This window comes from Microtus pennsylvanicus, chromosome 2 (assembly GCF_037038515.1).
Source record: "Microtus pennsylvanicus isolate mMicPen1 chromosome 2, mMicPen1.hap1, whole genome shotgun sequence".
Classification (NCBI taxonomy): Eukaryota; Metazoa; Chordata; class Mammalia; order Rodentia; family Cricetidae; genus Microtus; species Microtus pennsylvanicus.
In genome coordinates, this window is record NC_134580.1 from 65,316,040 (window position 1) to 65,460,218 (window position 144,179).

Sequence of the window (144,179 nt, forward strand, 5' to 3'; positions counted from 1 at the left end):
TTTATTTGCTTGTTTTTTGCTTTTCAAGACAGGATTTATCTGTACAGCCTTGGCTGTTTTGGAACTCTATCTGTAGCCCAGGCTAGCCTCAAACTCTCAAAGATCCGTCTGCCTGCCTCTGCCTCCCAAATACTGGGACTAAAGGCATGCACCACCACCTACCAGTTATAATTCTGATTTCTTAAGATTTACTTTTATTCTGTGTATGAGTGATTTGTCTGTATGTTCTATGTGCACTGTGTGCATACACGGAACTGGAGTTAAGGATGGTAAGCTGCCATGTAGCTGTTGACAACAGAACCCTGGTTCCCTGTAAGAGCAGCAAGGTGCTTAATGGTCAAGCCATCTCTTTGGCCCCTTAAATACTTTTTTTTTTCGGGACAGGGTTTCTCTGTAGCTTTGGTGCCCATCCCGAACTAGCTCTTGTAGACCAGGCTGGCCTCGAACTTGCAGAGATCCGCCTGACTCTGCCTCCCGAGTGCTGGGATTAAAGGCGTGCGCCACCACCGCTCGGCAACTGATTTTAATTGTATTATTTAAGAGAATTTAGGGTTTGAAATCAGAAAGGTCAATGGCACTAACCATTTCACCATGAAAAATACTGGTTATTTTAAAAATAAAAAAGTATCCCAAATTATTATGATAGGTTAAAGCCTGCTGGCCTCCCCACACTTTTATCACTACCCAAAGATGCCTGAGGCAATGGCTTTTCACAAACTGCTGACACATTCAAGCTTCAAGTGGAACGTGTCAACCGGCCACAAGTAGAGCTTATGAACAATCACGCAGCAGCAGAATCTAATACTCCGGAACTTTCCTTATCATTAGCATATTCATTCTAATAAAGCCTAATAGGAATTAGATTTATTTCAAGTTAGTCTTATTTTGAAGGTCTTGCGTATGTATGTATGCACACATGTATATATGTATGTTTGTGTGTATGTATATATATATATATATATATTTTTTTTTTTGAGACAGGGTCTCATGTGTCCCAGACTTAGCTGAAATTGTTATGTTGTTGAAGATGACCTTGAACATCTTATCTTTCCACCTCCACCTCACGGATCCTGGCACGTGTCACCATGCCAGGTCATACAGTGTGGTGGGTGGAACCCAGGGTCTCCTGCACCCCAGCTAAGTCCTCTACCAGCTGGACTCCACCCCAACCTCAAAGCCTCACTGTTTAGGAGTGTAAAATAGTACAGCCACTCTAGAAAATACTTTAATGGGTTTTGTTGTTTCAAAAGATTTATTATTATTTTCATAGTGTGCCTGTGTGCCTGTGTGTATGGATGTGTGTACCTGTGAGTGCAGGTGCCCATGGAATCCAGAAGAGGGCGTTAGATCCCTTGGAGCTGGAGTTTCAAGGAGCCTAATGTGGGTGCTGGAACTGAACTCAGGTCCTCTGCAGGAGTATTATGCATTGCATTCTTAACTGCTGAGACATCTCTCCAGCCCTCTTGCTTTTCAATAAAACTATATGAGCAATCACCATACAACGAAGTAATTACATCCGAGAGCATTTATCTTAGATTCATGAAACTTCTGTTCATACAAAAATAGCTACAGGAATGTTCACCGACTAAAGCTTAATTAAAAAAAAGAACATTAAAAGCGGGAAATGACAAACATCTCCCAGCCGATGGTTAAACAGACGGTGGTGCATTTGTAACACATTAACAAGTATCTGTAGGCGTGAACTACCTACAGAGGATTGAGCTCTTTTCAAGGGAATTACTCTGTATTATTCACATACAAAATACTCTTTTTTTCCCCTCTCTTTAAAAAAGTTTTGTTTTGGGGCTGGAGAGCTGATGCAGAGGTTAAGTGAACGACTACCCCTGACTCTTTATCGCTGCTGCCACCTCCTCCTCCTCCTGTTTGTTTTTTCGGGACAGGGTTTCTCTTTGTGTCCTTGGCAGTCCTGGAACTCTGTAGACCTGGCTGGCCTTGAATTTACAAAGATCCACCCTCTCTACCTCCTAAATTCTGGGATTAAAGGAACGTACCATCACCTGGCTGACTCTTGGGATTCTTATATGTGATAGAAACACTCACAGGGCAATCTAGTAAATTTATCAAACTTACAAATTTCCATATCACCCACCACATCAATGACACGACCTAAGATTTTTACCTTCAGCCATGCTTAGCCATGAAGGGATTTAACAGGTAAACAATTAACTCTTGGCATCAAGAGTTCAAATCTAAAAGTCCTTCCATAGGGAGCTGATTAGGTGATTAAGTAACAGTGCTGTGGTAAAAAAGAACTGATTGTGAAAGACTTAGAGGCACCTTAGCACTACTGCACCCCCCTTCCTGGGAACCAGGGCCCTGGTAACCAACCACGCGTGCACGAGAGCTTTGAGTACTTTCCATCTCCATTGTAGTCTTTTTTCTATAGACCCGGGCCCTGGAACTGGGGTGAGACGACCCTGTAACCGTCATAACATTGATCAAGGTTCCTCCTTGTAACCATAACATTGATTAAACAGAGTTAGCTGACCGTTAAATGAACTAGTCAAAATGGTAGACAAATGATTTTTGGGCTTTCCCTTTGATTTTGTACTACTCCCTCCCTGATTTTATGTTTTTTTCCTTTAAAAGAGCTTGTAATAGACAAAGCAGGCGTCCTTCTCCTCTCGAGGCTGGGGGACCTCTGCCGTGGCAGAATAAAAATTCCTCTTGCTATTGCATCAACTGAGTTGTGAGTGTCTCTTGGGGCGACCTCCTCCTTGGTGGGGCTTTAGGGCCCAACAATTGTAGGTGTTTGTGGAATGATCTGGAGAGACCCCCCAAGATACCCTGTGAAGCAACAGGCATCCTGCTGTTACGATACACCAGTAGACCGGGTTTCTTTGTGTAGCCATGGCTGTCCTTGATCTCTGGCTATAGGTCAGGCTGACCTTGAACTCAGAGTTCTACCTGCCTCTACCTTCTGAGTGTGGGATTAAACATGTGTGCCACTACTGCTCGGTGTATTTGATTTTACTTTTTAAAAATAATGCATTTCTCATCTCTTCAAGTGCAGTATACAGCTAAGGCTGACTTTGAACACATGACCTCCCTCCTCCACTTCCCTAATTCTGGGATTATAAGCGTGTGCCATACCCAGTAAATATTAATTTGGGGGGATAGAGAGGTAGTTCGTACTTAAAAGTGCCTGCTTCTCTTCCAGAGGACCTAAGTTTGGGAAGCAGTAACATGAGGTGGTGCACACAAGCCTGTAACTCCAGCTCCAGGAAACCTGGGGGCCTCTTCGGGCCTCTGAGTATGCCCGCAGACCTGTGGCATGCATGCATACACATGAAATATAAAGTATTGCTGGGCGGTGGTGGCGCACGCCTTTAATCCCAGCACTTGGGAGACAGAGGCAGGCGGATCTCTGTGAGTTCGAGACCAGCCTGGTCTACAAGAGCTAGTTCCAGGACAGGCTCCAAAACCACAGAGAAACCCTGTCTTGAAAAACCAAAAAAAATAAATAAATAAAAAAAAAATAAAGTATTATCTTTTGAGTGAGTGTGAAGGTTAGTCACCAGAGAGGGAAAAGGAGAACACAAAAGTGTGTGGGGAATGATGTCAGAAATTAGAACATGAGAAAAAAAGACCCATATGGGGAAAAATAAAACTACAAAGAAACAGTGTAAGAGAGAAAACCAGGAAGTAACTGAAACACAGCTCCAGGGTGTAAGCAGAGGCACTGATGCAGGAGGACAACCACGTTGGAATTCAGGCAAGGAATCTGGCTTCCAGGTCTTTGCCCTTGGTGTCTATTCAGGTCTTACCTGGTCACAGGCAGCTTGCAGCCTCTTGTTTGAAAAGCAGCCTTGGAACTGACTAGCGTCAAGGAGAAATTCCTCATGGTCAGAGCGCCCTCTTGTGGTGGTCTCAGACACCCCCCCGCCCGCCCCCCGCGAGACTTTTGTAGTTTTAGAGCCTGTTCTGGAACTAGCTCTTGTAGTCCAGGCTGGTCTCGAACTCAACGAGATCCGCCTGCTGCTGCCTCCTGAGTGCTGGGATTAAAGGCGTGCGCCACCACCGCCCGGCTCAGAATTATTTTTTAATGTTATTTTATTTAAATATTTACTTTTATTTGTGCATGTGCGCGCGCGCGCACGCGCGTGAGTTGCAGTGGATCGCTGAGGCACCAGATCCCCCGGAGCTGGAGTTGTAAGTGGTTGTGAGGGGCTTATCCTGAATGCTGGGAACCGAACCCAGGTCTTATGCAAGAGCAGCATGTGCTCTAATTACTGACTATGTCTCCAGTCCAGATTCCTAAAGACTCTTAAAGCTGCCCTGTGATTCCTGAGGACAGATACCCGGGGCTCACCAGTCAGGTCAGTTGCAGTCAGAGACATCCTCGCCTTCCTCCTCTTCATCGGTGACCTGTAACTGCAGCCACTGGGGGCCTTTCAAAAAGAAAAGAAGATTTTGTTTTTGAGAGGGTGAGGGAGAGGGGAGGAAGGAGGAGAAGGCCAGCGTCAACATACCTTGCCTGGGAAGTTCTGAAGTCATCGGCTCTTCCAGAGCTCGGGTCACAGCAAGTCGTGGGCCTCCCTCCCTGGGAGCGGAACTCCAGTAAGAGCTGGAAGTCATCTTAACCGCTGAGCCAAGGTTGCGGCTTCCCACTCTGGGCCTGAAATGGGCTTCGGTTGCTCTGTGTGTACAGTAAAGCCCACTGATATGAGCTTAGAGTATTCTAAGCTTTGAGTCTGGAACCACGCACGACTTTTTCTCCCTTGGACCGATTGTAGTTCTCCTGCCTCGAAGCTCAGACACTGGATGGGCCCCTTAAAGCATCACTACTGTTTTCTGTCTTGTTCTCATTCTACAGTTTTAAATCATTTTTATACTTCATATATAAAAAAAACCCGAGGCTTACAAATACACTGTTTATCTATGTGCTCAGAGGACACACTGCAATCTCCTCAGGCAGGGAGTTCAGGAGTGGTTGGTGTAATGGACTGTCCAGTCCCTTCCTCTCCCTCTCCTCCCGTCCCCTCCCTTCCCTCCCCCCCCCACCCCGCAGCTTCTGTCTCTCCCTTCTCCCCTTCCCCGTTTCTTTCTTTCTCCCCCTCCCGCTGTCCCTCCCTCCCTCACACATGCATCGCTCTTGTAGAGGATTAGAATTCAGTTCCCAGCACCCACCAGGCAGGTGACAACATCTGAAAACTCCCATTCCAGACGGTCTGATGCCCTCTTCAGACCTCCTTGGGTACCAGGCATGCATGTGGTGGTATGCACGCATACATGTAGCCAAACACTCATACTCATTAACATTTTTTATTTAAAGCTCCACAAATATTTTTTATTTGTGTGTGTGTGTGTGTGTATGCAGAGAAAGTTGTCAAAGGACAACTTTCAGAATGTTCTCTATTTCCACCATGTAGGTTTGGGGATGGAGTTCAAGCTGTCAGGCTTGGTAGCTGTCTCCCTGGATCTGTATTTTCTTTTAGTATTTTTATGGTTTGATTTTTTAAAAAAATTTACAGTGGATCTATGACTTACTTGGAGCTTAGTCTTTGCATGGGGTGAACAAGTGGTTGGTTTGTTATGGACCAGTGCCTTATGTAATGAGAGGCTATTGGGCTGCTAGGTCCTTTGGAAGAACAACCAGTGCTCTTCTGAGCATCTCCCTAGTATTTGATAATTTTTCAATTAATCTTGGTTTGTAATAGAAATTAAAAAATTTTCTCTATCTATGCATGTTTTGCCTGCAAATAGATCTCTATACTATGTGCACGCCTTGTGCTCAAAGAGGCCAGAGGAGAATTTCAGATCCCCAGAACCGGATATACAGATGGTTGTGGACTACCAGGTAGGTGCTGTGCAGGCAGAGTTTTCCTGTGACCCAGCAGTCGCTCCCACATAACCACAAGAGACTTAGTGTTAATTATAGATGCTCGGCCGGTAACTCAGCCTTATTACTGACTAGTCTTACATCTTAAATGAACCCATTCATATTAATCTACCTTCTACCATGTGGCATTGCTTCTTTCATCTTGCACCTCCTATTTCCCTTCCCTGCCTTGTTGGTGACTCCTGTGACTCTGCCCTTCTTCCCAGTGTCCTTAGTCTGGTTTTCCTGCCTAACCTTATCCTGTCCAGTTACTGGCCAGTCAGTTGCTTTGTTAAGTCAATCACTGTAATTTATAGTGTACAAAAGGATTATTCCACAGCAGTGCTGGGAATTGAACCTGTATCCTCTGGAAGGAGAGCCATTGCTATTAACCCCGTAACCATCTCTCCAGCCTCTTACATCAGCACACATTGGGAGTGCAAACTGCCTTGGCATGAAGGCCAGAGCACAACCCCAGCTGTGAGCCCTTACCTTTCACCTTGAGTCAGGGGCTCTCATTTTGCCAAAGGCTAGCTGCCCACCAAGCTTCTGGGAGTCCTGTCTCCCATCCTATCACAGAAACACTGGCTTTAGGTGGGTTCTGGGGATCCAAACTGGGGTTCTCTATCATGCACAACAAATGTCTCACCCACTGAGTCATCTTTCCAACTTTTTTTTCCTTTATATTTTAGACAGGGTTTCTCTGTGTAGCCCTGGAACTCACCCTGTAGACCAGGCTGACCTTGAACTCTGAGATCTGCCTTTGCCGCCTCCCAGTTGCTGGCTGTGTGAGCATTTTAACTAACGTAACTAGAAAATTTTCCACTTTTGTCTCCTATCAGGGGTCTAGAGTTTTATATATTCACCATTTCAGTGTGCTGTTCGATTGGTACTATCTTCTTTAATAATCAAAAAGTTATCGATAACCTTTTTTCAATGTTTTATCATTGGAGTTCCTTTAATGACTTCGTTGACTAGCTGATTTTGAGATGACTTCTTTTACTTTGAGATGGCGTCCTTATGCAACCTAGGCTGCTCTTGAATCCAAGTTCTCCTGCCTTAGCTTCCCAGTGCATAGAAGACTGTCAGCGCTGCACTTTAGTTTTAAAAAGGGCTGGGGTGGGGGCCTGGCTATTAAATTGTTTTTCCAAACAGGGTCTTTCTACTCCTGCTTCCCTGCTGAACAAAACTAAGTACACCAAACTGACCTTGAACTCAGAGACCTACCTCAGGGAGTAAAGGTGTGCTCCACCTTGCCAGCTGCTACTGAATTTTGTTAAATACATTTTCAGTCTAAAGTCACAACAATTTATGATGAAATGAGAGATTTTTGATATCAACTCCATATGCATCCTTGATCCGATTCTACCAAGAGACACATCCAATGCCAGGAGGGCTCCTTTGTAGGCCCAGGCTTAGGCAGGTTTTCTCACACTTTTATTTGGGATATTTCAATTCTGATCAGATATGGGAATTGTTACATTAACTTCCCATTTTTAAATAATAAAAGCACTTTAGAAGAGACTAATTTGTAATTCCATTGCTTTAAGTCTCAAAACAACACTTGTTATTTATTGTACCATTGGTGCCAAACACCACTGTCTCTTTGGTGTTTGGCAGATCTCTAGAATCTCTAGGTGGGGCACTTGCTGCTCCCTTAGGAGAGCTTTGACCTCTGGGACACCACTCTCGTCTAGCCGTCGCACCTAAGCAAACTCAGGAACTTACTCAATGTCTTAAGGGTGGCTAAGTGAATAGGCTGAGACCAGAGTACACATCACCTGGGATCCTCTCTCCAACGTTAGGCATTTCAGAGTAGCCATTTTCATCCATTATGAAACAGTCAAGTTCACTCCTGAAGTTCCTATACAGGCAATGTTTCATTTAAGCCAAGTGGTGGTTTTAAGAGGAACTTTTTTATTGTTTTCAAGTGTTACATTGTGAGAGCCAAATTACATTTTAAGTTTTAAATGTCTCTGACCAAGGACAGATAGTTTCTGAAATGCTGGGGGCTGTTTATGGAGATAACAAGTTTGTTTGGCCCATCTGTACTGGAGGTGCTTGATCGTGTGAGGGCAGGAGGTTCACAGGCAAGAAATACTGGAGCTTGTCCAATGTAGGCTGGAGGTGCATCAGTATGTATGCTTGCCCTTGATTGAACCTGATGGGAAATGTAATGAATTATGGGTTTTCCTTAAGCCAATGCAAACCGTGACTCAGGATCATTTCCCAGAGTCCATCTACCTGGTCAGTATTTGATTAAAGCTTGCTTCAAATTTGGCTTTAAATTGTGGTTGTGGTCTTATTCTCTTGGGATTAACAATACATATTTCCAATACAAATTTGGTACAAATTAAAGGGAAAGCAGAGACACACAAATGGCTTGGGCAAGATGGCTCAGTAGATAAAGTGCTTGCTGTCAAGGCTGGAGACTTGAGCTTGATCCCTGGGACCCACAGGGTGGAAGGAGAGAAGACTTCTGGTGTGCAAAGTCCTGTATAGGTGTTGCTTTTATTGGTTAATGAATAAAGAAGCTGCTTTGGTCCTATAGCAAGGCAGAATAGAGCTGGGGTGGGGGGAGAACTAAGCTGAATGCTGGGAGAAAGTAGGCAGAGTCAGAAAGCTTTGTAGCTGGGAACTTTACCAGTAAACCACCACCCTCGTGGTAAAATATAAAATAATGGAAACAGGTTTAAGATGTAAGAGGTAGCTAGAAATATGCACAGGCTAATAGGTCAAGCAGTGGTTTAATTAATACAGATTCCCGTGTGATTATTTTGTCTGGGCAGCTGGGAATGAATAGCCTCCACCAGCAAACATCTCTTGAAGTGGGTCCTCTTAACCTTTATGAGTGTCACCGTACGCTTGTGCCCTGACACACAATACTGTAATACAACACACGTGTGTCTTGATGCTGGAGTTAGAATTGTGTACTGCTAAAGGTATTTAGAAAGAACAGCAGCAGTGTTTTTAGTTTTTTTGAGCCAGGGTTCCTAAGTGTAGTCCTGGATGCCCCAAAACTCAGAGATCTGCCTGTCTCTGCCTTCTGAGTGTTGGGATTAAAGGTGTGTGTCACTACCGCCTGGTAGTTTAAACTGTAACCATTTTGCATGGCTAGGCATTTATTACAGTGTGGTAATTGTTTCAGCTGTCTTGAGAGTTTTAAACAGTTGCTGGGTATGGTGGTGTGCACGGTCCTCAGCCCAGAGTGGGACCCTGAGGGAGGGTCTCTTTGGGAACCTGCAAACAGGCTGCCTCTAGCAAGCCACAGTCCTGCTGCTCGTGCTTAAAACTCTTACCTCAGTCAACCTCCCAGCCCCAAGGCTGTTACTGACAGAAATTCTTTCAGAATCTAAGTAGACAAGGGAACCAGGTATAGTGAGATATATATATATATATATATATATATATATATATATATATATATATATATATATATATATATATATATATATATATATATATCCTGTCTCAAAAACACAAAACAACAAAAAACCCCAGAACTATCCCTTGCCACTACCACCCTATTCTGTGTGGCTGATGGGAAGATCAAGCAACTTTTGCAAAAACAAAGTCTGCAGTGTAATTTCTATGAACATTTTTCTGGGAAATGCTTTTTTCCATAGGGCTCAGGTGCTGATACAAAGAGTGTACTGAAAGCGGCTGTCCTCAATCATTAGGAAGCAACACAGAAGAATCCCAAGTGCTGTACGCAAACACTAGCGCTGGGCTACTTACTAGACCCTTTCTATATGTGTATGTCTGTGTGTGCATGCATGCCCATGTGTAAGCCAGACATCGACAACAGGCGTCCTCTTAAAAGGCAGCGTCTCTGTAAACCTTGAACTTAGGAATTAGGCCTCACTCTGTAGCTCTGGCTAGCCTTGCACTCTGCCTGCCTCTGCCTCCTGAGTACAGCAATAAGGGACTAAAGGTAGACACGCCAGGTGTAGCTGCTCATTTGACTTTGGTAGTAAAGCCCGAAACCATGGTTTTAACAGAAAGGAAAAACAAAACCCATGAACAAAAAACCTGACTTTTTGTTGTTTTTTTGAGACAAGGTTTTACCGTGTAGCTCTGACTGTCCTGAAACTTACTTTATAGACCAGATTGGCCTCAAACTCAGATCCAGCTGACTCTGCCTCCTGAGTGCTGGAATTAAAGGCATGTGCCACCCACCAACCGTCTGTTATCTTACCAGACCACAATAGAAAAGGGCAAAGTCCCTTCCCACAGAGAATGTAAGAAGCAATTTAAACAAACAAAACAAAGCCGGTTTGTTTTATTTACAACACTCAGTGCATCTTACACATGACATATTTTCATTCCCCAAATCTTTTGAAAGCAATTCCAATTCCAGTTTGTGCAATGAGTTTACAGGAAAACCTTAAGACAGCCATTAGACACTTTAGAACCTAACTGCTAAATTTTGATATTTCATACTATATTAATAGAGGACTGTTTTCAATTAAGAAAAACTAAATTCTGCAATTAATTAATACCCTCTGGGAACTTTAACTCAAATACAAACTGGATTAACCTATGAAATAATACCATTAGGTTTGGATAAATTATTCCAACTTTCCCTCCCCAATAAAATACATGCACAAATTAAACATGGTAAATTACATTAATGAAATTTTATTTCAATACTTTCTTTTTGGACTCTCTCAACTGTTTCTCAATTTAGGGCACGGATGGGGAGAATGCAGTTGGAGAACTCTAATATGGCCACACCCATGGCAGGGAGGCAGGTGGCTTTAGGGGCCCTCACCCCAGCCAGCACAAAACAGCAGGCCCTCTTTATTGCCACCCCCTTAATCGCCATTACCTAGGTTTCAGTGTTTTCTGGGTTGATGACAGAAACCAGTTCCTCTGTTTAGTGACAAGAAATCACTGTCCTGCTACATAAAGATCAATAAAGAGGCAATGAGCAACAAACACTTGAATAGCTGCCTTCTGAAAAACAAAATAGCCTGGCTCATAAGCCAGAGAGAAGGAAGGCACAGAGGCCATCTCCACACTGACCCACCCAGGGTACCACTGTGCTTGGTCTACTCCCATGACACATTGCTGCTCACGAAGACGGTATTGTTGGTACCTGGTGTAGGTGCCGCCTCCTACAGGAAGTGACTGAATTGGGAAAAATAAAGTTTCACGTTTGACCTAGCCCAAAGAATTAAAAGAAAAAGGAACAGTGAGGTAGAGTTGAGAGAGTTCAACTAAACTTCTGAGCACTGACCTTTTGGCACACTCTGAAAGTGCAGACTCCTCATCCAAGTCCCCCGGGACACAATGTGGCAGCCCCCAAGGGAACGTGAAGTTCACAGAGCCACCTGAAGGCTCCAATCCTGGCGTATCAGCTATTATTTACCCCAATATCGAAGCAAATAAAAACAATGCTTCCATTTCTGAATTTATTTAAACAAGTTAATTTAGAAATCCCATTCAAACAACACTTCTGACGACATGTAAACACACTGCCGTGTTCCTGAAACAGATGCTAACACCTGAAAAAAAGCTGTTAATTGCTTGTGAGGAAAGCTATCCATTAGTAAGGCCAGTCTTCAGCAGAACTAAACCATTTTACATCTGGTAGCTTTCCCAGCTGAAAATATCATTAAACTACAGTCAAACAGAAAGACAATTTTGATGGATAGATCAGTACCATTGGTTATAGCTTTTAATCAGGTTCTTTCCCGGCGCCACTCACATCAATAAACCATGGCTTTTTTCTTATCACGATTTGTAAGTGGTGTTAAGTGTGGTCCTTGTCGAACACGGTTGGTAAAGGCTATTTACAGTGCACATGGCCACGCATGCACCATCAACAGTTAGGCCTGCCAGTTTCCTGGAGATCACACAGTGCCTAAAAATGGTGACAGAACATACGTCATCTAAACCAAGAGTTCCAAGCAGAAAATGTTCCTTTTTTGACCACAATTGCAATAGGTACATGAAAATTCTTAGAAAAACATGAATCCCCTTCAAGAAACTGATGCATATTCTGCACACTACAGGTTAAGGCAGTAAAAAATGTATTCCTGATAACTGGAGGTCTCGACAATGTCAATTAAAGCTGTCTGACTACTTTTCCGTTCTCCATCATATGTTCAAAAGTTGTAAATTACTTCATTTTCAAAGTAAAAAAAAATTACTAGCAACTAAGAATTGACACTGGAAAAACTGCTAGGGAAAGGAAAATATTAAGTTTGGATTTTGCCTGAAAGTTTTCAAATCATAAACAAGAGCATTATTTGTTAGTCTCAGTCTTAATCATATTGAACAAATAATATAGTTTACCTTTCTTAATTTAAAATATACTGTTACTTTGAATAATTCAAGTAATGTAAGACTATCAAAAATAACTTTTTAAGCCATACAAGTCAATTGCATTTTTCAATGTTTTAATTAAGAACTTTTTAAGAACTGTAAACTAAACCAAGACAGTTTAGTTAACAAATGATAGATGCCTCTTTATTTGCACTTGTGATTCTTTTCATACAAACTGCTACAACAAATATGTAAAGATATGGCAGATCACGCATTTGATCGAAGCACTTTGATTTAAGCATAAAACAGATTCAAATGGTCTAAGTTCGTGCATAAGTTCCAAGGAGCTGCCTACTGGTTTCTAGGCGGCCTTCTTTCTAATCAGAATCCACTGTTCCTCAGCTGCAGATGAGAGGGCACAATCTGTTGTAAACAGGGAACTGTTGTAAAACCAGATAATATTCTTCAATTAGGATCATTCTCGTTCAATTGAAAAGATTCTCCCAAGTGTCTTCCAGCACTGTAGTATGTATTCTGTTCACCTCTTAATCTCATAAATTAACTTTCCTTTGATTCCATTTTATGGTGTTCAATTCAGTTTTGTTTTAAAAATTGGTTTAAATTTATATAAAACTCTGTACATGTTCACAAATTATTGCATAAACAGCATAATCTTCAAGACAGTGTTTGTAAACACATGTCCAATTCAGGAAAAAAAAAATTCACGTTTCCCGTCTGGCTTTTTTCTTCTTTTTTATTTGTTTTGGAGATTCCCAGTTAGTTTCAGACTTGGCTAAGAGAAAAAAAAGGGGGGGAGGGTGAGGAGAGAAAAATATAAGGAGGATAGCCAGTATGAATCAATATAAAAGTAACAACTACTAAGAAACTTTTAAATGTTCAAATTTTATGTTTTAAGTTTTCCAGTCTTGGATGTTTTCAAGTTTGCCAGTCTCTGTTTCCTTTCTTTTCAAGCCAAGGTTTTAACTGTAACTGCTTATACTCAGCTAATGTCAGCCCACAGATAACTTTCTTTTTTTTCTTCCCCTCCCTCCCGCCTCTCTCTGAGATGGAGCACTATTGTGTTCTTGGCAGCAGGAGATGAGGAGAGTAGCAGGCAGCCTCAGGAACTTGAGCAAAGGAGAAGGGCAAAAAGCCAAGACAGCATCTCCAATCTTCACTGGTCGTGTTATCTTAGCACTGGCCCTCACAACTCAATTCTGCGAAGTTTCAAAGAACCACACATTTCCAGAAGGCGGGCGTGCTCTACTATCCTACCAGAAACCTAAGATCAGAACCTTTACACGATGTAAGAAAAAATGCAAGAAGACAAACAAAGCACTTACTCTGCGAGGGAGGCACACTATTTTGCTTAGGATTTGACTTGGGTTTGTCTGTGTCTGGTAACATCGATGGCACTTGGGAAGAGCTCTTGTCAGAGTCACCTTTGGATAAGGTGACAGATGGCTCGGTAGAGACAGCAGGTGGAAGAGTCTTGATAGGCTATTTTGGAATAAAATCATTTCAGAATTTTGTATAAATTTCATATAATATTAAGTATTATAGCAATATCCAGAGACTAGCAGCAAGCAAAATTAAAGTGGTTTCTAGTTTATAGGTAGCACTGTACCTCATTTCTGCCCTCTAGTGATATAACTAAACAAGGCATCATCTACAACATCTATGAATATAGTAAGATAAACATACAAGTTAAAATTACCAAAGGCTAATTTTTTGGGGGATGCTTTAAAAAATAACCTCTACCAATTTGGGCTACCTGACAGGAAGAGTGGGCTATCCATTTAGTGTGGTGCATTGCTATCTTGCCTACCTATGGATGGGGGGATGGGAGATGGGGCATGCACGGCTTTAATCCCAGCACTCAGGAGGCAGAGGCAGGTGGATCTCTGTGAGTTTGAGACCAGCCTGGCCTACAAAACCAGTTCCAGGACAGCCAAGGCTGCTAAACAGAGAAATCCTGTCTCAAAAAAAAAAAAAAAAAAAAAAAAAAAAAAAAAAAAAACCCACAAAAATGAAAAAGAAATTAAAATAGCTAATAAATCTCAAATAAAAGAGACTAATCCTACTTCAACTTTTTATGCTTCTGTTTCATTGTAAATAGCATTTTAGAAAAGTTCAATTAATTTCCACCAACTCTGACCTAATCAAAACTGTTAAAAAGACAAAAATAGTGAATTACTTTTATTTACCTATTTAAGTTTTTTTTTTTTTTGAGACCCCCAGTGAATTAGCCCATACTGGCCTATGCTGGCTTTGAGCTTAGGGCATCCTTCTTGCTGATCTGCCCTAGTCTCCTCTCTAAGAAGCAGAAATATTGCTAACAGTGGCGCTTGTGGGCTGGAGTGATGGCTCAGCGGTTAAGAGCTTTGCTTGCTCTTCCAAAGGTCCTGAGTTCAATTCCCAGCAACCACATGTGCTCACAACCATCTGTAATGAGATTTGGTGCCCTCTTCTGGCCTGCAGGGATACATGCAGGCAGAACACTGAATACATAATAAATAAAAATTAAAAAACAAACAAACAAACAAACAACCAGTACAGACCTTCAGACTCTTGGGTCTAGTAATGAGATTAGAAGAGTAGGGTGGTAACTTGTCACAGCAATATTAAGGATTTCTCTGTGCTTGGTAGCTATTATTATGTAAAATAAAAGGGTTACTGCACATACGCACCAATGTAGTTTAACAACCAATCTGATAACATGGATGAGTACCCAGGTGATGTCCTTACACAGCATGACATTCTACCACACTACTCAGAATGGCATATACTTGCATAGTACTTCAATAAAATGTGAATTACTATGTAACTATTAAGTCAAGAAAACCTTATTATTCTTTAAAAAAATCACCTGGCTATTTTTGACGAGTATTTCAGCTGGATCACTAGTGCTCATGGTCTTCAGGGAAAACACTCTCTCCTGTTTTGGATGGGCTTTGGAGGTATTCACAGGAAGCTCTTCTCCATTGTCTTTTTCTAGTTCTTCTGTGTCCTGCAGAAGAAAGCAGCCTGTGAGGTTAAACTTCATTCTTTACTGATTAAAATTCACTTTGTTCCAAAGACACCCTGAGAAAACAAATTCACTTAAAAAAGGTGTCAAGCCAGGTATGGTGAGATCATGCCTGTAATCCCTACACCTGGAGGTCAAGGCAGAGGGACTGCTTCACGATCAAGGCCAGCCTGGATGGGAGTGCAATCCTGTCTCAAATCCTGTCCCCTTAAATTACATATACTAACACCCCCCATCCCCAGACTGGTAACCATTCTAATTAAATAATCCAACTCAAAGAGAATAAACTAACATTCAATTTAAAAGGCGCATACAGCAAAGAGGCTGATAATGGAAACAAGACTTTAAAAACAGAGTTGCACTCAGTGACTTCTTCAAGGAGCAATGTGTTCACTCACATGTACACATCCACATTACAAAGGATATACAGAGACCTCCAATCTGACCATGACATGACACATCCATATAATTCCAGGGTCAAATCTCTTAATTTCTTTGCCTTTATTCCCTTAACTACAGAAGTTCACCCAGGAAATTTCTAAAGTCCTGCCTAAGTTTTAATGCTTCCTGTGTTCATTGTTTAGACTTAAAGTTTCAAGGCATGGCAATGTCAGACTCTATGCCTGTTCTAACAGCTGCCCGAGAGGATGGCAAGAGTTCCCTTCCTGGCAGCGAGAGGGCTCAGTGGGTAAAGGTACTTGCTACCACGCCCAACAACCCGAGTCTGATCCCCAGCACCTACCCAGTAGAGACAATCGACTTCTCAGAAGTTGGCCTCTGACCTCCACCACATGCTGTGGCACAGGTACAGGCAAACACACATAAGCCGCCGGGCGGTGGTGGCGCACGCCTTTAATCCCAGCACTTGGGAGGCAGAGGCAGGCGGATCTCTGTGAGTTCGAGGCCAGCCTGGTCTACAAGAGCTAGTTCCAGGACAGGCTCCAAAACCACAGAGAAACCCTGTCTCGAAAAACCAAAAAAACACACATAAGCCAATGCCATTTAAAAATTCTGTGTTTTCCATCTTTACGTGGTTTTATTTTTTTCCCAAACTTCATTTTTTAATTGATTTTTATTGAGCTCTACATTGTTCTCTGCTCTCCTCCCTGCCTCTCCCCTTCCTTTCAACCCTCTCCCAAAAGTCCCCATGTTCCCCTCCCAATTTACTCAGGAGATCCTGTCTTTTTCTATTTCCCCCAATATATTGCTGTTTCTATGGAATGTGATATGACAGCAACTCAATTCAATTCGGGTGTGAATTTAAGGTCAGCACATAGCTGAACCCAAAGTTCATTGATCTGGTGAGACCGGCTAGACAATGAGCTTCAGGGACATGGCATCTCAGACCTCATCCTTCCCTGCTGAGGCTGAGACTACACGCACACAACACCATGTCCACCTTTTCTGTGGGTTCTGGAGATCCGAACTCAAGCATTGTGCTTGTATAGCAGGTACTTTATCAAATGATACACCTCCCAAATCCCTGCCTATCTTCATGATGAACTAGTAATTTCATTTATAAAGAAATGGTTCTCTAGGAATAGTCAGAGACTAGGGAGGGGGAAGAGTTCAGGTAGGACTCAGGAAAAAGTGATGCTTTCTGGAGATATAGCATCCTTGACCCCACTGATGCAAAGTGACAAGTGGCTGGTGGCAGCCTCCAGCCTGGTGTACTACTTCTGAAGAATATGGAAGGTCATGGTTAGCTGGCAGTATGGAGAGCCAAAAAATGGTGTTGGCTGGTTTTGGAGGCAGGAAACAGACTATGACGTTCCGGGGGGTGTTCCCGCCTGAAGAGGAGGATTAGAAAGCAGGTAGAGAGGGAAACTGAAGTGGACTTCAGTCTGTTTCACCCGTGTGCTGGTGAAGCTAAAGGCATATGCACAGAAGCTCTGAGATTTGTTTGTTTCTTTCTTTTTATTTTGGTTGTTCGAGATAGGGTTTCTCTGTGGTTTTGGAGCCTGTCCTGAAACTAGCTCTTGTAGATCACGTTGGTCTCGAACTCACAGAGATCCGCCTGCCTCTGCCTCCCGAGTGCTGGGATAAAAGATTTGTTTCTCCATGTGTGACCTTGTGTTGCCTTTCCTGCCTAATCATTCCATAATAAAAAAAAGTACACGTGCCGGGCGGTGGTGGTGCATGCCTTTAATCCCAGCACTAGGGAGGCAGAGGCAGGCGGATCTCTGGGAGTTCGAGGCCAGCCTGGTCTACAAGAGCTAGTTCCGGGAAAGGCACCAAGGCTACAGAGAAGCCCTGCCTTGAAAAACAAAAAAAAAACAAAAACAACAAACAAAAAAAACAAAACAACAACAAAAAAAGTACATGTGCAATTTGATTTAGTTTTAAAGGTGTAAATCTCTGACATTTTTTTTAGGATAACACAATTCTTAAAAAATTATTTATTTATTAATATTTTATGTATGAGTGCTCTACATGTATGCCTGCATGACAAAAGAGGGCATCAGACCCTATTACAGATGGTTGTGAGTCACCAAAGTAGTTGCTAGGAATTGAACTCAGAACCTCTGGAAGAGAAGCCAGTGCTCTTAACTGCTGAGCCATCTCTCCAGTCCCAGGGTAATACAATTTTTATTATACTAATATTATGTAGCAGTTCCCTAATATGCCCAACTTTCTTTTAAACTCACTGGAGAGGGCAGGAGAGATGGCTGAGCGGCTAGGATCACTTGTTGCTCTAAGAGAGCTGGGTTCGATTACCATCATCCTCATGGTGGCTCACAACCATCCATAACTTCAGTTCCAGGGGATCTGATAGCCTTTTCTGACCTCGGTGGACACTAGGATACATGTGGCACACATACACACACGTAGGCACAACATAATTTTTACAGATGGTTCACACGCTGCCATTTATCTCTACATATTCTTAGTGTCTTCATCACCTTTCCGTATCACCCACAATGGGTGTATGACAACCAACACTCACTGTTGAGGAACTTTACCTGTGAGAGAGCGTTATCTTCACCTTGCTTCTTCTTTTTCTTTTTCTTCTTTTTAGATTTTCCAGTTGGAAGAACTCCCTCTCCTTTTTCTTTATCATCATCTGAGACCTGATGCTAAAAGCACAATACTGAAGTAAACTCCACTGGCTACACTTATATTACAACAATTACTGTGAAATAATTTCAGTTATGTTTGGTCTTTATTTTCCAAAATCTAAATAAGAATAAGCTACGACAAACAAAATTTTAATAAAACATTACTTAAACTCACTGGATGAAAACAGGACTTTAGATCCCGTCGTTATCATACTTCCAGGAAAGGACTATTACCTTGAATTTTGTGTCCATTCAATTTCCTATAAATTTAGGTAGGACAAAATTTTATAGAAATATACAGTATCACTTAGATCTTGCTCAAAGCTTTAGTGCATTTTCAAGCGTCTATTCATATTTAATTTAATATAGCTTTAATTCATCCCTTTTTGCGTTTTCTTGTCTTTGCCAGTGTTAAAGAATTGAATCTAAGGCTTTGCACATATACTAGGCAAGAGATCTAACACTGAGCAGCACAAATATCCCTATTTCTCTCTAGACCTCAAACTTTACTCTAGATCCTTCTCATTTACAGATATATTAATGCAGAGGCTAGCAAATTATGATCCATCTCAAGGCCAACTTCTCCCAACCCCCGCGTATATATACATACACGTGTGCATATCTGTGTTTGTATGACTAGTCCCATTTGTACCACGGCACCGGCATGGAAGTCAGAGGGCAACTTAGGTGTTACTTCTTGTCTTGTATCTTAAGACAGAATCTTTTTATTGTTCAATGCTACCTATTGGCTCTCTCTCTTGTCTCCACCCCCCACCTTGCTATAGAATCACAGTGATTAAAGATCTGTGCTACCAGGCGTGGCTTCATGTGAGTTCTGGGGATTTAACTCAGGTCTCAGCACTTTACCAGAGACCTCCTCAGCCCTTCCCACGCTATGTGTACAAATGAAGTTCATTTCTATACTGTCCAAACGTTATTTGCAGAGCACAGGAACACATCAGAATCCATGGCAGTCTGCCACCTGTGCTAAAATCGCTATCACCATTGCCTCCATACTATGTGTTGCTGTCACCTACTGCCTCTCCTCCAGTCCTATCTACCTAGTTTTTCCTCTGAACTTTTTATTTGCTAGTATTTCTCTCTGGGGGAAAAAAAAAGTTATGTGTGTGATGTTTTGCCAGTCTGTGCACCAGATTGATGTGTTTGGTGCCAGAGGTGTTGGATACCTTGGGGATTGGAGTTACAGATGGTTGTGAGCCACCAAGTGGGTGTTGGGAATCAAATCTGGTCCTCTGTAAGAGCAGCCAATGATTTTAACCCTTGAGCCACATCACTCCAGTCCCCAACACTAACCTCTTAAGTACTCAATTTTCTGAAATATGGCTTTTAGCTCACGATTTTTTTTGGATAAGGACTGAACCCAGGGCATTGTACACGCTAAGCACATGCTCTAAAACAGTTATACCCCTAACCCTGACTCCAAAATCTGTAATGAAAATGATCTAAATTCCCAGGAAGTAAATACAGTGACAATCTTCAGGCCTAATGTCCCTAACCACTTTGCTGCTTTTTTTTTTCGAGACAAGGTTTCTTTGTGGCTTTGGTTCCTGTCCTGGAACTAGCTCTGTAGACCAGGCTGGCCTCGAACTCAGAGATCCGCCTGTCTCTGCCTCTGAGTGCTGGGATTAAAGGCGTGCGCCACCACCGCCCTGCTCCTTCTGCTGTTTCTTAAATTGTTCAGCATGTCCTCCTTCCTGAGACTCAATTGTCTCTGCCTCTGTGGTCTAAACCCCCTCCCCCCCATGTTGATGGGTGCTTATTCTGGAATTCACTCTATAGACCAGGCTGCCCTTGAACTTCCAGAGTTCTGCCTGCACGTGCCTTTCAAGAGATGGGATTAAAGGTGTGTGTCGCCGATTCCTGGCAGTCCTCAGTCTCTTTAACAAATAATCATCACTTAATTCCTTATACTTACTCTTTGATCATTAGGGATCGGTTCCTGGGACTTCAGAAGTGAAGCTCTTTCTTCATCTACCCAGTTTCCCCACTCCTCTGCTGGTGCATTCCAGTCTGAGCTGGGATCAGCAGAAGACAAACCATCTAAAAGTTAACAATGTGAATTAGTTATCTGTCATTCTGCCAGAAGCTAAAATTCAAACACTAAAAATCCTTTATGTTGAATTAGGCTGTAATTTAAAACTATTCTTCTACCCCCTGGGCATATTTTAAGAGCTAGCAAAAAGTGGAAATGTGATAGCCTTTGTCCAAATGCTGCTAGGCACAAGATTAAGCAAAACTTTTAGATCCGCGAGACACACTTATTAGTTATTAACGTGACTCCCTCCCCTTTGTCAATCTTCTAAACCTGCACTTTTCCCTCTGTCCATCTTTAACCTAGCCTAAGGTCTGGTCATATTTTTGTAACCAATTTGTTTTCTAGGGCATAGAATTAAGCTTTAATTGTAGTACCAAAATTCTATACCCTCTGGTCACCTTGTAATACACTTCCTCCCATCTTTATAAGCTCTTTAAGATTTAGGTTCTTCAAATTTAGCAAATCACGACAAACTGCTTTCTTTCCTCTTCTATTAGTTACTGATGACTCTAAAAGTATTCGAGAACTTGCAGGGCTTGGGCAGCCTAATCTCAAAAACAGCTTCACTCTAACTGTCTGAATTCCTGTCTTTCACTCCAGAAGCACTAATATTTTACTTAGGAAGCTACCACTGGTCAATGCACAAGCCTACAATTTTCCTTGGCGAAGTGATTCCCAGAGGGGATGCTTCTCTCTTTTCCCTACAAACCATCCACTCCCACATACACTCTTATAGTATCTGCTTACAGTCAAGTTTTGTTTAAGATAACAGAGGTTACACTTTACTTCCAAATGGTCATAAGTCTTCCTTTCCTAGCATTGTTTAACTGAAAGAAGTCCAATAATTTCCCATAATGCTACTACTGCTACTAATAAATACTAAGCTATACATATTTCACTGCTTCTGGGATTTCTAATCTGTTCCGGTGACCTGTTCCTAGTGTAATGCCAAACATGACTAGGACGTATTTTAGGATCAAGGAGACAAATTTGCCTATTGTATGCTTAATGCCATTTTAGTTTTCCGAGGCTAACTTTTTACTTTTTATAGGAAAGATACTCATAGATCTTCATAAAAGTTTTAACACACATTTGAGAAGACCCAACAATGATCTGAGAGAACACTCACAGAAAATAACAAACAAAAAACAAAACAAAGATAAGCCAAACAAAACACAAAACCTTTTGCCCATTATGATCACAAATTTATGTGAGAAAGACACATATCAATAGCAAGTATATCTTCTCAGAATTGAAGTTCATCTACTCATGGGACAGTTCCTTATTAGGCTCTAACCATGCAGCAGAACCACATTAAGTAGGTTCAATAGTCTAAAACAAATAAGTATGCAGAAGCCACTATGCAGCTAATGGTCTCACTATTCAGTGGAGATGCGTAAACCTGAGAAGAAAAGAGTGGCACATTCTACCAGAGGACTGTGGAAATCAGAACGGTGGGGTTGGGCTAAGTCTCAAGACGATAGAAGACTTTTAAATAAGCAGAACTTTGGGTCAGGAAAATGAGCAACAAGTGATTACAAGTGTGAAGTATGCTACAGAAAAGGCAATCCTTTCCTGTCTCAAAATTTATTATCACGTATCACAAGCAGATGGATATGATGTTCTGCCAGTACTAATTCAGAGGTTAAGAACATGGGCTGTATTGTGAAATAAATGTCCATTAATAACCCTTTATCACTTAATGTGATGTAACTGGTCAAAACCCCTCCCCCTTTCGTCTTTTTCTTTTTTTCAAGACAGGACTTTTCTGTGTATCCTTGGCTCACACTGTAGACTAGGTTGGCCTCGAATTCAGATATGTTTACTTCTGCCTCCAAGTGCTGGAACAAAAGGCATTCACCACCAAATCCGGCTTTTTCTTCTTTTTCTTTTCTTTTCTTTGAGACATGCATCACCCTACCTGGCTAAATTTCTTAATCTTAAGGGGCTCTATACCAACTTCATGCAGTTCTGACAGGATGATGTAAGATGCAGTAAATGTTCAACAAGGGCAGCTACTGTGTGAACTATCAATGGTGACATTAAAATCAGTTAAAACTGATGGATTTTGGAGAAATCTCCATGAGATATACTTCTTTTTGTTTTAAATGCTAAGGATTCAACTCAGTGCCTTGCCCATAACAGGCAAATGTCCTACAATGACTACATCCCAACTCCAATAATATAATAGTTGATATATCTTAAATACAGTCATTTTATAAGCACAAACAGATGAGTCAACTGCTCATCTTATACCAGCATTTGCTAACGATAATGCTAGAGGATCTCAAATGTTAAGAGTATCACTGTGATGGGGGCTGGAGAGATGGCTCAGTGGTTAAGAGCATTGCCTGCTCTTCCAAAGGTCCTGAGTTCAATTCCCAGCAACCACATGGTGGCTCACAACCACCTGTAAAGAGGTCTGGCGCCCTCTTCTGGCCTTCAGGCATACACACAGAATATTGTATACATAATAAATAAATAAATATTTAAAAAAAAAAAAGAGTATCACTGTGAGGTAACTCGTTGATGAAAAGCTCTGGAAACTTGTCCATTAGCCATGTCTCTAAGACTGTCTGCCAGGAAAGAAACTATAAAGAACAACTAAATATGCAGCATATTAACACACGCTCTTTCCTTAAAGAATACTATAGGATATGTGGAGAGGAACAAAATCTAGTTTAATATGTACTCTCTGGTTTAATTTCTGTAAAAACATTAACAGAAACATAAATCTGTCCTGACTACATAAAATCCTATGCTATTTTTCTCTCTACTAAATAGAGATCAATTTTTTAATTAACCGGGTCGAATAAACGACTTAATAATTTAATAACCCAAATTTAAACACTATTACCCATTTTTTAATGAATAATGCTTAAGATTCATAGGTTTAATGTGTTAATGAAATACGTAGTTTTTGTCTGTTTTGGTAGTGATGGAATTTGAACATGGCTCTGAGCATGCTAGGCAAGAACTCTACCAATGAGTCATATCCCCTGCCCTAATGAACTTCTTAAACATATTTTTCTTGAAAATGACTCATAGTGTGGTCTTATTCATTTATAAACAGAGCAATTTCCCCACCCCAAAATTTTTACATGAGTCTGCCAATGCCTTTTAATACAGAGCTGTATTAAAATATGTATGCATATATGTATACACACATATGTATATATTATATGGGTAAGGAATTTATATCTTCATTTAATCTGCTCGTGAAATAATGTTTTGGGTTCAATAAAGAACTGCTAGATTCAATCTGAGGATCAGCTATCTTTTTTGAGACATGGTTTCTCTTTCTGTGTAGCCCCGGCTGTCCTGGAACTCACTTTGTAGACCAGACTAGACTGCCTCTCTATGCCTATCTGGCAAGGGATCAGCTATTTCTATCAGAAAACTTCTGTAAACAGTAGGTTATTCTCCATTCAATCCTCCACTGAGTAGCCTTTTTCTCACTTGGCTTCCCTCTTGCCATCAAGTTAATTTTTGCCCCATTGCTGCTGGTGGTGGTCCTTTTGATCACAGCAGACCCCAGGTTTCTAAACTTTTACTATGGACCAGTGGCTCTCCAGGAACATTCCAAGCAGCAGATTGGGACCACTGAAGCATGCTGGCTTATGGACCGAGTAATGACTAGGTGTTGTCCCACAATGATAGATAGTTGTTAAGAGATTGTTGATTTTAATTTGTGACAAACTAATATTAGAAGCAAACACAATACACCATACAATGCATTCAATAAATTCAGGAGTGATAATTAAATTCAACGAATACAACCCCCCCCCAAAAGAAATAAAAATCCAAACCAAAGCCACATTAAAGATGACACACACATATATACACAAAAACAAAATTCAGACAAAATGAAAAATAAATTTTGGATGTAGAAGGCTGTCAATATGGCACAGCAAACTTGAAGATGTGTTCTTGATTTTATATATATAAAATGGATATAAACATATAAAAAATTCTTGATTATATATATATGTATAGAATTTCTCTTACAATAGAGTCTCAAATAGTTCAAGTTAGCCTTGAACTTGACATACCATGTAGTCAAGAAAGATCTTGAATTCCCGATCCTCCTGCTTCTTTGTGTGCTTCATCGACCCCCACATGCAGTAGGTATGTAATGAGTGAAACCCACTAGTATATGCATATAAATACAAATACTTATCGACCCCCACATGCAGTAGGTATGTAATGAGTGAAACCCACTAGTATATGCATATAAATACAAATGCATATAAATGTTTTGTTCTGCTTTTTGAGACAGTGTTTCTCTATGTAGTACTGGCTGTCCTGGACTCACTTTATAGACCAAGCTGGCCTCAACTTAAACAGCTCCACCTGCCTCTGCCTCATGAGTGCTGGGATAAAAAGTGTGCAACACCATTTTTTTCTATAGTTTAATTTTATGTAATGTGTGTTTACCTGCATTGTGTATACCATGTGCGCCATGTCCATGAAGGCCAGAAAAGGGTATCAGATCCCTTGGAACTGGAGTAACAGTTGTGAGCAATCGTGTGGGTGCTGGAACTGAATCCCTGAGCCATCTCTCTAGTCTCACCAGGACCAAACCCATAAGATTAACACTTATCTATTTATTCATTTGTGTGTGTACGTATGTAGAAATGAAATGAACCAGTTCTCTGTCATCATGTGGGTTTTAGGGATCAAATTCAGGTTGTAAGCATTGGAGGCAAGTGCCCTTACCCTCTAAAACATCCTGTCAAACACACCTGGCTTTAAGGATCTAATATATGTGACTTTCCTTTTTTAAGCAGCGAACAATAGTTTTCGTATTAGAAAACCAGCATACAGGTAAGGTAAAATGTCTAGCAGGACAGCCTGTAGCTGCTGGCTCAGTGGTCTTTAATCTCAGAAGCTCAGATTCCTTACTGGTGCTTTCCTAGTTCCGCAATGAAGAGATGATTATTTTTCTTAAAAGCAGCAGAGACAATTTCTCTTTAAAACCCATTCTTTTGCATCTGTACACAACTTGATACATTATAACTTATAGAGTTTTCCCAAAATGATTCAAAGTAGACAGAACGGATTCTGTTCTGTTTTACAGTTCAATATAAATTCCAAAACAAACGATAAAGCTCAAAACATGAAATACTGAATTTTAGACCCAGGATTAAAACTAAATTTTCCAAACAAGCATCCTTAGCTGGACATGGTGGTGCACACCTGTAATCTGAGAGCTCTAAGACTGAGAGTTCAAAGTCAGCCGGCTACAAAGTGAGACCATGTCTAAAAAAATAACCCAGGACAACAAAGAACAAAATAAACCGCCTTCCCTCTCATGTTAATCTTCAGACACAGGCCCCTCTATCTTTCTAACCTAATATCCCTAAATATGAAAGGACTGCTTCAGCCACTGTGTTACAAAGCTCATCTCCATGATTACCACTGTCATTTGTGACTGCATACCCAGGAGTTAAAGAGAACAGGGGGACCAAGACTAGCAAGGCCTGACCCCACCCTTTAACTAGCTGTTTGTGTGGTCTGCACTTTTGCTTCACTTTCTTTATCTGAAAAGTGTGAGGGAAAATAGTATCTGCTTATTACAACTGTTTTAAGTATTAAGTGAGGTGATAATGAGCAGAAACCCGAGACCAGCCCCACGCAGACAGCCTTTTATCATCACCACACTAAACACTCTGTGAAGAACTGCAGTACTGGGATGATGGTGCATGCCTTGAATCCCAGCTCTTGGGAAGCACAGTAGGTGGATCACTATGAATTCTAGGCTATCCAGCTCGGTCTACAAGAGCTAGTTCCAGGACAGGAACCAAAAACTACGGAGAAATCCTGTCTCGGAAAAAAAAAAAAGTAATCAAGTTTCTCTTTCAGGAGGTTTCAACACAAAAAATTAAAATAAGGTCAAAGTAAAAAAATTCAGAAGATAATTTTAAAAATTAATTAAAAAACTTTTACACAAGAACATGAAATCTATACTTTCTTTTCTAAAACAAAGACCAAAATGATGGAATATATACAAGGTAGGAAAGAATGCAGCAAAAAGAAAATTTAGAGGAAAGAATAAATTCTGAAAATTGGACTTATGGAGGGGGGCTTAGAAGTCGGTAATTTAAAATAAAGATGGTGTGCTTTTCAATATGAAGACCATGCTATTTTTCCCTTTCTTACTTTATTTTTGAGACAGAGTCTTGTATATAGCCTTGTCTGGCTGAAACTCCCACCTACACAGACCAGACTCAGCCTTGCCTCTGCCTCCTGGCAGAATAGCTTGTCCCACAATGCCAAGCTTGCTTTATCTTTCTTTTAAAGGTTTCTCTGTGCAGCCCTGGCTGGTTTTTCCATCTGTCTCTGCCTCTTGAATTCTGGGATTAAATGCATGTGCAGCCACCACCACCGAGATGATTCTCTTTTAAACGTATGTTTTCATTGGAAATTGGGCTGTGAAAGTGGTTGTTTACTAGCACAAAAATGTGCACACAAATAACTCAAAGCCACTGCTATAGACTCCATTCCTTCTTTTATAATAAAACCAGAGAAATAGAATTATTCATTTAAAACAGAAAAATTTAAAAATTAGTCCTACAGAACAACTATAAGAAAGACTGCCTCAGTCATAATGGAAAGTTAGATTTAGTCCCATAGGTATCCAGAATCAAATTCCAAGTAGTATAGGAGTGTCAGATTATATTACTATGACCTTGAAAGGGTAGAAATTAGGATTAAAATTAAGACATAAAGCATGAATTCAGGGTGTTACAAAGAAAATTCTGCAGAAAGTAACTGAAAAAATTGAAAAGGACATACTTAACCCAGACCATTCATCATCGATATAGGGTTGATTACGGCTAACATCCCACTGATAATCAGAAGTGGTAGACTGAGAAACTGGCTCAGCAGTAGACCCTTAAATGAAAAATGAATGCAATAAAATTAAAAATGGGTTTTCCTAAGGATGTTTCATAACAATAGATCTATACTTTGCACATGGACTTTATTTCTCCTAAAAGGAAAATTTTAGACACAGCAAAAGTGTTAACTTAAAAGGAAAAGTAAAATTGAGGGCAATTTTAAATTAGGTATGATAATAATTAGAGCTAATCCAACACCACCACTCATACCATCCAGAGTCTAATTTTTGTTGTCTGCAAATGTTAAAATGTTGAAAAAGAAAAAGCTCCATTTTTCTTAAAGGTAAGCAGTAAAACACAAAATTGTGATGCTAGCTAGATGCTTCAACATATGCACATGTCCTGAGAACTCAGAAAAACGATTAGAAAATGTTTGAGTTAGCTCAACTTTTAGATCATAGAAAGTTAAAGAAACAAGCTTAATCAGAAAGGTGAGACAGAAAAGTCAAAAGTCAGAGACAAGAGTTGTCCCAAGCTCAAAGACTTATGGTGAGGTACATTAGAGGGAGAGTGAGAAGGAAAGGTGGGGGGAAAGTGGGGCATCACAAGGTCTCTTAGGAACCTGATAAAAGCAGCGGTGGCCCAATACCAATTCCCAGGACTTTATGTAAAAATCTGAATATATTTTGGGGCACAACAGTCCATGCAAGTAAGGTCAAAACCCATTGCTCTATGGCTACAAATTAATTGAAAATGCAAATGAAAGCATTTTATCAGGTGCACAGAGACACATAACACAATTTCACACGTATAAGAGTCCTTAGGCGACTCTTATATTCACTTTGGATTCAGAGATCCTTACTGATAGGAAAAAATGGTTAGGAAGCACAGGTCCCTGGTTAGTGTAAATAAAACTAATGATCCCTTTCCCCCTCAGTCTTCACTAATTTATGCATTTCTACGTGCTTACAGATGAGCTTGCTAGCATTTCACTAATGATTAATGTCTCATTATATACTCAAAATAGTACTATCTTCTAATGTAAAATTTAGTAGACTACTCAACAAATGTGGTACTATTTAGCATATTAGGCACTCAGCTGCATAAATATAAACTTATCTTCAGTAGCCCCTACTGCTTTCTCAAAATCTATGTGTGTTGTATAGTTATCAAATGAAGGAAGCAATTAGCTTGCACTCCTGGAAATGAAGTATGGTTGATGAGACCATGAGTTAGCAAACTGTCCCTTGTAGGCCAAGTCCAACCACTGATTTTGACTGGCTCATAAACTAAGAAGAACTTCATATATATTTGTTTTTTTCTCCTTGAGACAGGATTCCTCAGTATAACAACCCTCTCTGCCCTGGAATTTGCTCTGTAGACCAGCTGGCCTCAAACCCACAGAGATTTGCCTGCCTCTCTCTGCCTTCCAAGCCCTGGTGTGTGCCACCACATCTGGTCAAATTTCATATTTTTACTTGGTTGAAAAAAAAAAATCAAATGACCAGTGTTTTGAAGTCAGAAACACTCTTTGCCTATGTATTATCTCTGGTTGCGTTCTTGCTATCATGCACAGTTGACAGCTGTAATATAGGTTTTATGGACTATAAAATCTAAACTACTTACTATTAGCTTTTACAGGAAGAGTCTGCTGTCCCCAATTCTAGGCTAGTGTTCCAGACACCATGAAGTAACATCATCAGTAAATGAAGTTCATGGAACCTATGCAACTCACGTAGTTTAAATGAAAAGTGCCCCCTCACTTATGTAATATTTGTTTAACATATATAGCTTCTGCTGATTAATAAAAGACCTATCCATTTAAATGATGCTGGATTGACAGTATCACTAATAGTGTATACTCTGAATCAACAGGTCCTAAAACACTATTGAGTATGTGTGTTCATATTATCTGAAAGGCTCACTTAAAAACTCATAATGAGAAACAAATGAATAGAAATATGGCAGATTCAACCAGAAGTTTGGTGGGTGCACTAGTAACAAGAGCATGGTCCTAGCCAAGTAGTTCTCAACCTGTGAGTTAGAACCCTTGGGGCTGTGTCAAATGACCCTTTCCAGGGGTCACCTAAGACCACTGGAAAACAGAACCACTGTTCTAACCTAAAGGAGAAGGCCTTCTAGGAATATTTAGGCTAATAAATTGCCAGTGGTAGATCTAAGTCACTGGCACATGAGGACTTTGGTGTTCCCTACAATGTCAAGACTTTTGCTATTTCATATATTAATTATGTTGATAACAATAACAAGTGCTAAAAGTAAACAGGAATGTTTGGTTAACTAAATGAAAGACTGTTTTCACATACCAGAGACAGCAGAGTTAAGTGTGAGAGGTGCAAAAGAAGCAGAGTTCTGTGAAGAGGCACTCATCCCCCTAGCCACACTAGACCAAGCAGCTGGCAAAATAAAGAACGTCACTTGCAACCTTCAATTTGCAACGAAACTTGAAAGATGTACAGATTTAATACTATGATAGCAATATTTATAGATTATTTTAAAAATGAGAACCAATAATATAGCAATGGCTATTATTTACTGAGTGTCTACTATGTAGGTGGGTTCCCTATACACTGAGTTCTAATCATTCCATCAACTTTGCTAGGCTGTTTTAGAGCTAGCAAATCATTTGCTAATACTTAGAAAACTACTTAGCTATAACTAGAATTTAAAGTCAGTTAGTTTCCAAGCCTACTCTTTCCACTTTATAAACTATGTCATTAACTATCATAATTTAAGCAACTACTTTAGAGTCACCAAACTTGGTGGCTGACATACATTACAATATTGACAATTACTTAAATACGAGGTATATATGGGTTATATAAATAAATGTCCACAAAACTCCTAATAGGTCTGTCTGAACTAGTCTATCCTTATTCTATTTTGTCATGCTACTTTTTTTTATTATTATTTTCAAGATATTTCTCTGAAAACAGAACATTTAGGTCAATAGGTCAATATACTGTGGCCCTATGAGATGTCTTAGTTTAAGTACATGGCCACACAATGACAAATCACCTAACATGCATTTTTAAGGTGCCTGTTACTAGACATGACTGTATTCTAAGGAGCACACACACACCTCCTCATAGCAGTCAGTTATACCTGCCTTTCCTCAACAATCCATTACAAACTTAGTTTAATACAGTTTTTTCCCCCCAATTTCAAAAGAATCTTGAATCCAGCTAGTGAAGGCCATCCATCTAACTGACTATTTTATCTGTAACAACACTAGGCAAACACCACCTAATCTATGTTCTAATAGTGAAACTACATAGCTTCTGTAAGTAAACTAGAAATATATTACAAGGTTAGTATTCCCAACATTGTTCCATAAAACCTAATCTTCTATAATATGAGATGACACTTTCTCTGTTGAAAATGATGGTATGAATTTAGGGACCACCTTTGTAAACAGACTTTGGTGTTTCCACAGTTTCTGGACCTCTCAGTGAGGAGAGCAGACTTGGAACAATGGTATTAGTGAATGAATTGAAGTTTGCTTCCTGAGGGCATTAGTTTTTGAAAAGGACTAGAAAACTAAGAGTAAGAGAAGAAGTTATGTTTTTTTCTTGCAAACTAACTTTCTGGTATTCAGTATTTCTCATATTAAGCTAAGTTATCAAAAATACCCACCATAAATAAAATAGAAAAAAAACTACATGTCTAAGCAGGGCATGGAGTCTCACAACTGTATTTCCAACACTTAAAGGTCACAGACAGGAGAACTGTCCATAAGTTCCAGGTCAGACTTGTCTGACAAAGCCAAAACCAAACCCCCAAAAGGAGAGAAAAAATTAATTTACTATATGAGGAATTACAATTCAATTTAAAAAGTCAAAGAGCATAAAGCCATTGGACAAATGTCAAACATGAATAGATAACCAGAAAAAGAAACAACCAGAAATGATCAATTAATTCACAAAAAAATTTCCAATTGCATCAGTGATTTAAAAGTCAACTAAATAATTCATGTATTTTTCGCTTATCAACTCAGAAAAGACTAAAAAAAGCCCAATTTGATAAGTAAAAAAATGATCAATAGGCATTTACACTAAGGATGAAGGTATTAGAGTAACTGACAATATGAACGTATTCATGTTCTCTTTAACAAGTCATTCCCAAGAATCTATTCTAGAAAAATTCACTAAATGTAAGATTACCTAAAATAATTTTTAAAAAGTCAGTTTCCAGTAATACAGAAATAGCTAAGTAAACTATGATATATTTAAACAATGTAGCACACAAGGCTATTAAGTAGACATGCTCATAACATACTCATAACAAGTAAAACTTTCCTTACAAATTTGGGGATGGGAAAAGGAACATAAAAATGCACATTCAATTCAGTTTATGCTAAAACCAAAAACCATACAGAGTAGAGAAAAAAGCCTGTAAATACAAAGACTAATTATAGCTACCACTGGGTGGTGTGATGACATGTTTCCCTTTACCTATTTGCTGTTTTTCATATTTAATAAAGATTTCTTTTCCTATAGCATATAAGCACATGTTGCTTAAAACGCAATGGCTCTCAATAGGGGAACTACTAATTTTTGCCATGAAAATCCATGGAAAAGATAATTCTAATAGTCATTTCTGTAGACTATAAAAAAAATGGATCCTATAAACTTGCCTAGTATTTTATTTACACTCAATAAAACTACTAAAATCTATCACGTCTACTCACATATTACATTTATGAATTACTTAGAATATATAATTACATCAGCCATACTGAAGAACAAATACGACAGAGAATATAAAAACAGTATATAGAGTACATGTTATTATTTGTGTTAGTTTCCACTTGCTCTATTCTATGCATAGGGTCTGAGATAACTTAATTATCACTATTACTTCTGCATGGCAGGGCTAGTATTTCTTCTTCCTTTTTGGGGGGAAAACAGGATCTCACATAACCCAGGCTATCCTCTAGCAGCTCAAGATGACCTACTGATCCTTTAGCTTCCACCTTCCAAGTCCTGTGACTACAGGCATGCACTACCATGCCTAGTTTAGGACTATTTCTATTGATGGTCTGCTTTCCGTCACCAATCCTGAAAAATCCAAGATGTATCAGATTACCAATTTTAAATTAACTTTTCCCCCTAAGAGTCCTTACCAATGCCAGAAAATATCGAACGATCACTCCAGTTCCTTCCCCATTCTTTCCCATTGGCATTAGCATCAGCAGGGTCTTGAGTCCAAGCAGACGGCTCTGTTTTTCTCTTGCCTGCAGAAGCAGGTGGAACAGAGTTCCACTTCTCCTCCCCTGCACTCATCTGTGAGGAGAGTTTCACAGACTTTTCATTCCAGCCTCCTCCATTGACAGTAAGATTTTCATTCAATCCCGAAGAAACTTAAAGAAAAGAATGTAAAGATTAAAAACAGATACACGATTTCTTGTTAAAAAAAGTGTGGGGGGGGATTTTCAAGTTTCTATGATAACTTGGCTTATGCTTCGTCCTCTCTCTCCCTTCTTATTGTCCTTTACGTAGCTTGAGTATGAAAAAAGTAAACTAAACAGTTCTCACATGGTTTCCACAGATCCCTTTAAAAACTTATTTCTGAGATAGAATCTCACTATGTAGCTCCTAGTAGTCTCATGGTTCTCCTACCTCTGTTTCTATAGTGCTGGGATTACAAGCATGCACCACAACACCTGACCTCTTAAAAGTCGACAGACGATTAAAATGTAACATGCATACTAATGGCAAACCGAAAAGATATATTCTAGTATATTCTGAATACTCACCCACTATGAAATGACTTCTTAGTTAGACATTCTTTCCTTAAATACACCTTTGTATATTATATTACGTGTAATGACAGCACGTCAGAATCAACTAAGAAATTTAAATAGACTCTATGGACCGGTCCAGACCAACTAAAGTGAGGACTGAGGACAAGGCTGTGTGTGGTATGCTTTAGCTTCCTAGATGTGCAGCCAGGACTGAGATGCTTGGACATTAAGTGTCGAGAACAAGCCTAAAGAGAAGGTGCTTTTCTTTCAGTGGCACTTCTGCTTTAGGCCACCATAATGATCTGCTTGCTTCAGCGATGAGAAATGAGTGAATTAGGTTATTTTTGTTTGTTAAGCACCCAATAACTTTAAACTATATTCATTTATCACAAAATATTTGATACCATCAAGGAAGCAGTTAAAATTTATAAAGAGCTACATTTTCTTAAGATACAGAGTAAAGTCTTCTTATCCCAAGTATGCGCATATTATAATCATGTTCAACAAAGATTCTTCTGTATTGGTTTAAATGATACAAGCAAGAAACAAAATTGCACATAAATTATTACTGAATGCTTTTATATACAGGAAGGGAAGGAGCTAGAACATCAAAACCAGAGTGTGAGTGAGCATCCTTTTCCACTTTTAAAATCTCTAGGCTATGATTATACTAATATAGAAATTAAAAATTAACTTTAACCCATTTTCTTTCCTTCAACATTATTCATGTAAGGAAAGAGAATGTACGCAAGTTTCTATTTTGATGGGCCTTCAGTTTAAGTTACATGTAATTTCTCTCACCCTGAAGTGCAGAATCTCCTTTTCCCGATTTAAAGTTGCTAACTTGAACATTTAGATGAGAATCACCTGGGTTGAAATAGAAATAAGATTTATTTCCACTATGCACATTAAATCAAGAAGAACACACAATTGTTATCTATAATAAACTGCCAGTTTGGACATTAAAAAGAGTGATTTTTGCAACGTATCATATCCACAGGGAACTGAATGTCTAGTTATCACATTTTTAGTCAATTAAAATGTTGAGTCCTAGAAAACTGCCTAATTATAAATTATTATAAGCATTGCCCGTTTTTCTGAAATGTTTCTAAATTCTGAAGGTTCTTTCAGGTAGGAACTGGAGAATTGAGCTCTGAAATTGGATTCAACTTTGCCTCATCTCAACATGAGCTGCCTTTTCAATAATCCCAGAAGCAAGCACATCAATTTAAGAAGAGCATTACCAGATTTGGGATTATAACAGGAAATATGGCAAAAAAATGAGAATTACATGTTCTAACATAAAAATTCCAATCTCTGGCACAAAATAAGCATAATTATCACAATATAACAAAACCAAACCAAACTAACTCAAAATACCTATGAAACAAGAGGTGCAAGCAAGGCAGGCATGCCCAAATCAGAAAAAAAAGGGGTCACCAACAAAAATACTAAAACTATTGATACTATACGGTAGCATAATGGATAAGGAGAACTCACTGCTGTACCATAGCAGTAAATTTCAGTAAGTTAGCAAACAAAGAGCAAACATAAAAACAGCAAGGTTAAGAAGGTGATCTGCTAACAACCCAGAGATCGAAAACAGGGAGGTCACTGACAAAAGACAAAGGAGATAAACCAATGCTTTGCATCAAGCTGAGCAGCATCACTTTGCAACTGTTGTCTTTAGGGTAAAATGTTATCAGTACAAAGTGCTACCTTAGGGTAGTTTTCAATGCTGGACAGTTTGCACAGCTGAGTTCTGGGTAGGAAGGATACTGGCTCCATCATCTTTGAAGTTCTGGTCTAGCTTTATCAACACTTAGAAAATTGACAAAACAAGAACCAAACCAAAACAACAATAACAAAACTGGGGTGGAGAGACAGAACCTGCACTAACCACAACATGCTTGTTCCATGTTGGAATGAAAGTGCCCAACATGCAGAATGGTGATAAATATTCCACTTAATGTCTTATTCACAGTAAGAAATGGAGATGTAAGAGGACTGGGCAAAGCAACATACACGAGGGAAAGAAGCAACATTTTCTAATGTGACTCAAGGCAGAAAGGCAAATTTTAATTTAATAAGCCATTCATTAGGCAATATTAATAACACTGCTGTTATGCGGTAAACCAGGATGTGGTTCACAATACTCTCATGAAGAAGGGTATATCAGCACAATGATGTTAGCAGATCAAAATAGATTGTGACATAATAATTTGTACATCTGACTTAAAGGAGTTTGATTTGATGTACCACTCTTATGTTCCACTAATATACCTTTATTCTTCTTGGAACCAACAGGAAATGATGCAGTTGTAAGTTGCTCGGTGGTAACTGTGATGGTATTTTCTATCCCAGGGATAGTTGAATCCAATGAACCAGAATCAGTCAGCACTTTATCACGTTTACGCTGTTGTCGTTTCTCTCTGTGACTAATTTTAGTTTCCCAGGCTCCTGACATAGCCCGAGAAAAAAAATGTTATTCAGTAAGGGGAAAACAAAAAAGTTGTAGATTTGAGGGGAAAAAATATGGGATGGGGCAGATATAATAAATTTAGATAATTAAGCTAAAAACCAAGAGTGCTGATTATATTAATTTGCTCTAAGAATTTATTCTAATCTCACGTTATTTGAGGCAAAAAAACCTATTTTTATACTAGTTTTGCTTTTTAACAAAAATTTTGCATATGGTTTAGGAAAAGTGACAGAAAATAATTGTCTCTTATCTTTTTATCCTGTTGGGTAGAAGGAGAGTGTTATATCTGCTACTAATACATGGGTTTAGGGTACGATAATAAATGGCTTATTCAAGAATTTTGCACACAGCCTTTTTGGAATGGTAAATTTAAGAAAAATGGGAAACTCCAAACCATATTTTTAGGAAACAAAGACAAGATGAATGGCCTCTCAATTGCTCAGAATATTGAGCAAACATAAATCTAAAGAATAAGCACCATTGGATGCTTAAATGATTTAGATAACCAAAGTGTTTCTTAACAACGTCACAGATCTTTATGTTAAAATTTATGGAAATTAAAAAGAGCTACATACAAGATTAACTGAAACAAATGCAGCTTGTATACCACACACCTTAGTTTAAAAAATTTAAATATTTTCTATGGGCCTTTCCCTTGCTCAAATACCTTCATCAACTTCCTTTCCATCATGGCGTGAACTGTTTTGCACTGCTTTTGCATCTGACTTTGATTTCTTCTTATTTTTCTTTGACTGAAATAGTAAAATAAAATGTTACTTATTATTTTTCTATGTTTTTGAAAAAAAAGGCAGGAGTCAGTAAAATACATAATGAAATGTATGATACTGACAAGTAAAAAATTTAAGTTTGATTTAAACTTAGCATATTATGTGGCAATAAGGTTATCATTTGAGTGGTTACTTTGTGCTAATTACAGTAATTTTCTTTATTCTTTAAAAATACATTTTTAGAGATGAGAAAATGGAGATATAAATAGTAATTAAACATTACACAGGCTCTACGGGGTCACATTAAATTAGTAAATGAAGTTAAAATTCAAGGTCTGCTTGGTTCCAAAACCACATTATGCTCTTACACATAATGTGTCCTACATTATAGTATAAATAAAGTATTGTAATATGCTGCTCTAGGGGCAATAAAATTAAAACCCACTGCCATTTTCAAGAGAGAAATTATATACCAAATAATGGTTTGATTAGTATATTGCTGATAAACCCTATGTACAACAAACTGATGTATCAATTGTATAAAGCAGAATATTTGGTCAGTTTCAAAGCAATGAGAAAAAATATTTCAGACTGTCTAACAAGTCAATAAGATAAAAATACCCAAGTAAGATACAAATTCTGGAACAGCCTTCTAATTCCCTTCCTGCTAATTTTATATCATCCTTTCAAAAGCTTCCCCAAAACTGCACATGGTTTCTGTGTTTAGATAGGTGTATCCAAAAAAGAAACAACATTAACAATACTGTAGGGTTTTGGTGCTTTGTTTTATTGAAATAAGTTCGCCTTTAACCCGGGCTGACCTTGTTGGTTTCCGGACGCCAAGCCTCGAAATAATCACACAGAAACCATATTATTTAAATCATTGCTTGGCCCATTAGCTCTAGCTTCTTATTGGTTAACTCTTATGTCTTAATTTAACCCATTTCTATTAATGTGTATGGCCACGTGGCTGTGGCTTACCGACTAACATTCCAGCGTCTGTCTCTGGTAGAAATACATGGCTTCTCTCTGACTCTGCCCTTATTTATCCCAGCATTCAGTTTAGTTTTCCCATCCTAGCTCTGTCCTAACCTATCAGGCCAAGCCAATTTCTTTATTTACCAATGATATTCACAGCATACAGAGGGGAATCCCACACCATGACCTCAAATTCCTAAGCCTCCAGCCTCTTCCTTCAGAGTACTAAGATTACAGCATAGGCACAGTTGTATTATAGTTGTGTACCGCCACACCCAGCCTTAAATGTCTGGTTAAACATAACTGTAGTCACTCATTACTGCACAGCATCTTTAAGTTACAGGCTGCATTGTAATGATAAGATATTTATAATATGAATCAACGATTAGCACACTTTGAATGAACCAAGCAGATGATATCTAAGTGCTTTCCTACATGAGAACTTGCAGACAGAGTCAGACTGACATACCTGTCAGTTTCCCATCTATGGATGGATTCGATCAACTTCATATTGAAAACATACGAGGGAATAAAACGCACCTGTACAGATTTTTTGTGAGCACTCCCTGAGCAATATAGTATAAGAATTATTTAAACAGCACTTATAGTTTATTAAGTACTGTAAATTATTTAGACACAAAAGTATGGAAGGGTATATATGATAGATATTACAAATAGTTAACTTTTTATAGTATAAGGGATTTAAGCACCTAAAGAAATTGACTGGTATCTGCATGGGGTCCAGGTGCCAATACCAGACAGAGATTGAGGGACAACTGTATTCTTAAATGGTATGAATTTTGAAATGTAGTAAAAACTGTTTTTTGACATAAGCGTATATTTTTAAATCACTTTTTTACAAGTTGTTTTATTCTCTTCCTAACTGATCTGCATTTGACTTTTTGAATGTTCTCATCATGTATCATGTTTAGCATACTGCTTTATTATATTTACCAGGTTGTTCATACCTACTTTTTAAAAGAATTAAAATTTTATAAGAATTCAGTGGCTTCAGTATATTCAAAGAACTTGTAAAATCATCATCATCATTTTCTTTAGTCAATTAGCAAGTATTCCCCATCTCCCTTTCCTCACTAAACAACCTCTTATTTCTGTCTTGGCCATAACCATTCTAAGGAAACGATAATACACTGATATCTATTACAGGCTAGAGCAGGTACAACAAACTTTGTCGGTTAAAGACTGGAAAATCAAGCGTTTTAGGTTTTAAAGGCCTGGTGGCTTTGTGATAACCATATAACTTTGTAGTATAAAAGCAGGCTTATATACAACATAAAAATGAACTCATACCCTGTTCCAATAAAACTTTATTCAAGCTATATAGGTATATTAACATTTTATAACATAACTTATTAGGCTAGACAACTAGTACAATATATCTAAAATACTATCACTTCAACAGTAACCAATTATTAAAAAATGTATTTTAATAACAATGACAAAGTATAAAGAGGAGGGTGATCTAAGTCTTTGGCATCTGGTGTAATCATGGCTAATCCATCTGAAACAGTGTATGTTATACTTAATCTCAATTCAGATTAGTTACATTTTGAGTATTCAATATCCACATGTAGCAAGTGGTTGCTGTAACAGATAGTCTATGTCTCCAGAACCTAAGTAAGCATCCCCCCTTTATAGATAAGAAAATTGAGGTCATAGGAGATTACAGAAAATGTCTAAGATCATGGGTGAAACTAGGAATAAGGTCCAGTTCTAACTCCAGACTCCATATTTACAAATAACCTGCTATTCCGGCTAATTTAACTGCAAAAGCACATTTAATAATAATTACACATAGTATACAAATCAAGGTGGAGGTGAGCTTCCTCTCTGCTGCCTTAGTGCTACATAGGCTGCTGGGGGAGAACTGTCATCAACAGTCTTACTCAACTGTGGGTCCTGCATGCTAGTCTCATCTGCCAGCAAATGTCTGCACTGGTGCAATAACGGCATCACTGGCAGGAAGTAACCAATTACTCTCATTGGATTTGAGGCCTGCTCCACAGGCAGGAATTCACATTTGGTACTGGAAACATTAAAAAGGCTGTGGTAAGGATGAAGTCATAGGTCTTAGTGAGGAAGCTGCTATGATTTTGCTAAAAGGACATGATGTACCTGTCAAGGTGCCTTCTAAGTATTTATTTATGACAGCAGATTAGTGCTGCTATAAGCTTGGGTCAAAGAAGCTTCTTTTTGCAATGGGCAGTGGTTACTTCAGAGACTCACAATTGTTCAAAATACTGAGATTAAGTTACTAAAATGCTCAGCCCTGCATGGAACACCTGTGTCATTCCCTCCAGGGCTCAGTGAACACCAAGAGGAAGTGGAAAGGATATTAAGAGCTTCCAGACACAATACATTTTTTACCTCTTTAGCCCCCAGTATCTGCACTGTACAAGATGCTTGTCAACATGAAGTGAGGAGGTGCTTACAAGGCCCAGTCCCTCTTTGATTTATTACATGCAGTTAATTTTGTAAGCATTATATGCAATTAATGGTTTCTGAGGGGAAAGGAGAAACTTTCTTTCAGTAGTGTAGCCACTGGATACCTGTGCTCATGTAAATAAACAACCGGTTATCCATGCCCTTCTAAGTTTAAATTCACTGGTACACACAAACTCTCTCCTCAGCCCTTCCCTCAAAGGACAGACACTGAAAAAGGGTAGAATTACACTCACTCAAGTACATTAATATTTGTTAGTAACTACTCTCACTATTTATTTGCTGATGATATGATAGTTTACATAAGCGACCCCAAACCTCATAAATACTTTCAGTCATGTAGCAGGATACAAGATTAACTCAAAAAAAAAAAATCAGTAGCCATCCTGTACACAGATGATAAATGGGCCGAGAAAGAAATCAGAGAAACATCACCCTTCACACTAGCCACAAATAGCATAAAATATCTCGGAGTAACTCGAACCAAACAAGTGGAAGACTTGTATGACAAGAACTTTAAATTTTTGAAGAAAGAAATTGAAGACACTAGAAAATGGAAAGATCTCCCATGCTCTTGGGTAGGTAAATATAGTAAAAATGGCAATCTTACCAAAAGCAATCTACAGATTCAATGCCATGCCCATTAAAATCCCAGCAAAATTCTTCACAGACCTCAAAAGAACGGTACTCAACTTCATATGGAAAATCAAAAAACCCAAGATAGCCAAAACAATCCTGTACAATAAAAGAATTTATGGAAGCATCACAACCCTTGACTTCAAACTCTTCTACAGAGCTACAGTACTGAAAACAGCCTGGTATTGGCATAAAAACAGACAGAGGACCAATAGAACCGAATAGAACACCCGGATATTAATCCACACACTGTTGAATACCTGATTTTTGATGAAGAAGCAAAAAATATCAAATGGAAAAAAGAAAGCATAGTTAACAAATGGTGCTGGTATAACTGGATAACAACACGTAGAAGAATGAAAATAGACCCATATCTATCACCATGCACAAAATTCAAGTCCAGATGGATCAAAGACCTCAACATAAAGCCAGTCGCATTGAACCTTATAGAAGAGAAAGTGGGAAGTACACTTGAACATATTGGCACAGGGAACCACTTCCTAAACATAACCCCAGCAGCACAGACACTGAAAGAAGCAATAAATGGGACCTCCTGAAACTGAAAAGCTTCTATAAAGCAAAGGACACGGTCAACAAGACAAAATGACAGCCTACAGAATGGGAAAAGATCTTCACCAATCCCATATTCTGATCTCCAAAACACACAAATAACTCAAGAAATTGGTCATCAAAAGAACAAATAATCCAATAAGAAAATGGAGTACAAATAGAGAACTCTCAGCAGAGGAATCTAAAATGGCCGAAAGACACTTAAAGAAATGCTCAACATCCTTAGTCATCAGAGAAATACAAATCAAAACAACTCTGAGATTCCATCTTACACCTGTAAGAATGGCCAGGATCAAAAACACCGATGACAACTTATGCTGGAGAAGTTGTGGGGAAAAGGGAACACTTCTGCATTGCTGGTGGGAATGCAAACTGGTACAGCCCCTTTGGATATCACTGCGGCGATTTCTCAGAAAATTAGGAAACAACCTTCCTCAAGACCCAGTAATATCACTTTTGGATATATATCCAAAGGATGCTCAATTGTGCCACAAGGACATGTGCTCAACTATGTTCATAGCAGCATTGCTTGTCATATCTAGAACCTGGAAACAACCTAAATGCCCCTTGATCAAAGAATGGATAAGAAAAATGTACTACATTTACACAATGGAGTACTACAGAGCAGAAAAAAAATAATGACAGCTTGAATTTTGCAGGAAAATGGATGGAGCTAGAAAACATTATTTTGAGTGAGGTAACCCAGACCCAGAAAGACAATTATCACATGTACTCACGCATAAGTGGTTTTTAAACATAAAGCAAAGAAAACCAGCCTATAAATCACAATCCCGGAGAACCCAGACAACAATGAGGATCCTAAGAGAGACATACATGGATCTAATCTACGTGGGAAATAGAAAAAGACAAGATCTCCTGAGTAAACTGGGAGCATGGGGATATGGGGAAAGGGCTGAAAGGGAAGGGAGAGGCAGGGAGGGAAACAGAGAAAAATGTAGAGGTCAATAAATAGATTTGTTAGTTAATATCAGCTTACATTAGACTTAAATATGCCTTAATTTATCACTATTTCTAAGTTTTTTTTACCAGAAATGTTAATCCAGATGAGAATGAATATGCACATAAAACTTTACAATAAATATTCAATACGTTATTTATCCCAGTCAGTTTACTGACATGAAAGATTTTCTTTGTGTACACAGTATATTCATGCTATAAGCATTCTGTCCCTGAACTGTTATTTCTCTAGTGATTACAGACCTGTGCCCCTAAGGTCTCAGTTACCATCTTACACTTTTAAGGAGCTCTACTATAGCTAATACCCCTAGGGGAAATCTTTGGTACAATTGTTTATCTTTCTTGTTACTATACTCACAACCCTATTTATTGACATATTCCAGCACAGGATCAGGCACATTATTAAATCTTTTTTTTTTTTTAAATTTTCAAGACAGGTTTTCTCCATAGCTTTTGGTTCCTGTCCTGGAACTAGCTCTTGTAGACCAGGCTGGCCTCGAACTCACAGAGATCCGCCAGTCTCTGCCTCCTGAGTGCTGGGATTAAAGGCGTGCGCCACCACTGCCCGGCTTAAATCTTGTCCATACAACAGTAACAGTAAAAATCCCAAATAATTTGATTTAAAAATGGATAAGATATTTGAACAGATATTTCTGAAGACAAATGGCCAGTAAGTATATGAAGAAATGAGCAACACTCCAATCATCAGGGAAATGCAAGGGCTGGTGAAATGGTTTAACAGGTAAAAGTGCTTGTAATGCAAGCTCACTGACCTGATTTTGATCCAAAACCTGTAGAACCCATGTAATGTAGTGGTATACACCTGTAATCCCAGAACTCCTTTGGAGAAATAGGAGGTAGAGACAGGAGTATGCAGGGCAGCAGAATCAAGAGAGACTCTGCTTCATCAAGGTATGAGAGAATCAACTCCCAAATGCTATCTTCTGATCACATGCACTGTGGTACACGCACATCTATAGATACACAGACACACTCATACAAATGCATGTGTAAGTGTGTGTGCGCACACACCCACACCCACCACGTAAATCCATTATGATGAGCTGTAAAACAAAGGGGATTCTACTGTTGATGGGAATATAGACTGATACAGACACTTAAAAGTGTCTGTACACATTTGATAAACAGCTATGACTTGTAAAGCTCTGACAAACTATAATACATTATAGAAGGAAAACCACAAATGTAAGTAAGTAAGCACTCTGCATTCAGGAAGCATTGTTACAAGTTACTCTAGTTGATGCTTAGTTCAATGTATGCTGCTTTGGAATTATTTTGTTTGGTGACAATTCTCAAACTTCTCGGTCTGAGGATACTCAAGAAACTAAAGTACTATTTAATAATGCTAATGTATTTAAAATAACAACTATCTATACTCATAATTATATCTACATAGTGATATTTTTCAAAACAAAATGACATGTTTATAGTTAGGTGGTGATGCTGCACGCTTTTAATCCCAGTACTCAAGAGGCAGAGGCAGGTAGATCTCTGTGAGTTTGTGGCTAGCCTGGTCTACACAGTGAGTTCCAGAACAGGCTTCAAAGCTACACAAAGAAACCCTGTCTTGAAAGACCAACTGACTGACTGACCAACCGACCAAACAGCCAGCCAAATAAATAAATAAATAAAAGCAAACAAACAAATATTTTTAAAAATGACATGTTTGTGAGGACAGCATTAAATGTATTTCAAATATCTTTAATGTCTGGTTTGTATAACTAATTTAACTACTTCTTTGTCCAACTTATTGAGATAAGTTGTTTTGATTGTGGCACATGAAGAAAATTAAAAGATGTTCACAAATATGCATTTGTTAAGTTTCATTTTGTGGTGCTGGAGGTTAAACCCAGGGTCCTGTGCATGATAAAGCAAATGATTTATTACTGAGTTATATCCCTGGCCCACACAGAGATATATCCAATGGAGAATCGAAGAGAACTTTCCCCCTTCAAATAATTCTGAATATCCTCCCTTGGCATTACATCAGGTAAGTGTTTTCAGTGTTGGAAATGACTGGTAAAAAAAAAAATAAAGAATTAATTATTAAGACATAAGATTTCTTTTGAGGGTGAAGGAAATATTATATAATTTGACTGTGGCTGCATGTATTTTTTTATTTTATTTTTAAAGACAGGATCTCACTATGTATGCAGTTCTAGCTGTTCTGGAACTCAGAGATCCACCTGCCTCTGCTCCCTGAGTGCTGAAATTAAAGGTGTGTACAACCATGCCCAGTTTAGTAACTACTTCTATTAATTTCAAAATAAAACTCCCTAACAAAAAAGAAAGAAAATTAATGTGACTAGAAGTAAGAAAGATCAAGAAGCTGAAATTGGGCTAATTCCATAGGCAGGGCTTTTAAGTCAGGTTCAAAACTGTGGGGTGTGGGGGCTGGAGACATGGCTCACTGGTTAAAAGAAGATCTGCTCTTACAACAGATCTGAATTTAGTCCTCAGTACCCATGCATGCCACTCACAACTGCCTGAATCTCCAGTTCCAGGGGATTTGATGGCCCTTGACCTCATCATGTACCTGCAACATAACACAAAAACTCACACAGGCATTCATACATACAACCAGACAAAAAGTAAACACATCTTAAAAGAAATAAACTGCGAAATTTTTTCTAAAAGCACGGAGAAAGCATGAACAATTTTTAGAGAAGAAACTATCTGAAACTAAAGATAAACTAAACACCATCTTTTACCCCCCACGGGCACTGCCCTATGTAGAGCACAGATATATATGTAGGCAAAATACCTACACACATAAAAAAAACCTTTTCATACTCTACTATATTAAAATTAACTTTGAATGAATATTTAATGACTTAAAATGAAATATTATTTAAAATAAACACCCTCTTCACTGTTGCTTGTTAAGATGAAGTAATGTGCAAAAATACTTGGCTCACTGAATACTATTAGCTCTTAGAGTGAATGATTTTATAATAGCTAATGATTTCAGTGTATATCACTAACTTCATTTTTAACAATTTAATAGTAACCAACCTTTATACATTTTGTTTATAATTACTTTTCTAATTAGCAATTTTCAGATTTTCCTTTTTCGTTTAGATCTTTGTAATCCTAGACACAAAATGGATTCATAATCATATGCTGCCAACACACGAATTTATCTGGTTTTACATATAAATAAGTTAAAAAAAACATATGCTCCTCCCATCTTAATCACTCATCTTTAAGGCTTTTCCTTTAAGTGAGTCTGAATATGTTCATTTTGATTCTCCCCCCGCCCCAGTTTCTGAAATACCACCCAATCTTAATAACTAAGTCAGTATTTTCTCTTTTTTTGAGCCACGGTCTCCTTCACTCTGCAGCCCTGGCTGGCCTGGAACTCACTATAGATTAGGTTGCCCTTGAACTCACAGAGATCTACTTGTCTCTGCCTGCAAAGCACCAGATAAAAGCTGAGCATCACCATGCCCAGCAAATCAGTCTTTTCTGGATACCCAAGTAGGATTCCTTTTCTGCACTGGTTACACAGCACCAAATACCCTATTTTATCAAATAGCTTCTTTCCTTACCTAGACTGTAATCCTTCTGAGGGTAAAAAAACATTACTATTTCTCTACCCCTTCAGTAATTATTATCACAATGCCTGGCTAATATCCTTATATGATCTCTACTAGGAACGTATCAGTGAGGCACTGATTGGCCTCCATATCAAAACAAAGATGTAAAAAACTACGAGATGTGGTGGCATGCAGCTGTAATCCCAGCATTATGAAGGTGGAGACAGAAGGATCATAAGTTTGAAGTTAGTCTAGGCTATAAAAACAGAGACATTAACTATGGCAGCTGGTTTAATCTGCTTTATACACCCAAGTTCACTCTAGCTCTCCATATATGATGTGTGTGTGCTTGTTTCCTTTCTAGACCAAGTTGTATCTATAAGGCTTACTCAAATGACAAGAAATGTAGCCAATATTATAACTTGAGAAACAATTACTTTCTGTATAAGAACCATGTTTCTTAGGGCTGGATACATCTCAGTGGAGCAATAGTTACTTTTCTGAGGACCTGAGTGCATTTCCCAGCACCAACAAAGGGCAGCTCATAACCCTTAGTAACAACAGCTCCAGGGAGATCCAATGCACTCATCTGTTGTGGAAGTCAGAGGACAATTTGGAGGAGTAACTTCTTTCCTACTATCATGTTGATTCTGGGGATAGAACTTGGTGACAAATGCCTGTACTCACTGAGTCATGTTGCCAGCCATCATCCAAACCTTTTAAATAAGGACCTCAGTATAGAATTATTTTGTTAAATAAAGTTAACTGCTTAATAAGTAGATTATTCAATTTCCCTAACAATGGAAATCTATTTAAACAATACCATCTGACAGTTTTGCTAAGCATTTTTATATTACAAGGTACAATATCAACAAATATCAAGGCTCTATCTATTTTTGTATAAGAAATAACTTATAAAGCCTGAACCTTACTCAAACAAAAAATACTCAAGACATAAGTTACTTTTGGCATAATGAACATTTATTAACACCACTGTAATATTTAAGAATATTTGGTAGCATAATCTTCTTTAAAAAAAACTTTAACTACCTATCCAAGTATCATTATTTTAAATTCTGGAGTTTCCTTAAATGGAAGATACACAATCCTATCAATCACAAAAAGCATGATTTTTTTTTATGTCACTGCCTTTATTAAAAACTTACAATGCCTTGTGTTCCCAAGCTTACCTTTTCATTTTTCTTGTCTGTCTCTGGTGGCTGCTTTGCTGTTATACTTCGAGGAGTTCTAACAACTTCATCCTCAGGTACTTCAACAGTCCGTCCATTTGACTGAAAGGTTACAAGAAAACATCACATCATCAAACTGGCTGGCTGGCCAAACCAAAGACAAAAACACGCACAACAATCAAATTCTTCCCCAACCTAAATTAACAAGGCTGCTTTTGCATGAGTATTTTGCCTTGCATGTTAATCATATGTGTGTCGGGTCCCTATGGAGGTCAGATTATGAACCACTTTGTGTGTGCTAGGAATTGAACCCGGGTCCACTCCAAGAATAGCCAGCGTTCTTAACTGTTGAGTCAACTCTCCAGCCCCTCTATAAGGAACTCGTAACAAAATTCTGCAGCATAAGTTTTCTGATCACTCACAGATATTATATTAGTTCCTCTAATAAAAGCAACGAAACAGAGGTAGTGTTTCTACCTACGGGTAGTGTTGCCTATGGGACTCTGAAACGTATTTACACTGTGATCACCATTAGCTGGATAATCTCACCACCTCTGGATGTTGTACCTTAAGATGAGTTTGGCTCTATTCAAGAGTCAGTAAACTATTTTCAAAACTTTTTCTTTCTTTCTCTTTTTAAAAATTATGTGAATGTGGATGTGAGCGTGGGGGCCAGAGGATATCAGATCTTCTGAAGGTTGGAGGTTACAACCTACTCTATGTTGAGGCTGGTAAACAAATTCAGGTCCTCTGCAAGAGTGGGTGGTACATGCTTAACCAGTGATCTGCTTGTCCATCCCTTCAGCCATTTTTTTGCTGTATCAGGCCAGAGAGGAAACATTTTAGGACTTATGGGCCATATAGTCTCTACTGAAATCTTCTGTAGCAGCAAAAAAGCAGCCAAAGATGATATACACATCAATATATGTCAGAGGACGCTAATGTTGCTTTTAATCCTACAACCCACAGCCACAATCACAAACAAGCAAAACAGTTACTTCAGCTTTCCTAACATTTCTAAAATGAGAGACCAAACTTTAGGTGTTTGTGGGCAGAATCAGTCTGTGATCCTCAAGTCCACTTTGTAATCAGGATTGTTCCTATTACTGTCTCCCCTTTTAAACAATTCTGAGCCCCATTAACAGAAATGCATAGACTGAGGAATTTTGATAAAACTGGGCCCGTGTTATCCATCTATCCTTCTTTCTGAATCCTACCACTTCTCATTTATCCATTCTTCTTATAACCGACACATTAATTAAAGTCAGTAAATTAATGTTCTAGTTTCAAAACCTTTGTTTCCAGTATTTGCAGAATAGACCTCTATCAAATTGTCCATTATGATACAGCTATGTACTGGGGAAAAAAAAAACCCATGAATGTCGATACCCTCTGTATCTTTCTTTGGCTCTCCCCTCCCCCACCATTTGTTTAGTCCTATTCTGGTTTACTTAGATTTTGTTTTTAAATTTTTTTCCTTTTTTCTTTTTAAAAAGATGCCTGCCTATATTCTAATGAGAAAGAGGGAAAGAAAAAGTATGGATGTGGGTTGCTGGGGAAGTATGTGGGGGCTGGGAGGAAGAAATCAGATTATATGAAAAAAATTAATTTTAAAATTTATAAGTGTCTATAAAGTGACTTTGCATGCATTAAAAAAAAACAAGCAGCAAGCTGGGCAGTGGTGACACATGCAGGTGATTCTGAGTTCGAGGCCAGCCAAGGTTACACAAGGTTTGATTTTGAAACATCAAAAATCAAGCAGGAGCTGGAGAGATGGCTCAGTAATTGAACATTTGCTGCTCTTGCAAAGAACTGAGGTTTGGTTTTCATTACCCACACGGTGGCTTACAACTATAACTCCAATCTGATCTGATATGGTCTCCTGTCCTCCATGGCCACCAGACAGACAGACACGCATACAAACAGTGGATTTGCACGAATGTGTGCAAAACACTCATACACATTAAATTAAAAATAAGTCTTTAAAAATATCAGGCAAATGAGGCTGGAAAGAGATCATTTACAATTTAAAACCCAATTTGTAAGTTTTCCAAAGATTTGTAGCAGGAAGTCAAAACAAAAGCTGTCTTCTTAGCTGAATAAATGTCTAATTAATCAACATTTAATCTGCTGAATCTTAAGCAACCTGTTAAAAATAGGACAGTGAAAGCCAAAAGCAGATTTCCTCACTCTTGATCTGGTTTTCTTTCATCTGTGCTGTTTTGACTGTTCTTTGGTTAAGTGCATAGAAAGGTAAGAAACCTCAGAAGGCAAAGTAGATTTAGGGACTTCTACATCAGGTACTCAGAACTGGCTGGTTTTCCTTTCTGATCTGTCTTACTTGCTATTGTCATATGCTAGTTCTCTTAATTCTTGCTTTTTGGTTTTGAGGTGAAATTTTGCTATGTTCTCGCCCATCTTTTGAGGTGTAGGGTTTCAAGGATGCACTACCAGTTTGATCTCCTTTTTCTCCCCCCCCCCCTTTTTTTTTGGTTTTCAAGACAGGGTTTCTCTGTGGCTTTGGAGCCTGTCCTGGAACTAGCTCTGTATACCAGGCTGGTCTCGAACTCACAGAGATCCGCCTGCCTCTGCCTCCCGAGTGCTGGGATTAAAGGCGTGCGCCACCATCGCCTGGCTCCTTTTTCTTTCTTTTCTTCTTTCTTTCATTTTTTGAACGAGGTTTCTCTGTTTAACATCCTGGCTCTCCTGGAACTTACTCTGTAGAGCAGATTGGCCTCAAACTCTCAGAGATCTTCCTGCCTCTGCCTCTCAAGTGCTGGGATTAAAGAATTATTTTCTCTTTTAAGAACAAAGGTTTCAGCTGGGCATGGTAATGCATACCATTATTCCTAGTAAGTTCCAGGATAGCCAGAGGTACACAGAGACACCCTCCCCTCTTAAAAAACAAATAAACAAAAACCAAAAGCAACCAACCAAAACCAACACCATCACCCAAAGAACACGTGTTTCCTGGCTGGGGAGATGGTTCAGTCTGTGAGGTGGCTGTAGTGTAAGAATAAGGACCTGTGTTCAGGTCAACAGCATTTATATAAAAGCTAGGCATATGTGTCTATAATCCTACAACCATAATGGCAGGGCTGACAGTTTGGTATATGGAACAGAGGGATCCCTGGAGCTCATTGACCATTCAGTCAATTCAAATGATGGGCTCCAGAATCAGTAAGAAACCTGCCTCCAAAAACAAACAATAAAAAACCCCAAACAATGGCCAGGCGATGGTGGCACACGCCTTTAATCCCAGCATTTGGGAGGCAGAAGCAGGCGGATCTCTGTGAGTTCGAGACCAGCCTGGTATACAGAACTAGTTCCAGGACAGGCTCCAAAGCCACAGAGAAACCCTGTCTCGAAAAAACCAAAAAAAAAAAAAAAAAAAAACACAAAAACAAAAACAAAAACAAAAAACCAACCAACCAAACAAACAAACCTTGAAAAAAAGAAGGAATTCAATGTTGACCACACATGTATACTTACATTTTTAACTCTCTCTCTCTCTCTCTCTCTCTCTCTCTCTCTCTCTCTCTCTCTCTCTCTCTCTCTCACACACACACACACACACACACACACACACAATGTAGTTTGAAGGCAAACAGTGAGACCAAGATTGAAACTACAAATTTGTGTCAACCGAACAGGTTTCTACTTCTACTTCACTAGATTTTTAATTTTTACTTACGTTAAAGTTGTATGAAATGTTGAACAAATAATAAAAACCCAGAGACAGATACTGGGGTTTAAGCTGAAGATCAGAAAAGCAAAACAGCCAAGCCACTTGAGAAATTTTACCTTTATCAAGGCTGAGTGACTGACTACAGACTGAACCCCGAGCCTCTATTTCCTCCCATTTTATAATCCGTTCTAGTGCTGGGATTAAAGGTGTGAGCCATCACCATCACCTGGATCTGTTTCTGTACTGATCTTGTGTGGCCCAGGGTGGCCTTCAACATCTGCCTCTGTCTTACAAATCCTGGGATTAAAGGTATGTGATGCCACACTGCCTGGCCTCTAGTGGCTTAGTTTTACCCTCTGATCTCTATTTATTAAAACATAAATAAAATATCACTATACTGGAACATGCACAAGTCTTAAATACACGGATGCACTGATAAAAGGCAAAGTATCATGAAAATTCAAAGGAGATATCATCTTTAGCAGAGGTTAGACTGTATGTATCCTTATAGTAATTAGTAATTTCTGAGTTCTGTACCTAGAACCTACTAGAGGTTTTACATACATGATCTGACACCGGGTAAGACTTTTGGTTGTAAAAAATCTGATCCAAATTTCAGATAATTTCTTAGGAATTTAGAAAAAGACTTCTACTTTCCCAGCCTGATAAACACACACTGCAGTCTGAGACATAGTAATCCACCTATTAATTTTAAACTCTGATGTGGGATTCTCCTCTGTATGATGTGAATACCATTGGTGAATAAAGAAAATAGGGCAGAACTTACGTAGGCAGGGAAAACTAAACTGAATACTGGGAGAAAGGAGGCAGAGTCAGAGAGAAGCCATGGAGCTGCCTCCAGAGACAGATATGCTGGAACCTTGCTGGTAGGTCACGAACCTCTTGGTGAAATATAAAATAAAGGCAATGAGATAAATTAAGATGTAAAAGCTAGCCAATAAGAAGTTAGAGCTAATAGGCCAAGCAATGATTTAATTAATACAGTTTCTGTGTAGTTATTTCGGGAGTGTAGGCAGACAGGATGAACAAGCAGCCTCCTACAACAAAATTCCAACTCTAATTTTAAAAACTTTTCACAACCAATTGAACAACTTCATAAATATAATCTATAATACAATTTGCAAATCTTGCCATCCAGTCTAAGCCATTTCAATTAGTGGTGAAGAAGATCCCAAAGTCCAACTCTTCAGGGATTCCAAACTATCTCCCGATGAACTGTATCATGGGTGCTAAGGACAGATGGGAAGGTAATGCCTGTCACATAGTTAAATTATACGATGTATGATTTCTGAAAAATAAAATACAAGTACCATTTGCAGTCTGACATCCAATGAGAACTGAGATAAGGAACACAGTAGACACAGCAGATATGTATGTCCATGTGCTTCCTCCTGCCTGGATCCTGATGATGCCTTCTAGAAGTTTAGCTAGCACTCTGTACATCAGTTTTGAAATTATTAGTAGAGTTGGACAAACAGGAAATGGAAAAACTCATCAGGTAACACATCAAACTTAGAACCTTCTATTTTGCTCGAATAACAACTTAAAAATATTTCCAAGTCATTCTTACACTCACGAAGTAGAACAATGATCGATAATGTTAAAGTAGAACAAATACAAGTGTTCATAGGGTTTATTTGTTCTTGGTATCTAAGAAGAACATAGCTATTGACAATCTTTTTATCCTAGGCCTCTGGCAGTATGAAAATGGACCCAAAATTGTGGGGCCTTTTTGTGATGGCTTGAATAGGTATGGCCCCCACTGACTCCCGTATTTTAACTTGGGCCACAGGGAGTGGCACTACTAGGTGTGGCCTTGTTGGAGAAAGTGTGTTCAGTTAACTTCCTGATGTCTGAGTATGAAGATTTAGAACTTTTAGCTCCTTCTCTAGCACCGTGTCTGCCTGCAGCCATCCACCATGACGATTATGGACTAAAACTCTGAACCGTAAGCCTGCCCAAATTAAATGTTTTCCCTTATGAGAGCTGCCATGGTCATGCGGTCCCTTTACAGCAATAAAGTTATTTTTTTTCAGACAAGATGTCCTGAGTAGCTGGGTGGTGGCGGCGCACGCCTTTAATCCCAGCACTCGGTAGGCAGAGGTAGGCGGATCTCTGTGAGTTCGAGGCCAGCCTGGTCTACAAGAGCTAGTTCTAGGACAGGAATCAAAAGCTACGGAGAAACCCTGTCTCAAAAAATCCAAAAAGATCTCCTGAGTATATTGGAAGCATGGGGACCTTGGGAGAGGCGGACGGGGAGGGGAGCAGAGAAAAATGTAGAGCTCAATAAAAATCAGTAAAATTTTTTTAAAAAGGTTATTTTTTTCAGTAAAAACTTCTAATTCTAAAACTAAAGCAATAAAAATGTAACAATCAGGGAAGTTGGGTTTGTTCTATGAATGTAATTTAATAACCTAGAAGATTCCATGGAAATCAGAGGTATACAGTAGAAACAAGATGACCTTACTAGACTGCAAATTAGGACACTGCTTGCTTGTGAAAACTCCTCTGGCCTATGACCTCAAGTATGTCACTTAATCTCAAGGCTCTTCATCAAACCAGAAGTATTTTCTTTTTAAACATGTGCCACTTAAGCCATTATTATTTCTTTAGAAAGATTTTTATCTTTTAAAATGTTTGTGTCTGTGTATGGGTACATGTAAGCATGTGGAGGACCCATGGAGGCCTGAGGCACTGATCCCTATGGAGCTGGAGTTGAAGGCATTTGTGAATCATCCTATGGTATGTGCTGGGAAGTGAACTTGGGTCTTTTTTTAACTGCTAAGCCATCTCTGCAGCCCCAGAATACTAGTCTTTTAACAAATTAAAGCTAGAGGAATAGAGACTTTAAAGTAAAGAGAAAGTTGTAACAGTGGTAGAGCACTTCCCTAGCACACCTGAGATTTGGGTTCAATCCTTAGTATGTATCAAAAAGAAAAATAGAAATCCTATGTGTCAATGACAAAATTTTATTTTTATGTGTGTGTGTCTGTGTATAAGCCTGTTTGAATATATGTGTACTGTGTGTTCTCACGCGTCTTTGGAGGCCAGAAGAAGGAAGAAGATCCCCTGGACCTGGAATTACAAATGATTGTGAGTTACCAAGTAGGTGCCGGGTACTGAATCTTGCCCCATCCGAATTTACTTACGAGCACCAGCAAATCCACTAACAAGATAAAATAAAACCAAGAACAATCACAGTTCTACTGGGAATATATTAAAATATATATTTATTTAGCTCAGTAAAAATTACCCAAATAAACTCATTATTTTAGGCACTTCATTTAGCAACAATTAACAAAGTCTCTCATGTCAGGCAGGGTTTGCCACTGCCCTGCACTCCACTCTAATATTCGAATCTAATCTCGGAAAAGACCTTCGGAAAGTATATGAGCAGGACACATGCTGGTGACCATTAAAAGGAAACAGTGCGTTTTAAGAGAGAGGGGATGAGGATTTCAAATACATTGACCAAAAAATTTTCTGAGGTGATTTTCATTTTTTGGCACATGTCAACCCAATTGGCTTTAAACTTGCTATGGAGCCAAGGCCTGCCTTTAACTACTTACTAATCCTGCATCTACTGTCTAAATGCTGGAATCACAGACATCAGCCACCATGGCTATCTAAGGTGATTTTTAAGGTAAGATCTAAAGATTGATAAGACTATTGGAAAAAGACTTTTCTACAAGCTTTAACATTTGTTCATGTAAAGAAAATGAACTATGAAAACACTTCTGAAGAACCAAACCAAATCAGACAACAACAAAACCACCAGTGTAGCAAATAGGAGGAAGCAAGTGCTGGGAGATGCAGGCCATGGAAGGAGGTTTTGATTCTGAGTACAAAACTACGAAGTGCTGGTTGGCGGCAGGATGGCGATTTATTATGAGTAGCTAAGCATGATGCACAGTGCTCAAGAGTCAGAGCACCCAAATCACACTGATGCTGAGACAGGAAGCTCCTGAGTTAGAGGTGAGTCCGGGTTACCATTAGAGAAAGACCATCTCAAAAAACATGGCTGGAAAGATGGTTCAGCAACCTTCCTAATGTTGTGACTTTAATACAGTTCCTCATGTTGTGGTGATCCCCAACCATGATAAAATTATTTTCATTGCTACATCATAACCATAACTTTGCTACTTTTATAAACCATAATGTAAATATCTGTTTTACAATAGTCTTAGGTGACCCCTGTGGAAGGGTCATTTGACCCCCAAAGGGTTGCAACCAATAGGTTGAGAACCACCGAGTTTAAGAGCATTTACTGCTCTTGCAGAGGACCAGGGTTCAATTCTCAGCAACCATACAGTAGTTTCCAACTATCCATAACTCCAATTCCAGGGGGGTTGACTCCCTCTTCTGACCTCCCTGGGCACCAAGCATGCATGTGGTACAGTCATACATACAGGCAAACACTCAATACATAAAATAATCTAAAAAAATAAAAATATCAAACCTAAAAACAAACAAACAAAAAAACCTAAACAAAGATTCCTTACTAAGGTGTTAAGAAATTACTGGAAGTAGCCAATGGGAGACTACTGCTACAACTGTGATCTTAAATGTTGCAGTCCCAAAAGACTTTTTGTAAACTGATGGCTCAGATGATTTTTGTTTGTTTCCATCAGGTAAATTATCAGGAAGCACAGACTGGCTTCAAACTTCTGAATCTCTTGCCACCCCAGCCCCAGGGATTAGAATGCCCAGATTTTAAGGATTATTGTCAAGACTTAGTTTGAATAGCTAAATGGATGGTGATTTGTATTTTACAGAAACAGGAAAAGCTAGGAGAGGGCAAGAAACTGAGTTCTCCTTTGGAGACGCTAATGCTTGAAAATACACACGGGCTTCAATAGGAGACAGTACAGACTTTGACACAAAGTTGGTCCTAAGTCCTGCACTGGAGATCTTGCCCACTCACAAGAACTGCAGCTACAGAATCAGTACCTGAGGTACGCTGGCAGTCATGCAGTCTGAGGTCATGAGTGATCTCTGCACAAAGTTTGAGTTGCTCTACAGGCACACTCTTAGCAATGGTCAATGTAATATTCTGCCTTGTATTTCAGTTCTCTGATGTGGGATTTCCCCTTTTTATGCTGTGAATATGTTGTATTACCATTTGTTAATAAAGAAGCTGCTTTGGCCTATGGCAGGGCAGAATATTGCAAGGTGGGAAATCCAAGCAGAGATAGGAGGAAAGAGAGCAGTGTCAGGGAGATGCTACGTAGCTGCTGAAGGAGAAAAATGCGAGAAACTTACCAGTAAGCCACAGCCTAGTGGCGATAAACAGACTAATATAAATGGGTTAATTTAAGATATGAGAGTTAGATAGGAATGCACCCAAGCCATTGACCAAAACAGTGCTGTACTTAATATAGTTTTTTGTGTGATTATTTGGGTTTGGACAGCCAGGAAACAAAAGCACAACCTCCGATTACAGTTCTCATCGTTAGAGACAGTGTCCTTTTAAGGTCTATTTTAAACACCTTATTTTGCACTTTTGGCCTTTTGTTAGTGATTTCACTGTTTAAAATAGCCCCCAACCATCGAGCTGAAGTGCTGTCTAGCATTCACAAGTGATTTACAAAAGGTCGCAATTGAACTTTATATAGGCAAACTTCATTAGATATAAACGCCAGTACCATCAGCCATGAGTTCAATGTTAATGAATTAACTACACTAAATAAACTCTTTAAACATAATACACTCAAAGCAAGGTGATGCATGTACTAAATGGTGAAGATTTGTTGATCAGAGACTTACAGGAATCTATACTTGCATTTTCCCAAGAAGATGGACTTTGAAGGATAGCTAAAAACAACAGAAAGAAGCTAAACATAGTAATACAAACTTGTGACCCCAGCATACAGAGGCCAAAGCGGGCTCCTAGGCTATATACAGTAAGCCATGGTCTTAGCAAAAGACTGGCAAAAAGAAAAGGTCCTTTAACAGATTTAAAAATAGATACAGAAATTTAGCAAAACATAATTATTTCTTGTTTTTGATGAATGCTGAGATACAAACCTAAGGCAGAATTAGATCACCAAGAGGCTTTAGTGCCGTATCATGGATCACCATGTGTTATATAAAAAACACAAAAAGATGTGAAAATTAAAGTCACACGATTGCAACTGGCTTCAGAAGACTCAACTAGCATGAGTAGATAGAAAAGCTGGCAACAAAGACATCAAATCAGGACAATCAGGACATTGTTTTAAAAAGTGTAAGCAAAAGGTAGTAACAGTAGTAGCGCCTATCATGAAAACCTGAAATAGAAACAATGACTACAAAAGACACAGCCTACCACAGCAGTTTATTGCAAGTCAAAGAATGAAGCTTACAAAAGTAAAGTTAGACAAGACAGACATCTCCCACTGCAAAAATAAAAAGATGGGCTTGTGTAGCTATTCACCTGGTATAAAGAATAAAAAATAAGTTGTATAAAGACTTACTGGAATATCTTTACTGAATTATGTATTCAATCTTGTTATTTTAAATACCAAGCACTGTGCAAGGTTATACAAGATAAAACACTGTTTTACTCACTTAGCGATATTCAAATTTACACTACAGCAAATCTTTATGAACATTTCTACAATAATACATAGAAATAACATCACTAAAATGAGTTTTCTTTTTTTAAAATATTTATTTATTTATTATATTATGTGTACAGCATTCCTTCCAAGTGTGCCTGCAAGCCAGAGGGGGCACCAGGTCTCATTATAGATGGCTGTAAGCCACCATGTGGTTGCTGGGAATTGAACTCAGGACCTCTGGAAGAGCAGTCAGTGCTCTTAACCTCTGAGCCATCTCTCCAGCCCTAAAATGAGTTTTCTTATGTGCTTCTAACTGAAACCCAAAGCAACAAACAACAAAGACCGTTCACCTAAGATCATACATCCTCTTGAATTATTACTCAGCTTAAATGATCAAATTTAAAACCTAAACTGACCTGGAGCATCATGGAAAACTATAATATAAAGGAATAATTTTTTTTTAAATGCCAATAGAAGAGAAAAAGAATGAAGAAAAGAAAAAAGCCATCAAGTGAAAAGTGCCCACTCCTCCTCTAAGGTTTAGAGATGGAGCACCTCCAATTTGACCTAAAAGCTAGAATTTTTTAAGAGGATAAAAAAAATCGAACTGATATATTAAAAATATATAGGTTTAAAAATACTCAAAAGGCTTAATATAGCCACTCTACAAGTAAAAACAAAGTTTTAAAAACAAATCTTGGGGTACTGGGGAGATGGTTCAATTGAAGTACCAGCCAAAAAGGCATGAGGACCTTAGTTCAGTTCTATAGTACTCTTACAACAGCCACTTGTATCTGTAACTTCTACACCGGGGTGCGGACAGGCAGGGATACCTGAAGCTCGCTGGCCAAGTTTAGCTAACTGATAAGCTCCCGGTTCAGTGAGAAACTTTCAAAAAAACAAGGTGGAACACTGGTTGTAGAACATGGAGAAACCAGACAGTATCAGGTATGTTCACCCTGGTAGACAGACATAAAGAAATCACTCTGGAACTGACTGGGAAATTTCCTCCCCTACTGACTAGCTTTTCATGATGTGGAAGGTGCTGTGTAGGCTCCTGGGAAATCTTACCTAGCAATGTACCCTTCATGCAACAATACCCACCTACCAGGCAATATGTGCCAATTAGTGCCCCAGTGGAAAGATTGTTATGGGGTAACAACTGGGGAGAATTCATGCTTGGTACTATAAACCTGGTTCCAAGTCCTTGGCTGGAGACCCAGGTCCTCCCCACCTCCCTACCCACCCAACTCATGTTTTTTCTTCTTTTTTCGCTCTCTTAAAAACAAAGCAACAAAGAAAATCAAAACACAAAATCAGTAAGACAATTTAGTCAAAACCTTGGTAGCATGGGGGCACTGGGGGCTAGCTACTACTGTTTTCAAAACTGCCTTTCTAAAAATTTATGTTTATGCCCATAGATTAGTGCTGCTCAGCCTTGGTCAGAAGTTTTCTACAGTGGGAAGCAGTTAACAAAGGGACTCATAAGCAATTAAAATAATGGGAATGTTCAGTTCCAAAAAGTACATTTGTATCAGCCCCTTAAGTCTCAGAGAACACTGTGGAAGATGAGAAGAATGCAAGAGTTGGAGGATGAGGATGACTGCTGAGAAATGCCATCTTTTGGACACAACATGGCAACTACACTCATGAGAGAGCTGTGACAGCTGCCAAGATCAAGACAGTTAAAAGCCCCTCATGGATGGGGCAGAAACTCACAGGAACCCTTCTTAGTTAAGGAGTACACCTGGCAGTGACCGCAGCTGGGAGGAGTCACTTTTCTTTGGGGTGTGACTACTGGTAGACTGCATAAATTAAGGTGGATGGGATGGCACCACACCCTTGTGTATAAAGGTAGGGCTTGGGGCAGAGGCAGGAGGATCTCCGAGTTCAAGGCCGGCGTAGTTTACACAGGGAGTTCCAGAACAGACACCAAAGCTACACAGAGAAACCCTATCTCTTCCCCCCACCCAAAAAAAAGAAAGCATATGTGAAGTTGGGGGCATTTTAGAGGAGATGATGCTGAGTTTGAGAGGAGTGGGTATGGGTATAATCAAAATACATTGTAACATATATGGTATTTTCAAAGAATAAGAAAAAAGTAATATATTAGGAAACAAAGATTTTCTCCAATGGAGAGTTACCAGGTATATCAACTACACTCCAGGGCAGGCCCCATGCCAACACAAAACAGACTTGTGGCTTTTTGTGCACCTTTTGTTTCGGTATGTATGTATGTGTGTGTCTTAGTGGTGTTGTTTTGTTCTTTGTTTTTTCTTTTGTGACAGTTTTTCTGTGTAGACCTGGCTGTCCTGGAACTCACTCTGTAAACCAGGTTGGACCTGAGATCAAGAGATCTGTCTGCCTCCCGAGTGCTGGGAATAAGGTTGTGCACCACCACCATACTTGCTTATTTTGTTATTGAGAGTACAGACAATGAGAAAGAATATGAAGTTGGGTGGGGAGGGTGGTAGGGAGAACCTGAGAGATTTAGAAAGGGCAAGGAATGTAAACAAAATATATTGTACAAAAATTAAAATAAAATTAAGAAAAAGTAAGAAAAAAGGGGGGCTGAAGGAACAGTTTAGAAGGAAAAAAAAACAAAAAAGGGGGCTGAAGGAACTCCTCTTCCAATGGGGTTCAATTCCCAGTACCCAATATGGTGGCTGTAACTTCAGTTCCAAGGGATCCACCACCCTGCCCTCTTCTGGCTTTAATGGGCACCAGGCATGCATGTGTACACACATGTGCAGGTAAAATACTCAATAATAAATGTTTAAGACAGAAAGAAGAGATTGATTGAGGAAGATAGCCAACACTGATTTTGTCATCTACACCCATGCATGTATACACATGCACATGCTCACAAAACATGGTATGAGTGTGTGTATGCATATATATGTATACACACATGCCATAAACACACACATATACAGATATACACATATTAAAAATAGGGGTTGCATGATTTAGGAGTAAACTAAATAATGGAATGAAACAATAAAAGCAAAATTATATGTAGGCAAAATATCCTAAAATATAGAATGCTCATTCATAGACACTAGTAGTTTACATCATTGAATCCACCTGAATAAGTAACTCAACTAAAAAAAGATTTTTTTTGGACAGTCTTGCTTTAAAGCTGAGGCTGACCTCAATTTCAAGATCCTCACACCTCTGCTTGCATCCTAGGATTACAGGTGCACTACCATTGCCTGGCTAGAAAAATATTGCTTTTGTCTCACACCACAGTCCATGGCCTGGATCTCAGTATGTAGCCCAGGCTAGCCTTAACCTCACAGATGCTACTCTAACTAGCTTGGAAAATAAGGTCAGCTGGGTATAGCGCCATACACTTTTAATCCCGGTCTCCAGAAGCAGAGGGACCTCAGAATTTGAGGCAGGACAGCCAGTAAATAAAAAAAAAAAGTTCTTATAGTATAAACTCCATAGCTCTATTCCAGAGAGTGATTTTCAAATTAATCCGCCTGTCATGAATACAAATTTAAAAAGGCAAGCAGTGGGGTACACCTGCAGTGCCATAAACTTGGGCTGAAGTAGGAGTCCAGGAGTCAGCTTGGGTAACAGTCAAGTACAAGAAAGCAGATTCCCTGGATCCAGTTCTAAAGCTTGAACTTTAAAGGTCTGAGCTATGGCTCAGGAATCTACAAGTTGTAAGGAGCATTCAAACTGACTCTACTGCAAATACCAGGAAGGAGACCTCTTCAGTGTTTTAGCTAAAATCTTCAATTTAGACACAAAATAAGTCAAACAGATTAGGTTAAATGCTTAACTCAAATTTAGGACTCCCTATTCCTCCCAAGCTGACTGTTTTTCTCCAGCTTTTGCCATCTCTCAACTTTTCCACTAATTCAATTCAAACTCTTAACTTTACAAGCAACCACTGTTGCATTTGATGCTCCCTGGGACCACAGTGGGACTATATTGTTAATATATTGATAAAAATCCTTCAGTATTCACTGGGGAGAGATTTTATCACCCGCATTCATGCCCATACACTTAAAATCATCTTTAATTATACTTAGTCCAAAGTAAACATTATGTATACAGTTGTTATGTATAGGTTAGGGAATAACAACAAGGAAAAAGTCTGTACCCAATTTAGTACAGCTGTAGTTTTTAAAAACGATTGCTTTTTTCGGAGGGTAGAGGTGTTTCATGCATCTTAGGATGACCTTAAGCTCATAACTGTAGGGGATGACCTTGAAAGTCTAATTCTCCCGTCTCTACTTGGAATATTGGGATTACAGGCGTACACCAAGACTCCAGTTTATGCAGCCAGTGCTGGCCATCAAATCCAGGGAGTCATGCATGCCAAGCAAGCACTCCACCAACTTAGCAACATCACCAGTCCCTAAAAATGAAGTTTTGATCTTTAGTTGGTTTAATCCGTGAAAGTACAGCACACACGAGGAGCGGACCACGTAGAGATCTTCCGCAAGGAGCATAAAGCTCCTTGAAGAGACACTGAGCTTTTTACTTTTGTGTCCCCTTCATAGTAAGATATAAACCATTTACTTTTCTTGCTTTCAACTTGTATCTAGGCCCTGTTTGTTTTTTTCTCCCCTAAGTAAAAACATAGCACAGTACAAGGAATATAATAAACAGGAAATAATGGAGTTAATACTTAGCCTTGAAAAGCAGTATTTTTCTAATGGGGGATGGGGCCTTATAATCAAGCAGAAAGCCAATTTTGTGGGTCATGAATTGCTTTAAAAAAAAAAAGTGAGTTTGTGCCTGTGCTGGAATGTAAAACATATTTCTGAATTACAGTAAAAAGTTTTAAGGGTATAACTTCTTCAATATATTTTTATTATTTGGCAGATAAAGCTACTCATTTCACCCAATTCACATTCAACGATCCAGTCTCAATTCCAGCTCTCAAAGACTTATTTATTATCCATTTCCCCTTCCTTAACACAAATAAAAAGAAGGATGGGCCAAATCCTAAGTGTGATGTCCGTTTTTCACAGTGAAGTGAGTCACCTGGTGTCATGATGCACTTCAAATGGACTCCTGGAGCACCTGTCTCTAGACTCAAATCCGCCTCAAATTCTAAATGCTCTAAAGAGGCTTTAAAATTTTCACAACTTGCCACAATCCACACAGGCCTTAATGTATGTGGTTTGTTTCAAGATCACCTTTACTGTGATGCCAACTGTTCTACTTTCATCAGAACATTACTTAACCCTTGATGCTGTCTACAGAACTTTTAATTATGCATATGCAACTTGGGCTGTTTTCTCTTCTCTGTACTTAAGTATTACATTGATACTTTTTGTTTGTTTTTTCGAGACAGGGTTGCTCTGTAGCTTTGGAGCCTGTCCTGGAACTAGCTCTTGTAGACCAGGCTGGTCTCGAACTCACAGAGATCCGCCTGCCTCTGCCTCTGCCTCTGCCTCTGCCTCTAGAGTGCTGGGATTAAAAACATGCGTCACTACGGCTAGACATCACATTGATACTTTTTAAAGAAGTTTCCTATCATATCTTTCAACTCATCAAGAAAAATATGAATGTTTATGATATGAGCTGTCAGTCTTCTTTTTTGTACTGTTACTAACAATATTCTTTTTTGAAGTGAAACTCAGCTTCCTGAAATAACTTTCCTAAATTTCTCAAACTGGAATTAGTCTCCACCCTCCAAATTACACCAACATGTGTTCATACTGCTACTTAGCAACTATGGATCCATGACTACACTATGAATCTGTCTCCCACAACAGCCACCACGACTGACTTTAACGCCTATGTGCACACCTGTATAGCTCAAACATACCAGAGCACATCTCTACATAGTAAGAACCTGGTACTGGCTTACTGCATTGTTCTAAAAGTTAAGAGATGATACAAAAATAGGAGGTATTTCATTCATTCTTTTTGGACAGAGGGTTCCTTTCTGTAGATCAGGCTGGCCTCAAAGTCAGAGGTCCGCCCCCTCTTGTGGTGAGTGAGATTAAAGGTATGCACCCTTAAACTCGACTAACAGATATTTCTAATGTTGCACATCTTTTATATTCTCAACTGTATAAAGTCTTTTAAAAATATGTAAAACCAGTTGTGCATGGTGGCATCCGAGTTTAATCCTAGTATTCAGGAGGCAGAGGTAAGCGGATCTCTGAGTTCAAGGCCAGCCTGGTCTACAAGGCTGTTACACAGAAAAACCCAGGCTCAAACCTCACCTCCCCCTAAAATGTAAAACAGTCGAGTGGGATAGAAACTTGCCACCAAGCCTGACTATTTGAGTACAATCCCTGGGCAGGACCCACGTGGTGGAAGGAGAGAAACGACTCCTAACAAGTTCTCCTGACTTCCACATGCGTGCCATGGCACAAGATCTCCCCCAAAATATAAATATAAAAATTAAATGTATTACGGAGAAATGGTAATACAGAATACAGAAGTAAAAGAACAAGGCCTGATAAAAACGGGATACCTTTTTCGCATTTCCACACGTGGTCCGGCAAACTGGGATTTGAAACCCTCTCCCCGCTTCAGCTTTCTAATCTGTCACGTCACCCCATTTTACTTTAATAAAAGCAAAAACAAAACAAAAAAAACCCCCTCCACACTGTGAACCGGACTACAGACTACTCTGCTGAACTTGCCTTAACTTTTGCTCAGGGGCCCAAAATAAAAAACAGGAACATTAGATAGTCAGCTCCCTCGTGCCCAAGTCCTGTGCCAGATACCCCACTGACCACATTCACCGAGACAGGGCAACCATTTCCCTTTAACATTTTCAACTAAGATGGAAGTGTGTCTAGACCTGGACATTTTTAATCCTCTTTAAGTCGGAGTTTTTTAGGTCACCGTCTATTCTCCACTAGCTACGGTCTCAGGTCTCAACGTGACTGGAGATAGGCATCTCTCTCCCAGGCAGTCTTTCCAGAACTTCCCAACGTCACCCTAAGGTCCCATTAACCTCCACAGGCAGCTACTTCTGCAGGCCTCCAGGAAGGGGATGCAGCAGGGGCGGACGATCCCCAGACGATGGCTCTAAGTTTGGGCACTTTTATTCCTAACTCTGGAGTTGATTTCCATCCAGGAAACTCGACTTCCCTACAGGTTCTTAAACTTTCTGACTATCACCTCCTCCTCCAGGACCGTGTTCGCCTCCCATCACTTCGTCCACCGCTCTCACTTCACCGCTCCGGCCTCCACTGCCCACCCGGCTCCTCGCCCCTTACTCACTTTGGGCTTTTCTGGCGGCTTCTTCCGGTTCTTCTTCTTCTGCTCGTCGCTTCTGAGAGTCTTCAGCTGGGCTGGGTCTTCGGGGGCCGGGGCTGACGCGGACGTCTCCTCCCGCTTGCGGGGCGGGCTCCTCCGCTTCTTGCGGGCGCCGGCGCAAGCCGCGGCCCAGCCGTAGCCGAGCAGGAAGAGCAGCAGCAGCCCGAGCGCGCCGGTGCCCACCAGGATCACCCAACCCGGGTACCGCTTCGGCTCCAGCCCCAGGTCGAGGCCCAGTTCGGTGCGCAGGAAACCGAGGCCGGCCGACAGCAACTCCCGCAGCCGGGCAGAGCCCTCCTCGGCCTGCTGGGCCAGCTCGTCCTGCCAGCTCCGTGCAGCCATCTTCCCTCCCGTCACACAGACTCGCGGGATGACGCCGGGGCGCACGGACGCCGCTCGAGGAGTCGTGGGAGGCGACGGGGGCCGCGACACCTCAGGCCGAGCGCATCGCGGCCGTCCCGCACGCCCGAGCGGGGGTCGGGGAGGGCCGAGGGGCTCCCGGTCCCCGCAGCCGGCCTCACGCCGCCGCCGCCGCCAGGAGGACAGGAGGCGGCGGGGACAGAGTGTCTCCAGAGGCGGCCGCTAAGCGGCGTCGGGGCGCCAGCGCCAGGCCCCGCCGTCCTCCCCCGGCGGAACAATGGCGGCTCCGGCCGCGATACACGCCGCGCGCGGAGGCCGGCGAGGGTCACGTGGGCGCGGTGGGCGGGACGCGGGTCACGTGGGCGCGGTGGGCGGGGCCATCCGATCGCCGGTCTCGGGTTTCCCTTTCGCAGCGTGCGGCGGGCTGCGTGCGGTGCTGCGGAGCTGGGGAAGCGGGAGCGGAAGGCCTGACAGCCGGAGCCCTGCTGCTCTGGGAGCGGGGAGGGACTCCGGCGTGTGAGCAGGCTTTCCCCGCGCTTTCCTGCAGAGTTGAGCGGCTTTTTCTCCCTAAGGTCACCGGTCGGTTGGATGCTTCCAGAGGGGGCACCACGGAGTCTGAGGCCGCGGCACGTGTAACTCAAAATTGAGTGTTTCTTTCGGGGCGGACTAGCATTTAACAGTTGCCAACGTGTGCGTCCGTTGGCTCATTCACTCCTACTGCCTGTTGTCAGACTCCAGAATTAAAAAGTCTGGCAAGCCCGTGGGCGGCACTATTATTTTCCTACTAATTTGTCGCCTTAATAGGAAATATTGAGACGAAGTGCATTAGGTTGTATTTATATGCAGAGGAAGCTTCCTTGTGGCATATTATTTTAAGCTTTCATAAAACACAAAGAGTTCCGTGAGTTGCCCGACAGTTGAATGTAGCATTAAAAGGAAATTAGGTGGGCTGGGGAATGTCGCTCAGTGATGGAGCGGGCTTGCAGAGCATATGCAGGCAACCAAAAATAAATAAATGAGGCGCTTCTTCAGTTCTTAATTATAAAAATACTTGGGGGCTTCCTTAGGATTTAAGTTTTGATTTTGCTAAAAGGGAACAGTGTCTCTCATTAAATGATAATTAGCATGTAAGCAACTGAGGTAAATACAAACTAAAATTCTATTAATGTATTTTGACCTACTTTGCGTCAGTGTTGTAATGAGTATTCTGATTAATGGGTGGAGTTTTGTAAGAAGCCACTCTTAGAGTTTTCTGCAGGCTTATAATTATGGACTGAATTATAAAGGCCATAACCTAAGTATGGGGTGTGTATGAACTCTAAAATTTTTAAACAAATCCCCTTTATATTTTTGGAATGAGATCTATAATCCCGCATATTTGTGTTGGTTCCAGACACAAGGGTAGACGTTCTACTGATCATTCTAGATTATCTCCTATGGATTTATTGAAAGACCTGAATAAATCCAGCCCCCCCCCCCCCAGCAGGAAGAGAAGAATCAAAAATCTAGGATTAGCTGGTTCAGTGACTGTGTTTCAGGAACTAGCTGAAGATAAAGTTAGATTGTAATCTTGAGAATAATCTTGGGAAACAGGGATTTTCCCCCTTGTGATTATCATTACTGTTTTAGGAACTAGCTGATTATGACCTTGGGAGTGGTCCCGAGGGGCCAAGAGTTGCCCCCTTGTGACTGTCACTGGATTTTCGGAATTTTCTATGACCCTTTTGGATTACTGGGCTGTGGTTTCTTCCCTTAAAAACTCCTTCTCCGGGTCACTCGGGGTCGAACTCTTCCCCTGCGTGGGTTATGAGTCTCGGCCCCAGTGCACTGGTTCCCGTCTCATCTCAGCATTAAAGCCTTGTGTGATTGCAGCAAGGACGGTCTCTCCTTGGGGGGGGTCGTGTTATCCCGAGACTTGAGTGAGAGTCTCCCCAGCACTGGGGGTCTTTCATTATGAATTAAATGATTACAGTAATTAAGGTGAGCATGCTAGTCCCTTTGGCAGTCTCACAAGTAAATATGATTTAGTAAGATCATATTGTCTTGTCCCCCCCCCCCCCCGTTTCCTGTATTTGGTATCAGGGACATACTCATTATCCCATCTCCCTCTCTCCTCTTTGTGTATGTACATCTATTCTATGCACTATTTTTGTGGTCTTGGTGGGGATTGAACCCAGAGCCTTCAGCATGGTAGACAAGCACTCCCCTACTGAACAATATCTTTATCCCACCATGCATTTATATGTTAAAAACAAAAAAAGTGGGGTCACATCCTACTGGTATTTATTCAGTGTAGCTGTGAGCATTTATGATAATTAAGAAAACTTGTGATGATATAACTTACTTCCAGAAAGTTAGGTTTATAAATTGCAACAGCACAAAGATTAGATTAAGATTTAAATGAAGCAGGACTTTGGAAGACTCAAGGGCAAACAGAGCGCACGCACGGTGTGGAATACTAGCTCTGGTCTGAGTAGATAAAAGAGTCCTAATTCTTTGAGAATGACCAAGATAAAATGAAGTGTAAAGTGTGCTGAAATCCTTAATGAGAAGTTCTGAGTTGGAAATGAGGAGTGCTTTTTCTGAGTGACTATTCCAGGGCCTGTCAGTCATAAAGGAATGAACTCTGAACTCACAGCAGCATGACTGTACCTGTTGATGCTGAATGAAAGGAGCCAGACAAAAAGTACATGGTGCGTGGTTCCATTTGTATAATTAGAAAATGAAAACTGACCCGCAGTGACAGCAAATCAGTGGTTACGTAGGGACGTGGGATAGGACCAAGACGTTTGGGGAGGGCATTAAAGAGACACAAGGGAGGTCAGGCGACTAGGGTAGGAGGAAGCAGACTTCCAGGCAAGCCCCATCTCAAACAAAAACTCAAACACTTAATTTTTACTGCTGCGATAAAATACTATGACCAAAAGCAAACTGTGGGAGAAAGAATTTATTTGGCTTCTGGTTCCAGAGGGTTGGGGTCGATGAGGGCCTAGAGTCAGGACAGCAGGAAACAAGAGATCACATCTTCAGTCACAAGCAAGAAGTAAGGAGAGGGAACTGGAAGAGGGATGGCTATAACCCTCAACACCTTCCCCCAGTGGCTTGCTTCTTCCAACAGGGCTCCACAGCCTAAAGTTCCATAACCTTGCTAAATGGCGTTACCAAGTGTGAAAACACACACACACACACACACATACACAGGCGACGTTTCTCATTTAACTCCCTCCCAGACAAGCAAAAACTCAGCTCAGGCCCTACAAAAGTGAATTCCAAGCAAAGTGTTTTCCCACCCATGATTCTGAAGAACAAAATTTCTCAACATACTATTGTTTATTATGGAGACGATATTTTATAGGTTTATACAGTAAATATGCACATGAGATTATATTGTTACATAAAATGAGTATGCATATAAAATCTCAATTTTACTGGCATATTTTTAATTAAAAATATTTTTATTCTTAAGAATTTCATACATGTATACAATGAAATAAGATCATAATCCACTCACCAGTTAGTTCCCTCTAACTCCCTTCACATGGCCTCTCAACATGTACCCCCAATTTCATGTCTCTGTCTCTGTATCCCTCACTAGTGTTTTGCCATAGGCACTGTGGCTGCACCACTTGAGAGGCAGAGACAGCCAGATCTCTGTGAGTTTGAGGCCACCTTGGTTTACATAAGACTGAGTTCTAGGACATCCAGTGCCATAATGAGACCTTGTCTCAAACAAACAAGCAAAAAAACATATCACACACACAAGGAAGAAGGAGGAAGGCTTTTTCTTGGCTCTTAGTCTGAGAGGGTGCTACACACCATGTTGGGGAAGGCATGCAGAGCTAATGGTGGCAGGAGAGTGCAGCTGGGGTTTCTCACAACTTGGTTCCAGAAGCATAGGGACTAGGACTAGAAGCAGGCCTGTTACTCTCAAGCCTTACCCTCCTGGACTGGCTTCCTCCTGCAAGGCCCCCTTTCCTAAAAATTCTGCAATCTATCCAAATGGCACCACCAAATGGGAACACAAGGGTGGCAGGAACTCTAAGCAGTTAAGATCACATATTGCTTCTCCAGGGGACCTGAGTTTGATGCCTGCAACTATAGCAGGTGACCTACAGTTAACTCTAACTCCAGCTCCAGGAGTTCTGATGCCTGTGACCTCCATGCGGAGGCCCCACACTTGGCATATGCTCATACAGGTACAAAAACCTGATTGAAAATAAAAGAAACCTTCAAACAATAGCCTGACTATTTCAGTAAAAGGTTCTGTGGTTGTGGTGACTCAAGCTCCTTCCACCATTTATTCAATCTTTCAGTTATCAGATTTTTATTAAATCCCAACACTTTGCTTTTAAATATCTGATCTCTGTCCTCAAAATACCCCCAAAACTGAAAGAAAAATAAAACAAACAACAAAAACAAGCCCAAAACAAGAAACAAAACTCTGCCTATTGAGCACCAGGAAGGCAGAGGTAGGCAGATCTCTGTGAGTTAAAGGCCAGCCTGGTCTACACAGTGAGTTCCAGGATAGCCAGAGCTATACAGAAAAACCCTGTCTCAAAAAACAAACAAACAAGAAAGAAACAAAAACCTGGAAACTAGGCGAGGACAACAGGCAGTAGACGACAGTTAATTTGAGCTTCGAACTGATGTAGGGCTAGCTGTGACCAGTGGGTCCTTAGGTCTGTGTTTAAGAATAACTATTTTCTTTTTTTTTAAAATATTTATTTATTATGTATACAATATTCTGTCTGTGTGTATGCCTGCAGGCCAGAAGAGGGCACCAGACCCCATTACAGATGGTTGTGAGCCACCATGTGGTTGCTGGGAATTGAACTCAGGACCTTTGGAAGAACAGGCAATGCTCTTAACCTCTGAGCCATCTCTCCAGCCCCAATAACTATTTTCTTAACATGGAATAATGGCAGAAGACTGCAGCGCACCACGCCCACCTGCTCTGGGGGGGGGGGAGACAGAGAGACAGAGAGAGATCATCCTTGAACCAAGAATGCCCCCTTTATCGTGTTTCAGGGCACCTTATATAGGGGTCCTTAACTGATAGCCATGCCCCAGCCAAACCCACCAGAAACCACTCCCCTGTCATCAGGAACTCCTGAGGGTCTCGTGCTCAGAGCAGCTGCAAACATAACAAGTTGTTTACCAGAAATTCAGGATCTGGGGGGGTGGTGTTCATAGCTCCCAACAGGAGACAGCCCTTACTTGTACTTTTGGAGAAATCACTGAGAGAAACTTCCTCAGCCAAACTCATCTTTCTTTCAAGGATTCCTTAGCCTGGTGGAATATATAGTTCTGGTCTGTTTGCTGCAGCTTGATACAAACCCAAGGACTTTCTCATCTCCCAGGCTCTCCACGGATCTGGTTGAGAACTCTCCGTTCTGCATTTCACTGTCCAAACCCACTCCCTCATCCTCTTTCCACAGATCGGCTTCAAGAGCACTGACTAACAACCTGCTCCCCACAGGACCAACCTCTATCAGGGATGATGAAGTGTTTGGTGTCACCGAGGATGTGATGGGTATAGAAACACTAAATGCAACATGTTTAGGTTTCAACTTGAAGGATGAGTTAGGATTGTTGGTAGCAAGAGAAAAACAGGGGATGGAGAAGAATTTGTAAATATGAGGACCAAAAAAAAAAAAACAAAAAACGGAATACATACATCAGTGTCAACCTCAGAGGAGGGAGCAGAGTGGGAAGCATGTCTTGGTTTCCTTGTTTCAATTTTTCATTCCTCAGCCCTCAGATGCTATAGTTCCAGCTCCTTGTAGGTGCTCTCCTTTATGCATGTTATTCATTTCCTGTGCTTCTTCTAGTTAGTTACCATGTAATTTTTATATCTCATTCAAAAAATACTTTTCTCTCAGAAGCTCAATTTATTTGCACATTTCCACAGCACTGCGAAATTTCTTATTTTTCGGTTGAAGTTGTAAAATTTCTTTTGTGACATGGTCTCACTATATAGCTAGCCCCAGGCAACTTGAAACTTACTATGTACACAAAGGTGGCTTTGAACTCAGAACTCCACCTGCCTTAAGCCCTGGAATTAAAGGTATGCACTATCGCACCTGGCCTAATTTCCTGTTTACTCATACAATCATTTTCTCTCTGCCCACTATATTTTCCACAGGACAGAAACTGTGCCTGTTTTTGATTACCACCGTTCTATATGCTGTATCTAGCATAATGCCTCAGAACAGATTTAAGAAAGTAGTTTATATAACTCAATGTGAATACGGAGACTATTAAATATTCACATACATAGGACCTCAATATTTTGTGGCAGACTAAGATATCCCTCAATTCTTGACCTAATCATATCCTTCAGGAGCAGGGATATGGGTGGCTTCCTTCTAGTCTGGGATACATGGCACCCTGTCTCAAAAAACAGATAGGGCTGGGAGGTGGCTCAGCGGGTAAAGCATTTGTCACATAAGCAGGAGGGCCTGAGTGAAGATCCCCAGAACCCATGGAAAGCTAGACACATAGCATGTATCTGTAAGCCCAGAGCTTCTAAGATGAGATGGGGGGCTGAGACAGGAAAACCTGGAAGTCTGTAGGGTAAGCAATACATACAAGAGACTTTGTCTCAAGGATCAGGTTGAAGACTGTTGGAGGGGGCTGCTTGTTCGTCCTGGCCGCCCAGAACCAAAATAATCACACAGAAACCATATTATTTACATTACTGCTTGGCCCATTAGCTCCAACTTCTTATTGACTAACTCTTACATATTAATTTAACCCATTTTTATTAATAATGGCCTACCAGCAAAGTTTCATTGTATCTGTCTCCGGCGGCAGCTCCATGGCTTCCCCTGACTCTGCCTCCTTTCTCCCAGCATTCAATTTAGTTTTCCCTGCCTAGCTCTGTTCCCCTATAGCTCTGCTATAGGCCCAAAGCAGTTCCTTTATTTATCAACTGTAATAACAGCATACAGAAGGAAATTCCATATCAGAAGCCCAGCACTCAGCATTATCCTCTGAGCCCCACATGTTTCCTGTATCACACACACAAACAATTACAAGCACACATACATGCACATGAACATACACAGGCACACACCCGTGTTCAGGTGCACATACACATGCACACACAAGTAAAGACAAAAAACAGACAAGCAAATGACTTTTGATCCAGTGAAGTCCCTTGCTAGCGAAGTATTCAAAGAAAATAATGACAGTACATAAAAGTAAAGCACACTCATTTTATTGTAGTTTATAATGTAATAAGTACATTGAGAGAAGTACCAAGGAGTGATTGTTTGAATACATTGTGGTATAGACAAACAGAGGAATATTATGCACTCCTTGAAGAATACAACACATAAGTGTTCATATTAGTTACTTGGTAGTATGGAAAGCCATGTTGGTAAGCAAAGGGGGAAAATCAGGTCAAATTACATATTAGCATGATTAAGGTTAGATAATTAACATTTAAGATGTGTGTATTGTATATAGGGATAGGAAGCTGGAAAGATATTCCTAAAAGTCTTTACAATTGTTACATTTATGTAGAAGGGTTTTTGTTTTGTTTTGTTTTGTCCCTGAGACAAGGTGTCTCTGTGTGAGGGCTCTGGCTGTCCTGTAACCTGCTCTGTAGATCAGGCTGGCCTCAAATTCACAGAGCCTCAAATTCACTTTTCTCTGCCTCCTGAGCATTGGGATTAAAGGTGTGTGCCACCACTGCCTAGGAACTAGGAATTTTTAAATGTATTTTACTATTCATTCATTCATTCATTTATTTATTTATTTATTTATTGATTGATTGATTGATTGATTGATTGAGACAGGGTTTCACTGTATGGCTTGGCTGGTCTCAGACTCTGGGTCTTCCTTATTTATTTATTTATTTATTTATTTATTTATTTATTTATTTGAGACAGGGTCTCACTGTATAGCTTGACTGGTCTCAGACTCTGGGTCTTCCTCATTTATTTATTTATTTGAGACAGGGTCTCACTGTATAGCTTGACTGGTCTCAGACTCTGGGTCTTCCTCATTTATTTATTTATTTACTTGAGAGAGGGTCTCACTGTATAGCTTGACTGGTCTCAGACTCTGGGTCTTCCTCATTAGCTTTCCAAGTAGCTAAGTTTACTGACCTATGCTACTGTTCCTATCTCCTAAGATTATTTATTGTTTTTTTTTAAACACACACATTTTAGTATAATTCAAATTTACAATGCCTTTCTGGATAAGCTGTGTTATTTAGGCAAGACTATTTGTTGGATAAGATCACCATTGGGTAGTAAAATAGGTGAGCCCAGGCCCCTATTCTAGTAGCTCCTAGGGTTCCAGCAAAATTTTAAGATGTTTTCTAGTGCTGTGGAACTTAACTAATAAAAGGAAAAAGTGTTTTGCAGAGGTGATAAATAACTATCTTTGGAAGGGAGGAAAAAAATAACGTCTCAAACCTCATGGGAGACCTGAACTTTGTAAAACAGAGGCAATATTCTGGGGACTTAGTGGGAAGGGAAGAAGCAGCTGTCCCACTGAGTAAAACTGAAGTGTTTATGTAAATTAGTGGCCTCAGTTACTCAGAAGCTGACAAAGGAACTGAGCATATGATCTGGGAACTAAACTTGGGTTCACTACAGCTGCCAGGTTCTAGTGCTGATATAGACCAGGCTGGCCTCGATCCTAGAGCTACTGCCTCTGCCACCGAGTGCTGGGGTTAAAGGTGTGCGCCACCACTGTCCAGCCTAGACCTGCCTCTGCCCCCCGAGTGCTGAGGTCAAAGGCGTGTATCACCACTGTCCAGCCTAGACCCGAGTTTTAGTAGGTAACCTGTTCTGTCTTGGAGTTTAATTGCAGTCAAAGCAAGCTCTTCCTGCTTGGTGTTGAAGTCTGAGTGGCTGGTGGAGGAGAAAGCTGTACCTAAAGAACTGACTGACTGTTCTTACTCCAGTTCCAGAAAAAGTTGTACCTCATTCAGGGTGACTTGAGCAACATTGATTTATTTTCTCACATTTCTGGGGTTGGGATGTCTAAGGTCAAGGTGCTGCTAGGGGGCGTTTTCCCTGACACCTCTCTCTTTCTCTGCATCATTGGTCTCCTTGGTAGGCTCGTACATTATCTTTTTGTTTGTTTGTTTGTTTGTTTTTGTTGGTTGGTTGTTTTTGAGTTTTCAAGGCAAAATTTCTCTGTATAACAGCTCTGGCTGTCCTGGTACTCGCTTTGTAGACCAGGCTGGCCTCGGACTCACTGAGATCCACCTGCCTCTCCCTCCGGAGTTGTGGGATTAAAGGCCTGCGCCACTACCGCCCAGCTTGTTTGTTTATTTTGTTCTCACGTGTCCTTGTGTGCACACACTTGGCAATTCTGGTATCTTTTTCTGTTCTTTTTGTTTGTTTTGTTTTTGAGATTTTAGGGTTCCTCTGTGTAGTTCCAGCTCTCCTGGAACTTACTCTGTAGATCAGGCTGGCCTCGAATTTAGATCCACCTACCTCTGCTTCCAAGTGCTGGGATTAAGGGCATGGACACCAATCCTGCCAAGTTAGGCCCTACTTTCTTTGATGTCTTTCCATCTTAATTTCTTCCTTAAAGGCTCTATCCAAATACAGTCACCCCTGCTTAAGGGCTTTAGCATGTGAGTTCAGTGCCGGGGTGGGGGACACATAATGCAATATGAAGTTCTATAATCTTTGATGATGAGGATGTTGTATGTTGGTGTGCCCACTACCTGGCCTGACATCTGTGGTGCTTCCACCCCTTACTGAAGTATCTGTTACCAGAGATATCTATGGATGTAAGGAATTAGCGAATATGACTATTAGAAGTTGAAAGGAAGCTGTGTCTATGGTCTGAAACGTGGGGTGCCCCATGCCTAGCTTTAATAGTGGAAGGAATGAAGTGTGACAGTGAGTGACCACGAATGTAATATGGCAGAAGCCATGGCGGATAGCTAACATTCTGTGACTGACCAATATACTTACTGTTCCGTTAGTGAAAAATGGTGAAGTTGAGCCATACTAGCCAAACTTAGATCACTACCAGTTTTCATTTTGAAACATAATGACTTTCGGGACTTTTATAATCTGTGAAACTGAAACTCCTCATAGCTTCTTCTTCCAGGTGTTTCCTGAGAGTTGTCTGGAGACGTTTTAATGTCTTTCTTTCTCAGAAATGTCCAGGGTTGTTATTTTCTTATCATTCCCACCCAACCTTTGTAGTAGGAGGTTCATTCCTGACTACTCAGTCCCAAAATAATCACACAGAAATCTGTATCAATTGCAATACTGTTTGGCCAACAGCTCGAGCTTATTTCTGGCTTACTCTTATATCTTAAACTAACCCATCTCCATTAATCTGTGTATTGCCACGTGGCTGTGGCTTACCTGGAAAAGTCCTGTCAGGCATTGTTGGGAGCAGTGAGACCCCAGATCGCGAGCTTCGGGCAAGGGGGCTTGAGGTTAAAATACACACACACACACAGACAGAGAGACAGCGACACGGGTCATCCTTGAATTCCCCAAGAATGCCCCCTTTATTGTGTTCAGGGGCAGATTATATAGAGATAGCCACGCCCCAGCCAAACCCACCAGAAACCACTCTCCTGCCATCAGGAACTCCTGAAGGTCTTGTGCTCAGAGCAGCTGTAGGCACTCAGATGAGGGGATTACAAGAAATTCAGGATCTTGGGTCTCGCAGCTCCCAACAAGGCATCTGTCTCCTGCAGGGTTACATGGCTTCTCACTGACTCCACTTTCTTTCTCCCAGCATTCAGTTTAGTTTTCCCCCACCTAGCTTTACTCTGCTAAGCCACTGGCTGAAACAGATTCTTTATTCATTAACCAATAAAAGCAACACATATACAGAAGGACTTCCCGCACCAAACTTTGGTAGCCCAAAAGCAATTTTGAGAATTAGATACATATGTCTCTTCTACTGATAGCATTTCTTTTATTTGTGGTCACCAATGTAGAAAGAGAAATGTGGTCACATCAGACATTATCCTGCTAGGCACTAAGGCTCTTCGCTTAAAAATGACTTCTCTTGGGCTAGGGTTGTACTCATTTGGTAGAGTGCTTGCCCAGCGTACATGAGGCTCTGGGTTTATTCCATAGCACTGGTATAAATTGGGTGTGGTGTTACCTGCTTGGAATCCCAGCACTTAGGAGGCAGACGCAAGAGAATCAGAAGTTCAAGATCATCATTGGCTGGGTAAGGAGTTTGAAGCCAGCCTGGGCTAGATAGTTTGTCTTAAAAACAAAAATTTCTCTTTTCATGACCACTTCTTGGCCATTATAATTCGGTGAGAAAAGACTCAATTTTCTTTTCCAGTTCCCTCGCAGAATTATTTATGAATGGAAATTTGTGGAATCAAGTGGCAAAGTACTTTCTAAAAGAGCTCACAGTCACCACAACCCCAGTTTGTATCAAACACTTTTAAAATATGTTCCTTCTTCGTCTGGACAAACTATTCTTAGCCTACTTTAAGACGGAAGCTTAACAGGCTGTTAAATATAGACTCAGAGTAATTGGACTACATTAGCTATTAGGATTTAGCATTAAGAAATCATTTGTTTTTGCTGTAACTGGAATGTTTTCTAGCTTTTGAGGTAACTGACGCACACGGCCAGGAAAGATATTCAGTGTTCGGCACATTCCTTTAACACACTGTTTTATTTTTTCCTTGCTGTGGGCAGCATTTTTCGCAACCCGGAATTTGGTTATTTATTGCATTTGGGCTTTTATAGCGAATAACTACAATGACTATTTTGAAATACTGTAGACTTTGGTCATCAAATTTTGCAAAGCTACCCTTTCTCTTTGTAAAGAAACTTATATAGTTTTTTGAATGTCTTATTGCTACTTGCCTTAAATACTCTAGCAGTTAGTAAAAATGAAACATTAAGCCGGGCGGTGGTGGTGCATGCCTTTAATCGGGAGGCAGAGGCAGAGGGATCTCTGTGAGTTCCAGGCCAGCCTGGTCTACAAGAGCTAGTTCCAGGACAGGAACCAAAAACTACGGAGAAACCCTGTCTCAAAAAATTCAAAAAAAAAAAAAAGAAAGAAACACTAATTAGTGGCACAACATAAATGAACACAATATAATCGAAATGTAATACAATTGAAATAGAAATTATAGGTTATTTTAATAAGGATAAAGATTCAGGTGCCTTAACAAAGACTAGAAATTTAGTCAAGATAAGATTTCTATTTCTATCAATAGTCTGGTTTATTTCTTACACAATGTTAATGTGTTGGCTTCTTACAACCTGAAGTTTAAGTACCCTAAAATGTTAGTTTAATTTGCTTGCTCCTAGATTGGTTGCTGCCAGTCCTAGGATGCTTACAGCAAGGTGGGAGACTATTGAATGGTATAGGGAGACACGTTCTTTTTAGAACATACATATCATGAGTGTTACTTGTCCATGGGCCAGACCTTAGTGACATGGTCACTCTACAAGGACTATTAGGAAATCACCACAGCTGGAACTCAGATTCTGTTTCCTAGGAGAACACGAGCTGTAGGGATGTAGACTGGCAAATGTTAGCACTCATCATTTGATATGTGCCCGCTGAACTAAGTTCACTGCCTTCCAACCGTGAAAAAAAGACAACAAAAGCAAACGTATGAACCACCGGTATAAAACTGAAAAGACATTGTCCAAAAACAAGTCCAAGAACGGGTTGCAGGTACAGGCCCTGGATTCAATCCACAGTCTGTGCAAACCAACCCAAGTATGAAGATGAAGAGCAATGAAATGTTATTTATCTTATGGGTTTGCCAGCAGTGGACGCTATCATGTTTGCAAGTCTGTTACTCAGTTTTCAGAGATGTGGTCTTTGGGTTTACTAATATGTCACAGGTTTTATAAGAAAACCATGAGCCATTTACCCAAACAGAAATTTCTGCCTGATCCTTTATTCTTAATTTTTCTTTATGATAGACTCGGATTACAGAGCAAGCTAGATGCCTCTGACTAGTTTTCGGCTAACCATGCAGTATAATGGGTTTTTCTGCTTTCTAAAAAGATCTTGTCTGTTGATCTGTAGAAAGTACAGATTCATGGGGGATTGGTTCTGAGATGTCATTGTTTACAAAAATTCAAAGATGCTTAATTAAGGCTTTTATATAAAATGTAATACATATAACCTCTGCATATCCTCCTATATACTCTAACTATTCTATTGATTATAATAGTTAATAAGATATAAATATATAAATATGATTATAAAATAAGGTATGTAAATATGTTCTAGTGTACTGTTAAGGATCAATGAGGAGAAAGTCTGTTTCTGTCAGCAATCAAGTTCATAGCTGTGGAGCCTGTGGTGTGGACAGACAGCTGCAATTTGGTTTGATGCCAGGCATGGGCAATGCCCGGGTGTTCCTGGGGAAAGCATGCTTCCCAGTCTCCTGTTGTGGCACTGTTAGTCCTGCCTGAGAGGGGGAAGAAGAGGACAGCCTGTGAACAAGGGCACTGCCAGGAGTAGAAGACAGCCGTGCCTCAGGCAAGGTCCTAGTGCCCCAGAAGACAGGGATGAGCAGTACCAGGGGTCCCAGATCCGCAGGGGAAGGTCATGTGGTGTTGGGCTGTGGGAGCGCAGGAACCACAGCAGGTAGGGAGAGAGTGGGGACTAGGGGAGGCCATCTCTTGCAATATTAGACAGTCATGTGACTTCCGATGAACAGACAGGGCCAAATAGTTGTCTGTTCCAGCTTCTTTCAGGGTTCTCTTAAACCAAACTCAATCTTGTTATAGTTTATTTAATAGTCTATGAGTCTGGGGGTATCTCTGATAACTACAGGATGCCATAGCTTCCTTAGGGCTTAAGTGTCATGAGTTTTCTACCATTTAAAATATTCCTTTAGGTTAAGCAGTAGAGATGAAACAACAGCAACAGCAATGAACTTGCATTTTCTATGAAAGTCTACTTCCTGTATTTTCTAAGTGAGCTGCGGAGTAGATTTGTAACTCTAGCCTTCTTTATCTCATAACCATAACTGACCTGGCTGGTGAACTGGTTGGTGAGCTGCAAACAGGGGAGAGTTGATTATCAGCACCCACATTCCAACGAAACGGCCAGGGCCCATCCTGAGCACGTGGAGCTAAGGTCAGGCTCTTGGTGTTGCATTGCTCAAAAGAAGGGTGTGGCAGCTGGACACCAGAAAAGGTGTCGTGTATATGTTTTATCTAAGGCTTTCCCATTCGGATTCCTTTTAACCATAGACTGCCTGGATTGGAAGCAATATTCATCGCTATGATTGCCAAAGTCACTATGGTCTAGCACTGAAAATTATTTTTTTCTTTTAACATCTCATAAATTATTTTTGTTTTCTGTTTTTTGAACAGGGTCTCTAGTAGGTTAGGTCAGCCTTAACCTCCTGATCCTCCAATCTGTCACCGTCGATTCTGTAAGCATTTCCTCTGTGTCACAGGTTTTGTTTTCAACCATGACAGTCCTGTTTGTTGCTGTTCCTGAATTAGTTGGTAGGCCTGTATTGAGTCTCTTGAGGGCTCTGCTAGCTTCCTTAGCTCTGACATCCCCCATTCATTTCAGCCTGTTGTTTAGTACTTCATCTAGGCAGTGGCATCCCAGAGCACTGATGCATTAGGTGACTTTGTATTGTAAAGCACTTTCAAGAAATTATTTATTCCTGGAGTGAGGTATGCTTTCAATATTTTAAACATAATTTTTCCTCTTTTAAAAAAATATTTAGTTTTATTTTTTTTTTTCAAGACAGGGTTTCTCTGTGTAGCTCTGATTGTCCTGGAACTCACTCTGTTTGAGGCTAGCCTCAGACTCAGAGTTCTGCCTGCCTCTGCTTCCCAAGCCCTGGGATTAAAGGCGTGCACTACCAATGCTCAGCGTCTTGCTCCTTCTTAAAACATTTTTTAAAACCATGTTCATGAAAAGCTCACTTTTGTTCATTCTCTTATTACAAGATTTATAGCTCAATGCATACTTCTTCGTGATATAGCCATGCAGTGTTGTAACTCAAACTGAAAAAAACATCTGGTGTGGTGCTGTATGCTCATCATACCTGGGAAGTGGAGGCAGGAGGAGTCCTTTACTTCCCATCAAACATGGATACACAAGGAACACAGTACTCAAAATGTTTTAAATAGGAACACATACAAAGAACCTGAAAACCCCTTTCCAAAAAGCTAAAAACACAGAAAATAACCTTCGTGTCAAAATCCAGTCAAAGGAACAAATGAAAACCAAAACTTTAGACCAACTATGAGCTATAGATCTGTTGTGAAACAGAGCAGAGACCACCCCCATGGTACTTATAGAACACAGTGTGATGCCTTAGAACCTGGTTAACACATGTGCATGTGTGTGCATGCACACACACACATACGCACACACAAAGCAATGGAGAGAGGAAAGGGAAAAGTTGTAGGTGGGAAAACCAGGAATGTTGCTCCCTTACCTCACCCAGCAGAGAGCCAGTCCATGCTATCTAAACTTAAACCACATAGTTGGGGGAGAGGAAAGTTTTCTCCAACATTTGAGGATTTGTGTACACACTTGACTTTGTCTGAGAGGCAGAGGCTCCAGCTTGCAGGTGAGGCTGCAGCTGCTTCTTACGGTGTAAACTGTTTTAGAATCTAAATATCTTTGGGTGGGTTTGCAGTTGGCAGTTAACTTTGTTTTCTACTTAATTTATAAATTACATTGTGTGTGTGTGTGTGTGTGTAGGTCAGAGGACAGTTTGCATGAATCAGGTCAATCTTTCCAGCATGTGCGTCCTTAAGTTGGACTAAGGTCATCAGAGTTGGCGGCAGTCTGTTTTCTACTGTTTAAAGTCCTATAGAGGGTGGCCTGGACTCCCTTTCTAACTGTACAGGAAGAGTCATTGAGCTGAAGTGCAGTGGATCCTATCATAACATAAAGCACTCCATTCTGTCATCCCTTCCATTTGTTTCGTAAAATGGATTTTTCTCCGACGTAACAAATGATATGTTCCCATACTTTATAATAAAACAAACCTACCTTTTTTGTTTTTAAATCTGGACTGTGCTCCAGCCTTAAACTCTTGCAGGAACGGGAGTGGATGGAGCTACTTTCCCGGAGGAATTCTGTGGGCATGGACTAGGTCCCAGGGGAGCCTTGCCTTTTGCAGTCTTGCTCTATTTAAAGCCTACGTTAGGGTTTAGCTGTGTCACCTCTTAGCTATTTCTTTGGCTCTAATCTAACTCTCAGACCTTTAAATAGAGAGCAGAGTGGGGCTGAAGTGAAGCCAGAAGAAGCAGGTGATTGGTGAAGTCTCCTTTGGATGATGCTGTCCCCGACTGAAGAGGTTGAGCAATTGCACAGCCAGCCATAATATGGATCTTAACCTAAGGTGTGTGCAAGGTTCTAGGAGGAGACTTGATAGGCACCACAGCAGGAGACCTGAGACTAGGCACTGTATAAAGAACTGCAGAATTCATGCGTGCACGTGTGTGCACGTGTGTTTGGTTGTCCGGCATCTTTTGTAATCACTCTCCACTTCGTTTTTTGAGCCGGGGTCTCTCTCTCACAGAATCTGATTTGGTAAGACTATCTGGCTAGCGAGCTCCAGGCATCTTCCTTTTAACGTAACTGTCTCTATCAAGGAAACCCTGCACACTCGGGTTTTGATGCATGTGTTTTCATGTTTAGAAGGGGTTTTATAGGAAAATGTAAAGACCAGACTGTGTGATCGGGGCTATGGGAGTGGAGATACAGGGCAGGAACTGTGTGGAAGGAAGAGTCACAGCTTGATTCCTGATTGGATGTAGAAGCAGATGAGGCGGGTCCTTTATTAACCATAGGCAGGTCAGGGGCGGAGTCAATGTGTACTTATTATCTTATTGGCAATGCCATTACAGTCAGAAGGTGACGTCTAAGGTGCCCGTGTACACGTGCCGAGACGTACACATGTAGGTCAGAGGACAAGCTGTAGGCATTGGTTCAGTACCATGTGTGCTACAGGGACCAAACTCAGGAGATTAGGCTTGGTGGCACACGTCTTTACCTGCTGACCCACCAGCCCCTACATAGACTTTTAAAATACATGATATTTTTGTTTTGGAAAATAAGATTGACTTTGTGTAAAGCTAACCATGATATGTGTCAATTAATTTCAAAACCCAACACCAAGGAATGCAAATTTCTTGTTATTAAACTTTTTCAGATGTATCCAGGCAATAATGTATTTAAAATTATTAGTAGTATACATTTGAAATGCCCTGTAACCGGACCTCCCAAAAGAGTCAGAGTTGTTTGTGCTGGTGAACCAGGATGCTTCCTTTTTTAAAGAAGCCACACAGTTTTTACCGCTAAAGCTGAGTCAGGAAACCTCTTAAAGGAGCCACGTCTCTGCTTTCTGCCAGCAAACAGAGCAAGAAGCTGCATTAAACTCTGTTTGTGTGTGTGTCTAGAATTCCTTTCCAAGCCCTCTCAGGTTTTATGTGGATTTAGCTAGCACATGTTGGCTCGCCAATTTGTTGACAGGAGGCTGCTTGTTTGTTCCCAGCCACTTAGACCCGAAATAACCACTCAGAAACTATGTTATTTGTACTACTGTTTGGCCAATAGCTTACGTGTATTTCTGGCTTACTCTTATATCTTAAACTAACTCATCTCCATTAATCTGTGCATCACCACAAGATCATGGCCTACTGGCAAAGTTTCGGCAGGCTCCAGAGCAGACGTCTGTCTGGCCACATGGCTTCTCACTGACTCGTCCTGCTCTCCCCTTCTCTGTCTGCTTGGAACTCCCGCCTTACCCCATTCTACTAAGCCAATGGCCGAAGAAACAGCTTTTTTCATTAACCAATAAATGCAACACATAGACAGAAGGATTTCCCACACCAAAAGATGTAGAATTCTCAGCTCTTTCTCCATTTCTGTGTCTGCTGGCCCACTGCCATGTCCCACCATGATGATAATGGACTGAACCTCTGAACTGTAAGCAACCCATTAAATGCTTCTTTGTAAGAGTTGCTGTGGTCATGGTGTCTCCTCACAGCAGTAGAAATCCTAGGTAAGACATCCTAGGAAGAGGGACTCAGTTGAGAACATACCTCCATCGGATCGGCTGGTAGTGGGTGGGCTCGGCCTATGGTGGTCCTGGGTTGTTTGAGAGAGCACACTGAGCAGTTCAGGGGGAGCCAGACGGTAAATAGCATTCTTCCACAGCCTCTAGTTTGGTCCCTGGCTCCGATTTCTGCCTTAACTTCCCTTCATGATATATCATGACTGGGATATGTAAGCCAAATAAACCCTTTCCTCTCCAAGTTGCTTTTGGTCATGGTGTTTAATCACAGAAGTAGAAACCTAATCAGGTCAACAGTTGTATGTCAGCTGCTGTAATATGTCAAAATTCTCTTGAATGCTTCAAACACCTTAAAGTGTAAACAACTGAACATTCTCTTGGTATTTATAGGAGTTATTGCTAAATATAAAAGAATTCATATTTTTGCTCGGCTACTTCACCATTAATATTTTTCTGAAGTCTAAATAACGTTGTATCAACTATCTAAGAGGCAGTTTTACCATCTTAGTTGGACTGGGCCTGTTGGTTCTCAATCTCCACCCATTGGATTATGAACCACACTAATGGTTCTCAAGCTTTATGATGTTATGACCCTGTTATCCTCTCCAATATTATTTATTTATTTTTTTAATATTTATTTATTTATTTATTATGTATACAATATTTTGTGCCTGCTAGCCAGAAGAGGGCACCAGACCCCATTGCAGATGGTTGTGAGCCACCATGTGGTTGCTGGGAATTGAACTCAGAATCTTTAGTAGAGCAGGCAATGCTCTTAACCTCTGAGCCATCTCTCCAGCCCCCCCTCTCTAATATTATTGAGAGGCATCAGGAACTGTTGTTTAGGAAGGGCATAATGACTGTTATCTGCGACAATAGAAATGAAATTAAAGCTATGTTGTCTGGTGACACACACCTGTCATTCTAGTACTTGAGAGATTTAGAAACAAGTGGGCCAGGAACCTAAGGCAAGCCTGGGCTGCAGGAGGCCCTTTCTTAAATAAAATAAAATAAAACCCCCAAAACAAAACAATGATGTGTCGGCTAGATTTATGTCAACTTGACACAAATTACAGACATCTGAGAGGAGGAAACCTCGATTGAGAAAATCCCTCCATAGGACTGGGCTGTGGTAAGCCTGTAGGGCATTTTCTTAATTAGTGATTAGTAGGGAAGGACCCAGCCCATTGTGGGTGGTGCCATCTCTGGGTTGGTGGTCCTGTGTCTATAAGAAAGCAGGCTGGCCTTGACTTCCCAGAGCGCTAGGGTTAAAGGCATGTGCCACCACACTTATTAGGAAATATTAGCTAATATTTCTTAAGCACTATTATATGCTAATCAATATGATAAGTACTTTATATACAACAAACATTTAATAGCCATGAACTGTGAGGCAGCTACTATTATTATTTCCAGTTTGTGGATAAAGAAATGGAAGCTTATGCTAAATAAATTTTCCAGAGTGGCACAAAGTTAAAGTTGGATTAGAAGACAGCTATGTTCAACTTCAAGGTCATCTTGGTGAATGCAGTTGTGTGTAGTGTGTGTGTGTGTGTGTGTGTGTGCGCGCGCGCAGGTACATGTGGAGGCCAGAGGTTGTTGTCAGGTTTCCTATTTCACCATTGACTAATTTTAGGCAGCACCATAAATGTTTGTGTCTTTCTTTCTCCACTGATAAGACGGAAAGATGCCATGAGAATTTAGGTAACTCACACAAGAGTGTAAAGACCAGGGCTTGCTATGGTGAGAAAGGAATCCGTTGTGGCAAATGTGCTGGTTTGAATGAGATTGGCCCCCATAGGCTCATACATTTGCAAGATTAGTCCCCAGTTGGCGAACTGTTTGAGAAGGATTGGAAGTGTTGGAGGTACGCTTCCTCCAACAGGTAAGTTTTGAGGTTTTAAAAGCTCACACCAGGCCCAGTCTCTCTGTCTCTGACTGTGCATCAGGGTGTAAAACTCTCAGCTCCTGCTCCAGTGTCTGCCTTCAGGCTGCTGTCCTGTCTGCTGTGATCATCATGAACCGATAATCCTCCAAAATGTGTAAGAAAGCCCCAATTTAATGCTTTCTTCTTTATAAGCATTATCTTGGTCATGGTTTCTTGTCACGGCAATTAAACAGTGACTAAGACGTGTAGTGACTTGGCACCATGAAGCTCATGTCCTGCTCACAGGAGGGCCGATGAAGTCAACATATGGTCTCCGTGATTGTCAGAGAAGGAAAGAGATGGAAAGAAGTACTCTTTGGGAAGACGACTCAGGGGCTCATGCAGCAAATACTCATACACAAAGCAATAAATTAAAAAATCTTTTTTTTAAAAAAAATAGCTTCCTCCTAGAGGAGAGCCATTTCTCTCTCCAGCCTATTGGCCAAACCTAATCATGTGACTAATTGCAAAGCACGTTGGGGAATCTGAGGAACTACATGGCTCTCCTAACAACCCTGAAGTTTGAAGTTTCTTCTCAGGTGAGCATTCAAATTTAGGCTGCACTTTTTACACCAGCTCACCGGCCCCAAGGTTTTCTTTCCCAAGAGTTAGGATAGTTGTAATAACATTGATTTCTAATATCTTTCTTACTCTATCTAGCTCATTGTCTCTTTCAAAGCTCCCTGTAGGCAGAGACCATATTTGTCTTATCAAAGTTGCATTCCAGTGTTTAGCAGTGCTTGGTGCATCGTATACTAGCTTATAGAGTAATGCATATATAGTATATAACACAACACTATATATATAAAATATATGATATACGTAATTAATATGTACATTGCTTTATTGCTTTGGTGTATAGAGAAGAAAGTTATAGAAAGGAGCAGTAAAAAAAATATTCCTAAAAACTGAAAATAAGGGTACCAGTGTCTATAGCACTGTAATCTGGGGATTTCACTTTCAGTTATATTTCATTTCTTCTTTTCTCTCTTTTTTTAAAAGAAATAATTCAACATCAATTATTCCTACTGTTGCACAGAAAATACTGGCATATCCCATTTAGTTGGTAAAAATTGCTAATATAGACATTTAGAAAAGATTTTCTTCCTAACTTGTATTACTACGTGGTTACTCATTTCCATGCTATTTTCTAAATGTCTTCGTCTATCATTATTTTTTAAAAATTTTTGTTTTACTTTTTTGAAATTAAAACATAATTATGCCATTTTCCCTCTTCCCCTTTCTCCCCCCAACTTCTCCAGTGTAATTGCCTCGCTTTCTCTCAAATTCATGGCCTGTATTTGTGTAAATATTTATACTTATATAAACATATAAATACAACCTGCTCAGTTTGTAAAATGCCATTCAGATGTGTTTTCAGGACTGATCACTAGCTACTGATGACCAGCTGGTGTTCTCTTCCCTGGGGAGGACGATTTCTTCTGCTCTCAGTGTTCCAGAGTTGCCTGTAGTTCTTTGTTTAGGGTCAAGGCTGCGGGAGATTTTCCTTCTTCCCTGTTAACTAACTAACCTATTGGTGCTGTCCTCCTTCAGATCTTGCTTAGGCAGCCATGTTGATGAGATTTCATGTGTGTAGCTTCTCTGACATTTCTAGGAGATGGATTCTCAAAGCAAACTCCTTTCGGCTACAATTTAAAGATTGAGAACTTACCTCCTAAGGTTTTGATTTTTTTTTTTTAACCATGACTTGTTTTGGGGAAGGATCAATTCTGCTTTTCCTACCCTATTCTTTAAATTTTTATTTTTAACTTTTTAAGACCATGTGACAAGCTTTAAAGCCAGGCCATGTGTTGTTAAAAAAAATTAAAACAAAACAAAAGAGCTCTGATTTTTCAATGTTCAGCTTCATCCATATTCCCTGTCTTAGTTTTCTCTTGCTGTGACAAAACATCATGGCCAAGGGAACTTGTCAAAGAAAGCATTTAAATTTTATTCAGTGTTTCAGAGGGTCAGAGTGCATGGTGGTGGAGCAAAGACATGATGGTTGAGAGCTCACATCTCGATCCACAAGCAGAAGGCAGCAAGGCACACTGGGAATGTCATGAGTCTTTTGAAACCTCGAAGCCTGTTCCCACTGGCACATCTCCTCCCAGAAGACCACAGGTTCTCCAAACAATCACCAACTAAGGACCAAGAATTCAAATGTAAACTCATGAGGTCATTCTCATTCAAACCTTCACACTCCCCTTTTCAGTGAATCAAGATAGATGTTTTTGTTTTTATTTTTAAAAATCACTTTTTAAACAACTGTTAAATATTTTATCTTTGGTGTCTTAAGAATCTTTGCAAATATTTCTCTGTCTCTTGGAAGAGTGAAGAATTAAATTAGTCTGGTCTCTACTACATTAAAAAGCGATTTTCTCCTACAGAAGAATGTTCAGGGAGATAACAGCTTCCAACCTCAAAGCTGTATTTCAAGTCAGAGTTAGTGTCTGGGGCTCCAGATACAGGCAGAGTGATAACCGTAGCTTTACCGCACTATGTTCAGGGAAAAGATAGGACTGGCCTTAGTCAGACCAGGAATGAACTTCAGGCCAATTTCTAAAAAAAGAAAAAACTTGGCAATTTATTCTCAGCTGGATTAATTATCTCTGAAAAGTCACCCTTGATATCCTAATCAGGCATTTCAATTTCTCGGGAGTCCTTGTAACTTGGGGTTGATGTTTCTCCCCACTACTAACCTTGCCTGGTGGTTCCACAGCTACAAACACCCCAAGGCTCATGTCAGACTGACCAATGTGTAGTGGACACTTCTGTCCCTTCCAGATGGTCTTCCTGGCAGGCCAGCTGGGCCTCTGCCAATATCCTTTGACGGCTACTGGAAATGGACCAAACTTCATACATCATGAATCTAAGAGGCAGTCTGTTCTCTATTGTTCAAATTTTCCTATTCAAATTCATATTCCCTTAAGGACCATATGTCTTTTTGCCTGTCTACAAGCATTATGCCTGTGTTTTCATATCTTAAAAGGCTCAGTATTTTTTTTTTGGTCATGTGTTGTTCTAAATAGATTGTTTTTACTATGAATAGAAACTGTGATATATTTCCTTGGCACGGCTTGGACACACTATTGTCTTCCCCATTTTAAAATGTATTTTGGAGAGTTGAAAGTTTTTAAATGTCAAAAACTCAGATGCCAGCTGTCCCCAAGGACAGCTCCCATTCTCATTTCAGACAAATCTGGACACATGGCCCTGCTGTGTGTCCTGCAGAAAGCTCACCGACGGGCTGATGATCGGTGATAGTAAAGCTGAACCCTTCTCAGGCTCTATGACCTTCAAAGCGCTAATCATTCTCTTTGAGGTCCAGTTTCCTTCCTGCTCTGTGGAGATGATAGCACTTCATAAGCTCCATGAAGATGATGGTGGTTCCTACTTCATAAGCTTGTTTCCTGGTCCAAAAAAGGAATAGGTTAACCCTAGCACCTGGGAGGCAGAGGGCAGATGGATTGCCGTGAGTTGGAGGCCAGCCTGGTCTACCCATTGAGTCCCAGGACAGCCAGGGCTATGTAGAGAGACCCTGCCTTAAAAAAAATTAGTAGATCAGTTTACTTGAGTCAGAGTTCAATTAATGTCTTCATGTTGTCATTGTTGATTTTTTTTTAAAACAGGATCTCCTTGTAGCCCAGGCTGACTTTGAACTTCTGACCTCCTGTCCCCACCTCCCAAGGACTGAGAGTACAGATCTGTACTAATAAGCCTGCTTCTTTTTGTTGTTGATATGTCTAGTGAGCCTTTAAAATCTATAATCTTTTGCCTTTGCAATTTAAGTTTTGAGGCCTTGGCCATCTGGACTTTATTGGATGCTTGCAGTATGTGGAATGTTCCTTTGTCTCCTAGAGTTCTTGTGATCTGTACTTGCATCTTGGTTTCCTCAGGTTCAAGTTTTGGGTTTTCAGTATTGACACTTGCCAATCTCTTTTCTATGACCAGTCTTCACAACAATGAGCGGGATTGCTGGCATCCTCCAGGAGTAACCGATGAAGTCATACTTACTGCCCTTACATATGGATATGTTTCATTGCTATTCTCATATCAAAGCAAAGCTCCAACTGTCCTATCCCTTACCAGCAGGATCCTCTTCACGTTGGCTTCAGAACCCTTTTGACGTCGCTGTATAATCTATGTATACTTTCTGTAGCGTACAAACAGGTTTCATCATGACATCTTCATACACGCACATGTATAATCTTCTATCTACACTTTCTGTAGCGTACAAACAGGCTTCATCATGACATCTTCATACACGCACATGTATAATCTTCTATCTACACTTTCTGTAGCGTACAAACAGGCTTCATCATGACATCTTCATACATGCACATCTTGTCCTTTGCTCACATTCGTTACCCCATCATTTTCTCTCGTTCTCATCTCACTGATCCCTTCACTTCCATCAAACTGCCCATCCCCACTTTCATGTGTCATGTTTTTAACATCTTTATTCTGCATATGAGGAAAAACATATGACGTCTTCCTTTTTGAGTCTGGCTTATTTTGCTTTATGGTCTCATTCCATTTTCCTGCAAGTGACATCATTTTGTTCCTCTTTGTGGCTGAATAATTCTCCACTGTGTACACAGTTTCTTTATCCATTCATCGGTTGACGGGCAGCAGGGCTGATTCCCTCGCTTGGCAGCCATGACTAGTGCCGCAATAAGCGTGGACGCACAGGCATCGCTGCAGTAGGATTTCTTTGAGTGCCTAGCTGTGATCCTATCGTCTTGGGCAGCTTCTTTGTTGCCTGTGTGACAGGATGGTCCAGGCTCCTCTTGTGTGTCTCCAGTCTCTGAAGTTAGTTTTCTTCCTAAGGTGCATGGCTTCTTTTAATGGAAATGATGCGTCAAGATCGCATGAGAGTTCTCAGTGCTGCTTGTGTAGCTTTTGTTTCTAGGACTTTTCCTTGGATGGGTCTAGGAAATGCTTCTGCTTTTGTTTAAAAGATACAATGCTGTATTTATCCCTGTTGACGCTTCATATTCGAATTCATGGCCGTAGGACTCCTACTTAACCATCTGTCTGAGTTGGTTGTTTTTTTCTTTCTAGAAAGAATGTCGGTACTGAATGACCCTGAGTAGGAGAGAAGTTCACATAATTACTCATTGGCTTTGTTCCTGGTTATCTGTAGGGTCATATCAGATGCCAGCAGTATTACTCTGAAACTTTAAAGGCTCCTTATTAATTTTTTACAGTTCTTATCTTTACAGGATGTGCCACTGGAAACACCAGCCAAATTTCTGTTTTTATTTTATTGCTCTGTTTTATCGAGAGAGGTTTTGCTGTGTGTCCTAGGCTGACCTCCCTCTGAAGCAATCCTTCTCTCTTGGGCTCCTCGAGTGCTGAGATTATGGTGTGAACTCTGATGCTGTCTGTATTTCTGTGCCTTTGGTTGTGAGCCTAGCTTTTAATGACCGAGCCATCTCCTTAGTCCTACATTACTATATATTTAAGTTACTTGGAATAGTTGGTCCCCTGTTGACTACACATCTATGCTAATTTATCTCCTTTTATTTTCCCATTTTCAAGATTTTTCATAATTTAATTATAAATTATTTCAATACCTACATGATCCCAAAGTTAGGTCTAACCCAACAAAAAACATTTAAACAATGTAGTTTCTTTCCCTTTTATCTCTGTCCTATCTGTCCTCCCCCATACAAAGGGATTTTAAAAAATTTACTTGATAATTAGATTCTTGTTGTCTAAAATATGACCATTGGTGAAATATAAGCAAATATATTTGTATTTCTGGGTCTTTTTCTGTGTTTTATTTTATTTTTTTATATTATTTTCATATTTATTTATTTGTTTGTTTTTTAGACAGGGCTTCTTTGTGTTGCCCTGGCTGTCCTGGAACTCACTCTGTAGACCAGGCTGGTCTCGAACTCACAGAGATCCGTCTGCCTCTGCCTCCTGAGTGCTGGGATTAAAGGCGTGCGCCACCACCGCCCATCTATACTTTTGGTTCTTATGTACTCTAAAGCATACAATATGCACTTTGTCCTCTTCTTTGTCTGCCATGCTGGAGGCTGAACCCACGCTCTGTGTGCTGAACATGCCTTCCACCAACCAACGGCGTCTTCAGCACTTCCTTGGAGTCTTCCTTCACACAGAATAAACATACTTGGGCTTATTCACTGCAACCCTTGTTTGTAGAAGTTTAGTTCCTGCTGGTGTTTTGTTGTTGGAAGTATGTTGCAATGAGTGTCTTTGGAAATACGTTCAGTCTGAGTTTCTCCTTTGTAGACCTGTAGTAGGGGTATAGAGAGAGGGTGGCTAGAAACGATAGCTAGGAATGTGAAAGCAAGGAAACAGGACTTTATTTCTCCATCCCTGTCCTCACTGGCAGTTCCTGGTGCTTCCCCAGCACCGACAGGAGCTCTCTGCTGGCTCCATGCTCTTTACTTTGACACAGGCTTGCTCTTCCGGTTGTGCAAAGCCTTTAGGTTTTACACTCCCCACATCCTGCTGATCTTCAACCAAAAAGCACTCCCGTGTGTCAGCAGGCATCAGAACACTGTTCCTGGCAGTCGCTGGTAGTGCATGTGCACACTACCACACACACTCACACACAGACACAGAGACATACATTTACAGATACACTCATACACATTCACACACTCACACTCTCTTTATCTTTCACACACACATTCACACACTCACACACATACACACACTCTCTCACACACACATTCACACACTCACACACACATTCACACACTCACACACATACACACACTCTCTCACACACACATTCACACACTCACACACACATTCACACACTCACACACATACACACACTCTCTCACACACACATTCACACACTCACACACAGACACAGAGACATACATTTACAGATACACTCATACACATTCACACACTCACACTCTCTTTATCTCTCACACACACATTCACACACTCACACACACATTCACACACTCACACACACATTCACACACTCTCTCACTCACACATTCACACACTCACACACACATTCACACACTCTCTCACACACACATTCACACACTCACACTCTCTTCATCTTTCACACACACACATTCACACACTCACACACATTCACACACTCACACTCTCTTTATCTTTCACACACACATTCACACACTCACACACATACACACACTCTCTCACACACACATTCACACACTCATGCACACACACTCACACACAGACACAGAGACATACATTTACAGATACACTCATACACATTCACACACTCACACACATTCACACACTCACACTCTCTTTATCTTTCACACACACATTCACACACTCACACACATACACACACTCTCTCACACACACATTCACACACTCACACACACATTCACACACTCACACTCTCTTTATCTTTCACACACACATTCACACACTCTCTCACACACACATTCACACACTCATGCACACACACTCACACACAGATGTTAAAATCTCAGATTTTTTTCCCCCCTCATGAACTAGGGTCTCTTTCACCATGTAGCCCAGGCTGACGCTGGAGTACTGATTTTCCTTGTCTTCCTGCCTCAGCCATCTCCCGGAACTACAGACCTGTGCCACCAGGCCTTGTTCAACATACTGTCTGGTCTTTAAGGCGTGTTCCCAAGCAACGCTAATGGTGAAGCATATGTGTCTAACTAGTAAAGAGAAATACTCTGTGTCCACACTTTTGAACTGGGTCTTGGTTCATATAAAGGACCCAGGAAAATGATATTGTAGAATGGAAATGAAACCCCATGGAAAGAAATCCAGCTAAGATTGCTCACAAAGGAGAAAACACAGATGTGACAGGAGGACCTGGCCCTGGTGACTTAACACTTCTCCTCCATGTAGGGAATACAGCCGGTGCCGTCCTCACCAGGAATTACATGCTCATCTCCAATCCAGCGCCAAGGACACGAACTGCGTACACGTGGAATGTTCTCTGTTTCCCTCTCCAGCCCTCGTTAGCAGCTGGCTTAAAACCTGCATTCTCCAGGAAGCTTGTCTGATCATCTCTGCTGGCCTAGGATCTTTTTTTTATACCCGGCATGTCTTAAGTTTACGGTTATCAGAATTAGCAAACAAAAAAACAGGATGCCCAGTTAAACTTGAATTTCAGGCACATAATGAAAACTCTATTTTAAAAAGATCTTAGGGCAATGTTATCCTAAAAATTGTTATTATTTTCATAAACTTCAACTATTAATAAGGGAGCCTATATTTCATTTAGTCACTGAAATCTAGAGGTGTTATGAAATAAATAACTCCAGAACATTGGTATTATGCTTGTTTATAAGTTGCCTTCAGCTTTTCTGTGAGTGATTTTTATTTCTGTGATTTTTGAAGTAGATGATAGATTTTTTTAAAAATGCCTATGGCAAAGCCCTGCTTTTCCCTAATGCTTGGCTATGAATGAACTTTAACACGAGCTTCTTCATGTTCGTTTTCATGATCAGAAGGAATTCCTTGAGTTAAACATACAGCAATATAAAGCCTATTAACAGATTGTTGAGCTACGGGCCTGCCTGACAGCTCAACAGATAAGGACACTTGCTGCTAAGTCTGCCCACCTGAGTTCAGCACCTGGAGCTTGCAAGGCTGAAGCAGAGAGTCCGCTCCTGCAAATTGTCCTCTGACCTCCTCCCCCACATGTATAGTAAATTAGTGTAACTTTTTTTTCTTTTGAGACCGGATAATATTATGTAACCCTGCCTGACTTGTAACTTAACTCCACATCTAGGCCAGGTTGGCCTTGGACTAGCAGGGATCTGTCTGCCTCTGCTTGTCTCTAGAGTGCTGAGGTCAAAGGTCGCCTTCCCACGTAAATGCAGGGTGTGTGTGTGTGAATGTAATCTAAATTTCTAAGGCAGATTAGGAAAACGAGAAGTCTCTTACATTTGCTGCATCTCATTCCTTATAAAATTGTGCCAGTGTCTTATCTGCGAGAGGTATTGGTAGTAATTAGATTTAGCGCTTCCTTAGTTGATGGAGATCTCTTTTGTCATTCAGCCAGTGCTTTGGTGATTTCTCAGGGCTCACGGAGCTCTGGCCTCTTTAGATTGGCAGGGGGTGGAGGGCAGGCAGTTCTGATTCCATTGATCCCTCTCCGTGCACTATCCACTCCCAAAAGTTCAGATGTAGTGGGTGCCATTTATTTGTTCTTAGCCTTGAGAACAAGTATTTAAGTTTAAATAAAGTTGAACTAATACCCATATTATTTTATTCCAGCAATCGAGTGAAGGGGGTGTGTGTGCAGGAGCTGGAGTCAAGATCCCAGTCGCAGGAATGGACCAGCTGAGTTTGCGCTCACTTTCTTGGCAGGACACTCTGGCGGAGGTGGGGATTTTGAAACGTGATTCTTAGTTTCTGGAAGAACTTGCTAAATGGGAAGGCGAGGCACAGAGACAATGAAAGAGGAAGGGAGCAGACGTGGCGGGGTGGAGAGAGGTTCTTCTACCTCAGGGGAGCTAGAAAGGGAAACGGTGGAGAGGGGGTGGCGGGGGATGGTGTGGCTGGAGCTAGCGAACCGGGTGACTTCCTTGTTCTCAGAGGACACTCGGTGCCTCTGTGCGCAGGAAAGGAAGCGGTGGGAGGGGAGGGTCCTGGTCTAGCCTATTTTTAGAGGGCTTGGACGGGGAATACCCGGCCTGGAGAGTGAAACCTGGCTGCTCTCCGGGCTGAGGTGGAGTGAGGGTGCCGCTCTGGGGCAGAGAAGGGTCCAAGAAAACTACTATAATATATCTCAAATGCTGCTCTTGGTTCTTTATCTGGAGACCCCATGAAGTCTTTACAACATAGTGGGGTAGTGTTATTTATTTATTTATTTATTTATTTATTTATTTATTTATTTATTTATAGACAGAGTCTTACTGTGTAACCCTAGCTGGTGTAGAACTCATAGACATCCTCCTCCTGCCTCCTGAATGCTGGGATTAGAGGTGTGAGCCACCAAAACCAGTCCCCTGTACTTTAAAGACATGAAATATTTTAGTTTATTAATAATAAATTACCTTTCCGTGTTATTGCTTTGTAATCTGCCTCTTTTTTTTCACTTAAACATAGCAGGTAATGCATCTCCTTTCACGTCAGTCAATACAGATCTTACTAATAAGGTTTGGTGTGTGGAGTTGGCTCTTTACCCCCACACAGCCTTTACTATGCCAAGATGCTCAGTCTTATGTGAGAGTTTGTCGGGGACGTTGGTTCCACATCATCCTGGGTGTGGTTTGAGGGATTTCTGTTGAGATGCACATTGGAGCAGTAGAATGAGAACCAGACCATTCTTTCTAACAGGAGCCTCACCCAAGTCACCAGAGGCTGGGGCAGGAGCTGTGTTTGAGTCGGGACACTTGAACTATGGAGCTTATACTAGCAACTCTCCTGGTTCTCAAGCTGTGAATTTTGGGGTCCTGGATCTATCTCTGTGGATCGTGGTAATTTCAAACCTTTATATTTATGTGAGTCAATTCTTTACTATATTTACTGTGTATTATGTGTCTGCCCATCTATCCCCCCCCCCCCATTGATCTATTTATTATCTAGATAACTGATTCTGGTTTACACTGATGTTTGTTCTCTGGAAAACCCAAACTAATAGGTGTTTGTTCCTTTATTAGTTTGAAAAATATTTATTTTCTTTAAATTTGCTATTATTTGTGTTTACGTATGTGTGCGTATGTATGTAGTGTGTATGTATGTATGCATGTGTGTGTATGTGTGTGTGAGGTGTGTGTATGTATGTATGTATGTGTGTGTGTGTGTAAATGTGTGTATGTGTGTGTGAGAGAGATGTGTGCATACCCGAGGGCCACTAACAACCTGCTGAAGTCAGAAGATCATTTCTGGAGCTGAGGTTCTTACACTGGGGTTCCAGGAATCCAACTCGGGAGGTCAGGCTTGTGGGTCAGGCACTTTCCCCCTGACAAGCCACCTCTCAGGCCACATTCCTGAAAGAAATCTGGGATGAAATGATTTTGTTGTTATTTTTATAAAGTTTTGAAATCCCTGTAAAAATATTTTCAGTAAATATTCCCCAGCATTGGGCTCTGAGGATCGCAGAGAACCACTTGCCCGGCTCCCCATTGCCACCCAGTGGTAAATTTCTATATTGCAGTTACAAACGTTCCTGGAAATGGGCCTAAGGTAAGTCCTTTTGTCTCTGTGTCTCCCCACTCCCCGGCTACTATAAATAATATTGTAACATCAGATAAATTCACCATTTGTATTATTTCCCAGGGATGTATTTATTTCTAGGATCCTATATCACATTGACAAAAGGTGTAAACCTTAAACTTTGTCTTATAAATAGAACACATAGTTATGTGAAAAATAATAAATAAATAAAAATAAAAAATAGAGTGAAAAATACATTAAAGCATAACAAAAGGAAATAATTTTAATTTAATTAACCAGCAAAACCACTTTAAAAGTAACATTTAAGCTCTTTATTTTGTTTCTTACATTTATTTTGTCTGTTGATGGGCACACGTGTGGAGCCTTGAGCGTGACTTCTGGAAGTTCCTTCCTTCCTTTCACCATGTCAGGTTCCCCTGCAACACACGCAACACGCAACAAATGCCTTTCCCAGCCGAGCCTCTCTGTGGTTCTGCGTGTTGGTACCAGGGCCTTGTGTGTTATAGGCAAGTTATCTCACCACTGTGCTGAATCCCACCCCCATGGTTAGATTCTCAAAGATAATATGGTTTAATAGCTTTGTAGTGCCCAGGGTTGCTGCTTGCTCTCTTCCCCGTCCCCCTTCCTTGTCCCATCCTTTGCCTTCTTTTGAGATGGGGATTCAGGTAGTTTAGGCTGGTGAGCTGGAGGGAGATCTTGGGGCTGGATCAACTTTGCATTGCTGATTCCTCAACTAACCTCCTAGTTTCTGGGTATGCAAAACGAAGTGGCTGTTGTTGTGGCCTTTGGCATGGAAGTCTGTGATCCTAAATAGCTTCACTGGGCAGGGGCCAGAGTGAGAGTTCTTTGGAAACAGAGGCTTCTGGGTAAGAGATGAGACACCAGTGCACTGGAGCAGGCAGAGTTTAGGGTTGGGTGCGAGGCTGTGCGATTCCGGGTACCTAGCTTGGTTTAACATTTCTCTTTAACCACCCTATTCTTTCAATACAGCCTTTGAACAAAGGGCCTCATGTTTTTATTTTGCACCAGGTCTCATAAGTGATGTCACTGGTCAAGGGCAGGGATTAGGGTGGGATATGAGATGGGAAATATCTGTGGTGCAGATGGGAAGAGGATGCCAATAGGAGAGGTGTTTCCACACAGTTTACCTACGCATCTGGCCAAACGCTCCACCAGTACCCTGAATTTCCGGGTCCCTATTGACTTCTTTCCTAACCCTTGACTGATTATTTTTATGCCTCTTAGCTGTGTTATAACAGTCGTTCCATAGGAATAGCCCAGGCATTGTTCTGCTCTCACTAAAAAGCTGGCGAGGGCAGCATGTTCAGGGGACGGGATGTCAATCCTTCTCTCTCGGCATCCTGGGCTTACTCAGTTCAAACCAGCTCAAAATTGGGAGCTTTTATGTTTTGTTTTCTTCCTATAAGTACTGAAATTTGTATCTCTGCCTATTAGAAACTTCTGGCTATAACTTTGATTTGGTGCCTATAGGGAAATATATTTTCAAACCACAATCCTTTGACTGAAATTTTATTAGTTGCACAGTCTGCTTTGTTACCTGCCAGTCAATGGGATGCCAGGGTGTGGACACTGGAAGAGCTTTGGGGATGAAACCTGCTGTGTTGAGTCAAGTCAGTGTGGAGCGTGAGGGAGGCTGGAAGAAGCAGCGTATGACTGTGTTCTGCCTTCTTCACGTTTATTATTTTGTAGTGTTTTTGTATAAGTTCTTACGTGTGTGTGCTGTGGCAAGCATGTGGAGATCAGAACAACATTGTGAAGTCGGCTCTGACTCCTTTCACCTTGATGTGTGTGGGTCCTGAGACTCAAACAGGTCATCAGGCTTATATGGACAAGTGACATTACCAGCTGAGCCATCTTTCAGGCCCTATTCATTTGTTTTTAAAAGACGTATTGCTTTTAATTATGTGCACGAGTGTCTGTTAGAGTATGGGTTTGTGCACAGAATTCAATGTTTGAAGAGGTCAGCAGAGGGCTTTAGATTCTCTAGAGCTACAATTATAGGCAGTTGGGAGTTGGCTGATGTAGGTACTGAGAACCAAACTCAGGTCCTCTGCAAGGACAGTACACTCTTAACCACTGAGCCATCTCTCTAGCCCCTGCCCCTTATTTATCCTTTATTTGTAGGTCTAGCTGGCCCAGGCAGGGTCAGAAGACTAGGCCTTCTGAGAGCTGAGATTACCGTGTGCACAAGCACACTCAGCCTGGAGTTTAAAGTAGAACCATAGACAGAACATCAACATATCTAACCAATTAAACGTAAATTTATGTCATAAGCTGTTTCATCTATTCCGGTTAGATTTCTTTGTCACCTTTATTATAAGAAGTTTAGACTTCTGAACTTGATAGTTTAGTAACTTACTTGATTAACTGGAAATGGTGTGGGCCTTTGAAACCTCAAAGCCCACCCCCAGCGTCACACCTCTTCCAAGGACACACCCCTCCCACAAGTACAGACCTCCTCCAATAAAGACACACTCACTCCAACAAGGCCACATCTCCTAGTTCCTCCTCCGACCAGGGACTATGCATTCAAAGAGCTATTATACCACAGACCAGAAAAAGGCATCAGAGCCTTTGGAACCAGAGTTCTAATGGAATGCGAACTGCCACGTGAGTGGATCGTGGGAACTGGATTCGGCTTCCCTGCAAGAGCAGCAAGCATTTGTAACTGCTGAGAACTGAAACACCAGAAGTCATCTCTGAAGTCTTTAGAACTGAAGTGTTTTCCAGGCAATGTTTTATGAGTAATAAATGATTCTATATCTGCATCTGCACCTTCCGGTATTGTTGACACTAGCAACATGTGACTTTTGAGTTCTCAGAATGCGGCTAGAATATTTCAGTAACGTTTGATTTGCATTTCCCTACCAACGCTACACTTGCAGTTGTCTTTGCCCGTTTCACCCACCAGATGGCGCCCTCATTGAGGGAAAGGCAGGGGTTTGCCACGCAACAACCTAGTCACACCTGTGGCAAGAAGGAAATTTTTTAACTTCTGCTCTCTCTGCCTTCTCAGATGTTCAGCTGCTTTGACCCTCACGTCAGCAGCTAGAGCTGATGATTTGCGTGCCTTATTTCTCTCTAGAAATGTTGATCAGTGTAAGACAGGCAAAGCGCCGCCACCACCACCATGAAGCAAACGTTATATCCAGGGAGGTGGTACACACCTTTAATCTCAGCACCCAGAATCAGAGGAAAGGGATCTCTGTTAGTTCCAGGCCAACCTGGCCTACATAGAAGGTCCCAAGCCAGCCAGGGTTACATAGGGAGACCTTGTCTCCTGGGAAACAACTGGGGATAACAGAAGGCACACTTTTATTGCCTTTGGGGACAGCAGCACATTTTTCATTTATTCTACTTCTGCTTAGATCCCCACTGGAGGTCTTGCTTAGGTCACTATTTAAGGCAGTCATTCAATTTTGGACTGATGTCTGTCTCTGTATATTTTCTAGACTCACAATACCCCCCTATGCTGGCTGTGAATTCTCCCCGAGAGCATCTTTCCCGGAAGTCATAAAGACCCTCTGCATCAGGATGGCCTTACCCTCTTGTAGTATTTCCCAGCCTGCCACCTTTAGAGAATTGGTTTTGACTCGCTGGTTCCTAAGATATACACATTTTCCTTTGTGATCAGTGCTACTGTTTTCAATATAGACATGCCCTTCCAGAAGTTCTCCCTAACCTTGAAAACTTGACTCAGTGTATGCCACTCTTAGGAGTCAGTCATGTATCCTAACTGTTGGATTTCAGATAAGATACGCAATGAGCTGAGTAGACATTGTTCAGTAAACAGATCCAGGACCCATGGGGAAGTGGCTGATTTTACGGTTGGGGAAAGGAAGTGAAGGATGAGCCTGACAGCCCCCACCCCCCTTCTCTTTCTTCTTCTGATGCCGGAGATAAAACCCAGGGTTTTGTAGACACTGGGCAAAACTACTGAGCTAAGTCCACATCCTACGCTAGGCAAGTGCTCTGCCATGGAGTCCCAGTCCCAGTATGGCGAGGGTTACTTAGAGAATACAGTTTAAAACACGCTAAACTTAAAACCCATTTGCCAAAGAAGTCTTCAGGCATTAGCTTTATCATACACATCCAAGCAACACAAATGGATTCAGCAGGATTTACTTATATATTTATGTGTTTCGATATAAATAAAACAATAATAATAAATGAAAAGGAGATGGCCAGGTGTGGGTGGCAGCAGGGCACGCCTTTAATCCCAGCAGAGGCAGCAGGCAGGTTTCTGAGTTCAAGACCAGCCTGGTCTACTGGTCTACAGGGTGAATTCCAGGGCTACACAGAGAAACCTTGTCTTGAAAACCAAACCAAACCAAAAAGGCCATGAATTTGAGAAAGACTGGGGGAGGGACATGCATGGGTCATGGAAGGAGTTGGAAGGAGGGAAGGGGGCAAGTTCTGTGATTATATTTAATGAAGAAAAGAGTGATGAGATGCCAAAAGTAGTGACGTGTAAAGAACTGAAGAACGGGGCAGAAGGAAGCCGGTGTCTACTCAACAAAGTGTTGAGGTTCATGACACGTCAGCATCATAACAACAACCAAGTGGCTATGCAAACAGTGTCATTTGTTTACACTGTACTGCCTGAACTCAGTTATTTAAGAAAGTTTTACACTTGTTTTATTTTATTGTTTGTGTATGCATTTAAATATTTATATATTATACATATTTTACTTTTCCATATTTTATTTATTTATTCTCTGTGTGGGGCATGCAAGCGGAGATCAGAGGACAGCTTGCAGGAGTCTTTTCTCTTCTGTCACGTAGGTTTCTGAACTGAGATCATCAGGCTTGTCCTCAGACGTCCTCTCTATCTCTGAGCCCAGTTTTCAGGCTGGGATCTGTTGGGGAATTATGTATCTTTCCCTAGTTAAGTTCCCCGCGCTCTGACTCAGCTCTCTGTCACTCATTAGATTCAATGACAGTGGCAAGGGCTGGAAACAACTCCTTTGGTGCACAGAGTTCCTAGGTGGATCGTTTCCACTGGAAACACCATCCTGAAACACCCACTTACCCATCTTCCCTGATGACTAGCTCCTCATTTCCTTTTTGCATGCCTCCTCCTTCAGTGGCCTGTTAAACGGAAGAGTGGTCCCCCTCCAACTATACTTCTGATCAATAGTTTCCTCCAGCTCATGGCTATAGAGCCATGGCATCCAAATTTTAATTGCAACCCAAATTTCTCCTCTGCACTTCAAACTTAAATATCCACATTTTAAAAAACTTTTTTTATTGAATCTTTGGGGGTTTCACATGATGCACCACAATTCTGTTTACCTCCTTGTCCCCTCATATGCTCCCCTTCCCTGTTGCATCCCCCTGAAAAGCAACAACAACAAACCCAATAAACTAAAACAACAAAACCCACAGCTGAAACAGCAAAATCTCTGTTTTTCCCTCTCTCCTGACTCTACCTCACTTCTTCATCCATCCTGATGGCTTTGGAGGCTTTGGTGTGTCATATAGTATACACCTTTGTTCCCTTAGCTTGACTGGTAACTGTTCATTGCAATGAGTCATTGGTCTGGGTCAAGGCCTCTGGTTTTTGGTACACCATCCTCACTGGATCCTCACCGGAGCTCTTCTGGGTTATTCTGTGTCTTGGAGATCTTGTGGGCATTGTTCTGAAGGGTCAGTCTCTTCCCGAGCTCCAGCAGGACCTAGATGGGGTAGATACTAGGGTGGGTCACCCAAGGCTGAGCTGTAGGCCTGGGTGTTAGCAGGCAGGTCAGATCGAGCCACTGGGGCCACCTGTGTTGGTATGGTGGCAGAGTCAGCTCCCCTACATGCATGCCTTCAGGGTAGGTTCATCCTCGCCTGCAGTGAGGGGTAGGGGCCCTGTCTCCCGAGGGCAGGGTCCAGTTCTCTTGCTCTAGTGGCCAGCAAGAACCAAGGCCGGCTTTCCCATGACAGTGAAGGGTGAAGCTGGCTCAGTACAGCCCTCTAATTTCATCTTGCATGGTTCCTAAGGCCTCCTGAGCCCAGCTACAGCTGGACCATGGACCCAGACAGGCTCCAGGCCTCAGCTTAGACCCCTATGACATCCTGGCTCTGGGTGGAAGGAATGGCCGCCAGGTGGGAATGGTTCTGGCAGCCATGTGGTCTCCGGACACCACCAATGCCTCAGGTTATGATCCCAACCTGGGCCTCTATGTGACCACTAGTGGCAGTGTAAAACCTGGACCTCAGATCAAACCCCCAGTTGTGGTAGGACTATGAACCCCAACATGGTCCTTAGCAGCTGCTGGGTCTGGATGTCACCACTGGTGCCCCCCTTCCCCCCCACTCCACCCAAGCTGCAGGCTCTGCCTGGGATTCTGTATGGGCTCTAGTGGCTACCTGTGCCACAAATATCCACATTTTAAATGAATATTTCCACTTGACAGTCTAAGAGGCTCAGCACACAGTGCAATGAATACAGAGACATCAATTTCCTCATCACCCCGCAAAGCCATCCTCATCTGTCAGGAGAATCTGTTACCTATTGTTTTTAGTTTGGTGTGTCTGGTTAAAGACCCTTTCAATTCTCTTTCCTTTAAAGTTCACAGCAATCTGCCAAATGTATTATCATTTTTTTTATCTGTAAAGGGCTTTCTCTCTTCCCATGGCTTCTGCCCTGGTTTTCTATGGCAGCAGCTCCCTGCTGAGTTCACCCACATCTGCAAAGCCCCTGCTGCTGTAATATCCTTAGACCTTAGGGACTATGGTGCAGGAAACTTTTGTGAGGGCGGTATTCAACCATGGCGGCAGGCTCAGTGATCCTTTGAAGTCTTGGTCTGTCTGTCTGTCTGTCTGTCTGTCTGTCTACCTACCTACCTACCTACCTACCTACCTACCTATCTACCTATCTACCTATCTACCTATCTACCTATCTATCTATCTATCTATCTATCTATCTATCTATCTATCTATCTATCTATCTATCTATCTATCTATCTATCTATCTATCTATCTATCTATCTATCTTTAAGACAGAACCCCTAACTGAATATACAACTTGCAGAATCAGCTAGACTAGTTGAGAGCTGTGAACCCCAAGATCCTGAATTTCTTGTAAACAACTTGTTTTCCTCTGCTCTGAGACAGCTTGCAGCTGCTGTGAGCACGAGACCCTCAGGAGTTCCTGATGGCAGGGGAGTGGTTTCTGGTGCGTTTGGCTGGGGCGTGGCTATCAGTTAAGGTTCTCTATATAAGCGGCTCTGGTACACAATAAAAGAGGGCATTTCTGTTTCAAGGATGACCCGTGTCCGTGTCTCTGTCTGTGTGTCTTTGTGTGTTTCAATCTCCAGCTCCCTGCCTGGTTCACGAACTGTATGGTGGCGCATAGAGCGCAGACCGGCATGGTGCACGGCAAGACTGGCTGACCAAGGAGCTCTGGGATCTGCATGAGGAGTTCCTTTCTTGCCAGCCAGTCCTGGAGTTACAAATGTGCACCACCATGCCTGGGTTTATATACCTGCTGCAGATCCAAACTCAGGTCCTCAGGTTTGCTTGGCAAGCACTTTGCCCACCGAGCCGTAGCCTCTGCTGTCTTAGGTCCCCATTGCCTGTTATTTCTAGTGCTTGTTCCTGAATATGCACAGTTCAGTATCAGAGGGAACACCCTGTCCCCCCCACTCCTTTGATTTCCAGGACGGTGACATCTTTCTCAGCAATTTACCTCTACTGAGGAGTGAGTTTTAGGAAGAACTGGGCACGAGTGGAAGAGACCCTCTGTTGTCTTCATTTTGGGGACCTGCTTGCCTGAAGGGACGCGTGTTCTCATTGTTTTGGGCCACATACAGAGACAGAATGTGTGGATTTCTCTTTCTAGAAACATCACCACGGGGAGACAGATGAAAAAGACTTAGGGGAGGGGTCATTTAGTTTGAGTTCAGGATCAACATTAGAAAATATTGTTGTAGGAACCAGAGAGAAAGCTCAGTGGTTAAAGAGCATTTACTGCTTTTGCAGAGCATCTCGGTTCAGTTCTTAGCACCCACATGGTAGCTCAGCCATCTATAACCCCAATTCCAAGAGATCTGATGCCCTCTTCTGAACTCTGGGGATACCAGGCACACACATGTTACACATACATACATGCATGCAAAACATTAATTGACACAAAATAATAAATAAATCGAAAAACAAATTAAAATATTGTTGAAAAAAAAGAGGTGCCCTCCTGCTGAAGAAGATGGGCAGGTGAGAAGGACTGAGGAGGTGGAGGGTGGTGTAGAAAGTAGAGTCAGAATGGCTCACCCCTAGGAGAAATGACGGAGTGTTGGAACTGTGGGTTTCCCAAGAACAGTATAGGTTAAGAGCCAGCAGTAAGAGCAATAGGGGTGGAGCTGTGTGTGAGCCATTGATTCTTGTGTTTGAATCAATGCCTTGTTCTAGTAGGCATCAAACTCAGTGAATTGAATTAATGACTAGAGATATGTGCAAACATTATTGACTAGCACTAATATATCTATCATATGACCATCTTTTACTAACTTAAAGATTTAAAATTTCATTGTGTTTATTTATTGTACATGGTATTTATATTGCATAAGAACACTTTCGTACAAGCATATTGTATGCAGTGTTGCATATTCTTACAAGTATGTTGAGTAAAGTCTCCCTATATTCTCTCCCCTCCCAATGGTCTCATTAGTTGTTGCTTTGAGCCCGCCTTATTTCTAGAAGGGATGATGATCCTGTCTCCTCTCAGCTCCTGGCCTAGGAGGGATGAGGATCCTATCTCCTCTCAGCTCCTGGCCTAGGAGGGATGAGGATCCTGTCTCCTCTCAGCTCCTGACCTAGGAGGGATGAGGATCCTGTCTCCTCTCAGCTCCTGGCCTAGGAGGGATGATGATCCTATCTCCTCTCAGCTCCTGGCCTAGGAGGGATGAGGATCCTGTCTCCTCTCAGCTCCTGGCCTAGGAGGGATGAGGATCCTATCTCCTCTCAGCTCCTGGCCTAGGAGGGATGAGGATCCTGTCTCCTCTCAGCTCCTGGCATAGGAGGGATGAGGATCCTATCTCCTCTCAGCTCCTGGCCTAGGCCCTGCTTACTTAAAGCTACAAGAAATTATCAAGTAGGATTCTGCTTCCTGCCCCGAGAACGATCCAGTAGTGACCTCAGAAGCCGTCCTCTGCAGAAAAGTGGCTTCAACCCTAGTTCAAGATGAGAACCCTGAAACTGCTGCGGGTAAAAGACAGAGGCGTAGGGAAGGGTTTTCTGAAAGTGTCTCTAGTCACTGAGGAAATGATGCCAGCAATGGCCTGTGCCCATCCTTCCGACACTGTGACTTTACCTTTAATCTGCAAGGTCCATGCTCATAAACGGCATAGTCAAGCCACTAAAATATCACACAAAACTCTTAACATTTTAAGTAAGTTTATGATCTTGTGTTGGGCCACCTTGTAGGCAGTCTAGATTGTCTGTCTGGGGCTTGCCCGTCTCTGCCTCCCATCTCGCTGTAGGAGGACTGGCATTGCAGATGTGCACCACCACATCTGTCCTTTACGCGAGTCTGGGGATCCAAACTCTGCCTTCATCCTTGCTTTAGCCACCGAGTTGTCTCCTCCACTGTGTTATGTGGAAGCTTTTGATTGCTTCAAGTCTCATTTGTCAGTTGTTGCTATTATTTCCTGATTGCCTAGAGTCTTTTTGAAATGGTCTATTCCTCTGCTTTTGTCTTGAGGTGTTCTTTCCTTTTCTTCCAACAGTTTAAGGTCTCACATTCTGGAGGAGATGGCTCGAGACCTCAATCTAGATGGTTCTCAGGGTAGACGCAGAATCTCCGTGGTGACTGCGTGTAGCCGCTAAATAGGTAAGGATTGGGTTGGGTGCTGAGACGCGATAGGACAGTCCACCCTAGGGGCCAGGCAGGATCAGGGCAGCAATCAGCTGAAGTCTGGAAAAACTAGTGCAGTTTGAGAGGCCTCTTGACCACTGTAATGTCAAGAACTTGAAGTCTAATCACACCTGATTCTAGTTATATTGCAGAGCCAACCAGGAGGGTTTAAGTCATGATTTTTTTAACCAAAGAGTGAGTTCAACAATAAAACCTCATTCCTAGTGGAGTCAGTTTTAATTTTTATTTATTATGGAATTGAGTTTCAGGCTTCCAAGAGAATAATATGAAGGGATGGAGTTCAATAAAGAGGGTGAGAAAAACGGTTCAAAATGAGCTATGGGGCATTCCATTAAAAAATGTGTTGGAGGCTCACCCAAAAAAAATGATCATAAGGGTTGTAAATAGAGCACAGTTGTAAGAGACAGAGTTGAGCAATTTCCCATTACTTGGTGATGTTTAAATTTGGCTACATCTGACACCAGTAGGGGAGGCTAGGAGAAAGGCAGCTCACAATTCTAAAACCAAGCTAAAACCGGTCTTCTGAGGATTTTGATCTTGGAGAGTAATTGGTTTTTGTTTCGGCTCACCCAAGACAGCTGGCAGAGAAAAAAAAGTACTTCCTGCTGTAAAGCTTTGTCCTCTGAGCAGTGGACGTTAGCTCTTCTTTGTACAGTTTAAAGAGAAAGCTCTTGCAATCTATGCATTGAACAGTGCAGTACAATCTAAATGTCTCAGCCCTTCCTTTGTGTACTTGGTAGGTGTCCAAGGATGCTGGAGGTCGTGATACCCAGCGAAGGACAAGTGATGGGATGTTTAAAGAGATCCGTTTCCAGGACAGCAGCGCATGCTGTTTGCCTTCCGTAGTGATCTGAATTGATCCTGATGCTTTTGGACGATGCCATTGATGCCAGCATTAAGTTGTGGAATTCTAAAATGAGGCTATTTCTTGTGCCCAGCGACTGAGTGGTTTCTATTACTCAACTGCCATTGCTTGTGGAAATCATCTGGGGAAATGCGATAAGCTCACTGGGGCAGCCCCCACCCCATCAAGTCTGATTACCACAGCACACGGCACCACAGTGTTACTCTTAACTTACCAATGTTAGCTTTTTTTTAAAAAATCTTAAAGCAACTCAGGTCCACTCCATTTCCCTGATAGAAACACAAATTACAGTTTAATTTTTTCTTATTTACTAGGGAACCCTCATGTCTACCTTCATTTTCTTCTCCTATTTTTGAGCCCCTCCCCCCTTCAGAGTAGGAATTAAAACATGATCACTATCAAATGACATTGCCAGTGGCACACGCTGCAAGGGGCTGAACCTCCAGGTGTGAATGCTGTCGGGAAGGGTGGATTCTATTCCCCTGGTACAGCAGCCTCCTAAGTAATCTTCAGTGGGTCTCTGCTTCAGTATCTTCTCAGCCCAACAGCCCAAGAGATGTTGGAAAGACATGAATGGATCATGTCAGTTGCTATGGTTTGAAAGAGGACCCTATCCTCCATCTTGTGTGTGGGAAACAGCCACAGAATCCACAGGCTGATGATGTTTGGAGGTGGGGCTTCAGAAGAGGAGTAGGATGTGGTGAGGTTCTGAGGCTAGCGCCCCCAGGATGCCACACGTTCCCGTACAAGCAGAGGAAGGGACTTGAGCCAGTCCTGTCATGTGCTACTTGCTCTCGGTCGTGCTGTGATTCGGCAGGTCCTCTCCATGAGGAGCAGACGGCAGTGGTGTTCTCCTGGACTTCCCAAGCCACTCACATTATAAGAAAAATGGTTTTTTAAAAGACTACCCAGTGTTCTTGTGCTGGATGGTTTTGTGTCAACTCAACTAGAGTGATCTGGGAAGAAGGAACTCAGCTGAGAAAATGTCTCCACCGGCGTGGCCTGTGGGCAAGTCCGTAGCGGATTTTCTCCTCTTTCTCTTTCTTTTCCTTTCTTTTCTTTTCTTCCCTCTCCCATCCTTCGCTCCCTCTTTCTTTCCTTAAACATAGTTTCTTTATTGATTCTTTGGGAACTTCAGATGGTACACCCCAATTCTGCTCACTTTCCAGTCCCCCCATATCCACCCTCCACCTTTGCAGCACTTCCACCAAAAGAAAATAAAAAACAAAAGAAAACAAACAAAAAGCCCTCTTCGCTCTTCTGTCTTTCCGACCTCTTCAACACCTCTTCATTCGTCTTAGTGGTACTGGGAGCCGAGGTGTGTGTCACACAGACCACTCTTGCCCAATCAGCTTTACTTGAAAACGTTCACTTCCATGATCATTGCAATGAGTTCAAGGCCTCTGGTTTCTGATACACCATTCCTGATATACTGGATCCTCACCGACACCGCTCTCCGATATCCCAGAGCATCCTATGGGTATCTGTCCACAGGACCAGTCCCTTCCAGCAGGTCCTAGATGGGATAGATGTTAGGGTGGGCCAACCCAATGCCCACCTGTGGGCCTGGGTGGTACTGAGCTGGTCAGTCAGGGTCACTGAGGCCTCCTCTCCTCAGTTGTGAGAGGAAGTCAGCATCAGCATCATCATCATCATCAGCAGCAGCAGCAGCAGGAGCATCATCATCATAAGGAGCATTACAGCATCAGCAGCATCAGCATCATCAGTAACAGCAGCATCAGCATTAACATCAGCATCAGCAACAGTAGCAGCAGTAACAGTATCAGCATCAGTGTCAGCAGCAGGAGCGGTAGCATAAGCCCATCATCATCATCACCACTACCACCAGCAGCAACAGCAGCAACAGCAGCAGGTGGTTCTGCAGAAGGGGAATTTAAGGAGAAAAGGGAAAGTCTGTGCAAGGGTGGGTTGGTAAACACTGATTAGACAGGTGAGTCAGTGTAGCCAAATAATGATTGTTGGACCTTGGTGTTTAGTCTCAGGAGTGAGTCAGTGGCCAAATGAGAGAATAAACCTTGGGGGTTAGCTTTATGTAATCTATGGGTTAGCAAGGGAGAGAGAAGGGTAAAGGGCAAATCATGTCGGGGCCGTGTTTGTCGTGCTCAGACCTGTTAGAGAGCCTTTCATGATCAACAAGCAGACTAGGTATCCTAACATTGCATGTACAGAGGACTGTGAATCACATGAGAGCTGTGTCTGCACATGGGTGCTGTTGGCTCCCCCAGTCTTGTTCCGTCAACTGGAAAGAAATTTGGAGAGGCTCCAGCGGAGCTTACAGATGCATTTGGAGCACTGTAGGGCTTTGCAGATGTTATGGGCTGAATTGTGGCCCCCAAGAGATAATGTTGATGTCCCAGGTCCAGCACCTCTGAGTGACTGTCGTAGTGTTCCTGGCTGTAATTATTCTAGAGGAGACCACACTGGAGAGTGGCATTTAGTCCAGGATGACTGCTGTCCTTACAAGGAGAGAGACATTTGGACTCACAGATGCCTGAAATAGGGGACACAGGGAAGCAGCTGTCAACTACCCAGATGGAGACTTCTGTCACAGGCCAAGGAATGCTGAGGTGCCACCAGGGGCCCACTGAGGAAATGAAGGCCTTTCATTAGAAACTTGGGAGGGAGCCTGGACATGCTACCGCCACACAGTGAGAGAATGTTTTTCTATTGTTCTAAGCCAACTGCTTTGTAGTGCTGTGTGGAGTCATTACAGCCTAAAGAAACCAACACAGCGGGGAAGGGCAAACCAACAGGGATTGGAGTGTCTCTAAGTCTGGGAGGCTCTGTAGAAAGAGGCTGAGCTGGACATTATCTTTAATGTTTCAAATTTCCATTACACAGTTGCAGAAGAGGGCAACAAGGATACAAGATTTCTACAGCACAGAAGGCATGGCCCAATTCTGCTTCTTTTTTTTGAGACAGGGTTTCTCTGTGTAGCTTTGGAGCCTGTCCTGGAACTAGCTCTCTGTAGACCAGGATGGCCTTGAGCTTGTAGAGATCTGCCTGCCTATGCCTCCTTCCTTCCTTCCTTCCTTTCTTTTTTTTCCAGACAGAGTTTCTCTGTGTAACAGCCCTGGCTGTCCTGGAACCAGTTCTTATAGACCAGGCTGACCTCGAACTAACAGAGATTCACCTGAGAGTGCAGATTCTTGTGTATAGGTTAGATGCGGAAATTGAAGAAGCACCCAGAATTCTCAGAGCCAGAGAAGATGAAGATGGAAGAGCACAAAGGAGGGAAGCATTGTGGCCTGGGTTAGGGACCAGGCTCTGTGGGAAGCACAGCTGGTATCTTGAGACTCTGTTGATGGATGGGTCAATGGTGCTGACATCTGATGGAGTTACTGCTTCAATCAAGAGGAGAAACATAATAGATTCCTACCGGGGTCCTAGTTACTTTTTCTACTGCTGTGAAAAGGCACTATTGATGTGGGATTCCCCTTTATATGCTATGAATATGTTTTATTACCATTGGTTATTAAAGAAGCTATTTCAGTCAATGGCTAGCAGAATAAAGTCAGGTGGGAAATCTGAACAGAAATATAGAGAGAAAGTAGGCAGAGTCAAGGAGAAGCTATGTAGCTGCCGAAGGAGACAGGCAACTCAAAACCTTACCAGTAAGCCACAGATGGATGGAAATTGGTTAATTTAAGATGTAAGACTTAGTTAATAAGAAGCCTGAGCTAATAGGCCAAACAGTGTTGTAATTAATATAGTTTCTGTGTGATTTTTTGGGTCTGAGTAGTCAGGAAACAAAAGATCAGTCTCCAAGTACACACTATGACCAAGGCACCTTACTCCCCCTCTTATTGGGGCTCATGGTTCCAGGTGGTTAGAGTCCATGACTGTCATGGTGGGGAACATGGCAGGAGGCAGTTCAGGAGAAATAGCTGAGAGCTTATATCTGATCCCCCAGAGTGAGGAGAGAGAGCTCACCAGGAATGGCATGATCTTTTCCAACCCCAAAGCCCATCCCCAGAGACACATCTCCTCCATCAAGGCCACACCTTCTAGTTCTTCCCAAACAGTTCTACAAACTAGGGGCCAGGTATTCAAATATATGTGTTTATTGGGGCTGATCTCATTTAAATCACCACAATGGTGTTGTATATCTAGTTGATTTTGGTGAGGTCTTATGGTTTGGACATAGAATGTCTTTTACAGAGCTGTGTTTTGAATGATTGTTTCCCAGCTGGCGGTACCATTTTAGGGGGTTGTGGAACCTTTAGGGGTGGGGCCTAGATGGTAGAAGTGGATGCTCCAGGGATAAGCCTTTGGGAGTTATTCCCATCCCTGACTTCAGCACCCTTCTATGTTCCCTGGTCTGCTTCCATGGGAACAATTCTGTCTCATACTCCCTCTGGCACTGGTGGAGCAGCTGGACCATGGTTTCCATACTCTGGGGGACTGAATACCCCACAAACCATGAACCAAAATAAAATAATTTTCTCCTTGAAGTTGTTTCTACCAGGCATTTTGTCCCAGTGATGCAAAAGTTACCAACACAGAGACCCATCTGAGTGTCTTCTGGTGACTAACATGAGATCCTCCATTTGTGTCCTATTTTCTCCATCCTGTGACATAATCCAAAGACCTTCCTTTGCTTTGACTATCTGCTGGATGTGGTTTAAAAAGAGGCATGTCCTTTAAAGACTCACCAGGCTCCCTTCAAGGTCATGTACATAGCTTTACCCATTGAAATATAAAATAAATTTCATCTCTCATTCAGTGAAGCTTCCAGAGAAGCTGTGATTTTTCCAAGAACAATGACAAACTAGATGATACAGACTGTTTTTTTCTCTTTTATTGTCTACAATGGGAACACGACAGCAGGTTCTTAGCCACTCTGTAATGACTTACTAAGGATGGCAGAATGGGGAGGGGTGAGGGGAGAGTCTGTTGCTTGACCAACCATGCTGGGGCTGGTAGGCCTGAGGCCCACTTTGTGTAGACAGCTTATACTGGAACATTTGTTCAGCTGTGGTTAATAGGTGACCAATTCTAGAGACCCGGAGAAGGTATGGAATTGGGGGGAACCAAATAGAATCTCTTATTATTTCCTTGTTTCTGGAAAATATTCCCTTTCCACTTTAGAAATTCACTTGAATGTAAAAATGAAAACACTGTTCTAGTCCCTGCTTCCCCCACTTGAGGCTGGGATGGCTAATGCGGTTGGCAGGTAGGTCTCTCTATGTCCTCCAGTGTTTATTTTCACCACCAAGGTGATTCAAAACACTGGCCCTGTATTTTGCTTTATGCTAAGGTGAGTAGCTCTGCATCCGACATGCCAAATTTACAAAATTGCAGGGCTTCTGAGTGAAAGTAAACAAGACTTACACAAACCAATGTTTACAAGAATTCCAGATGACAACTAAAAGGGTGGATCCTGGTGATTCTAATTGAATGTAACAGCCTCACGTGGTCTAATAGTGGGAAGTGTAAATTAAGCATATGTAATGTCTAGAGTCACCAGCAGACGCAAGCATAGGAGAGGCTTCACTAGTGTGAGGGAGGGTACCAGATTGTATCCCAAACCATTGCAGGCTCAAATGTCATTGATATCCTGGGATTCTCTGTTCCTAAGAATTGGTGTCCTACTACAAAGTCTTCACGCAGTGTTTGTCCATGGAAAGTGGTGGTTCATGTAGAGTTGGTTCAGAAATGGATTTATCCCTGGGGGCTTTGAGATCAGTCTAGGAATGTCGGACCTCCTTCATCCAGCTCAAGAGCTTGGTGGTGCAGGCAGACAGTTCCTTTGGACTTTAGTCCAAGCCCCCTCTGGTGGTCAATTGATTTATTGCGGATTTTTTCACAGGGAAATTGAACCAGAATATCTTAACACAGAGAAACTTTTGAGTCAGTGTTTGCCTTGTCTGGGTGGTTCATTCCTCTTTTTATTTTACATAAAATTTGCTATAATCCTGGATCTCTTTCTTTCTTTTTTTTGTGTGTCTTTGAAACAAGGTGTTACTTTGTAGTCCTGCCTGGCCTGAAACTACATCTCCCAAAAGACGTGGTTACAGGCATGAACCACCACATCAGGAGGCTCCCAGATTCCTTTCAGTGCTATTTAATGTCTTGCCAATTCCTGCCCTTAAGTGTGGGGCTGGGTAGCAATGTCTCCTTAACTCCATTCGGTGTAAAAGAGAAAGTTGATGCCACTCGTGGGGTCAAAGTACATTTTGGTATTTATTTGGCTTAATTTTAAAATGACTTTTTAATGTGCGTGAAAACCCTTGGAGAGTTGTAGAGTTTGATTCGCATTTAAGCAACACTCACTGCTCTCTGGATGGGCCAGGAAGTGGCCTCTAAGCTCAGTTAGAAAGGCAATGAATCCTGACACACACTGTCAGAAGAACACTCTTTCATTTCCTCATCAAACCTTCGTTAAGCACCTGAAGTGAGCGCACACAAAGCTTTTAAAGAACATCCCGTGGGGAACAGAGAAGCATTAATAAATGCAACAGCATATGAGCATTTGTAAACTCTGATTCTCTTGGCATTAACAATCACACAAACTGCTTTAACCCATGCCAGTTGTGAAGACACACTGTACATATTATATAGAGGAAAAAGAAATTTATGCTTATTAACTATGGAATAATTAAATAGATTTTAATGACATTTGAAAAGTGTGCTTTATGTTACCAGGGGTTTGTTTTGAGTTTCCAGTGCTGGGATCTACCCAGGGTCTTATGTATGCTAGGCAAGTGTTCTCCTCATTCACATGCCCCTTCCTCTCATCATGTCTTACAGATGATACCTTCCTTGTATCCCACTGACTGTGAAGTAATGACCCAAAAAGGTTGATATATCTCTGTCCCTCCTCCCCAAAAAGAGGCAGAAAGAGAGATTTCAGTGGCAAGCATATCTAAACACGTACTGGATGCTCAAAAATATCTTATATCTAGCCAGGCAGTGGTGGTGCATGCCTTTAATCCCAACACTTGGGAGGCAGAGCCAGGCCGATCTCTGGGAGTTTGAGTCTAGCCTGGTCTACAAGAGCTATTTCTAGAACAGGCTCCAAAGCCACCGAGAAACCCTGTCTTGAAAAACCAACCAACCAACCAACCAACCAACCAACCAACCAACCAACCAAACAAACAAACAAACAAATCTCATATCTCATGCATCCACTTAGAGAAGAACAGGATTAAAGCTAAGGTGCTGTTCTCGGCCCCAGCCTGCCAAGCTGAAGGGGAAAGATGAAAGTTGTGCGAAGCATGCCCTGGGTGGCTGAAACAGATCCTTGCTGTGGGAGTTGTAGGGAAGAATCATGTGTGGCAGGGAGCTGTTGGGAACAGTGAGGAACTGGGCTGCTTCTGTAACGCGGTATGACCTCTGTCTCAGGGCAATGGACAGAAATAGCGACTGGTCTCTGGAAGGGGTAGCCCCACCTGCAGTTCACACACCCACTTATCTCAGATGCAGTTTCATATGGTGTAAAGGAGACATGAACACACACCAAATGCGAAATTTTGCCTCTTGTATTTCTCATTCTCCTGTTAATTTCAATGCACTTATCTATAGTCCATTGTCCAAAAAAGGACTTCGGGCCATATGTGTTGGGTTTTAAGAAGTTTAAACAGTGTCCATGTTGTTATAGAGCAAACCTAATATAATCCGGAGAAGCATCCTTGGACCAAACATCTCAGTATCTGTGCAGAAAAATACAAACACTCACAATGCAGACGCAGAGTAAGCAACCTCATTCACTTGTGGGTCAAGATTTCCCATCAAATGATTTTTTTAAAATTGTTTCCCTGAGACAAGCTTTTATTGTATAGCCTAGGCTTCACTCTAACTCACAGTTTTCCTGCTTCAGCCTCTCAAGTTTGAGGACCATAGGTGTGTACCTCTACTCTTGGTATCAAGTGAAAGCTCATTTTTGAGACTGTCTCACCATGTAGCCCTGGTTGGCCTGAACTCACTGTGTAGATAAGGCAGGCCTCAGATTCAAAATCAGCCTGCCCCTGGCTCCCAAGTGCTGGGGTTGAAGATGTGTGTCACCACACCTGATCCTGGCCCCAAACAAATTTTGGTGTCAAATGCAAAAGAAAAAAAGAGAGAAGGGAAAAATGAGAAAGGAAAAGAAAAAAGAAAATGGAGGAAGGAAACATGGAACACAGAAAAGAAAGAGGAAAAGGAGTAAGAGAGGAGGAAGAGGAAGAGAGTGAGGAGGAGGAGCAAAAGGATGTTGAGGAGAAGGATAAGGAGAGGAGGAGTATCAGAGTGTTTTTTTTTTTTCAGCATGGGAATAAAAGTTTGAGGCGCTGTATTCAATCTCGAGGTGCTTCATTCCAACCTTATGATCCATTTCACTTCTTCAGATTATCCATGCAGGGCTTCCTGCCACCCACTCTCAGGGGGCTCATTGGTTGTTCCTCATGAAGGCCCAGCTCATTGCCTTCTGCATGATGATGGCTGCCTCGTAAGTTTTGGTTAACTTCACAAACAACAATCTTGAAAGGTATGTTGTTTTTTGGTATTTATTTGTGTGTGTGTGTGTGTGTGTGTGTGTGTGTGTGTGTGTGTGTGTGTGTAGGTTAGAGGACAGCTTACAGGAGTCAGTTCTTTCCTTCCACCATGCAGATTGCAGGGAACAAACTCGAATTGTTAGGCTTGACAGCAAGCGCCTTGACCTGATGAGTCACGCCACCAGCCTAGATACAGTGTGAGGTCAGCCAGCCTTTTGCAGTTGATGAAACCAAGTCACTTGATCTGGTGACAAGGGGAGTTCTTTGTTCTTGCCATCCTTGTGTATTTGTGCACCAGAAGGTTGATGTTAGCCAATAATGGCGGGTTTAAGCTATGAGTGATGCCGCCCACCTGTAATCCCAATACTGGGGAGGCCAAGGCAGGACAATGGCAAGTTCAAGCCATTCTGGGCTACGCAGCAAGATGGTGTCTCAGAAACAGCACAAGACTGTGGAGATGAGGCTCACCTGGGAGAGTGCTTGCTCAACATGCAGGAAGCCATGGCTTTCATTTTCAATACCACAGAAACAGGTCATGTTGTCATACCCGAATCCCAGAAGATGAAGGCAAATGATCAGAAGTTCAAAACCATCTCGGCTGCATGGCAACTATGAAGTTGGCCTGGGATACAGGGGACGTGGGACATTATATACCATCAGGGACACAGATCTGCTTTCCTGAAATCCAAGGCAATCTGAATCCCAACACCACCACCACCACTGCCACTGCTACCAGCACCACCGCCACTTCCCCACCATGACCACCATGAAAGATTGGTGGTTTAAAAGGAAGAAATTGAAGGTAGATTCAAAAGTGCAAATCTCTGGTTATAGAGTTGGTTCAGTTATTAAGAGCACTTGCTATACAATCCTGAAGATGGAAGATGGATCCCAGAACCCAGGTAGTAAACAAGTATCGCATGCACACCTCTATGCCCAGCTCTGAGGTAAGCAGAGAAAGGAGGATCATTGGGATTGAGGAAACTTGAGCCCAAGGTTCAGGGAGAGACCCTGTCTCACAGGAATGAATGTAGAGTGGAAGAGGAGGAGATATGGTACACGCTTCTGTCCTCCATGCACAGGTACTCACATAAACACACACACACACACACGCACACACACGTACGCACACACACGCACACGCACATGTACGCGCACACACATACGTGCATGTACACACACATGTGCGTGCACACATGTACGCGCACACATGTGCACACACATGTGCGTGTGCGCGCGCGCGCACACACACACACCCTCAGTTGTAGAGGGGTATTTGGAAATGCTCAGAATTATGTTTGGTTGTCATCACTGAGAGGAGGGGTACTCATACCTGGTGGGTAGAAACCAAGGATTCTGGGAAATATCCCACACTACAAAAGCTGTTCCTGCTGTCTGGGCAATGGTTTCAAGTCCCAGGGCAGTGAACCCATGGCCTCCATGACATTTTTCTCTCTGATATGGGATGTGCAGAAGCACACGAAAAAGGTCACAGTAACACAGCTAATGTTTTTACTATCAGAAGGATGGCTGCATTTTTTTCCTTTTTTTTTCTTCATCATTTTGTCTTCGGTGACTTTTGAGTGGCCAGCAGAGGGCAGACAATGCTTACCTAAAGGAAAAAAAAAATCAAGCTGCAGACCTTCAGAAGCCAGGAGCCAGAACAATCCACGGCTGGTGTCTCCACAACACAGCTGTAGCTCAGTTACTATTCTATATCTGAGAAGATTAGCTGTCTCCTTTCATGCGACAACGATTTACTTAAACAATGTAAATAAAATAGTTTTTTTCATTAAAAATAAAGCAAGGCCACAAAAGAAAAATCTCAAAAATTCAAACAAACAACAGCAACAACAGCAGACAAGCAAACAAACAAAAAGCACGCTAAACACGACTCAGAGATGATGATTACCAATGGTGACCACTCTGGGGCCTCTGGAGATTTTTGCCTACCATCTTTTTTTTCTGTTAAAGTTTCTAAGGTATTTGTGTAGTAAAGAGAAATGTATGCCTGTGCTGTGGATTTGTCTTCCCCTGACTTTTCTCAAAGCTCATCTGGGAAAACGTTCTGAAAATATTTCTGAATTTCCAACTCCTAGATCGCTTTTGAAAAAGCTGAGCTCAACTGTCTTGTTTGATTTTTCGCAGCAGGAACTGATCTGTTCTCACTGTGTTTGCTGCCCCTGTCCCCATGGCTCTCCTATGGCATTTACCTCCGTGTACTTTATATTGTGATTTTTATGTACCATTATGTCTGAGTCTAAATCTTAAATGTTGGAGTTCCACTTGATTAGTTTCTTTGTGTTTATTTGTTTGGGTTTGAGATGAAGTCTCACATACTCCAGGATGGCCTTCAACTCACTCTGCAGTCAGAGTTGATCTTGAGTTTCTGATCTTCTTACCTCCATCTCATCAGTACTGGAATTATAGGCACGTGCCAAGTTTGTGCAGTGCTGGGGATTGAACCCATGGCTGTGTGCAAGCCAGGCAAGCACTCGACCGAATGAGCTCTGCCTCAGGTCTGCTTCATTTTTTCTGTCCTCCTTAGCCATGACACAAGGCCATCACATCATAAACATTTATTAGTTTTGTTGGAGGGAAAGAAGGTAAAGAGGAAAAGGCAAGGAGAAAAATGAATTGTGGAAAGAGAAGGAGGTTGCTGTAAGTGGCCTCAAGCTTTTGAAGAAGACAGGAGGACATCACTCCAGCTTCACAGAGAAGGCCAGGGAAGCTAAACACTCTTTCTTCTAATGCCATTCAGATGTATTACACTTAACATTTGGGGATAGCTATGAATTGTGTCTTCCAAAGTGACATGAAGTGCCACCCGAGCATGTAACCTTATTTAGAAATAGGTGTTTACGGATGCAATCAAATCCAGACGAAGCTTTCTTGGATTGGAATGGTCCGTGGACCCATAACTGGGTACTTTCATGGGAAGAGGGAGATCTGGGCAGGCACATGTACACAGAGGAGTGGCGGCTAGCTATTCGGATGAGGATGGAAGAGGAAATTAGAGTGATGCAGCTGCAAGCCAAGGAATGCCAGACCTTGCTGGCAATGTCAGAAGCCGAAAGAGGCAAGAAAGGATTCTTTTCTGGAGCCTTCACGGAGAGAATGGCCCTGTAGACATATTGCTTTCTAACTTCTACCCTCTAGAACTGTGACAGAATAAACCTATTTGTTAGAAACACTGCTATCTACTGATATCTATGGCAATTTGCTGGAGCAATCTGAGAAAATTAATGGGTTGTGTTAAGAACTCTTTCTACTGATGGGCAATTTGGGGAGTCCTAAGGATATTTGGGAGAAGAATAAGAGTCTAAGGAGATGAAGGGACTTTTTTGGAGCTGGCCAGACTAAGGAGAGTATTGGATGGGTTCATAGATAACTTCAAGTTTCTTGCCAGAATCTAGCAAGACAAATTATTATTCTTTTCCTTCATCATCTCTTCCTCTCCCTCCCACTCTTTCTTACCTTTATTCTCCTTCTCCGTGCGTGTATGCATGCTGTGGAGGCCAGAGGATGCCTCAGGTGTCATCTACCAGTTCCATGTTCGTGTGTATGTGAGTATACATGTGGAGTATGTATGTATGCACACATATGTGGGCTTGCTTCTGTGTGTGCGTGTGCAGATGACAGAGGTCAATGTCTGGTGTTCTCTATTGCTCTTCACAGTTTTCGGCTACTCTTGATTTCCTTCTGGCATACTGACTTTGAAACATGGCCTTTAGGTATGATGGATTTCTACTCTTTTAAATACTAGGAAGTGTTGGATGATCTTAAATTTCTACAGCCAGACATCCTGATTCATTTAAAACACCATTTTTTTTATTATATAGTCTTTGGTAATTTCATATATGAATACAATGTACTTAGATCATATCCATCCTTACTCCCACAACTTCTTCCAGACTACCCCATGCCCTCCTTCCAACTTTCATGCCTTCTCCATTTTTGTGTTTTATAACCCACTGAATCCATTTACTGCTGTTTGTATGTTCATGAGTACAGGGCTATTTCTAGAAGAATGGGCAACCCTACCATTTGACCTAATTTTTTGAGATAGAGTCTCATTATTTTGTCTAGACTGACTTTGCCAGAGAGCCCCTGGGATCTGCCTCTTTCTACTTGTCCCACAGCTGGGTTATAAAATGTGTGTTATGCCTGGCTTTTATGTGGGTATTGAAGATAGAATTCAAGTGTAAGGGACGAACTTTACTGACTGAGCCAGGTCTTTGAAGGCTATAGCTAAAGTCTGATACCTTGATTTCTCATGTGTCACTAAGACTTTTCCTAATTGCGTGTGGCAGCAACTGGCACCTTGTTAGCACCTCTGTAGTTCCTGCTGTATTGCAATATGTTGCAAAATATTATGCAAGAAGCTAAGAGGTAGTAGATATCAGGATAAAGTTTTCAGAATGAAAATAAGGGTCCAATGTACATAGCTTTCATTTGCCCATCACCCTCCTAAGTGCTTATGGGACTCTGTAAATAACTTAGGCATATTCCCAGCTAGCTCTTGCATCTTAAACCAACCCATTTCTATTCATCTGCATATCACCATGAGGATGTAGCCTACCGCTAAGGTTCAGGTTTCTTTCTCCTTCGGCAGCTACATGTTGTCTCCTGACTCTGCCTTCTTTCTCCCTGTATTCAGTTAAGTTTTTTTTTTTTGCCTATCTCTATTCTGCCCTTCCATAGGCCAAAGAAGCTTCTTATTAATAAAACATATTCACAGCACAAAGAGGGGAATCCTACATCAGGATTCTGATTATTAAATTATAGTTGGGAGATGATTGACAATGCAGGAAGATAGAATCTCCTCTCTGGAATTAGACAAATGCTTCCCCTCACTCTCATGACTCATGTTAGAGGTATGGAGAGCTCAATCCGTAGGATAAAGTAACTTAGTGGTGGCTGTGAGTGAGTTGCTACTAGAGGAATGTCATTGTCACCTTCCATGGTAGGAAAACATGTCAGGGACACTTAGATACCTTTCCGCAAGTTCCCATGTATGATTCATTCTCTCTCCTTCTGAAATTTTTCCTAATGCGAGCTCTCTGCCGACACAAATTCCCAATCAAGCCAAATCAAAACAAGCCAAATTAAGACATATCCAGGTTTAATGGGAGTCCTGCGTTCTTGGGTGGCCCCAAATGGGAACCGGGAGGCCACAAAAATGACGACCACCAACCACCGGGAGGAAGGAAAAGAGACCACATGGTCCTCTTTTGGGAGTTCATTTAAATACTCTGTGGGAGTGCTCTAGACTCCTGGCCTGCTGGAATTTGGAGTCCAGATCAATACAACTCTCAGGCCTGGAGGCTGGGATAGATGTGAGGGGCTGGGTCCTATGCTCCCAACTTAACACTTTCTTTCTTTTTGTTACTAATTTATTTTTTTAAATTTCATTTTACATTCCAACCACAGTTCTCCCTCCCAACCCTCCTTCTGCCCCACTCCCCCGCCTACCCCCAGTCTGCCCCCTTATCCACTCCTTCAAACGGGTAAGGGAAGGGGAGTCCACAAAATCGGGCACATTAAGTTGGGGCAGGACCAAGCCCCTCCCACCTTGCATTAAGGCTGAGCATGGTATCCCACCACAGGGAATGGGTTCCAGCCAGCTACCTCATGCTCCAGGGACAGACAGATCCTGGTCCTACTGCCAGGGACCTCTCAGATAGTCCAAGCTTCACTACTGTTTCCCACATTCAAAGGACCTACTACTTCTATCCCATGGAGGCTCCACAGCTTTCAGTCTAGAGTTCATGATTGGTTAAGCTTGGTTCAGCTATCTCTGTAGATTTCTCCATCATGATCTTGACCTCCCTTGCTCATATATTCCCTCCTCCCTTTCTTTGGATTCTCAGAGAGGGTAGAGTGGTAATAAAAAAATGTAAAAACGCCAGGTGGTGGTGGTACTCACCTTCAATCCCAGTACTCAGTAAGCAGAGGCAGGCGGATCTCTGTGAGTTTGAGGCCAACCTGGTCTAAACAGAGAGTTCCAGGATGGCCAGGGCTATGCAGAGAAACCTTGTCTCAAAAAATGAACACAAAATGTAAAACAGTGTCAACCAACAACAAACAAGTTAAGTTGTTTGTAGAAACAGGTGGCTAAACATCTACGGGCTAAATTTCGTCACCAAGGCTTGTTGATTCTGCAGTCGCAGCATCTGACAGCTATAATTCACTTCTTTCTTTTTACCTCATTCTTCCTGTTTTGACTTAGGCTTTTATCACGTCTTTCCCAGACTGCTGCAATCTCTCCCTGTTGGTTTTCTTGCCTGTAATTAACTTGGTTTTCCTTTCCAAGGCCTGCTAAAAATCAAGATGTTAGTGTTTAGACGGCTCAGTGGTAAGAGCATAGGAAGCTCTTCCAGAGGACCTGGGTTTGGTTTCCAGCACCCATTTGAGTCCTGGCACCACATGGTGGCTCACAACTCTCGGTAACTCCAGTTCCAGGGGTCTGATGCCCTCTTAAGGCCTTTGGGGACACCATATGCACATGGTACAGACACAAACACGCAGACCAAACACCCACACACATAATAAAGCAATAATAAAAGATCAACATGTTACTTGGGAAAGAGAGTACTTAGGATAATTATCTCCCTAATAACACCAAACTAATAAAATTTTAGGTGCAGAATCTGGCAGAGGGAGTAAGACATATTTTCTAAGTAAGAGTCAATTAAGAGCACTTTTGGTCTCATATTAATTATATATTGACCTGATAATATTTTATGTCTATTGTGCTACATAAAATATGTTGTTTAAATGAATCTCATTCTCATCAATCTTTCTTTATTTCCCAAAATAGTGTCTTACTATGTAATCTTGGCTTGTCCAGAACTTGCTATGTAGGCAAGGCTGCCCTGTCATGTGATGAGTAGTTTCTAAGGCTATAAATGGGCATCTTTGGGGGAACACTTGGCCCTGAAGAGCTGGCAGGACTTGAGCTGAATCTCAGTTGTGCCTATAACCATCTGTGTGAAGTGCCCGAGCCCAGCAGTCAAAGAGGATCAAATAGGCCTTGATCCTTAGGGTGCTAATTAGTCCCCGGAAGACAGACGTTACTTATATTCTAAGGAAATAATGGCACTTTCAATCATGTCAGGAAGGGAAAAAGACAGGAAATAGAATTTCACATTTGAGATATGCAGCACATTTTCCATTGTCTTCACAGACCTTTGAATCATATATTATCTCTAATTACAAGCAACGAAACTGCAGCCCAGAAACAGTCAAGAACTCTCCTTCACTCCTTGGCCAACCATCTTCAAAGAGGCTCTGAATAATTGGGTACAGGTGGTTCAGAGCAATCCTTAACCACACTGAAAAACTAGCTTGAAGAATTGTCTTATCAATCATGAGACTGTCATTTTACACTCAAAAGACATCTTAGGGTCCTGGTCCTTAATAGCTGTGATGGTCAATCTTCGTTGTCAACTTGACAGGATTTGGAATGGTCTAGGGAACACATACTGATGTATGATTTAAGAAGGAAGACTCCTCCTGAATGGGATCTCAAACTGAATAAGAGGGGAGAGGGGGAAGTGAGCGGAGCACCAGCATCTCTCTCTCTCTCTCTCTCTCTCTCTCTCTCTCTCTCTCGCTCTCGCTCTCGCTCTCGCTCTCGCTCTCTCTGTTTTTTCCTGGCTGTGGATGCTGCCTCTTGCTGCATATCTTTGCCATGATGGACTGCATCCTTTCAAACTGTGCGCCAAAACAAACTTCCCCCACTTTAGGTTGCTTTTCGTCAGGTATTTTACCCAGCAGCAAGTAACTAAAACAGCATTTACAGTTAATGAACAGTATCAATGGTTAGTATTTTATAAAAGTTTTGCTCAATTTCTTTGTTTCTATGATTGGACCATGTGATCAACTGCACACAATAGCCACACTGCACACGTGTGATTCCTGTCCCCCATTACTCCAATCCTAATTGTTGACACTGACTTTTCTTGTACAAGCTGGCTCTTGCTTTCATCTCAGGTTTTCAGCTACAGAATATGTCTCAACTGAGGAATTCTGTTTTTAATGGGAGAGAAGGACTCACAAATGTCTTTACGTCTTATGTTTTTCTTTTTCACTGACTTCTAGTTCTCCGTTTCCTCTTATATCTTTTAGTTTGAAAATCTTACTGATACCAGTAATGAGCATTGTTTAGGAATATCAGAATAAAGCATTATTACTATTATTATTTTTGCCTTGGCAGGTTATGAAACTTTTTTTTTTTGGATTACAAATGAAGTAGCTTGATGTGGGATTCCCCTCTGTGTGCTGTGAGTACCATTGGTTAATAAAGAAACTGGTTTGTCCTGATAGGGCAGAGTAGAATTAGGTGGGGAAAACTCTTTAGTTGCTGGATGCTGGGGTAGATGGTTTCCAAGGGAGGGGCCTGGTGCTAGGGATGGGACATAGTTATCTACCAGTTGACACTGAGGCAGTTCAACATTTTAACAGTCGCCCTGATCATTTGGGACAAATTACCCTTAGTCATTTTCAGTATTATTATTATTTTTTAAATTAAAATGGATGATATTGAGTGTATAGAATAAAGAGAAAGACTGCCTTTTAAATAGCCTACATGAGAGAGTTCATGTGACCTTCTGAGATGTTTTTATATATAAGGGTGGGATTAGGGAGTGGGATGAACTTTATGCAGGCTGAATAGCAGTTGGAGAAACATTGATATTGTCTAGAACTGTCGCCACTAACTCTACACAGGCTGAATAGCAGATAGAGAAACATTGATATTGTCTAGATCTGTAGCAACTAACTCTACACAGGCTGAATAGCAGATAGAGAAACATTGATATTGTCTTGAACTGTCGCCACTAACTCTACACAGGCTGAATAGCAGTTGGAGAAACATTGATATTGTCTAGAACTGTCGCCACTAACTCTACGCAGGCTGAATAGCAGATAGAGAAACATTGATATTGTCTAGAACTGTCGCCACTAACTCTACGCAGGCTGAATAGCAGACAGAGAAACATTGATATTGTCTAGAACTGTCGCCACTAACTCTACGCAGGCTGAATAGCAGACAGAGAAACACTGATATTGTCTAGAACTGTCGCCACTAACTCTACGCAGGCTGAATAGCAGATAGAGAAACATTGATATTGTCTAGAACTGTCGCCACTAACTCTACGCAGGCTGAATAGCAGATAGAGAAACATTGATATTGTCTAGATCTGTAGCAACTAACTCTACGCAGGCTGAATAGCAGACAGAGAAACACTGATATTGTCTAGAACTGTCACCACTAACTGCCTGACAAAAAGGGTTCAAGGAGCCCATGGGGCAAAACCACTACTGTGGCATTGGGCAATGGTGAAGCTGTAGGGGTAAGTGCTGGCAGTCCCATGGTACTTTCCAAGAATGTGAGACAAACATCCCTAAACAGACTACCTGCAGTCGAAGTCGTAGATGTGTGACATTTCTGAGAAATGAAGACACTTGGATATGCTCAGACCTTTCTGTTTCTAGACTTTAAAACTTAGTTTCACTTAATTTATCCATGGGAGATGTCTACTTAAGCACAGACTACAGAAAGGTGTTTGACTAAAGTTTGGATGATAAGGAGTGCAAATTCCAGCTGCGTTTCCCAGTGAATCTCTCTGATCTAAAAGAATTACACAAAGCCATACTCTCTAAGCATAAGGGATTTCCCATGGAAAAAGAGAGTTCACGAAGTGCAGGCGTGTGTTAGAAAGGCTATTTTCTACTCATTTTAATATATACTTTGAAAACACAGGGGCATTAGAAGAAGAGGAAAGTAACAGCCAAGTCATGTCCTCAAAGATCGGGGGAATGGCTTCTAAAGCATTATAATAGAATGCAAGAGGCCAGGAGGATGCCAGCAAGGAGAGTGCAGCTCTGATTAGGAGCTCAGACATGACAGCCAGGACACCTGACACGACTGGATGAAAATAGAACCCTCAGAAGAATCACTGAAAACAACACAGGACAGAAGCCTAAGGCATAGCCAGAGATTGCTAAAGGCACCAAACAAAGAAAGGTCACCAATAATACATGAGTGCAGAATAGCTAGAGGTAGGGAGAGGCTGAAAAGGGGGATCTCATTAAAATATGCTGTCAGAGAAATGCTATTGATGCTTATTGTTACTTATGCAGAGGGAATGATCGGATGCGCAGGCCAAGATTCATATTCAAAGACGTCCATCACTGCGCTAGTTAGCATAACTCAAAAGAGTAAATAATCATAAAGGTCAGTAATAGGAGAACACAGTACCATGTGCCTCTTTCCTCACGCAGCGGCAGACTTGAGTCTATGTCTACACGGAGTTCTTACTGAAGTTAGGAAATAGTACCATTTGTACAGTTCAATCTCATTCCTGCACACAATAGCAAAACAGCATTGTGCTGAAATAGTAATTTATGGTCCCCGCTCTGCTTTTATCAACGTGTATTAATTTTACCAAGTAGCAGGTTTTATTAATATTTTTCTCTTTACATATTTCCATTCTTCCCATTTGACATAAGAAGGAAGCCTTTGTATTTCTTGGCTTCAGAGAGCTGAGCAGCAAACAGTGGGATAAACTTAGTTGCCTGTCAAAATATGACTTTTGTAATCAGAAAATGATATAAATGTTATTTTAGAATACTATTGAAGTTCTCACTTTAAGCGTCACGGTAAAATTGTGTGACAGTTGACAAAACTGTACTTCCTCCTCAGAACAGCAGCCTGTGGCACTGCTGCCGAGGATCCTGGGCAGGACAGCAGGCTGGGCAAGGCTTCTGAATGTTGAAGTGTGTTCAGAGGTTGGATAACTCCTTTCAAATTCACGTCTAAGGTGACACCTTGATTTCTACAGAGAGTAACAATGAAGGCTTGTTTTGCATATATATAATTTACTGGGAAAGCCAAAGCTGTTGTCATTGTTTTTATTAGTCGTTGCATTTTTATCAATTCCTTCGTCCATGGTAGACCTTGTGGTACTTTCTGATTGACTCAGGACAGTATAAATCTTGTTGTTGTACTATTCTTTCCATGTTGGCAATTCTTGTAGGATCTAAATTGTAGCTTATTAATTATAGCAAAGTTTTTCAAATTCTGCATTACACACACACACACACACATACACACACACACACACACACACACACACACACACACACATATGTGTATATATTTGCTGTTTTGAGACAGTCTTACAGAGCCCAGACTTGCCTTAAATTGTCTATGTGGCCAAGGATGCCTTGAATTCCCGATTCTCCCTTCACCAAGTGCTGGCACTGTAGGTGTGTGCCACTAAGCCCTTGGCCCAAACCTTTCATCTAAACAAAGGAGCAAACCATTCTTCAAACTGAAATTTATGTATAGAGGTTAAAGAGAGGGAAGTTGAAGGTCCTGACAAAGAGGTGATGGAGATGCTTCGGAGCTCCCAGAAGTGGGGATGAGAGGTCTCAGAGCTCCCGGGTCAGCTCCAGGTTCTCTCTGCTACCCAGAAGAAACCCAGGACTTTGTCAGAACACTTAGGAAACTGCAGAACCCAAGCCAGTGATGAAATGAATTCTGTTCTAACCAAATTCAGAAAACAAATATGACAGTTAACTACACTATAAATACTTCCATTGGTTTTAGGGAGGGAAGTTCCTGGGGCCCTTGCTTCTACATTTCATCATATTTTTTATTATGAAACATGAGCATGAGATAAGATTGTCACATGGAAGGGAATATGAAATTAAATTAAACTCCAACTTTTAATATATTGCAGGGTCACCAATGCATTTGAGTTACAGGAAAAAACAGTGCTCCAGCCATGCTGACTCAGGAAACATTCAAGTCTTAAGATGCATTTGTGGACCAGTTTCTCTATCATTTCCCCTTTATTTTTTCTGTTAAAGTCAGATCTCTCAGTGTTTCTCCACATTGATGATGAAGGGTTTAAATTTCCCCGTTTTTACAACTGAATAGGTTTCAGTTCTCTGAGAGGGGCAAAACAGGTTTCTCTCTCAACAAAAGGGCCGTTGACCAACAACACCCTTAAGTTCAGGGATGAGGGAGATAGCACGTACAAGGGCTGAGTCAGTCTCACAATGTCTCAAGGACAAATCCTGCAATCCCCCTTCTTAGTCCTGTCGGGACTTGCCCAAGCTTGCTCAAGTATGTCCAAAAATAGTAAAAAAGTGAACCTCAGCAAATTAAAAGTATACCAGTGTAATTGCTGCTTGCTTAACCAATTATGTTTGAGATGACCTAACTGTTCCTAAAACTCCCCTAGCTGTGCTCAAAAGGAGCCTGTCAGCTCCTCTCAGGGTGCCGCCATTTTGTAGAGATGTTCAGCCCGGCATGCTGGCAAATAAACACTCTTTGTTCTTGCATACTCTTTGAGTCTGGGGTCTTCCTTCAACGTTTTCTCATACCCTTACACTCAGTCATTGGTGCAAGGGGCCTAGTGAAAGCACATATACTGGAGTGTGGTTATGTGGCACACGTGAGTCGATACCTTTAAATACCAATCATGATGCTTCCTACTCTGGCAGTTCTCAATCACGGCTATTCCTGTGGTTTCAGATTGTGAGCCTTCAAGACAGCGGTTTAGAAAAGACTTCTGACTGCCAATTAGAGTCCCCATGAGTGCTTTTCAAACTCTTAAATCATCAACTGCCCATACCAAATGAATGAAAGCTTTTGGTCTGGGGCCGAGGTATTGATAATACAGAGAAATTACTGTGGTAATTCTTATGTTTAGTTAGGGTTGAGAGCCGCTGGGCTGCGATATGTTGCGCTGACAGGTTGTTCTGATTGTCGGCTTGAGAGGGTAAGGGTCATCTAGATAAGCATCTAGGCACACCTGTGATAGAATCTGTAGTAAGGTTAGCCTTGAGAATGTCGGTGAGGTATTATACCGATCAGGCTAGCTGATGAGGGAACACACATCCTAACTGTGGGTGGGACTCTTCTCTGGGTGAAGACTTTGGACTGGACACCATGGAAGAAGTGAGCTGAGGGCTGGCTTTCCTCTGAAGTGTTTGAAGATGATCTGTGTATTTAAAATATATCTCTGTTTGACCTTGTAAACATACTGAATGGGACTACAAGTTTGATTGTAATAGCTGACTAATTTCTAACCTGCCTTTCTTTGTTATCCTAAACAGTTGGCAGTGATAACTTTCAGGAACTACTCTCCCTCTGCCTTCCGACGGTGGATGCAATGTGACCAGAGGCCCCACACTCCTGCTACCGCGCAGTCCATACCATGATGGACTGCGTCCTAGAACCAAAACAAACCCTTTCATCCTGTTACTTTGGTCAGGGTATTTTACCACAGCGGCAGGCAAGGTGACTCCATGGCAATGGGAGACCGGCTGAGCAAGGCAGGGTGTGCCCTCTTGGGGACAAGGGTGCTCTGCTTACTGTGACTGGGAAATTGGAGGAGCAGAGGCTAGCAGCCAGAGGTTGCGGAGAGATGCTCAGAGAATCAGGGATAAGACCTTCAATAGCCCTGGTGGCCCTTTACCATTTTCAGTGTCTCCCCCGTAGTTTGTTCCGTCAAACCATCTCAGTAGTCTTGTAAACAGAGGGTATATGCCCATTTGAAGGCAGGGAAGCTGAGTCCCAAACACATCTGGTTATTCTGCTCTAGTCAATGCGTCCACAGTAAAATCGCCATCTCTTGGTGCCTCTTGTCTGGGGTGCTTTTCCATTTCTTACTGGCCTTTTAATGGTGAGAGGCAGTTCCAAGGGACTTCCTTGTTTGTAATGCAAGGAGGAGTTGTTTTTTTTTTTTTTTTTTTTTTTTTTTTTTTTTTTTTTGCCTTTTCCAGGAAAGATATAAACAGACTAGGAGAGGCTTGAGGGAAATCAGTGCGGTCATTTCTGCTCTGTATTGCATTGGCCAGGCTTCCTCTCAGGGCTTTGATGTACAACCAAGGTGACATATGTGGGGGAATTTAGTTTTGAATTTTATATCAACAAAAAACCCTAATGCTTTGTAGGTGTCTAGGCTTCCAGAAGTCAAATAAAACTTGTGAATGCGAGACAAATGTTTTACTTGATGGGTTTCAAGCAACTTGTATTCCTGGATGCCTGGGGAGACTTGATGTTCTCGGGGTCTTATGAAGTTTCTTAAAAGAACCTGTTCCAAAATAAACTGTATTCTGGACCCCAGCACACACTACCTCAGCCTTTCTGCTCTTCCCAAGACAACCATCCCTAATTGGATCCAGTCCTTCAGGGCTGGAGCATGGTTTCTTTGACATCCTGGAACTGTTGTTCAGTCAGCCCAATGTAAACTGTGGAGTTTCCCTGCCCTTTGGGATCTGTTGCAATATATTTGGTGTCCTAAGCAGGGTTTACAGGAACCACTTAACCAGGCTTTGCATCTCTATTTGTGGTCTCAGAATTGGTTATGTCGTTGATCTGGATTCAAAGAAACAACTGACCCACAGCATCAGGATGTGAGTTGGCTGTAAAAGATGAGGGCATGGACTCACTGAGATGCAATCTTCCGGGAAGGAGGTTTGTGCAATGGAAGAGATTACCAAGGTGTTTTCCTTTTTTGTTTATGTTTATTTTATTTATTTTTTGTATTAGGCTTGGTTTAGAATTTATTCTGAGACTTCAAACTACATGCACAATCCCCCCAGGATCTGAAGAGTGAAGGGCAAACTACTTTAAATTTTGTTTCACTTGTTGCTGGTGAGAGTAATAGCATCCAGAAAAATCTCTGCTTTCCCCTCAAGGCTAGAGCTGGGTGGGGAGAGGGGACTGCAGAAACAGTGAGGAAAATGTCAGGATTATGGCTCGCTTTCTGATTCTGGTCAAGGTCACTATCATTATAGTTTTTTTTTAAAAATAATTGTCATGACAAAAGATCTGAATAGCAAGATAAGTCAAGAAAACAGACCCCAGGACAGTCGGTTGTCCTCAGATATGCTATGTGTTTGCCACAAGACGTTTGGCAGGCCTTTCCCTTTGCCCTACCATATCCTCACCCTGATAATTGTCATGGCAGTCATTATCATCATCATCATAATTCCGTGTGTGTGTGTGTGTGTGTGACAGAGAGAGAGAGAGAGAGAGAGAGAGAGAGAGAGAGAGAGCGAGAACATATACATGCCAAGGCACATGTGTGGAGATTGGAGGATAACCTTGTGTAGCTATTTTATTCTTCCACCTTTATATGGATTAGCAATTGAACTCAGGAAAAAAGCAAGTGCTTTTATTATTCACTGGACCATCTTACCGATCCTGCCCTATCATCTTTTATGAGTTATATTGGGCCCCCTGAGAACATACGTTAATATCCTGACTCCTGGGATTTCAGAATGTGACCATTTTCTTTTCTTGGAAGTAGAATCATTGCAGATATAATAACTGAGCCATGAACATCCTGGAATATGGTGATCTATTAGCCCATTATGACCACCTCTGGGATGGTCATGAGAATCACTCTGTGAACACCATGTAGCATCAAAGGAAGAGGCTGGAGTGAGGCAGCTATCAAGTAGGAAACACTGAGGACTGAAAGCCACCCCTGGGAGCTAGGAAGAGGCAAGGAGCTTTCTATCAGAGAGAAATGGCTTTGCTAAGCACCTCCATGCTTGACTTCCTGTGTTCTAGAACTGCTGCAGAGTAAGCATCCATGTGTTCCATCACCAGTGTGTGACTTGCTAAGGTAGCCCTTGGAAACCAGGACACCATTCCTCAACTCTTAGTTCAAATGTTGTGTTTGGAGACCTCCAGACCCACTCCCACACAATCTAGCATCCATCTTCCTGTTGTATGATCCTTCTCCACCTCCCATTTCTTCCCCTTCCTTATGATGTTCAGCAGCTCTGTTGCATTTGTCTCCCAGTTAGACAGGAGCTAACTAGTATCTGGCAGAGTGGGTGCTTTTTGTTCCCAGTAGTTTGGTTTGTGCTTGTCTTCAGCATCCACTCTTTAAATATGTGCCAAGTGAGTCAGTAAATAATGACTAAATTATATTTAAAAATTTAGTTCTAGTTTTTTAAAATTATCTTGAGGCTAATACTTTATGAACAGAAGCTTTCTTGTTAAAACTCTTTTTATTTGAGAAGAGGGATTACTTTCTTACAAACTTAAAATTCTGCTTTTTTAATACAGAATCATAATGTTTTTCTTCAAACTACTGAAAAAATATTTAGGCTTCTTTTCGTACAAATAGTTCTCAAGTTGGAAACAGTCTGTGATTAAAAGCAAGCTTTGCTTCAATTGTCTGAAATCTCTTTCTTCATTCTCCTACATAGAATTTAATTTTGAATGCATTTCTCTTGAAGGATTTACCATTTATGGGACGAGTGTTCTCTATAAATATGAAGTGAGCCAACAGTTTGCTGGAAATACTTTTCCTGTCTTGTCCTCAGAGTCTTATACCTTTCTGCTCAGCTGCTGTGAAAGGTTATACAGTGTCTCCCCTGTGGCCAGGCGTCACAGAAAGAATACTTAGAAGATAAAAGCTTTATGCCTAACTATCATGCGACGCCGAAAGTATTTCTCTTCCCCTTTGTGCATGTGATCTGATGCTGTTAGAAACATTGCTATAACTCTTGGAAAGAATTTCTATAACTCCCATGAAAATCAAGCTGTTGTTATTTTAGCTTTTGCTCAAAATTAGTGCACTTCTTGATGACCTCATGAGATCTTTGTATGATTTTTGATCTTTTTGATGAAAATTTGCTAATGGTTGGGACCTTTGACGTTTGTTGCGGGAGTGTTCAGCCTACCAGTGCAATGAGAAGGGCCTGTGAGGGTCAGCATAGGCGGCTGAACCCTGCTAGAAGGTTGATTTTAGCTTACCGGAGTCTCAGTGTCTTCACTTGTAAAGTAAAAATACCATTTCCCCATGTGGCTAAGAAGATGACTTTTGATGTGTGAAAATTGTTGACCATGCAACTGCTTTGTAGCCATAAAACAAATTGGAAGTTAATCGAATAAAAATAAATATAAGCTTTTGCAATGTCTTGCGATTTGCCAACATTTTGGGAAATGATCTATTATCTGAGATTTTAAAGTAACTTTTAAAAGTCTATTTTTATTTTAAATTTTGTGTATATGTGTTTATGTGTGTGTATGTGCACCACATGAGTGCAGTACCCATGGAGGCCAGAAGAGAGCTTAACCTCCTTTGGAGCTGTAGTTATAGGTAGTTATGAAATGCCAGATGTGTGTGCTGGAAACTAAGCTGTCTTACAAGGGCAGTCAGAGCTCTTAACTGCCGAGCTATCTCTCTAGTTCTTATCTAAGATTTAAAACAATGAACTGGGTATGGATGTACCAGAGATAGTTCCTGATTCAAGGCCTTCCTTAGTAAATGGTAGAGATAATCACATACATATAATTTCCATGGTAACTGCAGTGATAAAGGCATAGCTGAAAAACTAATCAAAACAGGTGGAAACAAGTGTTTACTGTGTGCCATAGCTCTGCATTGTACTTTGTAATGTTACCTCATTAGTTCCTCAGAACAGCTCACAAAGCCGGCGTAATTGTCTGGGGGAATGTGCCTCAGCTCCTGAAACTGGTAAAGGGTGAACACGAGATTGAAATCTGGGCTTGTTTCAGTCTGTGGCCTGCCTGGTGTCTTTTCCAGTTATTTCACAGTTGTTCAGTTTTTATGATTATGCATTAATCCATTTCAAACTTAGCAACACAGAGCAACCATTATTATTTTAGGCCAGTGGACATGAGGGTTGGGCAGTAAACCTACCATGACTCCAAGGATGGGAGTTCACCTTTTCTTGGGCGAGTGTAGCCAACCTGCTGAGACCTCATCTGGGAATGATAACCCAACACCTACATGTAGGCTCTGCATGTGGCTGATTGAGTTTTCTCACAGTAGCATGTTTGGGTTTGAGAGACAGTTTCCCAGTGAGAACCAGATAGAAGCCCTATATAGCATCTTATAACTTAGTCACATATACAGGAAGTTACTCAGTGTTATTTTTGCCAGTTATTTATTTCTTCTCTCATGCGATATATCCCAACCAGTTTCCCCTCCCTCCACTCCTTTCAGCCCTCCCGCACCTCCCCTCTCTCCTAGGCCCATTCCTCTATTTCCCTTTATAAAAGAACAGGCCTCTCAGGGATATCAGCTGAACATAGCCTAACAAGTTACAATAAGACTAGGCACAAACCACCATGTTGGGAGTGAGGGTGTCTCTGACTCTTTTCACCTGCTCTTAGGACCCTTTTCCTCCAACTGGGCTTTCCACTCTTAGGAATTCCACAAAACACCAAGCACCAAATATTTTTGCAGAGGGCCTAGTGCAGATCCATGCAGGTTCTGTGACTGCTGCTTCAGTCTCTGGGAGCCCCTGTGAACCCTGCTTAGTGGATTCTGTGGGCCGTGTTCTCGTGGTGTCCTTGACCCCTCTGGCTCCTACAATTCTTCCTCTCCCTCTTCTCTTGGGTGCCTGAGGGGAGAGATCCTATGGAGAGCTCCAATTTGGGCTCTCTCTCTCGCCTAATGTTTGGCTGTGGGTCTCTGTATCTGCTCCTGCCAACTGTTGGAGAAAGCCTCTCTGATGACAACTGGACTAGGTACCTATCTATGAGTATAGCTATTCCTGCCAGGTCTAAGACCCTTATTTGTCCCACATCCACAGACAGAGGACATGACTACTTCTCAAAGGGAAGAGTGTCAAATGATCAGAATAGTGGAGTTGGGACATGTAATCTGCCCTAGTCCATCCCCTGGCTCTGATAACTCACATTCTTTCAGCTAGCAAAACCCATGCATTCTTCTCCTTTAAGATTCCCAGGTCTCATCCAACTGTAGTATCAGCCATCAGGGGACCTCATCATTTGGAGGATGGTGTGCTTTCCTTGTGGCTCTTTGATGCAGTTCCTCTGGAGGGCAGTGGCCTGGAAGAAGTTATCTGTATCTTTCCTTCCCCATCTAGCGACAACTGTGGGATGGGAACTGAGTGACAGCAATAACACTTTGTTCAAAAGGAAGATTGGTCAGTGAGGAGATGCAGTGGGCAAAGACATTTGTGGCCAAGCCTGAAGACCTGAGCAATACCTACCTACATACATTCGTACACACATAATACATACACACATACATGCACACACATTCATACATACATAGACGCACACATTCATATACACATAATATATACATGCACATACATGCATGCACACACATTCATACATACATACATACATGCATACAATACTTTTTTTTGAAGCATAAAAAATCAAGAAGCATGCTTTTGCACTGATCCACAGCAGCTTTGAGACGGAGCTGCATGCTGTCCTGGCTTCTTTGATTAAGTTCTGGCAGTTTACTTTTGGCTTTTCAGTCTACCCTCTGCAGTATCCTTCTTCTCTAGAAGCTGTGGATGTTTGAAGTTCAAGGATTAAACAACTCCTATTAGCTGCCTTTTAAAGTTAAAGCAGTAAAAGAAAAACAAAACAAAACTGTGTTCTTATGTATTTATTCATAAACCATATCCACTAGAAGAAAACACATGCTCATAAAAACTTTTGGCAATTTCTGCCTTGGGCTGGCTCCCTGTGAGGTTGCTGAAGGACAATGTCCTTCAAGTTCTGAGAAGCTGTGCCTGTTAAATGCCCCTTTGCATCATTACAAGGCCTTTTGTTTATTTGAGGTTTCAATAAAGGATCTTAGTGCCCATACCTGGGTTTAATATTCTGCCTGAGGTAAGTTTTCATGTGCATTGGTGTTTTGCCTGCATTTATGTCTGGGGGAGGGTGTTGGATTTCTGGAACTGGAGTGATGGACACTTGTGAACTGCCATGTGGGCGCTGGGCATAGAACCTGGGTCCTCTGAACAAGCAGCCAGTGCTCCCAGCTGCTGAGCCAACTTCAGCCCCCTGAGGTCCTTTTCTAATTTGATAATTGTTTACTGTTGAAGACATTGGGAATGAAAAATATTTTAATTTTGGACACAGAAAGTTCTAGCTTCTTTAAGATTCCATTCTTTAATTGACTCCTTTTCTCAGTTTATCACAGGAATCAAGAAGAAGCTAGGTGCCATTTTAAATATTTGGATGGGAAGTCTAATCCAGACCATCCAGTTCCTTAGAGACAGTTCCTGTTTGTTGTTTCTTCAAAGGACAGCATTGCTAAATCTTTTGCTTCTGTAGGAAGATAGCTCTTTCTCTAGTTTCAACAGCATTAAAAAACAGCCTCCTTAGCATTCCCAAGCCTTAACCCTCTAAAGCCTTAACATCACAAAGCCTTAACACCCCAAAGCTTTAACCCCCAAAGCTTTAACTCCCCAAAGCCTTAACTCCCCCAAAGCCTTCACACCCCTAAAGCCTTAACCCCCAAAGCCTTAACTCCCCAAAGCCTTCTCAAAGCCTTCTCAAAGCCTTACAGATTTCTACCAACCAACGATCACATGCTGAACAATGGGCATGTCAGTCGTCACCTGCACAGGGCCTCTTCATGTTTGCACGGGCATCATGGGTGGGTTTGAGAAGTGAACTCCTAAGAGAAACAGAGAGAATTGTAACACCTTTTTAGAATTAACTAGTCGGGCGGTGGTGGCGCACACCTTTAATCCCAGCACTTGGGAGGCAGAAGCAGGCAGATCTCTGTGAGTTCGAGGCCAGCCTGGGCTACAGCGTGAGTACCAGGACAGGTTGGTTCTAAAGCTACACAGAGAAACCCTGTCTCTGAAAAAAAAAAACAAGGCCACCTGGCATCTATTCTCTTATGGCCACAAGCCTATCTAAACCTATGTAAGAATATATACATTTTATTTTTAAAAAGTATTTAAGGTTGATATACAAAGTTATGGGTTTCATTATGACATTTTCATTAATATGTGTCATTACAGTTATTTTAATTCACTGCCCTCCTTCACTGCACCCCCAACCAGCCCTCATTCTTCTCCAGGTAATCTCTGCTGCTCTCTCTACACACCAAAGCACACAAACACATGTATATTTATGTATAATCTTTTTGGGTTTTAAAATTTTTTTTCATGTGTGCGAGAGTTTTGCTTACATGTTTGTCCGCACCACATGCATGTCTGGTCCTTGCAAAGGTGGGAGGAGGGTATCAGATCCCCTGGAACTGGAATTCCAGATGGTTGTTAACCACCATGTGGGTGCTGGTGATCAAACCCTGGTCCCCTGAAGAGTAACCAGTGTTCCAACCACGGAACTATCTCTCCAGCACTTTCTTGGATGTTTTGACTTAGTCTTTTGGATATATTTGCCCAAGAGTGGTTCATCTGGATCATTTGTTAGTTAAAGTTTTCTTTTTTTGGATGTACATCCATACTGGTTTCCATAGTTACTGAATGAGAGAAGTGCATCACTTTCAGAGTAGATATGCCCATGCTTACGTCTTGAAGTGATGCCTTGTGTTAGTTACTTTTCTCATTGCTATCATGAAATACTTGACCACAGCAACTTAAGGAAGGGAAGGTTTGGCTCATGGCAGCAGAAGCATGAGGGGGCTTCTCACAGTCCATACAGAGTTGTGAAGTGGAGATAGATGAGAGCTGGTGATCAGCTTCTTTCTTTTAATTCACTCTGTAGCCTATGGGACAGCATTTCTCATACTCAGAGTGAGGCTTGCCTCCCTGCACAATCAGACTTTCTGGGGACACCCTCAGAGACACATCCACAAATGTGTTTCCATGGTGACTCTAAATCCTGTGAAGATGACAGTGAAAATTAACCACCACATCTTCCCTGTGTTGATGGAAGAAGCTTCAAAATTATTGAAGAAACGGTATGTGGGAGGAAATGCTGTTGCGTTCATCTTGGAAAACATAGTCTTCCAGAATTATAAACCACAGGATTGAAAAGAATGGATACCAGAAGAGCCCAGGAGGGAGTCGAGACAAGGAAAGACAAGGCCCAGATCTGGGTCTTAAAGGACGAACTTGTCAGGAATAAGTACCATCATGGCTTTCACTTGGTGAACAGTTGTGAGCATGGTCTACATTGTTGTGCAGTTGTGAGCATCGTTTACATTGTACAGTTGTGAGCATTGTCTATGTTGTGTAGTTGTGAGCATTGTCTATGTTGTGCAGTTGTGAGCATTGTCTATATTGTGCATTTGTGAGCATGGTCTACGTTGTGCAGTTGTGAGCATGGACTTTTACACTGTTGTGGCCATGATCTATGTTGTGCAGTTGTGAGAATGGTCTATGTTGTGCAGTTGTGGGCATGGAATATTTTGTGCAGTTGTGAGCATGGTCTTCTATACTGTTGTGGGCATAAAACTTAGACGAAAGTGATGACTTTGAAATGAAAACACTCATTTATAAACACAAATTATGTGGTGTTAAAATATTCACTCTATTTTATATTCAGATCTCATACTAAATGATGTTTAACCATGACCTGCAAAGGGTAAAAACAAACTGATTCAAGAGACATAATTCAAATTAATTGGTAACAAGAAGAGAATAAATAGAGGAATGACAACATCCATTAAAAAAGAATGTGTAGGAGGGTGAAATAGACCTTAAGATCTCTTGGCCAGCAAAAGGATCCAAGGGAGCAAACCAGTGTCAGTGCCATTTGGGGTCCAGCATGTCCTACCTGCTAGTACCAGGGAATGTCATTGATGGCTTTTCAGCCTAAAAGTTTGGGTCACTCTCTTGGGAGCACCCCTCTAGGTTAGACTGTCCATGCAGTCGCTTTCCTGTTAATCTGATAATGTGTGTAGGTTTCCAATGTCCCCTCCCACCTGCTGCCCTTTGAGTATGACTTTGTAGACAGTGACAATAAGTTCCTTAAAGCAAACTCATTTTCCATTCCACTTCTTATTCTTGTTTGGCCAAATTTGCCTATCAAAAAATTTAATTTTATTTATGTTTCTGGCCCTTACATTTTTTCAAGCCCCAGGGAATTCTCCCTCCTGTCCTCACTCTCCTTACACTTGTCATAGGTGCTTAGCTGCGTCCATTGAGGATAACGAGGTCACTGGAAATGCTGCCCCAGTGGGATTAACACTAATTTTGTCAGGAGTTAGTTGTTATGAGAACATGACTGGCACCCGAATCTCTATGATGTTCTGCCTGTCATGAGATCTCTCTCTTCCTTCTCTATGGCTGTATCATTGGAATTCTATTTCTGGCAAGGATTTCACTAGATATTCAGGGTATGAGGATACTCCATGTTTGACTTTCTGACTCTGACCTGTGTTCTAACTAAAGTTCTTTTCTTAATAAAGTAGCTAGACTAGGATACTTTGTTATAGCAATTAAAACAGACTAATATAGTGCCTATTGTAGTAATATGAGCGGCAGCGGGGCTACGTCCCCAAAACCCCAGCCGCCTGGCTCAGCTAGCCTATGCCCCGAAATAATTACACACAAACTGTATTCATTTAAACACTGCTTTGGCCCTTAGCTCTAGCCCTTACTGGCTAATTCTCACATATTAATTTAGCCCATTTCTAATCATCTGTGTAGCGCCCCTAGGTGCGCTTACCGGGAAGATTCTAGCCTAAGTCCATCCTGGGTCGGAGCTTCATAGCGTGCGTCTTCCCTGGAGCAGGTAGCGTGGCGTCTCTCTTGCGTCTGCTCCGGAGAGGAGAGCTGAGGAGTCTGACCTCACTTCCTCTTCCTCCCGGCATTCTGTTCTGTTTACTCCACCCACCTAAGGGTGGGCCTATCCAATGGGCCTAGCAGTTTCTTTATTGCTTAGCCAATGAAATCAACAGATTGACATATGACACTCCCACATCAGCCTATAGTTATTATTTAGTTACTATACTTTAGAATGATATTGATTGCTTTTAGTGTAATATCATATTGATCAGGTTCTGGGGTTGGACAGTGGTTAAGTTTCTTTCCTAAATAGCTAGACAGCTTTTGTAAGTTAGGTTAGGCTACCTTGAAGGACTCATACACTCTGATAAACATCTGCAGCATTATTAAAAATGCCAGTAGTATAGTTTTTGTAGTGTTCTAATGGAAAATTGGAAAATGCTAGCTTAGTATCTACGATATTTTCCATGTGGCTCTGTAACCACCTGACAGAGAGGAGGGAAGTATTTCCTTATCCCTTGACTTTGGGTTTGGCTATATGATTTCCTTTGGTTGGTAGAAAGAGGCATATCCAACATAAAAATTTATCATTGTTGAGTTTTTCTTGGCGGGGGGTGTACTGCCACTGTTGTGAGGGCAATATGTCTGATTTAGCCCTCTGGTCCTAAGAGGAGAGTAACAGTTATGAGAAGCAAAGCCAACCCAGCTGAACCAATCCCACCAAGACACCTTGTCTGTATGCGGCCCGTCAATGAGTAAGCTACATAGATGCTAAGGTGATCAGGAGTAAAGAGCCATGTAATTACAGTTCATTAAGGGCCAGAAAACTTGAAAGATAAGATTCAGAAAATAACAGCTAGGTGGGTACTGATTTATGATAGACAGAGTAAGGGTGAGGGCAAGTAAGGCATGAATTGGTCAGGTTTATGTACAATAGAGTCAGATGGGGTAAGGAGGAGGCATAGGCTCCATAGGCATGGGCAAGGGCAAGGCTTGTGCCAATCACAACTATCTAAAGTATAAACATCACAGATGAGTTAAATGGTTTGCTGATGTTCAAAAGGAAACATCCAGAAGAATGCCTCCATGCTGAGTAACAAAGCTTTCTAAGTTGGGGAAGAAAATGTCCTTCTGATATCTTCTGAGGAACCCATTGGGATCCATGTTCTGATTCTTTAAAAATTCACTGAATAAGAGAACAGAAAAAATACAATGGCAAGAACTTCTGGGCGTCTTGCTGTGAGGGTGTAATTAACAAGCTGGTCAAGCTGAGGATCCAGATCTCATCAGGCAGATGGGCATTTACTCTTGCCCCAGTGATCTTCCTGCTGGGCAGTTACATTAGCCTGTGAGTTTTAGAGAATCTAAAAGATGAAATATTGAAAATAATCTCTTGACTGAGAAGTTCTTCTAGATTAGAAATAAAGCCGAAACAGTGGGTCAGGAGTCTAGGTTAACAGGTCAATAAGGGATTGGAGGTCAGGTTTGCCTTTTTAAAGACGCTACACGGCATGAGATGGCTGCTGGATCATGGGCTCACTTTTGTTGTTGCTAAATGCTCAAAAATGCTAGGAAATACTGGGCTGGGTGAAAGCTAGATCCTCTCCCTCGCCCCTCTCTCCCTCCCTCCCTCCCTCGCTCCCTCCCTCCCTCCCTCCCTCGCCCCTCCCTCCCTCCCTTCCTCCAGCCCTCCATCTCTCCCTCCTTTCCTTCCCTCATTTCTTCATTCCCCCTTTCCCCTTTCTTCCTTCCTCCTTCCCCTACTCTCTCTTTCTTTCAATGTAACAATAAAATTGATTATTCTAGGGAAAAAGAAGTTCCTGTTCCCTGGATAAACGCAAGCTTTCAACACTCCAAGAAACCATTCTAATTTCTTTTTCAGGAAACACATTCTACTCTAAATGACCCATTTTGAAGTCTTTCTTGCAATCTGGAGAGCAGAACAGTCTGTTGGTTATAAAGGAACGGGTTTTACGGGAGCACTGCTGAGGTTTCTTGGTGGGAACAAATTCACAAGGGGACAAGACAACACAGTACCATTCTTACCATTTGCAAAGAAGAACATGTTCTGTCTGGTTTAACAGGGCTGGGGCTGCACGCTAGCTCCTCCTGACATTAATAACAATCTGCCTCCTAATGCTTTAAGGATTGTTTGGTTAAGCTTTTGCTAGCTTCTCACAAATGAATAGGATAATCTTTAGAGCTTGAGCATAGACACTTAGACAGAGACATAGATGCTACAGATTCCTTTCTGAGATAGATTTAACTAAAATAACACCTCCTCTGATTTTGTGCTGGTTCATGCTGTCTTGAATTTCAACTTTTCAAACATAGATAAAGTAGGTAGACCATTGGCGTTCCTAGGAGTGATTGTCAGCAATTGCATGGGGACACTCAGTTTCAGCTTTCTAGGTGATGATTCTAGAATACAGATTCACACATATGAACGCTTCTCTGGTGTGAGCAATAGGATAGAGCAGTCACAGGCCAAGCATTTAAGCTTCCACACCTTTAAAAACAGGTGGAGACAACGTCTATATTCTTAAAATGACTAACTCAAAGCCATGTGGCTGCTGAAGGAACTGGAAGTTTCTGGGATTAGGGAAAATCTTGTTACAGTGGATGTGTTTTTGTATGATAGAAAGTTTAGAGTAAGAGAAGCAAAAAATGTAATTGAAATTGTGTATAATTTCCAATCCAGTGGCCATTGATGACTCAGGAAACACAGACAACCAGCTTCCCCGACTTCCATTTCTGTGTAGTGGAGAACGTCCCTAGAACTCTGTGAGTAACCCCGTCACTCCCTCTATAACACGAAGGCGTTGATTCTGCTCCTGCCTTAAGACTCTCACTGTGAACCACCCTGCAGCCTCCTTACCTCCATCTTCTCCTTCTCCTTCTTCTTCTTTTTCTCAGCCTCCTCCTCCCCATCAAGTCATTTCATAGTGTAGGTTGAGAGATGAACCAACCTGGAGTCCATCTGAGGGCCCAGCAATAGGAGCGTTCAGAGCTTCTGATCATGCTTAGCCAATGAGGGGCGACCACGCAACATCACTGGATCAGGACGCAGCCTGGGTGCTGGGAGGAGGGTATATAAGTCTCTCTCCATTGCTGTTTGCCTTTTCCCTGGCTCCTGGTGTTTATGCCATTGACTCTGTGCCTTCTCAGCCCTCCCCTGAGGGAGCTGTTTGGACCCAGCAACAGTTGGTTACTCTATAATATTTCTGATACTATTGCATCAATGGGAATATCTGTTCAGGTTAGTTTTTATTGTAGCTTTCAGGGTCCAGGGCTCTTCTTAATCTGGTTTCTGCCGCTTGTCTCACCCTTTGCCCCTGCCACTTTGTTCATAACAGTTTGATTGCTGGTTCAGGAAAATGGCAGAATCGATTTTGTCCACAGCCTTGGTACCTATGTATCAGAGTAAGGATCTCTTTTCTTTTACGTGTCATTATGAACTTGTCATCACAGGTCGGCAGCCGTCTTGTCAGTGAAGCTCTGACAGCAGATATCCAACTCCCAGTGTCACCCTCTAGGCTCTGCTTTCCTGCTTCTTTGACCCACAGTATTATTATCTCCAGATCCACTTCATTTTCCTTAAAGCATTTCCGTTATTATCTTACCCACTGGATTTCCATCTGATTTGTCCACTTTTTTTTTGTCATGTCAGACATAAGCTGAACATACAAGAAATGCTCACATATATGTAGCTCTTCAAGGTGTTTGCTCATCAGCTTGGGAGCCTTTTTCATAACTACCTACGAGTCCACAGGCCCAGTGAATACTTCCAAGGAGAACAAAACTTTTTTATTTTTTCTAAAGTGCTTAGTACAATGGAGATACTATACCATTGGTTCACAACTCAGTGTTTTACCACCATATTGCCTCTTCTGCTTCTTTCTTTTCCTCCTCCTATCCCAATTATAAGGGCTAGTGGACCGCTAGTCACTCCTGTATCAAGTTGTCCATCAAAAATTCACATTTATCCCTAACCTGGGGAATTGGGTCTTTGCTGATGTGATCAGCCAAGGACAAGGCCATACTGGATGAGGGTGGGTTCTCAGTTCAGCATGATGTATGCACTTTCAATAAGGGGAATCTGGATCCTACAGGGGCTATACTGTCCGATACCTCCTCTCTCTTCCCATCCCATCCAGCTTACATCCAGATCCCCCCACCCCCTGTCTCCCTCCCTCCCTCCCTTCTTTGGCGGCAGAGCGCCTCCCAGCCCAGCCTGCTTGGGTGCTGGGACTGAACCCGAAGCGGAGGGCAAAGGCGAGGACGGTAGCTCCTTTGTCCCCATAGCCTGCCTGCAGCAAGCAGGGTGAGCCCTTTGTTTGCGAGCTAACCAAGCAGCACGGAGTTTCGATCTGGGCACCCAGTGAAACATCATTGTGGTGAGTGAGTGCTGCAGCCCCCGGGAACAGCCCAGGAGAAACATCACTGGGGAGTGACATCATTGGGAAGGTACATCAGTGGGCAAGAAGACCTGATCCTGTAAAAGAAGATCCATAGGAGAGTATTGGGAGGAAGAGATGGGGAGACGCCAATGCAAGAATTCACCCAACAATCTGAAAAACAACACGAAACCACCAGAAGCCAGCGACCTCACAACAGGAGGACATGAACACCTTAATCAAGAAGAAGTAGAAAAAACTGACTTCATGAAAGTGATTGACACCCTTAAACAGCATATAAAAAACGCCCTTATAGAAATGGATGAGAAGTATAACAGAAAGTTCGAGGAATTGAGTAAATCAGTGAATGATACCCTAGGAAGCCAAGGAAAAACAATCAAGCAGATAATGGAAACAGTTCATGACTTGAAAACTGAAATGGAGGCAAAGAAGAAAACACAAACAGAGGGCCAGCTGGACATGGAAAATCTAGGTAAACGAACAGAGACTACAGAAACAAGCATAACCAGCAGAATACAAGAGATAGAAAAAAGAATCTCAGATTCTGAGGATAACATAGAGAAAATAAACGCACTGATCAAAGAAAACAGCAAGTCCAACAAACTCTCATCACAAAACATTCAGGAAATATGGGACACAATAAAAAGACCAAACCTAAGAATAATTGGAGTAGAAGAAGGAGAAGAAGTGCAGCTCAACGGTCCAGAAAATATACTTAATAAAATTATAGAAGAAAACTTTCCCAACCTGAAGAAGGATGTACCTATGAAGGTTCAAGAAGCATACAGAACACCAAATAGGCTGGATCAAAAAAAAAACATCCCCTCGCCATATAATAATCAAAACACAAAATATACAGAATAAAGAAAGAATATTAAGAGCCGCAAAGGAAAAAGGCCAAGTTACTTATAAAGGTAAACCTATCAGACTTACACCTGACTTCTCTATGGAAACCATGATGTACTGCAAAAACTAAGAGACCATGGATGCAAGCCCAGACTACTATATCCAGCCAAGCTTTCGTTCATTATAAATGGAGAAAACAAAATTTTCCAGGATAAAAACAAATTTAAACAATATGTAGCCACAAATCCAGCCTTACAGAAAATAATAGAAGGAAAATCACTAACCAAGGAGTTCAACAATGACCACAATAACTCAGACATCTAGAGATCCTTCACCAGCGCAACTCAAAGAAGGGAAACACATAAACCCTACTACTAAAAAAGTGATCGGAGTTAACAACCACTGGTCATTAATATCACTTAATGTCAATGGACTCAACTCACCTATAAAAAGGCATAGGCTAAGAGATTGGATACGAAAACAGGATCCAACATTCTGCTGTTTACAAGAAACACACCTCAACCACAAAGACAGGCATCTACTCAGAGTAAAGGGATGGGAAAAGGCCTATCAAGCAAATGGACCTAAGAAACAAGCAGGTGTGGCCATACTAATTTCTAACAAAGTTGACTTCAAACTTAAATCAATCAGAAGAGATGGAGAGGGACATTTTATACTCATAACAGGAACAATTCATCAGGAAGAAGTCTCAATCCTGAATATCTATGCCCCTAATATAAAAGCACCCACGTACGTAAAAGAAACATTGCTAAAATTCAAGGCAGCCATCAAACC

General features: G+C 41.5%; 1 protein-coding gene across 5 annotated transcripts; it reads right to left on the reverse strand.

Annotated features, from left to right (window-relative positions):
- Positions 1–10,094: 10,094 nt before the first annotated feature.
- Positions 10,095–64,471, reverse strand: Mtdh (metadherin). Of its 5 annotated transcripts, none has more exons than XM_075961225.1 (12): positions 63,913–64,471; positions 46,450–46,551; positions 36,014–36,098; positions 35,148–35,324; positions 33,666–33,731; positions 32,244–32,480; positions 27,057–27,155; positions 20,139–20,263; positions 18,107–18,220; positions 14,985–15,125; positions 13,459–13,615; positions 10,095–12,908 (listed from the first exon to the last, which is right to left on the reverse strand). In XM_075961225.1, exons 1-12 carry the CDS (start codon positions 64,288–64,290, stop codon positions 12,838–12,840), a joined length of 1,752 nt encoding a protein of 583 aa, XP_075817340.1. In that variant the 5' UTR covers positions 64,291–64,471; the 3' UTR covers positions 10,095–12,837. The 5 variants fall into 5 exon arrangements, with proteins under 5 accessions (XP_075817340.1, XP_075817336.1, XP_075817339.1 ...); XM_075961221.1 differs by having other exon boundaries at positions 18,107–18,214; positions 63,913–64,439; XM_075961224.1 differs by lacking the exon at positions 35,148–35,324 and having other exon boundaries at positions 63,913–64,439.
- Between the last annotated feature and the right edge of the window lie 79,708 nt (positions 64,472–144,179).

What these genes read in the sequence shown, in the direction of transcription:
- Mtdh (XM_075961225.1), bottom strand. Translation starts at nt 64,290, where the DNA reads ATGGCTGCACGGAGCTGGCAGGACGAGCTGGCCCAGCAGGCCGAGGAG. An exon ending in CAGACAAGAAAAATGAAAAG is followed by an intron (nt 36,099 to 46,449) that starts GTAAGCTTGGGA and finishes TTACTATTTCAG; the next exon opens with TCAAAGAAAAATAAGAAGAA. An exon ending in TAGTGTGCCTCCCTCGCAGA is followed by an intron (nt 12,909 to 13,458) that starts GTAAGTGCTTTG and finishes TTTTTCTCTTAG; the next exon opens with CCAAGTCTGAAACTAACTGG.